Genomic DNA, 107,790 nt, shown 5'->3' with positions numbered 1-107,790 from the left:
TTCTAGTTCTTGCTAAAGAATTATTTTATTATTTGATGATTAAATTGAAGAATTTAAATAATCAAAATATAAATTTTCTAAGTGGAATATTATTATATTTTTTGCTAGTACAAAGAATACAAATAATATATATGAGCATATTATAATTATTTATTTTTGAAATAAATGAAAATTAAATTGTACTTTGGAAATTCTTAATTGATTCATATAGTCAATTGTGTACACATATGGAAATGGTCTTTATATGTGTATTATACACAATTATATGAAGTTAAAGATGGTCAATGTCTTCATATTAGTCAAACACGTTTTTCTTTCTTTTAAGTAAATTAGCATTGACATATGTTAATTGCTTTTTACAATGATTGACCATATGAATTTAAAAGAGTCATTAAGATGAGTCAACACTTTCAATTTAATAGTAGTGTGTGTGACTTATAAATAGACTTGTGATTTGATCAAAACACACAACACAACAACAAGAATACAAAATAGAAATATGCTCTATAGTTTTTTAGTTCCACTACTCAAAGGTTGAGGGTAAGAATTGGTCTCGGTGTGGATACACATAGAGTCTTCATATCATTGAAGAATTTTCATGCTTCAAGAATTGATACAAAGGTACACTTTTAGTATCTAATTTATAATTTTATAATTTATGCGCAAAATAGATCCAAACTTTATTCCGTTGTTGCATGTGTTTTAAACACTATTTTTACTTCACCATCAATTTATCTTCAGCGTGACTAACAATAACTTTCAATAGTCAATGGGGTTTAAAACAAATCTTAATATATGAGTCTCCTCTCCTCATTGTCTACATATAAAGTCTCTTTTTTTTTTTATATATATATATATATAAAAATTAATGACAAATAATTTTTTATCAGTAGACCTAAAACAATGATTTTAGTAACCTTACTCTCGAACCGATCTGACACTTTTGGAGAGAGCTTGTCAACTCTTATGGCCTAAGGCTTTATTGCTGGCAAGAACGAATATGAGCTTCGAGAATTGGAGCTGCTATATATCAAATGCAGATTTGAAGACTTGATTTAAAATTTGTTACTATGCTCTATCTAGTTTGAGTAGGATATTACCATATTGGTGAATTACATCTAATCTAATAATAAACAAAAGAGTGTTGAAAATATAATGTTTTTATAACCCCTATGCCCTTTTTAGGAGGAGGACCAGCTCCAATTGAGGTGGAAATCCATTCTTCTGTCACCGTCGCAATTACAACTATATGCCCAATGTCGACCATGCTCTATCTGTCACATACCAATCACAAATTACAACAATACATACATCATGCGCTATGTGAAAATGAAGCTCACAAGCATATGGTGATGATTATTATGAACTACTGATGGTTCAATTCTTCAATTGACGTCAGAGAAAGGTCTCGAGGCAATTAGGATAATATTAATATTTGTCACAAAAATATTATTTTCGAGCTTGAGCCCTTTTTAGTTTTGAGTAGTTGCCTTCTTTGCCTATCTTAATCATGTTAATTCTCATTGATTAAAATTAGTGATCGATATGGACTATTTTTAATTTCAAAAATCATATGAATGAGCTACACTGAAATTTTTCCTTCTCTTTCCAAATGCAATTGCAGAGAAATGTCATTGGAATAAATTTTTGTTCATCACGTACCTTCTATTTTTACACTACCCTTATCCTTATTTATGAAGAGAAGTGTTATTTGAACAACCTTTAGTTTATAACTTACGGGGACAACCATAATTTGCAAAGAAATAATAGGTATTTGTACGAAAATCAAAGCAACAGAGAAATAATTTAAAAAAAAATGTGAGTATGAGAAAGAAAGTTACAGCAAAGTTATCACAAATGAATGTTCGGATATCATTTCTCATTTATGAATGATGGACATGGTGCACTCACGAAAACGCAATTTATATTTTCCACATGTTTCTTTAACTTGCGCTCATCATTCTTCCCCAGATTTCTTCTTCTTTTTGGTTGTCAAGTCACCATCACTGACCAAAATATTTTAGTGGGTAATTCGGTTGCCTTGAAATGAGAGGGGGAAAAAAAAAAAAAAAAGCAAACAAATCTTACAATTCAAGAAGCAACAAGGTATATAAAAAATCCCCATCCTTCATTTTTGTATATTAAAGACGAAAACAATAATGTATTTGGCTTGTCTAGATGTGTATTGTAATTCGAGATACAATGGAGAAACATATGCTCCATTTTGTGACATTGAGTAGACGACAATCAGGGAAATAAACTTTTTCTATCATGTGCATACTCATAGTTATAAGGAATAAAAAATAGTAAATTTATCTTGAAAATTATGCATTTTATATTACATGATTTTGTAATAAATAATTGTTTTTTTCAATTAAAAATATTATAAGTTTAGTTTGTACAAAAAAAAAAAAATATAATTGTAGTTATCTTAACCTATGTAATATTGCTTAGGTAAGACATAGAGTTTTTATTTTTATTTTAAGAAGACATAGAGGTTATATCATCAATATATCATCAATATATTTTAATAAAAAAAGTTAATCTCAAAAAAGTTATTTTAAAAAAAGTTATATCATCAATATATAGAAATTAATCTCAAAATAAAAAAAGTCATACCAACGTGTATAAAAATTAATCTCAAAATAACAATATCATTATATTTTAATACAACATTGAATTGTTAACAAATTTTAAAATTTAAAGACAATTAAAGTAAACAAAGATAGACAATCACCACAAAAACTTGGACAACAAATAAAAATAAGTTATTACATCCTTTTATAAAATCACGTAACTTTTGTACAAATAATTCAAAATCATTCCACAAATTGGTCTAGGAAGCAACTTAAAATTATCATGTTCTTTTGATGGTTTTAATTTAGATACATATTCTAACTACAAGTGAGTGAACACCTCATTTAAAAGAAGAGTAGGTAGATTATGTTTTTGACAAAAACTTAACACTCGAAGTCGATGAAATCTCTGAAAATATATAACCACGTAGCTAAAGACAAACTAATTTTTTTTAGGTCTGGTTCGAGAAAAGAACAATGAAATATTGTGCGAGCTTCTTTGTGTAGCAGTGTATGCGATTGAAAATGAGTTCTTCTAAATTGTTATGTTGTTGGGCTACAATATAACAAGACTCCAGACATCCTGTCTACATGTTCTTCTTGTCTAATCAATCTGATATTGAAAAAGATGCTTTATATAGTCAACTTAACGCTTCTCGAGTTGTGATTAACACAATATCCATGACATATCAGTGTTAAAAGTATAACAATTAACAACAGATCATAGTTGTAACGATTTAGAAACGAGATTAACATTGCAACGACAACTCAGGATCCAATATTCTTATGAATGTATGAAATGAAAGGTATGTTAAAGGTTTATACAAGATTTGATTTTTGTTTTTTAACTCATTTGTTTAAATCCGTTTCAATGATGAACAATTGCAAAAACACAAATAAGAATTGTTTAATTGATATCCTCTGGAATCAAACATCAAAGTTCATGGCTTTGATCAACTTACAAAGGGAATATTGGTATCTGATAACACAAGATAAGCTAACAAAATTATTTGATACAAATTTCAAGAATTGACAAACTAATATTTTTTAGGGCTGATTTGAGAAAACAACAATAAAATGTCGTATGAACTTCTTTTGAAAACAGTGGATGCAACTAAATAATAGCTTCTTTGTGTTGTTAGGAAACAATAGTTAAAGACCGCGAACATCTTATCTATAGGTTCTTTTTGTATATTCAATATAATATGGAAATTGACGCTTTATATAGCTATCCTTGGCGATTCTCAAGTTGTGATAACAACTAACAACAAAATTGAGATTGTCATTGCAACAACAACATCATCAAGATTCTAGTATTCTTACGAAGGATGAAAACAAATGGAAGGTTAAAGACTTATACAAGGTTTAATTTTTTGTTTTTGACATTCATTTTCTATTATTGTAATTTATATGAAAGGGTAAATAGTTACTAAGGAGTTCCTTCAAAAAAAAAAAATACTAGGGAGAGTATATACAATATTTGTTATAAAATATTTAGTATTAATGTTTGTTATAAAATTCTCTCTCCACATGAGCATTCTGTTGTCAATTATTTCATTGGATAATATATATTCAAGGAATGTCACCCATAAGTGTATATGGTGGAATATAGAGAAACAATCCCTACCTAAGGGCTCAAAATCGCGCCACGCCACCAGAAATCGTACCACGATTTCCGTGGCAGAATCAAACCTTCATTCTGGTCACAAAATCGCGCCACAGTTGCTAATTTCCAGCACTTCCAGAATTTCTGCTTTTTACACCCCCAGGCTGTCTAAAATTGCTACAGACTCAATAAAAACATCAAAACAACTGTTTCTTCAAAATCTTGTATTTTTCATGTTTTCCTTATTGTTTAAGCTTGCTTGTGAACTCAAAACATAATGAAAATGACACTAAAAATAAAGAATGACTGACTGTCATCAATTGCAGAAGCAGTTTAGATGGCTAGAATTGATGCAATTGCTAAAAGTTGATTCAATCCAATGTTGATACAAGGGACCATCTGTTGGAGATGCCCAAGATCCAATCAATTATGTAACCAATTTTAAAACTAATAAATATTCATTATCTTGTTTACTGTTTAGTAAAATAGTTAATTTGATAATGTCGTTGATTAAAACTATAGACTTGTTATCATGATAGAGATTATGATAATGAGAAACAAGTCTTTTATTATTTTTAATCTAAATTGTTCTTGATCGTATGATTGTTGTGAATAGGACATCAATAATTCAGATAGATCAATATATATGCGATAGTCTTTATTGGATAAAGATTAATAAGTCTCATTTATTAAATTACATATATAGATGATGCATATAGAGATGTGATCATTGAACTGACTCAACTGAGAATTTCTACTGGTCGATATTACCTTAAATTGTCAATAGAAAAAGTTCTCAAGAAAGAATATAATAATTTTCTTTGACCTGAGATTGTCATAGTAATTAACATGTTATTTATTGTATTTTGATTCTGAACATCTAATACCTTAGGGTGCTAGTTGAAAGGATATTGGATACGATTAAATGCTTGTATAATTAATGACTAATCAAGATGGGATCCGTCAACTCTTGGTAATGAGTTTGAACTCTATAATAAAATCAAAACCTTAGCCAGGGAAAGTAAATGAAAGAAGAAATTAGTTTATTAAATCATATATGTTAACTTATTAGAGTTTGACAATTGTATCATGCTCTAGAGTTAACAAGAGTTGTAACGACGAAAGAAAAATATCATATTATTCTAATTGGTTCTTGAAGGTAAAGTAATACTTCATACTACCTGGACGTCAAGGAGTGTTACTAGACGCCTACCTTAATTAATATATTAATTTGATTAATCTATTACCAGTTTAGTATTGAACCTACAGGGTCACACACTAACGAGTGTTCTAGTTCTTGCTAAAGAATTATTTTATTATTTGATGATTAAATTGAAGAATTTAAATAATCAAAATATAAATTTTCTAAGTGGAATATTATTATATTTTTTGCTAGTACAAAGAATACAAATAATATATATGAGCATATTATAATTATTTATTTTTGAAATAAATGAAAATTAAATTGTACTTTGGAAATTCTTAATTGATTCATATAGTCAATTGTGTACACATATGGAAATGGTCTTTATATGTGTATTATACACAATTATATGAAGTTAAAGATGGTCAATGTCTTCATATTAGTCAAACACGTTTTTCTTTCTTTTAAGTAAATTAGCATTGACATATGTTAATTGCTTTTTACAATGATTGACCATATGAATTTAAAAGAGTCATTAAGATGAGTCAACACTTTCAATTTAATAGTAGTGTGTGTGACTTATAAATAGACTTGTGATTTGATCAAAACACACAACACAACAACAAGAATACAAAATAGAAATATGCTCTATAGTTTTTTAGTTCCACTACTCAAAGGTTGAGGGTAAGAATTGGTCTCGGTGTGGATACACATAGAGTCTTCATATCATTGAAGAATTTTCATGCTTCAAGAATTGATACAAAGGTACACTTTTAGTATCTAATTTATAATTTTATAATTTATGCGCAAAATAGATCCAAACTTTATTCCGTTGTTGCATGTGTTTTAAACACTATTTTTACTTCACCATCAATTTATCTTCAGCGTGACTAACAATAACTTTCAATAGTCAATGGGGTTTAAAACAAATCTTAATATATGAGTCTCCTCTCCTCATTGTCTACATATAAAGTCTCTTTTTTTTTTTTATATATATATATATATAAAAATTAATGACAAATAATTTTTTATCAGTAGACCTAAAACAATGATTTTAGTAACCTTACTCTCGAACCGATCTGACACTTTTGGAGAGAGCTTGTCAACTCTTATGGCCTAAGGCTTTATTGCTGGCAAGAACGAATATGAGCTTCGAGAATTGGAGCTGCTATATATCAAATGCAGATTTGAAGACTTGATTTAAAATTTGTTACTATGCTCTATCTAGTTTGAGTAGGATATTACCATATTGGTGAATTACATCTAATCTAATAATAAACAAAAGAGTGTTGAAAATATAATGTTTTTATAACCCCTATGCCCTTTTTAGGAGGAGGACCAGCTCCAATTGAGGTGGAAATCCATTCTTCTGTCACCGTCGCAATTACAACTATATGCCCAATGTCGACCATGCTCTATCTGTCACATACCAATCACAAATTACAACAATACATACATCATGCGCTATGTGAAAATGAAGCTCACAAGCATATGGTGATGATTATTATGAACTACTGATGGTTCAATTCTTCAATTGACGTCAGAGAAAGGTCTCGAGGCAATTAGGATAATATTAATATTTGTCACAAAAATATTATTTTCGAGCTTGAGCCCTTTTTAGTTTTGAGTAGTTGCCTTCTTTGCCTATCTTAATCATGTTAATTCTCATTGATTAAAATTAGTGATCGATATGGACTATTTTTAATTTCAAAAATCATATGAATGAGCTACACTGAAATTTTTCCTTCTCTTTCCAAATGCAATTGCAGAGAAATGTCATTGGAATAAATTTTTGTTCATCACGTACCTTCTATTTTTACACTACCCTTATCCTTATTTATGAAGAGAAGTGTTATTTGAACAACCTTTAGTTTATAACTTACGGGGACAACCATAATTTGCAAAGAAATAATAGGTATTTGTACGAAAATCAAAGCAACAGAGAAATAATTTAAAAAAAATGTGAGTATGAGAAAGAAAGTTACAGCAAAGTTATCACAAATGAATGTTCGGATATCATTTCTCATTTATGAATGATGGACATGGTGCACTCACGAAAACGCAATTTATATTTTCCACATGTTTCTTTAACTTGCGCTCATCATTCTTCCCCAGATTTCTTCTTCTTTTTGGTTGTCAAGTCACCATCACTGACCAAAATATTTTAGTGGGTAATTCGGTTGCCTTGAAATGAGAGGGGGAAAAAAAAAAAAAAAAGCAAACAAATCTTACAATTCAAGAAGCAACAAGGTATATAAAAAATCCCCATCCTTCATTTTTGTATATTAAAGACGAAAACAATAATGTATTTGGCTTGTCTAGATGTGTATTGTAATTCGAGATACAATGGAGAAACATATGCTCCATTTTGTGACATTGAGTAGACGACAATCAGGGAAATAAACTTTTTCTATCATGTGCATACTCATAGTTATAAGGAATAAAAAATAGTAAATTTATCTTGAAAATTATGCATTTTATATTACATGATTTTGTAATAAATAATTGTTTTTTTCAATTAAAAATATTATAAGTTTAGTTTGTACAAAAAAAAAAAAATATAATTGTAGTTATCTTAACCTATGTAATATTGCTTAGGTAAGACATAGAGTTTTTATTTTTATTTTAAGAAGACATAGAGGTTTTTTATTTTATTTTTTAAATAGGGAAATACTAAAGAGTAGCTTTAACTCATTGGTTAAGGAAACATAAATGGAATATTGTATTGAATTGTGATGAAAAGTGATGAATTGAACTTCTTAAAAGTATGCAAATTGTTGTTTACAATGCAAAACAACTATTTTAAATTTAAATTTCAAGTATCCTTTTAAATATGAGATGTGTTATTTGCACAACCATTTGTGTGACAAACTATAAATTCACAAAGAAAATTAAATATTGACATGAAAACCAAAACAATAGAGAAAAATTAAAAATATAATATGAATATGAAAGGAAAAATTGTGACAAAATAGTTATCTAAATATTACTTTTCTTTAAATATTACTATTATCGGGCCTTCCTAATGTGTATAAGTGTAGTATACTTACTTGGCCAAAATAAGACATTAATTTGCGTTGGACAAATATCTTTCAAAACATGGGCCTTTTCAGTTCAGACTTTAGAAAATTGCTTTTCTAATCTTGAAAATTTTACATTGACACAAGTAAAATACTGAAATACCCCTAGCGGTAGTTAACTACCGTTGAGAATCCGATAACCGTTAATTACCGTTGGGGTCAGCAGTAGTCAACTACCGCTAAAAAATTGCTTTTCTGTTCTCTCTATTCTCTCTCAACAAGCTCTTCATCTTCTTCATCTATTTCAACTACTGCACCACATATATCCAGATGGAATCCGGTGATCAAATTGCATCACACTTTGGTCAAATTGTAAGTAACTCTTTTGAAACATCGAATCTACCAATCATATTTCACTTGTGTACCAACCCAACAAATAAGAACAACATAACCACTTAACTCTTCTTCATGATAAATACCATTACTTCAACTTATGGTTCAGTTTCTATATCATGCTCCTTTAAGCTTGTGAAAGCAACTTATTCTCAACTTACAGCTCATGCTTCTGGTTATTTCAAATTGTTAATTAAATATGAAAAGAAAAATACCGTAAAAAAGGATGAAAAAATCATATTCTTTTTTAGCAATGAAAGAATCATATTGGTACAAAAAATTAATTAATAATCAAACAAACACTTTGTCTATAACACTGAGTTTGTTAATTGAGATTTGTTTCTAACAAGAGTTTGGTAGTTAGAGAGAACAGAGATGGCAGGGATGAGAGAGAACAGAAAAGCAATTTTCCAGCGGTAATGTGGCGGTTCATGAATAGTAGTTAACTACCGCTAGAGACATTTAAGTATTTTACTTGTATCTTTAGTAAGTTTTTATGTTAAAAAAGCAATTGTCCAAACTTTGATGGAGATTGAAGTTTCTGAAGACTTTAGGACCAATATATGTGAGAGTCTGGTTACCAACGGTGATTAAGTATTTAATTTCAAGTCCCTGGAGAAAAAAATTAAAGTGGCTTAAAAGCAATGTGAGGCGCGCACCGTACTTATAGTAGCAACACCGGTGTAACATACTAGGAGGAATTCACTTCATACTACCGGTACTTTCGTCTCTAATTTATAAGATCCTTTGGTATTTTCAAGTACATTAATTATTTCTTTACCAACTTACCCTTATTTATTTTGCATCTTTTTCTTCAATCAACAATAAATATTATGTTGAAAACATGAATTAACTCTCTCTCTTAAGGATAAAATTGTAAAAACAATAGTAATTATATACAAATTTAATACTACAACTAACTTTCCTAATCTCCGTAATTTTTGCAAAAGGCTCCTATATTTAGGGACGGAGGTAGTATGTAATTTAAAATTGAAGCAATGAAGACCTGGCTGAGTTGTTAAAGAGTAGATTTACTCGCGAGGTCATGAGTTCGTTTAACTCTCATGCGATGATATCTTTGATGGGTGATTTTTAATACTTCTGTAAACACTCGTTGAGTCTTAATCTCTTTTTAAGAGTAGTGCTAGCAACACTCTTTTATAAATACTCTTTCAAATACTTACTTTTTCATTGGTTTAAATCAAAGTGAGTTTCACACTTTGGAAATGAGTTTTACTTAAAGTGGTGGAACATACATTAATTTTAGTCAATAAAAGAATGAGTGTTAAAGAAAGTGTTTAAAAGAGTGTACGCACATGCATGCGAACACTAATTTAACCAAAAAAAAACTGTATGTGAACAGATCCGTTTTTAGAAGAAACAAGAACAATATTGTCACAAAAGAAAAGAAAAAAAACAATCAATCCTAATTAACCGTTTACCTCACTTGATTAAAATTTGTGATTTAGATTATTTTTCAGTTGAAAACAACACCTGACCTAACAAGTTTCTTTCCCTATTCTATTCTATTCTATTCTATTCAATATTATTACATTGTAGTATTAGTTAAGATAGCTACAAAATTATCTTAGTACAAAATAATAATGATCTATTTTATTGAAAATAAACATTTTTTATTACAAAATTATGTATTTAATATAGAGTGCATAATTTTTAATGTTTACATACATGCCAAAATAAGCTAAGAAACAAATTGTTACAACAACTACAAGCTACTAGTTTACTTACATACATGCCAAAATAAACTAAGTGTGTGTTTGGATGAGGTAATTGGAAAATTTTAAAGAATTTAGAATTCTAGGCAATTTAAATGATTCAATTAAATTACTTTCATTTCTCAATATTTTTGTTTGGATGGAGTAATAAAAAATTTCATTATCATAATTTTTGGGCAATTTTTATAAATTTTAAGTTTTTTGGGCCAAATTTTAAAATTAAAATTAGGGGTCAATTTTCAATTTTTGAAAATTTATTGGGGTCAAATTGTAAATTTTGGGAAATTTGGGGACCAAAATGCAAAATTTGAAAAAATAGAACAGTGAAGGATTTTGAAATTCTTAACTTTTAGGTGTCATTTGAAATTCTTTAAATTTAACTTGAACAAAATACTTCATAAATTTTCATCGTTTTAAAAATTCTTCAAATTGTTATCTAAACAATGAAATTCCCTCAAAACATTCCCTCATCCAAACACACTCTAGGAATACAATAGCTTGTTCACTTTCGTAAATATTGGAGTTTAGCCCATAATTAATTGGTAAATAAGTAGTACGTGTTTGGTATACGTTTGCACTGCAAGATTCACGTTTAAACATATTTTCCAAAGCATTTTTCAACGTAAAAGCCAGACTCTTCAAATTGTGGCGTCCTGTGTTTTCGTTATTATGTTAGTTGAGATAGTGAAATAATATTATTCCAAAGTCTGATTTGAAGAATTTTACTAAAAAGTCATGATTTGAACTGAGAAAACAATTTTCGGGCTATTAAAGTTAGTTAAAGCTGACCAAACTAACTTCAACTGTCACGTAAATACAGTGTAAAGAAAGTTGATATTTTTTTTGTTGATGTTACCCCATATATAATTAACAAAAATGATCAAACGGTCGTTACATAAATAAATAGATAATAGTTAAATTATCAAGGGCAATTATATAATTCAAGATGAAGGAAACATGCACAGAGAGACGGTAAATATTTTCAAAACAGTAAACTGATATCTCTTGACAGATCGAATTCCATGTATTTGTATTTTATTTTTGAATTTGGTTAATATAAACAATATTTTCTGACAATTTTCTTTTGGTGAGTACATTTTAGAATTTTTGGCTGTAATATTAATCTTAAATTAAATCTTTTTAACATGTATCATTTCAACTTATTCCAGTAATAGTGTCTTACGGCTTCCTTGATCCCCCATCTATGAAAAAACTGCTTCAAGATATATGGTACTCCTGGTATGCCATATTTAAAGGAGTTTACTCATAACAAAATATCTGAAGGTGTTTACGATTATAAATTACTTAAGAAACATTAAATTGATATTAAGCACCATCAGTCATTCATTACTTTTGTTACTAAATGTTTTGAAACTTCTCACACTTATTTTTCAATCACATAGAAACTAAATTTTGAAATCAGTCTCTTTTATAGGCAATTTTTAAAATAATCATTTGATCCAAAAATAAAATCACACGCTGGTTTTTGATGATTCACAATATTTTAATAGTATAAAGACACAATGAACTCATAACTTTGATTGATGTAAAGTATAACTAACATATAATAATATTAGGGCAAAATATACCACATATAATAGCTATGAGTTTATTGTCAAAATTGATCTTTGATAAAATCTATTACGGAAGAGATGATAATATAGAAGATCTGGTCCACATTTTTGTGTAATTTGATTTGGAGTAAAGGTTCATAACTAATATATAACTACAAATCACGTACGGTCTTAATGCATGCATATACTTTTCAACACAGCCACACATTTTCCGCATAAGTCAATTCGAATCATGAAGATGATGTCATTGATCAGCGGAACCCTCGGGGGGGCTAATACGATATTATTGGATTGTTTTCCGCATGTTGCTGGCAGTGGAACACACCACACCACAATTTCATCTCTCCAATGATATCAACACGTTCAGTTTACGGTATTGTTAGAGAGTAGTAACATGTATTGTTTGCTACACATCAATGAATGACGGATAAATTATGGGATAATATAAGCAGTGATGACAATGGATACTCAATAGACACTTTACTATAGTTCCCCTTTTCATACTCACTATCGTAAAAAATAACATGTATCATCGTGCGCAATAATTTTGATGTCATTCCATATATCCTATAGACACCTAAGTGTCCATACACGCCATCATTATTTACACCTAAGTGTCTAAAAAATTCAAGTCAACTCATAAAATAGTATAAATCGTAGTGCTTAGCCAAATAAAAAACATCTAAAATATCCCTAAAAAATTGTACACCAGAAAAAGGGAGCGGTTATTGTAGTAATTAAGCAACTTTTAGATTTAGGTTTATGCTTAAATGATTAAAATAAATAAAATAATTGTGCACCAAAAATAAATAAATTATTTAATATATAATATAAATAAGTATATGCAGGTTGTAGGGTTGAGCAGTATAGTGCCCTTATCCACATTCATAACCATTTAAATCTGCAGGTAATCACCCAAACCCAAGCTCGAGTCTATGAAAGCATGGTTTTACCTTACCCATTACATGTATTTTTTGCAGGTACCCATTGAATTTGAATCTAATTGCCATCCCTAAATATAAGAAAAACATGAATATGAGAATTCTTTTAAAAAAAAATGAATTTGAGAATTATTTACGGCGGTGAGGATATGATGTGTTGAAATAAGATATAATATAAAGTTGGATAAATATGAGCAATGATATTTGTACATCCATTCCATGACAACTTTAGTGACAACCTTGTTTTTCTCTCTTCTTATTGGTCAAAAACAATGGAGAGAGAAAAAGAAAGAGAGAGGATAAGACCATCATGTGTGTATGAGAGAGAAAGTTGTACAAAAGTTATCACAAATTAATTGTACAAATATCATTTCTCGATAAAAATATATAGAATATAGACATGATAAATGTTTATCATATCATGTGTTTGATGTTGTTTACGATAACAAACATGATAATATTATTGTTTCTTGTTTGATAAACTTCTGGTAATGACGTGATAGGATATGATTAAATTACAAAATTATCATTGTAACCCCAATTATATATTTTCTTTTCAAATTAACTTGTCTTATTTTCAAAGATATTTATTTAGTAAATTTTCAAAAAGACATAAGAACGTCAACACAACCGCTGCATTATAAAAAGAACACGTGTCTGATTGCCATTTTCTCCTTAAATGGATAGGATCTGCACTCATCTAATGGTTCAAAGATGAACATTTACCTTTTTAGTAAAAAACGAATTTAGTAATAAAAAATGAACATTAATATTTTTATTAAAATTTACTAAATTGGGTCCATGTTAGACATTCGTTTAAAAGAAAATAGAACAAGAATAAAAAATAAAAATAAAACCTCAACATAACATATCATAATGAAAGATTGGAGAAACACACAGGACAGACGGGAAAAGATGATATTTTAAGGGTTTTTTTTAGATTATCTTTAAAGAATGGTGGGTAATTTAGGGATAATGTCCTTTTGGGTGTTGATTGTAGGGGTGTCTTTATTGATGTTTTGTTTATAGGTGTTCCGCTTATATACGGCACCTTTTGTTTGTACTTCATCGGTCTCTGTTCGTCTTGTGCAGGGATCAGATTTTTAATAAATTTTTGCTGATTCAGAAAAAAAATGAAAATGAAAATGAACAATTTATTGATGGGGTCAAGATAGTTCAGTGAAATGTGCTTATGTGCATGGCTAATGTTTAATGGTTGAGGTAAATTACCCACCTTTCTTTTATAGATACCCTAATTATCACCGGTGTGAGATGTTGGAGGCGCATATGTAGAAGACACAGAGACAGAGGCAAAATAAGAAAAAGGGTTTCTAATTCACATAGGTTAATTCTAACCCAACCTATATTAACGATAAAAAAAAAAGTACAATGTACATACAATCATGATATATAGTAATAAAAATATAACATCATGATAAATTAGCTCTTTCACTTATTTTAAATTAGGTTTTATGTTGTAGTTCGTACAGACAATTCAATTTAGTGTTCGAAAATCCAAACCCCTTTGTTTTTTTCTTCCTGATTCTATGTTTGTAGTTTGAGAAATGTTACGTAGACACTTTTTATTCTCGTACATTCTAGTACACCTCATGCATTAAGAAGAGAGAAGAGGAGATGAAAGAGAAAGTGTGTTTGTGTGGGGTCAATAAAACCACGTGTCAAATTTTTGTGTGGGTGTCAGAGAGTGTATTGTCATCTAAGAATGTCTATATATCATTACTCTTATAGTTTAGGACAGGTCTACACATAACTAATTGGGTGTAATTTCCCCCACAACATATTTATGTTGTTGGAAATTCTATAGTAATTTTGTTTTTGTTCTCACTAAAAATTAAGTTAATTTGACCCCAAAAAAATTTCAATAATTTTATTTGTGAAGAATTAAATACATAACTGTACGAGAGGTGCATTATTGAATAATTGTTTGGTTATATATACCCAAACAAAGACATATTAGGTAGTGTTAAAAATGAAAATGATCGTACAATAATTTTAAAATATGAATAGTCGTGGAGAAATATAATCCAAAGATGATTTTGTGTGTTGAATGTCTTGATGTAATATAGTATGTTTTTTTTAATAATGTCTAATTTTTTAAGTAGCGATAATTATAAAATTATTTGATCCTAAATGCATTCAAATATTTTTTTTTACCCAACATTGAAATATTTTTTATATAAACATTTTATTGCATATGATGTTGTCTCCACATATCAAAATTTCTGGATCCGTCACTTCTATATATAATATCCTCACTCACAAACTTGAGTCTTTTTTTACGGATTACAAGAGTACCAATCTCTACTAGCATGTTTAGCTTTGAAGTTCTTTCCCCTTGTATAAAAATGTGTTATGTGGGGATTAGGCATGACAACAAAACCTGTGCCCATGGGTACCCACCCAAATCAACCCCGATTTGACTGGGTTTTTGTATGGGTTTGGGTTTTCCCCAATTTCAAAATACGGGTACGGGGCGGGTAACGCGGATATATGTACCCACCCCGAACCCATACCCAAACCCTACCCGAATGTAGGAAGACCATATTTTTTTTTTTTTTTTTTGTAAGGAGTTGATAAAGATATGTTATGTTATTTGGTTTGATAATTGGCATGATATAAGAACTTTTATTGATAGTTAAAGGAGAAACTGAATTATTCGGTAAGGAAATGTTAAAATGAACGCAAATTTTTGGATAATACAATACAAAATTATCATTGAAGCTTAAAAAAAACTTTTTTTTATTAAAAAAAAAATTGATTCACTGCGGGCTTGGGATGGGGCGGGAATACCCGAACCCATTGGGGATGGGATTCAATTTCTCATCCTCGTTGGATATGGGTAGGGTAACGGATAAATATATGGGAGTAGGGGATTGGGATGGGGAAGGCAAAACTCGTCCCCTCCCCGCCCCATTGCCATGCCTAGTGGGGATCAAACATTGGTTAACCTCTACAAACTTAATGTATATAGTATGTTTTTTTGTAATAATGTCTAATTTTTTACGTAGCGATAATTATAAAATTATTTGATCTTGAATGCATTGAAATATTTTTTTTTTTACCGAACATTGAAATATTTTTTTATAAACATTTTATAGCATATGATGTTGTCTCCACATATCAAAATTTCTGGATCCGTCACTTCCATATATAATATCCTCACTAATAAACTTGAGTCTTTTTTTACGGATTATAAGAGTATCAATTTCTACTAGCATGTTTAGCTTTGAAGTTCTTTCCCCTTGTATAAAAATGTGTTATGTGGGGATTAAACATTGGTTAACCTCTACAAACTTAATGTATATAGTATGTTTTTTGTAATAATGTCTAATTTTTTACGTAGCAATAATTATAAAATTATTTGATCTTAAATGCATTGAAATATATTTTTTTACCGAACTTTGAAATATTTTTTATATAAACATTTTATAGCATATGATGTTGTCTCCACATATCGAAATTTCTTAATCCGTCACTTCTATATATAATATCCTCACTCACAAACTTGAGTCTTTTTTTACGGATTACATGAGTACCAATCTCTACTAGCATGTTTAGTTTTGAAGTTCTTTCCTCTTGTATAAAAATGTGTTATGTGGGGATCAAACATTGATTAACCTCTACAAACTTAATGTATATAGCTTCACCAACTTAGGCATTTCCAGATCTACAAACCTTTTATGATACCAACGTTAGAAATAAATTAAAAAGGCGCTCACATTTAAATTTCACTTTACACAAAAGGTAGTATAATAGAAAGTTGTGACTGACTTCATAGTTCATAGGTTAATTTTATTACGAATTATGCACCACATGCACTTAAATAGCTTCATCAACCATTTTGAATTATACAAACCTCATTAACAAAGCTAGCCCTCAAGGCCCCAACAACCGAGTGACATTTTTCAAGTGACTCCACCTAATAATGGCATGTAATAGAATTCCAGTGAAGTCACATCACTTTCACTATTCGACATGCACAAGCACAACAATATATATAAGAAAGTAAAAATACAAACAGTTATATCATAAAAGGAAGAAAAACTAGCTAGTTCCAACGACTGCGCAACAAAGTTAAGCACAACATTTATTTGATAGGGTACTTGTTTAGGTGAAAACGTTTAATAGTTTGTTGTACTGGCTAAACTTTGAGTTAATCTTTTAGTTCGATCGCCGACAGTGTACGTACACTTAATCAGTCACTTGCCTCCATCCCTTTATATCTAACTATTCTGTTCCCTCTGAACTTTGTCCTTCCATATCTCTTTGCAGTGCACAACAACCCACTTTGCAATCATGGTTCAATCAAAGAAGTTCAGAGGTGTCAGGCAACGACATTGGGGTTCTTGGGTTTCAGAGATTCGTCACCCACTTTTGTAAGTTTCTTTTCTTTCCATTCCAATCTAATCTAGTTACATATATTTTTCATTAGTCACATCAACGTACACATTCATCTATACAGTGCATGTTTTTTTGTTTAACTAATATCAGTTTGTCCAAATCAAGAAAATTATGGTTAATTTTGTCAAATTCAAAATGATGTGCACATATATAATATAGTCCTTCAATGGACCCTCTATGGTGTGCTTTCATGGTGTGGCGGCATGATAGCTATTTGTATATGTCATTATATTAAGAGAGATCCATTAATCTAACGGCTTGTTGCAAGGTAAAACCTAACCCTAGAGGATCCAAGTGAAAAGAATGGAAATTGATCCCTAGCACTTAGGGATAGAATTATAGACAAATATATAGTTTTTCTTGGTAATTTTGTTGGTCTTTTTTTTTTTTACTAGTGTTGTTTTGTATGTAATTTATTAAGTTTGTAATTATTTGATTTGAAATAGGAAGAGAAGGGTGTGGCTAGGAACATTTGAAACAGCAGAAGAAGCAGCAAGAGCATATGATCAAGCTGCGATTTTAATGAGTGGTAGAAATGCCAAAACAAATTTCCCAATAACACAAACTTCTGAAGGTGATCCAAAAAGCATTACAAGTAATGAGAACAAACCTTCAACTTCAAAGGATCTAGAAGAAATTTTACATGCAAAACTTCGAAAATGTAGCAAGGTACCATCTCCTTCCATGACTTGTTTAAGGCTTGACACAGAGAACTCTCACATTGGTGTGTGGCAAAAGCGTGCTGGGAAGTGTTCTGAATCAAATTGGGTTATGACTGTTCAGCTTGGGAAAAAGATGAGTGTAACCCAAGATAGTGGTAGTAGCAGTAGTAGTGTGGCACCTTCATCGGCGGTCGCAACCGAAGAGGAAATTGTGCGAGGAGAGATTGATGAAGAAGATAGAATTGCACTTCAAATGATAGAGGAACTTCTTAATGACAAGAACTGTCCTAGCCCATCAATTAACAATATTAAGCAAGGGGATGATATTGATAACAGCTTTTTTCTTTAAAATAGTCGTTACTTATTGATCTCTATATTATATAGTATTCACGTGTTAATTAATTTAATCTCTCTTTTATCAAGTTCATTATTTGGGAGAAAAAAATAAGTTTGTAGACTATAAGTCTACATGTAATGGGTGGGTTTCCATCATTTCTACCATATTGTATAAGTATAACGTATTTATTAATTTTTTAAAAATCTCTTTTAAGCTGTAATTGTAATTGTAGATTCATGTCTGCCCGATCAATTAACTTAAAAAACATGGACACCTTTAAAAGAATGTAAACAAATATTGTCAAAGTTCATACAAAGTGCACTGCATGTCTTTTAATTGAGATAAAGGAGTATAACTCATGACATTATGAGCAAGTACAATGTATATATAAAGGGAAGATAAAATAGCTAGATCCTGATGATTCAGTGAATCTAATTATCGGATTAGTTAGAGATGGAGGGTAAACTATTTAACTGGAAGCTTGCTTTAAACCCTCAGGTTTGAACAAAAATTATTCCATCTAAAAATTGAACTTAGTTCTCCTAACAATTCATTAGTTATTTTGTGAAGTTTGTTAACCACTTGAGTTCAATTGGTTGGTTAATGTCTGTTTCTTTTTTCTTAATAGCTAGTCAAACATTTTAACTAATAACATATATTAGTATTTAGTTGTTAGATTAAATATTTACTCATTGTTCGAGTTTAAACCAAAGACCTTAAACCCCTTAACTTTAACCAGCTAAAATCAGTTGGACTACCATCCCCTTAATAGCAAAATAACCACGAAATTACTTTGAGAATTCCCAAATCCATGAGATGAAAATACTTTGCTTAGAACATGCAACCTCTAAACCAAGAAAATACTTAAGAATTCCCAAATCCATGATCTTGAAGTTGTGCCTTGATGCGATCAAATTCTGCTAAAACAGTTCCATCAACATAATATTTGTCATCAACATGAACCAAAAGAGTTGTAGTCATTCCCATGTTGGAGAGAAAAAGCAATGAATAATCAAAATTTGATTGGGTACATTAGGCTTGGTAATAGGGTAGAGTCGGGACGAATTTTACCTTCTTTGTGTTCAATTCCGACTTTCATATACTTATTTGTTACCCTACTCATACCTAACGAGGATGAAAAATTGAATCTCATTATCATCCCGACGGGTTTAGGTATCCTCACCTCATCTTTGTCCCCGCAGTGAATCAATTTTTTTTAACAAATAAAGAATTGTTTCCACCCCCTAGCGAAAAGTTGTACACATCCAACAATAGGTCCACTCTAACATTTCCAGCGACATGCTCATTTTGACATTTCATTGGTTGATGGTGTGAGATGATGGAGATCGATGACTATGGTTAAGGAGAAGAGAGAACTCGAGTGAGTTTCATCTGCCATATACACTCTAACTCCGTGTCTGATTGTGAGTTTTTATTTTTATATATAAAAGGAGCAATAAAGTGGTAATAATGTACTCCTTATAAATTCTGCAAAACGAGCTTGTATATACGAATTTGGAGACAATTTAAATTCATATCAAACTCAATCAAAGCAGGAAAAACTTGTCAAATCAATGTTAGTTTGGATAGATAATCGTGGATACAAATTTTGCCGTTGTGCCTGTGTATCCTTTTTTTAACAAAAGGGTGTCAATTTCTTATGAGGAGTGTTATTTGAACAACCATTTGGTTGATAACTTTTGGGACAACCATAATTTACAAAGAAAATATTAGTATTTGCACGAACCAAAGCAATAGAGAGATAAAGTAAAAAGTAATGTGAGTATGTGAGAGAAAGTTGTTGCAAAAGTTGTCACAAAATGAATATTCAAATATCATTTCTCATTTCTTATATCACAAGTGACTTTGCTTGTACCTAGGTGTATCCTTCTTTTAACAAAAGGGTGTCAACTTCCTATATCACACGTGATTTGCTTGCTTGAGCCCACGTTTATAAGCTCTTTAACAACTTGCACACTTGGTTAGGTTTGTCACACTTAACACCTTTGGCAACCGACATATACACATTTTCTTGTAAATCTCCATGTTAGAAAGTGTTATTTATTCTGTAAAAAATAAAAAATGTAATTGACAACTTGTGAAGATGCCAATTGTGAATGGAAGCAAGTGCAGGTAAAACATAGGCTAGCTCTTCACTTCTATTCTATACACACCCCATTTATTAATTATACGCGCCTGCTTAATTTATTTTAGTTTAATACCAATACTTGACTCTATTAAATACACACACTAACTTATTTTATTTTACTTACGAATAAAATACTAGCTTTAGTTCAAGAATAATTAAAAATGTTAAATATGTTTTAAGTCTATAAATATTCATACTTTTTGTTTGTCCCTTAAAAAATTTCTTCGGTGTTTAGTCCCCTAAATTTTTTCATCACCACTTTTAATTCATATTTTTCAGTCAACTCATTGTATCATTTAAAACTTTGAATGAATTTTAACTAGAATTTTTAGAAAATTATAAGAACCTCTTCTAAAAAAAAAAATTAGAATTTTTCAACAAAATATTAAATATCAATTTTTATGTTTTTGTCGCTAAAAATTCATGTTTTATTAATGTTTTGTTAAAATTATATTTTTTTAAGGATTATAAATAATGATCTTGAACATATTATAAATGTGTATACATGTATGTATTAGGATTTTCTTTCGAATGAATGTGGTATAGATTGTTTTTTTTTTGGGTACAGTGGTATAGCAATTTTTATTATTTTATTACTTTTATTTTACAATTTCAAAAATATTAGTAATATTCTTCCCTCAAAAAAAAAAATATTAGTAATATTCTAGAATGATCATTTTATTTATAGAATTGTTAGAAATTAATTTGTATAGTTATTGGGCTTTTAAAATGATAAGAAAATGATTGTTTGAGACTTTTTACTCAGCGTGCACCCCTTCTTTTGATATCTTCTTCTTTTTCTTTGACGCAACAAATACTCCAATTTTCCATTCAAACCATCATTTCTTTTATCTCTCCTTGATTTCCCCTCTTCAAGACACAGTGGAAAATGAAACTTGGGATAATGTTTGTATTAATTATGTAAAACTTTTTTGCTCAATTCCTGCTAATATTTGTATTAAATATGTAAAACTTATTTTTTGCACCCTTCGTAAATCATCAGTCATGTTACGTTGTCAATGTGGATCCGCTACGAAGCAATTTTATTTTGGATCGTCTCCTTGTGCCTATACTGACATTCTGCTGTTGCTGAAATTATTCTTAATTCTTGTATCTTATGAGATCGCAAAACCAATTATAGACAAAGACGGATTTAGATATTTGATACATGTGTAGTTAAAATAGTTCTACAATGAATCAAAATTTTAAATTGTTATTTCGTTAGTCAAAATAGTCTTTAACACTAAAATACTTTATTAATATTGTCATATTAGTCCTTTAATATACTTATTTATTGTCAGTTTAGAGACTGCTATGACTTACAAAGTACAAAATCATGAATTATTTTAAAATTTTAATACATTGAGAGACTATTCTAAATTCATGGTATAGAATAAACACCGTCATCCAGAAAAACTGAATTTCCCACAATTCATCCGAGGTTTGTTGTGTACGACAATAGCCCTTTGAGCGATAATCAAACTAATGTGCAAATATGAATATTGAACAATTTTGTAAACTCTTGTCATTCCTAAAATGTTAGGCGTTAAGTTACAGGTTATTTATAATATAGGCTTATTCAATCATCCGATCTCTTAACTTAATTGATTGTCTCAATTTAGTCCTCTAACTATAATTTGTACCAATTTGATCTATGTTTTGCCCCGTTACTAGTTTTAGTCATTTTTGTTAGTTTCTCTCCAAAAAAACGTTAACAGAAAGGACTAAAACTAGTAATGGAGCAAAACATAGGGGGACCAAATTGGTACATAAGTTAAAGTTTTTTGTAGAGAAACAAACATAAAGGACTAAAACAAGTAACGAAGCAAAACATAGGGGGCAAATTGGTACAAATTATGTTAGGGGACCAAATTGAGATAATCAATTAAGTTAAGGGATCAGGTGATTGAATAAGCCTATAATATATTTTTCAAAGACTTTATCAAGAGTTGTGTACATTTGAATTATGATATCCATTATGTTTAATTGCACTTTTGGCCCCTATCTTTTCAAAAGTTGCGATTTTGGCCCCCTAACTAATTAAAGTACAAAATAGCCCCCTATGTATTGGATTTTTGGAAGTTTTGACCCCCAAGATCATTTTTGACTTAGTCTTCACTGACGTGACGCACACAATGGTCGACACGTGACACTTAAATGATATTTATTACTAACTCCAAGAGTTTAGTCTAATCGTAAAAAGATAGATTTTAAACTCATGAGGTTGTGGGTTCGAGCCCATTAAATTTAAATTGATACACTGTTCTTTCTTAAAATGAAAATCTTTAGAAAAGTAACATTTCATTGTGTTAAGAAATATACTTATTTTATGAAGTGAATATTAGCTTCCATGTAGAGCAACAAATTCTCTCACATGAGATACAACTTACAAGTATTATCCATATATGGAACATTTAGTTTATCTCTTTGATTGTATAGAATAGTCAATCATATAGAACTATAAGCTCATATAATTTTATCCAAAAAATATTTAGAAAAATTATAAAATAAAATGTAGCTGTAAAATTGTCAGTCAAATATTTTTTCAATTAATTTTGGTAAATAAATGAATGATATTTAAATATTGTAAGTAAATAATAGTAATTTTCAATTAAGGACAAAATTATAATCTCCTCTATTAGGAGATGCTTGAGTTATATATTGTCTCTCTTTTTATGTCAAAATCGATTGGATCATTTTTTTTAAACCAAAAGTCATGCAAGAAGCAACATACAAATTATATTATCCGAAAGAAAATAAGTATAAGAAAGAAAATGTGGACTAGGCCAAAGACATTTTCGAGAGGTGATAAATACCTGAGTTTGTTCAACCGATTCCTAGTGTACTCCTGCATGATAAAATTAGGTAAATCTAACATAAAGATAAAGAAGAAAATGAAAGGATAAGACCAAAATTGACCAACCTATTTAAACATACATCCTCTTCCCTATACGAGTGTAGCGGAAGATCTCATGTTCCTTAATAATAGTAGTAAGAAGTTAAGCCGCTTTTTCTTTAAACACCAAGGCACAGCTTTGATGAACCTGAAAACATGAAAGACACGTGGGAATGTTATTCTAACCATAACCGGAGATTGGGACAACATTTTGAATGTACTTATCTTTTGAGAAATGCTAACATGTGTTTTTATGGTACATGTTAGAATTCCAAAAATAAAAAGTATATATGTATTAGAAAATTGTGTAATTTTTTCTTTTAAATTGATGATTAATTTTTTTTTGGTAAAAAAAAGGGGGCAGAGCCCTGATGATTAAATTTTTTAATAAATCATTTGCAAAATTCTTAACATGTGTCCGAGACATGTTTGCATGGCAATATATATATTTTTAAATATTGCAAACCATATTTATGAAAAAATGGAAGCACATTCGAAGAATATCCCATTCAAAGATGCTGATTTTAGTTAGTTAATACAAAGCCAGTAGCAAGGGGACAGGTAGACAACATTTATTCAATTTGATTTATCACCGCAAGCCAAGTAGCATTCCGCAGATATTCTTGCTTTCTTTTTCTTATTTTATTTTATCCTGACACACATGTCGTGGTCACAACTATGGATATTCCACATGCCCTGGAATTATACCACTAATTAATCACTTCAAAAATAAGCCTTTCAAACCACATGTCACTAATTTTTTCTTCAAAAAAAAAAAACACATGTCGCTAATTAATTTATACATCTAAATTATCTCATGTCGACATTTAAAAAAAATAAAATAGTTTTTGATGATTATTTATTTTAGTAAAAAAAAGTAGTGATTATTTATTTAAAAATAATTAAATAATCTAGCAACAGTTACTTTTTCTCTTTACTTTATATTTTTAGATTATAGATGAATTCCTCTAAAAATATATTATAGCTGAATTAGTTGTTAACGAATTAATAGGTTTTTTCTTCCATTTTTATAAGTTTTTTCAATTGAAGGTAAATCATTTTGAGTCATCGTCAATTTTTTTTTTTTTGAACAAGAAAAATGGAACTTATATTAACAAATCACGAACTCTTCCTAGTACAAGATGTACTAAGAATGTCCAAAGTATTTACAAATATACAGAGTCAAACAAAATTAGGCCAGTCCCAAACAGGTAAGAGGACTCGACCACCACAATTGAGAGCCAAAAACAAAAACAACATTGTTAGCTTTTAGCCACCAAAGAGAATATCGCTTAACTCTATCCAACAACTGATGTCATTGTCAAATATTAAACATGAATATATTTTTCAATCGAAATTTAAACATAGATTTTATTTCGTTATGAGAATCTAACCCAAATTGCTAAACTCAAATATGTTGCTTTTTTTTTTTACTTTGATAATTTTTTTTTTTTTTTTACAACAAGTATGAATTACTTATTTAAAGATTTTTATGTTTTTTGATAAAATATTTTTTTTACAAAGAGTATGAATTATTTATTTAAAGATTTTTATGTTTTTTTTGATAAAATAAATTTAAATTGATTAAGTTAGAACAATATAAGAAATGCTCATAGTATGCAGCTATATACAGGGGCCGGGGTTCGAACTCCGGACACTCCACTTCTTCTTTTTGAAAAAGGAGAATTCTAACCACTAAACTACTGGAAAAAAAAAATGCTCATAGTATGGAAAAGAAAAATTCTACTTGTTGTACCAAAAAAAGAAATTCTACTTGTTGATATTCTTAGTATAACTTATCTGCAATCAATAATTGTTTCTACTTTTGATGCAATAAGTTATACTTTTACTATAATGATCTTATTAATTTAACATATCATTTTATATATTTCTCTCTTCGCAATAAATAACAAAGGATAATATTGGTAAAACAACATATAATGATGCATTGAACTTTGAAAGTGACGGTTAAATAGGAACAAAAAATTTCTTCAAAAGTGACACTTAAAAAGGAATGGAGGAAGTAATTATCATTTATTTATCTCAACTTTGACTCATTTGAAAATAGATACAGTCCACCATTAAAAAAAAAAAATACTGTAACAGATATTGTCCAACATATTAATTATGAAAAATCATAATTTTAATCAATTTGGGCTATGTTTAGTAAAAATAAGCTATAAGCTAGCCGATAATTAAAAAGCTAACTTTAGCTGATGTCTGATAGCTGATAGCTTATAATTGAAAAATCTAGCTTATTAAAATTAAAGTGTTTGGTAAAGTTAGATGTCGAAGTAGCTGATAAATATAAAATGACATAAAAAGATATGTTTGTTTATTTTTTATTTTTTATAAATTATATATGTAAAGTTTTTTACTTAATGTATTTTTTCTAGATATTCAGATTTATTTGAAAATATTTTCATCATCAAACTGATAAATGTGCTTTATGAATTCAATTGACATTTTCTTATTCGATAAATTTTTATTTTTTGACGAATTTTATTTAACCAAACTTGTTTCACTATTTATTTATTATTTATTATATATTTCATTTAACATTAAATATTATATGAATTACCTTGTTTAAAAAAAATATTATATGAACTACAAGCAAGCTCATAAAAAAAAGTTAACAACTGAATATAGAAAACTATAGTACCATTCATGTAGTGACTAGTAAGCCGTGAGCATGGTTGCTGTAAGCCTTAAAACGTGGGTGGTTTTTTTTTTTTTTTTTTTTTAATTTAAAAATAGTAAAATTAAATTAAGAAAGTTAAAATTGGAAGAAATTATAAGAAGCTATAAGCTCACGAAAAAAGTTTGTTACCAAAGACGTCAAATTTTAATCCAACAAGTTTATAAATTAATTAAACAAACTATAAACTAGATTTTTGTTGTTACCAAATACAGCGCCTAAGGGTAGGATTGTATCATTGTAAATAAAAAAAAAGAATGATTTTTTCTTTTCATTTTTATCTAATTGACATTATTCAATATGTCCATAAATTATCATTAATGTAACATTGGTACCAAATATTATTTTCTTTTGGGTCATGCTAACCGGTGCCCTCGGACACCGGTTAAACATGCAAAAAAAAGGAAATTTTTATCATAAAATGAAGTTTTGTTGACTTATTTATGGATTAATCAAACAATTTTCATTCAATAACTTTCCTTTTTATTATCCTTAACCAGTGTCCCGGAAACACCGGTTAGCATTTTCCTTTTCTTTTTACTAAAACGAAGAATAATAACTTTCTTTTGACGCAAGAAGGAATATGATAATAACGTAGAAGTAATTCATATAGTAATTAAAAATCAATAATTTTTTTAAAGGATAAATCAATAACTAAATATTCCAGAAAAAGATATAAACCAGTAAATAAAATTTTTTAAAATAATATCATGCAATTCAACCAAAAACTCTTGTATGGTCACAAGGTTTTAGATAGAAAGATTTGAACACACTTACAAGAACTAATAAAAAAAAGGTAAAAGAAAAAGTAAATTAATACTAACATGAACTCATTTTAGTTAATTTAGCGGTTTTAATATTCAAGTGTGTTTCGGTTAGATTTCCTTCGATACTAATTTAATAGGATTATCTTCAAGTGGATAATGAGATTTGACCTAAGTGAATAACGAGATTTGACCAGTAAATAGATAATGAGATTTGATCGATCAAATTAGTCAGCATTTAAATCAGATATCAAATTAAATATAACATTAAATAGTATTTCATCAGTTTCAAAATGAGTGTAGTTTTAGTTAAAAGATTTTATTTCAAATGAACGTCACTTAATATATATTTTTCCTTGACCAAAAAAGAATTATTTATTTATTTTTCAACACAGCAACCACTTCTTATTTTCTTGGTATGCATAGTAGATGATGAGAGAGAGAGAGAGAGAGAGAGAGTTGGAGGGAGGTATAAAACCGAAAATATACTCTACTACTGTATTTAATTAAAGGATATTCCAACAATACCCTCGAATATTCCTTTCCATCTTAACCGTTATATTACTCTCTCCTTTCTCACTTTTCCTCCCCTCCCAAACACGCTCATTCTCTTCTCCGTTTTCTTCACATTGAAATTCAATTTCAATTTCATTATTTTTTGTGTTCTCTGAGCCATGAAATTCGGTAAGAGTTTAAGCAGCCAGATCGAAAAAACTTTACCAGAATGGCGCGACAAGTTTCTCTCCTACAAAGAACTCAAGAAGAAGCTTAAGAGCTTAGAACCCGCATCCGCCTCCGCCGATGACCGTCCTGTGAAACGTCTTAAAGTTGATTCCGGCAACGCCGACGCCGGAGAAATGTCTAAGGAGGAAAGTGACTTCAGAAACTTGTTGGAGAATGAACTCGAGAAATTCAATAACTTCTTCGTTGAGAAAGAAGAAGAGTACATTATTAGACTCAAGGTAATCATTCTTAGATAAATAAATTGAATTTTAATTTTAAATTAGTTTTTTTTAATTCGAGTTTCATACCCAAACATCTCCATATGCATTGTCCCTAGCAACTAAGCTATGCTCACGGGACAATTAGACTCACAAGTTTATATATATATAAATGATGAAATTAGTAATTTTTAAGCCATTTTGAACATTTATTTATGGTTGAAATTAATATGTAGGAGTTGCAAGATAGGGTTGCTAAAGTGAAGGATTATAGCGAAGAGATGATGAAAATTCGCAAGGAAATTGTGGATTTCCATGGAGAGATGGTCTTGCTGGAGAATTACAGTGCCCTGAATTACACAGGTGATTTCTCAACCTTACAATACAAGTTTTTCATACATGAATTTGTTTTTTTTTCTTTCTTTCTGTTGATATTGAAATGCAATAATCAAATTTGCAACTTGTTACATGGTAGAAAATGGCCCAAAGTAGGTCCCTTTCAGAATTATATAGCAAATCTAAATAAAATGGAAAAGTCAAAAGTAATTAGATGGAATAGGATTCATTTCCAATCAAAATTGTCCATTGGTTGGTCCTGAGAATTCTTCTGGATAAGTTAGTAGGACCAAACAAAGCATATGCTATTTTTGGAAAAAGAATCTACTTTGGACATATTCATTTTGTGAAATTTAATATTCTGCCTTTTTTGATTCCTCTATTATTGCTTCTTGCTCTTTTATCTACTTGGTAAAGCCCTAAGAATAGTATGTCCTCAATCTCAATGTCACGATGCCAATCTTTTTAAATATTCTTATTCACTCTTTATATTGTAGAAAAGTCACATTATTTGAAAAAGCTTAAACAATTTAACAGGGGAGCTTCACTCTTTTTATTTGTTTACTCTAAAGTGATTCTAGTTTGAAAATGTTACAAAAGCACGTGGAGTGGAATACAAGTGAAGATCTTTGTGTATTCTAAGAGGACTTTCAAACAACATCTAATTACACATAAAGTAGTATTATCTAAAAAAAGAAGTATTAAAATATTAAGTTATTTAAGGTATTTTCAGTTTGATGATTAGTCTTTTCCTTTACATAATTGTTTTTTACTTGTGTTTCCTTAGCCGGCACATAATTGGTTTTAATCTGTGTTTCCATTGCCAGCACATTTTAGTATTCTCCTATAGATAACATGTGATTCTCCTATAAACCAACCACTGCCAATTGAAAACAGGAGTTTTAGATCAATTGCCTTTGTACAGAGACACTGCTGTAATTTGCCTAAAATTGGTCGTCTTGAACATCAAATGAAGAATTCCCTATGGTGTTTTCATTTTTTTTAATCAACTACATCGAGTGTATCTAACTATCACCTCACTTTTCCTTCCACAGGGCTAGTGAAAATACTGAAAAAGTATGACAAGAGAACTGGTGCCCTCATTCGCTTGCCCTTCATTCAGAAGGTCTTGCAACAACCTTTCTTTACCACCGATATGCTCTACAAGCTTGTAAAGGAGTGTGAAACAATGCTGGACTACCTTTTTCCTGTGAATGTTCCTCCAGCTGTTGGTGAGATAATCCCTGAAGCTGAAGGATGTGATCCTTCAACTTCAACCACCACCGAGAGTGATGGTTTGCTGATTCCTAAGGAATTAGAGGAGATTGAGTACATGGAGAGCCTTTATATGAAGAGCACCGTATCAGCTTTGCATGTTTTGAAGGAAATTAGAAGTGGAAGCTCGACAGTTAGCATGTTTTCATTGCCACCGTTGCAATCAAGTGGATTGGAAGAAACATGGAAGAAAATTCCAGTTTTGGAACAAGAGGCCAAGTAACTTGCTTGGTTATATTGAAGAGGGCAATGCATGTTATTGGATGGCTAATTTTCCCTTTGTTTTGTCTTCTAAATTGGACGCCTGTTATAGATACTAACAGTGATGTAAAGATGGAATTAATTTTATAGAATTATATAGGTTCCATGTAATAAAACACCTCTGGAATTCAAAGAAGTTATGTTTTGACATTTCGTTGACTCTCAATACTCAATATATAATGTGATAGGTCATGTTAACCAGTGCCCCCGGGGCACTAGTTAAGCAGTTATAAGTGGAAAGAAAAAACAGCGAGCATTAAAGACATCACTTTTTCAAGTTTCAAAAAGTAAAATACACAATTTTCAAGAAAACATTTCCTTTTATAATTCCTTAACCAGTGCCCTGGGGCATTGATTAACATTTCCCTAATGAGATTTATGTGTTATATATCTGCTTCTTACCATAATATTATTAGAGGATTCTTTTGGAAATCATTTGTATAAATAGTTACCCTCTTCCATTTTTTTCTACCTGACAATAATAGAAAACATGCTAAGCTGTGCTCAGAAGGTGAGTAGTGTGTACTATAAAAAAGTTCAATGGTAGTAATGGTAGGTTTGGTGGTGAATTCTCACGTGGTAGTGTATGCTTAACAACAAATTATACCTGGTAGTGTATGGTTTAATAACAAATTAGACCGTGTGAGCCTTGATCTGCGGTCTCTCATTATATGATGAAATATCAGTGAGTATCTAGTGTATAAATTGAAAATTGTCACTAGTTTTAGCAAAGCATACGAGATTCAGCTATAAAAATAGTTTTATTCATGACAGATCAAGGAAGCAAAGACTAATATAATCTCCTGGCCAGTCATCAACAATCAACATATCATCCATAGGGAAGGGAAAACTACCAATGTTAATATAGTCTGGTATGTGTTGTGTTTAATTGTTTATTTGACTATACAACATAACATACATGTCTCTCGTGTCTTTATTAAGAGGTTCAGCTATTGGAGATGTGAAGAAATTTGAAATGCAATACATGATCTATATTTCATGTCATTACATACTATTGTATCTTGGTAATGTAATTTTATAGTGTGAACTTAAGTAGCTTCTGCTTGTGATGTTAAACAAAACATCTGGTTTTAGTAGTTTCCTTCAGTCATCCTCGAATCTGGCCAGCTAATGCAATAATTTACACTCATTCTTTGTCTTAGACAGTTAGCTGCCCGTAATGTGGAATGCTAGAAAATAACTTATAACATGTTTGTTTTATTGTTTTGAAAACAAATGTGCTACATTTTTTTTTTTGAATCCGAGCCTCTGTTACTTTTCTGTCATTGGAGCTTTGGAGTTTGTCTGGTTAGGATTCTCTCTCTCTAACACAGACGTGTCTACCCACCTACACACACAACATAGCTCAGCAGTTGTGTAGTGAATGTGATTTTAGCACATAACTAATGCTTCCTTTAAGTGTGAGGTTAATCTCTGTTGCTCCATGCACAACGTGATTTATGCTGAGAAACTTTTGCTTGTCTAGATGGTTCTCTTAGATCTAGCAGTCAATCATGTACATCGAATACTTGTTGAATTATGCAAGGTAGTTCTTAGAAACTAACTTTATTTTCTTTCTCAAAATGCATACAACGAGATATTTTCTTTTGCTTCAACCTCATTACCTCAACAAGGTAAGAGGACATCAAGTCTAGTCTTCATGTAATGCCACTAAATTTTTCAACCATGCAGCCATAACTTTGGTCACAATGCAATCTTGATGCAACATAGTTGAAAGGTATATCAAAATACATTCATGTTAGTGATGCAATTTTCCACTGACTTTAAAATGTTGCTGATGCGATGTAAACTCACATTCAATTTAAGTTTGTCGTTTTAGCCAACTTTAATCATAGCGAGGATTGAGAAGATAATGACATCAGTTGGAACTGAAAACACTGGGTACGAGATACAAGACCACAATTTCCTTATTCAGTAATTTATTATTCTGTCTTCTTTTTCTTTTGTATACATGAAACTTGTATTGAGATTTCAAATTGTTTCTATTTCTATTTTGAGTACATAAATCTCTTAGATTTTACTTTTTCATTTAAAAGTTTGAGTATACTTATATTGGATTGGTTGATATGTTAGGAACCAATCATTATGGAGTTAGTTAGTTAGTCAACCAATGACCGAACTGCAGCTTGTCGATGAAACTATAAAATATATTGATTTTAGAGTGCAAATAGATCAATTGTATAACTTTTTACACTGTCAATCTATAACAGGTACTGTTGGAGAATCCATGATTTTGTTGGAGCATCCATGACTCTTACATAATTTTATTACCGAATGGAAAGAATCCGTGCGATGTAAGTGGGTGTCTACTGTGAAGTATTATTCATACAGATCAGTTGAAAGGTATAAGGCTCGCTAGATGGCCAAGGGTTTCACTCAGACCTATGACACAGACTACTCAGAGACATTTGCCTCTATTGCAAAATTAAACACGAATCCTTTTATCTCTTGCTGCTAAGTGCTGATTGGCCCCTACATCTGTTGGATGTTAATTGTTAAAAAAGTATTCCTCAACGGTGGTCTAGAAGAAGTATACATGGATGGTCCCTAAAATTTAGAGCTTGTTATACTATGTAGAAAAAGTAGGGTAATGCTGCAGAAGAAACCTAGATGTTAATGTGTTGGAACCTGAGGAGATTCTTCTCTCTGGTTGGGCTTATATTTACATTGTTGCAGGCAAGCTAAATAAGCTTGTCCCTTGGGAAGTTATTGATAATAATGTCATGGAAAATATGGTTAAGGTGACCCTTTGATGTGTCCAAGAACCTTTTCTCAGGCCAACAATGAAGGGTGTGTTGTTGATATTCCGAGGGATTGCTGCCGATATAGCAATTCCTCCTTTGTCCTGATTCCAGTTTTCGTGAAGAAAATACTGCAGCAGTTCCTCATGTGGCTTTCAAGTTTGAGTTTATTTATTTGCGTTCTGTTACCTTTTCTCAGGCCAACAATGAAGGGTGTGTTGTTGATGTTTCGAGGGATTGCTGCTGATATAGCAATTCCTCCTTTGTCCTGATTCCAGTTTTCATGAAGAAAATACTGCAGCAGTTCCTCATGTGGCTTTCAAGTTTGAGTTTATTTATTTGTGTCCTGTTATGTGTTTTTCCTTATGTCAATTCATGATAGTACGATTTAGCAGCAGATATTTAGTATTTTCTTAAATGTTTAATTTGACTTGAACATGAACCAAATTTATTGGTTTTACGATTTTTATTTGACAAGAGGTTAACAGAATATCCTTCCGATTGATAAGGCTGTCATGTCTCCAACTTGAGTTAAGAACTTACGATAAAAGAAGGTAGCCAACCAAAAGTTAATTTGGTTATTCCTCATGTTAATCCATGTTATGTAGCAGTTGATGTTTTAATTAGGTAGTCACCATTGATTGTAATTCAACTTTGTTTTTTATTTTTCCGGAAGGTTGATCCAGCTGGTAAGAAATTGATAGTGTGTGTTCAACTCTGCTGTCAGTATGAGGATCTCATTGGTGGACAATGTAAATACACTATCAGCGCTTTTGAGGGCTGCTTCTGAGACCCTACTCACATAAATTGTTTATTATCCAAAAAAAAATATATTTTATTTTCACTTAGGATGTGTTTGGTTAAGAAGAGAAGTTGTGAAGAGAGAAATAAGTAAGAGAGAGTATGAGAAGAGAGAAAAATGTAAGAAATAGAAGAGATTTGATGCGTTGTTTGATATAAGAGAATGAGAAGAGAGAGAAATAGAAGAGAGAGAAGTTTATTGTGTTTTTGAAATGACAATAACACCCTTAACTAAAAAATTATTATTTTCAATTCATTTTATGTCAAATTTAATTTATTTTTATTTAATTAAGCTATCTCCTTATACTACTAAAAAAACTGCAATATTTTATATTGAGCTTTAATTTATTCTAATAATTATTAATTACATTAGTTTAATATAATAATTTTTTTCTCAAGAGAAAACGTAAAAAAAAAAAAAAGAGAAATCCTAAAAAATATATAGAGAAGATAAATTGTGTGGGCTTCTCATCATTAAAGAGAAGATAAATTGTGTGGGCCCTACATCAATTTGATCTCTCTTCTCCATTTCTCTGCAATGCCAAACAGAAGAAGTGGAGCATTTCTTCTCAATCTCTCTCGCTTGTCTTTCTTTCGCCACTATTTCTTACGTTCCAAACAAGCTGTTAGTGTTTGCAACTTAACCAACTTTAATGTGCTACTCCATTTATGTTTTTTGCACTTAGCATCTTGTATTGCTGATATTATTGCTAATGATTTTGCCTCGGTCAAAAAGTAACATAGAATAATAATTATCTACTATCTTAAAGAAAAAGATTTTTAACTGATCAACTGAGTCGCCAGACCAGAATTGTTACGGATCAAAGTTGATTACGATAATAAAGAAACTACAAGTTAATAATTCTCCTTTTGAAGAGTTGACTACCTTATGCTAGAATAGACCCATGACCATTGATTCTCTCTCTTGTCTTGCACAATAATATAGGGGAATCAATCAAGTACTATTTCTCCATTCACACTTATAAGACCAAAAAGGCTTAAAAAAAAAATACTACCCGGTCAGTCAAATAGACTATTATTTTCTCAAACAATAGCATGATGAATAAATGATTTTTGGTCTTGAAATGAGAATGTTTGTTCCAACTAGAGGGGCTATGAACTTCTAATATAATTTTAATTTAACATATGAGAGAATTATAAAAATATGATATGAAATAAAAAAAATTAGAGCCTTCAACAGACTGATATGTTGAATGGTTTATTGTTATTGTTTATTAGCATTTCTTGAGTTGATATAGCTGAAACGAACAAGAGTACTTAATTCACCTTGACTGTGCAACACAAGACTTTGAGTCAATGACCATGGGTCTATGCTAAAGAGAGAGCACTGAAGTTGCAAGGCCAAAGAAATTTCTGATTTTCCTTGCCCCACACGGTTTGTGCTGAGGAAACTTCACCTTTTCTTGATTTCCCTCCTAGTTGTATTATTGTACATTAATCAATGAGCACAACAAATGAACCACTTGTTATTATTGATCATGCGTGGAAATTCAGCTTCCAGGTGGATGACTTGCAACTATGCACGAGGTAGTCAACTCTTAAAAGGGAAAATATTAACTTTAATGTGGCATGTAACACCGATATTATTGAACTCTGAAACACGGAAACTTTTAGGATAGGCATGTTCTGGTGTCCGACACTCGTCGGAGTTTGACATCCATATGTTTAAAAACCTTTTTTTTTTTTTATTCGACACACCTTAGATACTCTTGTACGCTTCTAAGACATATCCATTGAGGTTATAAGTGTAGAAACAATCATGATTAGTGGCGGTTTCACTGCCCGGCGACCCGGGCAGGCGGGCACGCACCTGGGCTCCGGCCTAAATTTTTTGCAATTTCTTATGTAAATTTCTCTGAATTTCTTATATAAACCCCTATAAATTGGGTAATTTCTTTAGATTTTTTTATTGCAATTTCTTATGTAAACACCTATAAAGGTGTTGCAAATTTTTTTTCCCAGGCTTTGTAACAATCCTGGCTCCGTCGCTGATCATGATGGTGTTAAAAACATTAAATATGATTACATAATTTTTGCCTTTTGGGTAGTAAATGGATGAATGCAAATGAAAGACTAACATATATTGTTTTATATATGTGGAGTAATCCTTGTAAAATTTATTTATATTAGATTTGATCATTGTAATATATAGATATTTGATTTTAGTCCTTCAAAATAAGAATTAAAAATAAATATTATATGGATAAAAAAATAAAATTATAATAAAAAAAACTAAAATCTGTTCAAATTACAAGGGGTAAACACTATTTAACTCTACATTTTTTTATTGAAACAAACATTATTAAGGTATTTTTCACTACCGGTGCTGTGGGGGGTCTTGATTAAGTGCATGTGCTTGTAGGTCACTGGACTGGTGTTTGGATTTCAAGATCCATTATGGTTGGATCATGGACTTCTGAGTTTTTTGACTGTGTCAAATCCATTAGGTAGAGAGAGACTCTGAGGCTAAGATGACTCATAAAAAAAGTTGGCTCTACAGGTCCCTCAGGTTGTTCAACTTTTGAAAAAAAAAAAGATAGGAAAATATTTCATGTTATTTAAAAAGACATTTTCATGCCTCAAAACAATTACATTTTCAGTGAACAAAAAATACAATTTCAGACTCCCTAAAAAAAAAAAAAAAAAAAACAATTTCAGATAAACTTTGTTGTCTAAAATACACTTTCAAATTATGTGCGAGCAGTAGAGGTCCTCAATGATGCCCAAATAAATTATATACCTCAATGTGTAAAAAATTGAGACAGACTACCAAATCATAAAGAGGAAAATTAGAAGGGGTTTAAATCTTTTTAAAAAGTGGTAAGCTAAAATCACAAAAACGCAATATTTGAAGGGTTAAAAGTGCAATTGAGAGAAATTAACAAGAATAGTACTTAATTCAGCTATACCGTGCAAGACAAGATATTGAGTCAATGGCCATAGGTCTATGCTAATGGCGGAGCACTGAAATTGTAAGTGCCAAACAAATTTCTATTTTTGCCTGCCACACACGGTTTATCACTAGAATCCATTCAACTCTTCAAAAGAAGAATTATGAGTTTATGAATAAGAAATTAAGAATAGGATCATAATTTTCGTTGAGACACCAGAGAAATAGTTACCAATTCTATGGCTTACAACCCTGTCCTGTTGTTACTGTTCTTTTTCTTCATGCTATTTACTTGTTCGTGCTTTGACGTATCACAAACGCGTACTACTACTGGGAAGCCTACTCCAGAAGCAACAACTGAAAAACACCCCAGAATCATTGGGTTGGGTTCTTTGCTCTATCCTAAAGGCGAAAATACTTCATGGCCATCACAAAAAGTATTGTTTTAGAAAGTAATAGTCAATTTTCCTTCAAAAAAAAGAAAAAGAAAGTAATAGTCAATTTGTAGCATAATTAGCAGTGAAGGTTAGTGCAAACAAAAGTTCTGTTTTCCCCTGCCCCACACGGTTTATGCAGAAGAAACTTTACTTATTCTTGATTTCCCAGTGAGCACGGCATTTGATTCAGAAATGGAATCCAGATTCCAGGAGGATGACTTGAAGTGAACTATTCCAAAAAGAATTATTATCTTAGTTCCTTCCTAGACACTTCTGGTTTGACCCAGTGAGTCGATCGGTAAAAGTCATCCTTTTTTGCTTAGAGACCATAGAATTATTATTTTCACTAGCGTCAAAAGGGCACTAACATGTCTGTTTTTCCATTTTCATCGATAAAGATTAGTAGATTACATAAGTTGTAAACCTATTGTTTAAAAAATTAAGTTGGTAAAGAAGCAAACAATGGTAAAAGGAAACTTTGCATCTTTTTATATAAACAGGACATCATTTTTTTAAGGGGCACCAAAATTATTATTTTTACTTATTAGTTAGTATTATACAAATATATTTCTTTTTAACCTGATCAATCTTTTGGGACAAAAAATACAAGAGTGAATTGATCATTAAGAAATAAGAATCATAATTTTCTTTTGGGACGCTTACGTTAGTTTCCCAATCCTACTATGGCTTCCACCCTTGCTTTGTTATCAATACTGTTCTCCATCTTCTTCATGCTATTTACATTAATAGAAGCCACACACAATACAACTGAAAAAACTCAACCCATTATCATTCCATTGGGGTCTTTCCTCGCTCCTAAAGGTGAAAATACTTCATGGCAATCAAGTTCTGGCCATTTTGCTTTTGGGTTTTACCCCAAAGGTAATGGTTTTGCTGTTGGAATATGGTTGGTTAATCCATCTGAAAACACAACCACTGTTGTGTGGACTGCTAACCGTGATGCTCCAGCAGTCTCCTCTAAATCTATGTTGAATTTGACAGAGCAAGGTCTGCTTCTTCAAAATGGAAACAGAGATTCAGCTATGAATAAAGACTTGAGAGATGATTCAGAGGAGAATTTGGTCTCTAAGGCATCTATGCATGATTCTGGCAACTTTGTGCTTTATGATGAGAATTCTACAGTTATATGGCAAAGCTTTGATCACCCAACAGACACCATATTAGGAGGTCAGAGTTTGACTGCTGCTGATGATTATTTAATCTCTAGTGTGTCCGAATCAGACCATTCTAGTGGACGTTTCTATCTTGGGGTGCAAGGTGATAGAAGTGTTGCTGCTTACCCTTTTTACAGCTTCAGAAGTGATGAGGATGCTTACTGGGATTCAAACACTTCGCATCAGATGTACGGACAACAGCTCAGTCTTGACATTAAAGGCTTTCTTTGTGTAAATGCTGCAATTTGTGATCCTTTAAATCGAGTTTACCCTTATAGTTCTTGTACACCTGAATCTCCTGATCATCATAGTCAATGTTTCAACCATACCAATAAGCCTAGAAAGAAGTCAAACAACGCAACTTCAATCTACCGTGCAACACTTGACGTAGATGGAAACTTGAGATTGTATGAACACCAATTTCATTTTGAAGGCAACAATAGCTCTCGTGTGGTAATGTTGTGGAAAGCACTTAATGAGACATGTTTAGTGAAGGGGTTTTGTGGGTTGAACAGTTATTGCACTTCCAACATCAGCAGTGATGCTGTCTGCAAGTGTTATCCTGGTTTCATCCTTTCCGAGACCAAAAGTAATCCTAAATTGCCTATGGACTGCGTACAGAAACATAGCAAAGATGACTGTGAAAGCAGCGAAGGCACGGCGTTATATAATTATACTAACTTTAAGAATATGTCTTGGGGTGATATTCCATATTCTGTTATACCTGTGATGAACATGAAAACTTGTGAGCAGGCTTGCCAAGAAGATTGTGTTTGCGGGGGAGCAATATATACAAACACTAGCTGCAATAAATATAGGCTTCCACTTATTTATGGCAGGGTTCAAAATGATTCTTCCACCGTGTCTGTGGCCCTATTAAAGATTCGTTCTTCAACAACTGCCATTATTTCACCTCCAACCTCAAACAACACCAATGTGCCTAAGCCCGAGGTTGTTGTTGAAAGCAAGAGGAATCTGATAATGATCCTATCTCTTACTTTGGGCGTCGTTGCATTAATTTGTTTGGTCTTTGCAGTGTCCGTTTTCTTCACTTATAGGCGTCAAGTTAATAGGTACGCAATGTTGTCTGAAAGTGAAAAACTTGAATTTACTGAAGAATGTTCCCTGCGTTCATTTTCTTTTGACGAACTTGAAAAATCAACTGGGGGATTTTCAGAAGAGATAGGGAGAGGATCATTTGGAGTTGTTTATAAAGGTAAAAGGGGCAACAATAACAAGAGTATTGCTGTGAAGAGACTGGAGGAGAGAATTACTGATGAAGGGGAGAGGGAGTTCCAAGCTGAAATTACTGCCATTGCTCGAACTCATCATAGGAATTTGGTTAAGCTTGTTGGTTTTTGTATAGAAGGATCAAAGAAGCTCCTTGTTTATGAATTTGTCAGCAAAGGATCTCTTGCAAATCTCCTCTTTGAAGGGGAAACGAGACTATCTTGGAAAGACAAAATGAAACTTGCATTGGATGTGGCTAGAGGTCTTTTGTATCTACACGAAGAGTGTGATGTCCGAATCATCCATTGCAATATAAATCCTCGAAAAATACTTATAGACGAAGCATGGACCGCAAAAATAACTGATTTTGGATTCGCAAGGTTATCAAAGAGGGGCCATTCAAGAACCAAAATAGGGGATGGTACAAGCAGGTACTTGGCACCTGAATGGCAGAAGGAGGACGCATCAGTATCAGTAAAAGCTGACGTTTATAGTTTTGGGGTGGTACTATTGGAGATTATTTGCCGCAAAAGAAGTATAGATATGAATAATATTTCCTCGGCCGATGAAATCCCTCTTTCCACCTGGGTGTATCAATGTTTTGCATCAGGACAATTGAACAAGCTAATCACACATAATGAAAATGATATGGATTGGAAGATATTGGAAAGAATGGTGAAAGTCGGGTTGTGGTGTGTGCAAGACCACCAATCTCTCCGTCCTGCAATGAAGAATGTAATCTTGATGTTGGAAGGTTTGAAAGATATTCCAGTTCCTCCCTCTGCAGCTCGCTTGCTTGAGTAGTCTTGTAGGGATTGTTATATGTTGCTTTTGTGAATTTTTATTTTATTTTTGTCTTGAATTTGTTGTTCAGGTTGTGTACTATACTATATGTCCCAACTGTTACAATCTAGTAGTTTAATTGTAAGGATATTTTATGTGGGTATGCTTGTTCGATTTTGTGACTCCACGTTTCATCTTCTTTATGAGTTAAATACTCCATCTCTCTAATAATATTTGTTGCATTCTAGAGAACAAATGTCCCACAAAGATTGTCCATTTTAGTTTCCAATTAACATTGATTTCAAGCAGTTTATAGCTTATCATTATGGAGTTAAAATTTATTATGACAAGTCTTGGTGATCATGTTTGTTATTGCAATATATATTTAATAGATTAATATATGAATATATTCAAGTGGAAGTAGAACTTCAAATCGAAGTGGTTATTAAATATTTTAGCAAATGTATAATGACATAAAAATTTGTGTATTGGTGCAACAATATACTTAATATGACAAAGCGTCATGATTTGATCACAGTTGGTGAATACTATCAAAAGTATATAAGTTAATCCATAGACAAAGTTATGAAAATTCAAAAATCTACGTGAAAGATTGAATATTCAAAGTTTATAAAAGTTAAAAGGAGATCTTACAATTATTTGACGAAATGATTGGCAAGGATATTGTTGTGAATTCCTTGAAAAAATCACACCAATAAAATACTTAATGTGTGGAGCAAAATAATCAAGCAATCAAAACAAGTAAGATCATCCATACAAAAGTAGAAAAATAATAAGTATACAGTTCGATTAGTGGTACTAAGATTTCATGTGAGTTATGCACACTTGTTCTAATGAATATTTTTTTTTTTTTTTGCTTTCGCACTGGTTTCCGACCCACCAATGGTGAGCGACTAATCCGGCTCGTGCGTAGAGGCATGTGCACTGGCCAAGCGTTGTTCCCCCTGGGAATCGAACCCGGTATTCCCCGGGTACGTCCTTGGAAGGAGCTCCTTGCCACTGGAACCCAAGCAACTTGGTTGTTCTAATGAATAGTTAGTTCAAAGCTTGTCTATCATTCTATTTGGAGATGAGTGAAATCTTAACTCACTAAGTAAAGGTTCAAATCGTGAGATACCTTTATCTGAAACCACGATATTTCCGAAATAATGGATTTAGATATATTCTGAAAATCGTTGGGGATTGTGAGAGAAATTTCCAAAATATATTAGGAAAATCGCAATGGTTAAATTAAATGGATACATTTTAGAGAAAATGTGTAATGTTTGACAAATACTAAATCATTCTTTCTTTTTTGTAGTGTACGAGAGAAATTGACAGAACTTTATTCTGTAAACTAACATTGATCGTTTGGTGTAAATGTGTAAGTCACGTCAAGGATTCCATGGTATCCTAAAGGGGATTTGTCAAATACCCTTTTGCATCCGATTGACATAATTGGTGGGGAAGAATAGAATCTAAAGGTTAATGCAGGATCCATTAACATCTGCTTAATAGTAACTGACCCTCGACACAAGTTTTAACATTAAGTAGGATCATCCATTAACAATTTTTTTTATTTATCTCCCTCTAAATGGAACTCTTCATTTGATCTGACAAAAGATAATCCTATCTCTTTTTTATCAAATGGAGCCATACTCTCTTTTTTTCCTTCCTCTTTTGTCTTCATTAAAAGATATTTCTTTCCTGATGGATTTGGGCTCAAGGGAAGACTTGCTTGGTCAAGGTCTTGCACTCTTGCTATGCTAATTTTCCACAACTGTTTATTGTGAGGCATTGACTAAGACAACTCTTTTGAATCACACTATGCAAGGCAGTGACATTAGGAATAACAACTTTCCTTCTTTCTAAAAAAAAAAAAAAACTTTGCTTCTCTTCTCTCTGAGATAATAAAAAAACCCAATAGTCATGGTCATGGATGCCTCCTATACTGCAACTTTCACCTTCCTTCTGTTCATGTTCTTACCATTATCTAATACTGGAGCTCAAACACAATCACAACTATTAGAGCGGATAGCACCGGGTTCCTCACTTTCCCCCGGTAGCAGTGATTACAAATCTATGTGGTTTTCTCCTTCTGGCCAATTCGCTTTTGGCTTTTATTCACAAGGCAACAATGGCTTTGCTATTGGAATTTGGTTGGTTGGCAAGAATAAGATGAACAACACAATAGTATGGACTGCAAACCGTGATGACCCTCCAGTAACCTCAACTGTAAAGCTACAATTTACCATGAAGGGTACAATAATACTAACAGATCAACAGGGACAACAGAAGCTTATTGTTAATGCTAATACAAGAGCTTCCTCGGCCTCCATGCTTGATTCTGGGAACTTTGTACTATATGACAACCATAATATTTCCAGCATCATATGGCAGAGTTTCGATCACCCGACTGATACTTTATTGGAGAGTCAATCTCTGCCTTGTGGAGGCCAACTGTCCTCTAGTTTATCAGAGACCAATCACTCAACCGGAAGGTTTCAACTCAACATGCAGGTTGATGGAAATCTTGTTCTGTACCCAGCATACACAACAAAAACAGGTTGGGATTCTTATTGGACCTCTGATACTGTTAGTGCCAATGTCAAACATCATCTTTACCTTAACAGTACAGGTTTACTGCAGATCTGGAATGACAGCAGTGATTCTAGCCGTATTACCACTTTGCGTAATACTGAAGAAGACCAACAGAACACTGGAAACCAGACTATTTATCGTGCAACTCTTGATTTTGATGGGGTTTTTAGGCTGTATGCTTATCATGTTAACAATGGAAGTAACATTATTATGGGAAGTTGGCCAGGGAAGAATCCATGCTATGTAAAGGGGTTTTGTGGCTACAACAGTTTCTGCACATTCGATGACGACAAACCAGTATGCAATTGTCTCCCGGGTTATAAACTTATAGATGCAAATGAAGATACTCTTGGCTGTGAAAGGAACTATTCAACATCAGAGTGTAGAGGTGACAAATATGGTGTGGCCTTTTATAACATGGTCCCAATGACCAATCTTGTTTGGAATGACCATCCTTATTTCAAAGATGATGATATGTCATCAGAAGAAGAATGCTTATTTGCTTGTTTGATTGATTGCAATTGTTGGGCTGCAATTTATGAAGAAGGAAGATGCAAGAAACAAGGACTTCCTTTGAGATATGTCAAACGAACACATGAAGCTGACGATTTTACCACTGCTTTCTTAAAGGTTGGAAACAACAGCATCCAAAGCTCAAAGGGGTATGAAAGACCTTTTGCTTATCCAATCAAGACTACAAGTAACAAAGCAATAGTGCATATTATTGTTGTTACCTCCTTGTTTAGCATCATGTCGTGTTCAACGATCGTTATATCCATCCATTACATGTACAAAATTCGGGTATTAAAGTATAAAAGGCTAACAGAAACTGTTAACTTTGGAGGGCAGAATGCAGATTTGGCTTTGAGAAGGTTTACATACAATGAGCTGAGAAGAGCAACAAATAATTTCAAGGAAGAGTTGGGTAAGGGTGCTTTTGGAAAAGTTTACAAAGGAGCCTTAAACAAAGGTAAGAGATTGATTGCAGTGAAGAGACTAGAGAAGGTGGTGGAAGATGGGGAAAGGGAATTTCAAGCAGAAGTGAGATCCATTGGGAAAACCCACCACAGGAACCTAGTTAGATTGCTGGGTTTTTGTCATGAGGGTTCAAAAAGGCTTTTGGTTTATGAATACATGAGCAACGGATCACTTGAAAAGCTTCTGTTTGGTGATCAAAGACGTCCAGATTGGGATGAGAGAGTAAGAATGGCACTGGACATTGCTAGAGGGATCTCGTATCTCCATGAAGAATGTGAGGCACCAATCATTCATTGTGACATAAAGCCTCAAAACATTTTGATGGATGAGTTTTGGACTGCCAAGATATCCGATTTTGGTCTTGCAAAACTTTTAATGCCGGACCAAACCAGAACTTTCACGGTTGTTAGAGGGACACGGGGCTACATGGCTCCAGAATGGAACATGAACGTGCCAATATCACTTAAGGCAGATGTTTATAGCTATGGAATAATGTTGTTTGAAATTTTATGTTGCAGAAGAAACCTAGATGTTAATGTGTTGGAACCTGAGGAGATTCTTCTCTCTGGTTGGGCTTATAAGTGCCTTGTTGCGGGACAGGTGAATAATCTTGTTCCTTGGGAAGTCATTGATAATAATGTCATGGAAAATATGGTTAAAGTGGCACTTTGGTGTATCCAAGATGACCCTTTTCTCAGGCCAACGATGAAGGGTGTGGTGTTGATGTTAGAAGGAGTTACTGATATAGCAATTCCTCCTTGTCCAGATTCCGGTTATGCATAAAAGTAACTGTTTCAGCTGTTCCTCATGTGGCTTTTAAGTTTGTTTATTTGTGTCAAGTAATGTATTTTTGTTTTTCTTTAAGTATTTAAGGTTGTCTCTGCTGTGTCTAAAATAAGGAAGCAGGCAAAAAATGAATGTAGTTATTCCTCATGCCAATTCATGTTACAACTTAGCAGCAAAAAAAGCTAATTGGTTTTGTTATGTCAACAACAAAGAATAAAGGGAAATATCATTGTTAAATCTTATTTTCATTTGACTAAAGGTTTACAAAATATCCTTCCCATCGTTAAGGTTTGCCTTGTCTCCAAGTTGTGTTGCATAAAATAAGGCAGTAAACCAAATGTTAATTTTGCTATTCCTCATGTTAATCCATGCTTTGTCTAGCAGATGATATGTTTTGTCCAGTAGTCCGTTAGTCCACATTGTTTTTTATCTTGTAGTGTTTGACACTTTAATCAACTTTAATATATATGCTACTCTATTTACTTTTTTTTTTGCAATGCAGATGTTACTACTAATAATAAGTTTACTTTGGTAAAAAAAAAAGTTAATATGGACTCTCAAGGAAACAATGCATGTTTTTACTTATCATGTTTTTCCGGCTATATTCAAGATTCTTTTGATATTTTGCATGCCGAGTTATACGCTATATACCAAGGCCTGGCCAAAGAGATGGTTATTGTTGAAATTGTTTTCTACTCTAATTTTTTACATTGTATCAAACTCATAAAAGACCCATCCATGAAGTTCCAGGTTTATGCTGTTTTAATTCAAGAAATAAAGAATTTAATAGTAATATCACAGTTTATCATACTCTTTGAGATAAGAACCAATGCGTGGATTTTGATTTTATCGCTAAGCTTTGAGCATTATTGGATATGGATCTCCTCCACCATGCAGCCAGAACTTTCTTTTCTAGTGAGTAATTCATGTGCTTGTTTTCTTCCTTTTCGTTTTGTTGTTTTGATTAGCCTTGTAACAAAAAAAAAAAAAATTATGATTTTTACTGATCAACTCAATGGCCAAGAACATGTTTTCAATCAAAAGTATCCTACAAAGCAAGCAACGATCAAAGTTGATTATGGAAATGGAAATAAAGGGACTATGTCAATAACTCTCCGGGTTGACTACCTCGTGCATCGCTTCTAGTCATCCCTCCCGGAATATGAATTTCCTCGCATCAATCAAGGAAAAATCAAGAATAAGTAAAGTTCCCTCCATAATTCCCAAACTGTGATAAAGGTGATATTCTTCTTCTCCTGAAAAAAACTATACTCTTGGATATATATACATATTATTACCAAAGTAGTGGATTTTTTCAATTAAATTACCAAATAAATAGAATTTTCAAAAAATTTGTCAAAAAAAATAATTTTCAAAAAGGAAAATTCTATGGTAAAGTCATGATAATGACTTTTTTGGTGAAGTTAACTCTAACCAATCATTGAGCATATACTGTCTTGGTTAATCAAAATTCATCTTCTCCAAAATTCACATTCTCGAACTCTAAAACCGTTTCTCTCCAAAATTCATCTGCTTAATCAAATCTCTTTCTCTCCAAAATTTATCTTCTCCAAATTATGCTGTAATTCTGTATGCATATGTTGCAAGCTGGTGTTATGCTGTAATGAACAGAAGCTATGTTGAGGCTTTTAGCTATTGGTGCTAACCAAACAGTACCATAATCGTAGAAAACCCAATCAGGTTTTGATGTTTTGAGAATCTCAATAATATCATCTTTAAGAAGATAAGCTAGTTCAAGGAATTTGTTCATGTTTAGTGGAATGTCCATAGTGTTTTCTGCACCTGGTGGGAATTGCTCTACGTGTGGTAAAGGCAACCTTACTAATTTGATAAATGCTTCAATGGTTTTGGGTGTTTTGGCAAAGGAGATGAAGAACAAAATGAATAATTACATTGGTCCATCAGCAGACTCCTGGTTGACATGACATAAGGGTTATGCTATTGGTAAAATAAAATAACTTTTTCAAAATAGTCAATTTACTGACTACACCATAGAAGCACCCTTTTCAAAAAAATTATTAAATAAGATAATTTATACCTGCAATCAACAACTTACACTTTTTTTATTTAAGCATAGTCGTGGCCGTCAGCCACGACTTTGCTTCTATTTATTTTAAAAATGACGTTTAGTGACATACAATATCCGTCACCAAAAGTCACCCGTCTGTCAATAAAACGTTAGCTTCACAAACATATTTAGCAAGAGTTTTATCTATAGGCCATGTCCGTAGATGTAAGTCCAAAATATAACCTCATTCCTGCTCTTGAATCTATAAATGTTAACTATTAAACAATTTAGTTACTGCTCTTGAATCTATAAATGTTAACTATTAAACCATTTAGTTAGACTGTTATTTTTTTTCTACTCTATCTATTTTTCGTGTGCCATATATATATATATATATATATATATATATATATATATATATTTTTTACAATAAAGCTAATGAGGTTTTAGATTCTATAATCCGAAATATGATCATATATAAACAACAATCAAAATTTCTTCTATTTCAGCAGTTGCGAATTTTGCTTTTAAAACCAACAAAGTAAAAATGATAAAACATGTCAAATAAAATTAAAAAAATATATAAAAATACCACCCAAAAATTCTAAAAATCAAATAAAACTAATGCAAATTTTTTCGATTTTTTCTAAGAATACCAAAATAAAAATAAAAATAAAAAAGGGTCTAAACGATGGAATTTTAGATTTTGAGGGGCGGAATACCTTAGGAAGTCCCTTAGGGGAGTCTTGATCCTTGATTTATTTCTGATTTTTTAGAAAAGTTTCGAAGCAATTTGATCAAGTAGTTCGAAAACTAAATTTTCGATTGGGACATGGCTAGAACAACTAACAATGACCTAAAACACAAGGATGAAGTTATGATAATTAGTATGGTCTTTAAATTGGTTATCCATGTTACAAACAGACTCAGTATTTATGTTGATACAGTTAGGATTATATAATCCGAACTATTTTCCCCTGCATTCTTGGCACAATAGAGTTGTTTAGGGGGTGTTAGGTTTTTTTAATCCGAAAAAGTAAGGAACGCGTCCTATTTTTTGAGTGTTCGGATTATAAAGTCCGAATTGGTGGAAGACTCATTGCAAATTATATAATCCGAAAATCCCATAGGCATTTTCGTACAAAAAAATAAGACGTACGAGAAATTGATAGAGTGGAAAAATAATAGTCATTTAAGTTATAGTGACATATTTTGTTTGTCGCTAAAGTTTATTTTTTGTTGGTGATTTCCAAAATAATGGAATCACTTTACAACCAAAAGTTGTAACTCTTCACCAAGAGTTGTAACTCTTCATGAAAATCATTCATATACATTGGAACCTTTGGCAAATGGGTGCTTAATGAACCATAACATTGATTCAAGTGTATATGATCATAACCTTTGGCAAATGGATGCTTAATGAACCATTGCATTGATTCAAGTCAAAAAAGTGTTTTCTCTCATGTTCATGTGAAGGGTCATATAATGTACTATAAATGTTTAACATTTGGGCATTAATTTGGACAACAAGAACAGAAATTTTGTTACATTAACAACATAATTCTCCCTCATTCTCTTACTCTAAATTATCTATCAATTCTCTAATGAATGAGTGAATTGTTTGAACCATAAATTTGTAAAATACTGATATGAGATATGATTGGTGTGGTTGTGCAATACACATCAAGGAACTCATAGTATCATGAAGGGGATTCGCTGGTCATTCATATTGCATCAAATATACAATTATTGATGGGGTGAATCGAACCTAAAGGTTAGTGTGGCAACCCCATGCGCTTTGAGTTTTACATGCATAACCATTAAACTTTTCAGGTTTCAAAGTGCAACAACATCTTTCTAACAATCAAGTTATATACACTTCGTCATGTTCATCTTCATCATCTTCTTAGTCAAGTTATTGTAGCAGACCCCAAAACAAGTTATATAAAACAATCTTTAGGTTCGATTATGATTTACTTGTGATTAAATGGCTGCAACTTAAATGAGATGGTAACAACTTTCTACCATGGTGAAAGATACATATTTAATTTAAATGAATATGTGATACATGTTTGAACATAGATAGTGTTTGCCTATGTAGATTTTCGCTCCGGTTGATGCATGAAAATTGTTTGTTTAGATTTTAAAAATAAGGTGGTTTATGTTTTGAAAATAATTTCCATGTACAATTAACATTGACCTCCCTTTTGAGGTATGTTAAAATGTCACTGACACTCCCTATATTTTTTTAACTTAACACAAATCTCGCCTGCTTAATTTAACATGTCATAAGCACCTCTCCTCTGAGTTAACATCATTTGCACGTTGTTAACATACAAATTGTTTGATCCACACACAATAAATTTTTACCAAAGCCTCCTTCAATTTTGAAACGGCCATTGTTGATTCTTTCCTTTCCTTTCCTCTCACTATGTTCCCTTCTATTGCAGTTCTATTTTCCCTGTATGTTTTTATGTATCTTTACGCATGTTCTGGTATTTTAAACAAGTTGTTGTTATGACTCTTGACAACAAGAAAATGATGGGAAAGCTATTGGTTGATGCTCAAAATATGATCACATATGTTAATACGAAATAGAATAATATTGATCAAAATTACCGTCAAATTGTCATATTATATAAACTAACAGAAAAAAAAACTTGTCAACAGATTAACCAAAGAGAATGTGTATTGTTGAAAGGCTTTGTTTGTGCCAATTTAAAGGCAAAGTACAGTTTGAAGAATGGTAAAAAAAGGAAGAAAAAAAAACCTGCAACAAAGATCTAAAAACTTTCAGAAAAAAATGCAGAACTGTGTTTTTCTTAACAGTGCTAACGGTGTTAACATAAAGGGGAGGTAAGTGTTTTTTCTAAACTAGAAGGGTGTTTGTGTTGTTTAGTGTAACTTCGTGGGAGGTCAATGCAATTTGCCCTATCTAATGCGAGTCTTTCCAATTACTCAACATTGTCTCCACACTTCGGTGCTTAAAATATTTTAATATTTAATTAGTTAAATTAATTAATAGCCCGAAAAAGTAGAAGAATTATAATAGCCAACGGCAATAAAGTAGTATCCACTTGCCAAAACCTTTTTTGATATTCATATTTTTCACTTATGTTTTTCTTTTTTACCGATGTTATTATGCAAGAGATGTTCTCTTCCTCCAAAACTTCAAAGATATTTTCTGCAAAATTTATCTCCTATTCAACTTCTTCTTCCTCTTTCTTCGATCTTCACATACTCATCTTTGTTTGCCGGTTTCGAAAAATTATAGAGAAATTTATGTGAACCAATTTGCAAAAGTACCAATTCGCAGTTCACAACATATCAATAGAATTATGTGACTACAGTTGTACATAATTTAGTTACTAACAGTGATGTAAGATACTAAATGTAAATACTGAATTCATTTTATAGCTTATAGGTTCCATAATCCATATAATAAAACTAAAACCTATGGAATTCAAAGAAGCTGTGTTTTGAGTTTTGACATTTAACTGAACTTCACAATATGTAATGTAATTTATGTTCCGTCTCTTCTTCGCTACGTATTAATATCACTATATGATGTATTTGGAAATCATTTATGAAAATCAATAGTATATATACCTGCTGCTAAAACACAACATCAGTTAACAATTAACATGCGTACTGCATCAGCTTTTGGCTTGCTACCTTATTTCATTGATCTAAATACGACTTAGATTAGATACAACTTGAACAAATGAGAAAGAAAAACAATAATAAGTAACACGGCAAAAACAAATGAACTGAAAACCACATGAGGAACTGCTGCTACATTTCACTCATGCAAAATTCGAATTTGGACACGGAGGAATTGCTATATCAGTAATCCCTTCTAACATCAACACCACACCCTTCATTGTTGGCCTGAGAAAAGGGTCATCTTGGATACACCAAAGTGCCACCTTAACCATATTTTCCATGACATTTTTATCAATGGCTTCTGAAGGAACAAGCTTGTTTACGTCTCCTGCAATAAAGCACTTATAAGTCCAACCAGCAAGAAGAATCTCCTCAGGTTCCAACACATTAACATCTAGGTTTCTTCTGCAACATAAGATTTCCAACAGCACTATTCCATAGCTATAAACATCTGTTTTCACTGATATTGCCACGTTCTTGTTCCACTCCGGGGCCATGTACCCTCTTGTCCCTCTGACCATCGTGAATGTTCTGGTTTGGTCTGGCATTAAAAGTTTTGCAAGCCCAAAATCAGATATCTTGGCAGTCCAAAACTTATCCATCAAAATGTTTTGAGGCTTTAAGTCGCAATGAATGATTGGAGCATCACACTCTTCATGGAGATACAAGATCCCTCTAGCAATATCCAGTGCTATTCTTACTCTCTCATTCCAATCTGGGCGTCTTTGATCACCAAAAAGAAGCTTTCCAAGTGATCCGTTGCTCATGTATTCATAAACCAGAAGCCTTTTTGAACCCTCAACACAAAAACCAAGCAATCTAACTAGGTTCCTGTGGTGGGTTTTCCCAATGGATCTCACTTCTGCTTGAAATTCCTTTTCACCTTCTTCCACCACTTTTTCTAGTCTCTTCACTGCAATCAATCTCTTACCTTTGTTTAAGGCCCCTTTGTAAACTGATCCAAAAGCACCCTTACCCAACTCTTCCTTAAAATGATTTGTTGCTCTTTTCAGCTCGTTATATGAAAACCTTCTCAGAGTCACCTCTTCATTCAACCCTAGGTTCCCAGTGTCCGTTAGCCTTTTGTACCTTAATACCCGAATCTTGTAAACGTAATGGATGGATATTAAAATCGCTGAACACAAAAGCGCAGTAAAAATTGATGTAACAATGATAATATGCACCACTGCTTTGGTACTTGTAATTAGAGGTGGCTGTGGATAAAAAAGTGTATCATTCCCCTTCCAGTTTTCGATGCTGCCATTTCCCACCTTTATGTATGCTGCTGCAGGCGAGTCGTCGGCTTCATGTGTCCTTGTGACATATCTCAAAGGCAACCCTTGTTTCTTGCATCTTTCTTCCTCATACAGTGCAGCCCAACAGTTGCAATCAACCAAACAAGCAAATGAGCATTCTTTTTCCGATAATATATCCTCAGTCTCAAAATAAGGATGGTCTTTCCATACAATATTGTTCATTGGGACCATATCATAAAAGGCCAAACCATCTTTCTCAGCTCTACACTCTGCTTTCGAATAGTTCCTTTCGCAGCCGAGAGTCTTTTCATTTGCATCTATAAATTTATAACCCGTGAGACAGTTGCATAATGGTTTATCATCCTTGAATGTGCAGTAACTGTTTAAGCTACAAAACCCCTTTACTTCACAGGGGTTATTCCCCGGAAAACTTGCGATAATTTTGTCACTGCCATTGTTAACATGACGAGCATGCAGCCGAAAAACCCCATCAAAATCAAGGGTTGCACGATAAATAGTCTGGTTTCCGCCAGTCTCTTGCTGGTCCTCGTCAGCATCATTCAAAATTTTAATAAGGCTAGAATCACTGCTGTCATCCAAGATCTGAAGTAAACCTGTACTTTTAAGGTAAAGATGATGTTTGACATTGGCACTAACAGTATCAGAGGCCCAATAAGCATCCCAACTTGTTTCAGCTATGTATGCTGGATACAGAACAAGATTTCCATCAACCTGCATGTTGAGTTGAAACCTTCCGGTTGAGTGATTGGTCTCTGATAAACTAGAGGACAGTTTGCCTCCACAAGGTAGAGATTGACTCTCCAATAGAGTATCAGTTGGGTGATCGAAACTCTGCCATATGATGCTGGAAATATTATTGTTGTCATATAGTACAAAGTTCCCAGAATCAAGCATGGAGGCCGAGGAAGCTCTTGTATTAGCATTAACAATAAGCTTCTGTTGTCCCTGTTGATCTGTTAGTATTATTGTACCCTTCATGGTAAATTGTAGCTTTACAGTTGAGGTTACTGGAGGGTCATCACGGTTTGCAGTCCATACTATTGTGCTGTTCATCTTATTCTTGCCAACCAACCAAATTCCAATAGCAAAGCCATTGTTGCCTTGTGAATAAAAGCCAAAAGCGAATTGGCCAGAAGGAGAAAGCCACATAGATTTGTAATCACTGCTACCGGGGGAAAGTGAGGAACCCGGTGCTATCCGCGCCAGTAGTTGTGATTGTGTTTGAGCTCCAACATTTGATAATGGTAAGGACATAAACAGAAGGAAGGTGAAAGTTGTAGTATAGGAGGCATCCATGACCATAACTATTGGGTTTTTTATTATCTCAGAGAGAAGAGAAGCAAAGTTTTTTTTTTTTTTTTGAGAAAGAAGGAAAGTTGTTATTCCTAATGTCACTGCCTTGCATAGTGTGATTCCAAAGACTTTTCTTAGTCATCGCCTCACAATAAACAGTCGTGGAAAATTAGCATAGCAAGAGTGCAAGACCTTGACCAAGCAAGTCTTCCCTTGAGCCTACCAATATCCATCAGGAAACAAAATATCTTTCAATGAAGACAAAAGGAAAAAAAGAACAGAAAAAAAAAAAGAGAATATGGCCCATAGGAAATGTTTACTTGAATTAGCTTATCAAAAAATTGTGTAGTAAATTATAAGCTATAAGCTCTCGAGAAAGTGACAGTTAGCACAAATATTTTTTAGTCAAATGAGCTTATAAACATAAGTTATAAGCTATAAGCTCAAAAATGGATCTTTCCAAACATATATGACTTGTGAAAAACGCAATATATCATGAATTTTGTACAAGGAAAACACTTTTTATTTATTTTTTTGGAATACAAAGGGCTATGTAGAAGTCTAAAAGAAAATAAAAACTACATAGCTACTTGGTAAGGTAAGGAGACACCTCGAAAATCATAAGCTAAAACTTGAGACACCTTTATAGAAGTCGATTGATCCACTACTACAATAATGACATTTAGTAACACTTGAAAATTGTAACTAAATCAAGAAAAATGTTAGTAATTAAATTTAGTAACACCTGAACAATTGTTAGGTAAAGCCCGTGTTACCAAAGAGTTTTAGTTACATTTTATAGTACTATCCGTAACAATCAAAAAGTGTCGCAAATGTTACACTATTGTAACACTTTTTGTATAACTAGTAACAATAAAAAAGTGTTACATTTATAAATTTTAAGAAGTTGTAAAAAGTGTGGCAAAATTGTTTAGACTATAATTTTTTTAATCTACAAAAATTTTCTTTGCTTAGACTTCATTCATATTTGAATTAACATATTAGAGACAAGTTTTAATAACCAATTTGAATTACATACTCTATAAAATTTCCCCTGTCTTGCATAATGAAAATGAACTATGCACTATGCAACACATTTTGAATTACATACTAAAACGATTACAAGTTTTCATCCAATGTACCATGTACTCTATAATTATAACATAGTCACAGGTATAATTGTAGTCTATATCCCCTGTCTTCCCATGTCTTTTCCTTTCTTTCTTCTTCAAATCTTCTCACATCCTTTTATAGTATTCAACTTTTTGTTCTGCCAAAACAAACAATATAATGCATGCTTATGTGGTGGTCACATATAAACTATAACATAGTCATAGGTAGCAACATAGAAAAACTTGCAATGATATCAACAATCACAAAGCAACATACAATAGTAAAACCAAATATTGTTGAATCAAAAGATCAAAAATATACTCAGAAATGAGCAACAAAACAGAACAATCAAACAAGCTCTTTTTAATTCCTTATGTACATGTTATTTCTATAGCTAATTGTCCAATTCTTGAGTCTCCTTCCTACAAGAAGCATACCTTCTAAAAGCCCATCTAAATTAAGTATTAACAATCGAATTAAGTATTTGATGTGAATTAAGTATTAACATCTAAAGTCCAGTAATAACAATCAAATTAAGTATTAACAGTAGGAACGAAGCTAACCTTAGACCATCTTTTGAAGAGCATCAATAGCCAACGTATTTGATGTCACAAATAAAGGATTTGGGTCATTACTTTTGACACCATTGTCTGATCCGGTCACAGACCCTCGGCAATAACTCTAGTAGCAGTATCCTAAACAAAAGACACGCCTCATTGCCTTGTATGTGAATTTTCTTGTACACACAATGAACACACATACATTCACATAGAAAATTCACAAACCTTGTCAGTCATGATTAACTAGAAAGAGCAATTTGCACATTTTGTTCAGAATTGCAGTTCATATAGTTAATTGCATTTCAACATCTAAGAAAGATAAGTACATACATTTAAGACTATTAAGTACATACAATGTGTATCTAAGAAACTCAGAAGCTTAAACCAAAGCACATCATCCATACAAACATATTTGCAACATAATTTAGTAGAAAATCCTGACAGGTAGAGCAGAAACCAAAGTGACATGATAAGGTGAGGATTCCTAGTAAAATAAAGTCAAGGATAAAACCCAGTATTGAACTTTTTTCCTATGAATCTGAAGGTGAAGATTCCTTGTGTTTTTATATTGCTTCAAACATGAAAAGTTACATTTCTCCTATGCAATGGGAAGCTTATACACACATAAATCATCCAAACAACTAAACACATAAATTGCCAAGTAAACTAATCTGAAAGGTTAGCTTTCACACTGTTTGTTCAATTCTAAATTTCTCATGCCAAATTGCAGCATTATAGAACTAGTTATCATAAATGTGAAAACTATGCAAAATCCTGTCCAAGGAAACTAGCCACGGACATAAATTAACATGGACATCATACCATCAGGGCAAATAGAAAGGATACCTTTAAGTCTGCTTTTGCACTATTACAGGTTTCTAATAGCTCTAATAGCCACCCACTGTCGGAGCTGAAGCAGCAATAGTTTGGTTGTGCGTGACGGGAAACTGACCGACTTCTGTATCATCGAGGAACTAATATCCATTTCTTTAACCCTAAGTTTCATGAAAAGGAAATATTAGAGTTAAAGATTCAGGAGTTGAATTCTCCCATGAGAGAAAATATTAACATAGCAATTAAAATACTAACATTTGTCATTAAAAAAAATGTAGATAGTTCACATCTACTACACAACCTATATTAGTAACACATCAACATATCTATTTGGTTTCTTGAAAATATGCTAAATCTAACATTTCAACTTAGGGTTTGTTTGGGTGTTTGGAGGGGAGGGAAGGGCCTTGGAGGGACAAACATATAGGGAAAAATTGAGAAATCATTCGCATTTTTCGAAAGATTGTGTTTTTAGAGAGTGATAAATTGATGCTTATGATTAATATATTTTTAATTTTAAGAATATAATAACAACATATATTAAATTTGAAGAATTCACATAAACCCTCTCAAATCCTCTTCCAATACAATTTTTTAGTTCCCCAAATGAGGAGGGTTTTATATTTTAAAGAAAAATAAGCCCCCCAAAACCTCTCCTCCGAATGTCCTCTATTTTTTCCACTTACTCCTTTTTTTTTTCAAATCCTCCCCTCCAAACTCACAAACAAAGCCTTAGAGAAAGCAAATGATCGATTAATCTTCCGCATCATGCCTCATCCCACATAACTCCAAATTTTGCCAGTGTTGATACTATCATTCCTAGTTTGAAAAATATTCATTCAAAATTATTGATGTCCATCCAGCCTCTTAATTAGAAGATCTACAAGGTTGCCTGGAAAGAAACATATATGAAGCAAAAATTATGCCACTGTCTACTTTTCTTTGATGAAGTGTCTGTCAAGTTCAATATATTTTGTTTTATCATGGTGCAATTCTAGGTCTATCTGAAGAGCAAGTAAATTACATGGGAAGTTTTGCAAGGCAAAAAAAGAATCCTTATTCTAACACCTATAATCATTTGGAAGGGAAATCAAGGTCTGACACTGCTCCAACGTACTCCTCAACATCAGCAAGGAAAGCAGAGCCTAGAATAAACTCTTGTTCAGTTCATTCGTCGACAATGACATTTATCATTTCTACATTGACTATAATATCAAACTTCTTTCAAAATTGTGTTGTGATATCGTGACTATGTGTCGAGTTAGGCTTTAAATTTTTTGTCATTAACAATATAACATACATGTGTGTGTGGATTTTCAACACAACAATGACACTTGAACACTCATTATTCCATACATCAATTTAACATATTATTTTTTTTCTCTCTTCCCATTACATCACCAATTTATCATATTTATTACACCACAATCTCTATTTCTTTCTCTCTCAAGATGTCAATGGAGTTGATAGATGTCTATGAAACATTATTCCTCTTTTCTACAACGGTGTAAGAACCATTAGATCTAGAAATTTCGCTCACTAGATTTAACGATCACCATAGCTGCATTGTGACACGGGATGAAACCAAGATAAAATATGTAGACACCATCAACGGTTATATTTATAAACAAAATTTCTAGCTTCACATATATGAAGTTAGTTTAATATGGTCTTAATTATATACAAAAAAAAAAAATTATAATTACTGAAGTATCCTTTACTGCAACAATCATCATACTGAAGTTTCATTGAGACTATGCACTCGTCTTGAAAAATAAGAGAATTGACAAAGTGTATTTTTAAAATCTCAACTAAAAATGTAGGAATTTAACTACACTCATTTAATTGTAATTTGAAAGGTAGCTTTTGATATAGTACAAAACCTGAATGATAAATTGAAGATAAAATTAAACTGCAGAAGCACAAATATACAAGAAAATCACAAAAGCAACACATATATATAATGTCCCTACAAGACTATTCAAGCAAGCGAGCTGGTGAGGGAGGAACTGGAATATCTTCCAAACCTTCCAACATTAAAATTACATTCTTCATTGTAGGACGGAGATGTTGTCGGTCTTGCACACACCACAACCCGACTTTCACCATTCTTTCCAATATCTTCCAATCCACATCTTTCTCATCATGTCTGATAAGCTTGTTTAACTGCCCTGCTTCAAAACATTGATATGCCCAACTGGAAAGAAGAATTTCACCGGGCGAGTGAATATTATTCATCTCTATACTTCTTCTGCGGCAAATAATTTCCAATAATACCACACCAAAACTGTAAATGTCAGCTTTTACCGATACTGATGCATCCTCCTTCTGCCGTTCAGGTGCCAAATACTTGACTGTGCCATCATCCTCTATTTTAGTTCTTGAATGACCCCTCTTTGAAAGTCTTGCCAATCCAAAATCAGATATTTTTGCATTCCATGCTTCATCCATAAGTATATTTTGAGGATTTATATTACAATGGATAATTTGGACTTCACACTCTTCGTGTAGATATAATATTCCTTTAGCCACGTCCAATGCAAGTTTCATTCTATCTTTCCAAGATAGTCTCACTTCCCCTTCAAAGAGGATATTTGCAAGAGACCCTTTGCTGACAAATTCATAAACAAGAAGCTTCTTTGAACCTTCTATACAAAAACCAATAAGCTTAACCAAATTCCTATGATGAGTTCGAGCAATGGAAGTAACTTCCGTTCGGAATTCCCTATCCCCTGCATCAACAATTCTCTCCTCCAGTCTTTTCACAGCAATGATTCTGTTATTGTCGCCCATTGTACCTTTATAAACAACACCAAATGATCCTCTCCCTATCTCATCTGAAAAGCCCCCGGTTGATTCTGAAAGTTCGTCAAAAGAAAATGAGGTCAAGGAGCATTCTTCTGTAAATCCCAGTTTTTCACTTTCTGACAACATTGCATACCTATTTACTTGACGTCTGTAAGTGAAGAAAATGGACACCGCAGTGATGAAACAAATCAATGAAACGACACCCAAAGTAAGAGATAGGATCATTATTAGGTTTTTCTTGTTATCAATAACAACCTTAGGCTTAGGCACGTTGGTGTTATTTGAGGTTGGAGGTGAAATAATAATGGGAATATTTGAAGGAATCTTTATTAAGGCCACAGACACAGTGGAAGAAGAATCATTTTGAAACTTGCCGTGTATAAGTGGAAGCCTATATTTATTGCAGCTGCCGTTGGTATATATTGCTCCCCCACAAACACAATCTTGTCGGCAAGCCTTCTCACAAGTATCCATATCAATCAACACGGGTATAACAGAATATGGAACATCCCCCCAATGCATATTCTCAAAGTGAGTAAAATTATACAACAACGTTCGGTCTTCAATGCTTTCACAGTCATCTTTGCTATGCGTCTGTACGCAGTCTATAGGCACGCTTTTAGTGTTGGAAGGGATGAAACCAGGATAACATTTGCATACAGCATCACCGCTCATATTGAAGGAGCAATAACTGTTCAACCCACAAAACCCCTTCACTTGACAAGTGTCATTAAGTGCTTGCCACAAGATTACCACACGCGAGCTATTCTTGCTCTCAAAGTCAAATTGGTGCTCATACAATCTCAAGTTTCCATCTACATCAAACGTTGCACGGTAGATTGAAGTTGTGTTGTTGTGTAACTTCTTACTATGCTTATTGATATCGTTGAGACATAGCCTATCACCATCATCTTCGTCGGACATATTTAGGCAAAGAAAGCCTTGAATGCTAAGACTTAGTTGTTTGGGTATGTATGTCAGATCCCAAGAATTTGAAGCCCAGTAAGCATCCAGGTCGCTGAATCTGCTGTACAAGGGGTAAGCGACAAGGTTTCCATCATTTTGCATGCCGAGATAGAAACATCCCCTTGAATGGTCTGACTTGGATATACTAGAGATTAAATAATCATCAGCAGTCAAACTCTGACCTCCTAATATGGTGTCTGTTGGGTGATCAAAGCTTTGCCATATAACTGTAGAATTCTCATCATAAAGCACAAAGTTGCCAGAATCATGCATAGATGCCTTAGAGACCAAATTCTCCTCTGAATCATCTCTCAAGTCTTTATTCATAGCTGAATCTCTGTTTCCATTTTGAAGAAGCAGACCTTGCTCTGTCAAATTCAACATAGATTTAGAGGAGACTGCTGGAGCATCACGGTTAGCAGTCCACACAACAGTGGTTGTGTTTTCAGATGGATTAACCAACCATATTCCAACAGCAAAACCATTACCTTTGGGGTAAAACCCAAAAGCAAAATGGCCAGAACTTGATTGCCATGAAGTATTTTCACCTTTAGGAGCGAGGAAAGACCCCAATGGAATGATAATGGGTTGAGTTTTTTCAGTTGTATTGTGTGTGGCTTCTATTAATGTAAATAGCATGAAGAAGATGGAGAACAGTATTGATAACAAAGCAAGGGTGGAAGCCATAGTAGGATTGGGAAACTAACGTAAGCGTCCCAAAAGAAAATTATGATTCTTATTTCTTAATGATCAATTCACTCTTGTATTTTTTGTCCCAAAAGATTGATCAGGTTAAAAAGAAATATATTTGTATAATACTAACTAATAAGTAAAAATAATAATTTTGGTGCCCCTTAAAAAAATGATGTCCTGTTTATATAAAAAGATGCAAAGTTTCCTTTTACCATTGTTTGCTTCTTTACCAACTTAATTTTTTAAACAATAGGTTTACAACTTATGTAATCTACTAATCTTTATCGATGAAAATGGAAAAACAGACATGTTAGTGCCCTTTTGACGCTAGTGAAAATAATAATTCTATGGTCTCTAAGCAAAAAAGGATGACTTTTACCGATCGACTCACTGGGTCAAACCAGAAGTGTCTAGGAAGGAACTAAGATAATAATTCTTTTTGGAATAGTTGACTTCAAGTCATCCTCCTGGAATCTGGATTCCATTTCTGAATCAAATGCCGTGCTCACTGGGAAATCAAGAATAAGTAAAGTTTCTTCTGCATAAACCGTGTGGGGCAGGGGAAAACAGAACTTTTGTTTGCACTAACCTTCACTGCTAATTATGCTACAAATTGACTATTACTTTCTTTTTCTTTTTTTTGAAGGAAAATTGACTATTACTTTCTAAAACAATACTTTTTGGTCTCAAATTAGATGTCTATTTTAAGTTTTACACAATTCTTAAAAAAATTATTATTAGTTTTCTTTTATTTCAATGGTAAAATGTGTTTTTTTATTAAGAACTTTTATTGATTATAATTAGTGGAGTAATTAGATGATTGAAATAATTAATAAAAAAAAAGGAAATAGGACCCTTAAAATGAGACGGAGGGAGTAGCATGATAAATAATTGATATTTGGTCTTGAAGTGAGAATGTTCGTTCCAACTAGGGTGTGACCTTTGTTTTCTGAACTACTACTACTCTTCAAGTGTTTTATTGATTGATTAAGTGGTCATCATCTGAACGTGATTCAACTTTTTCTTTCTCCTAGTGCTTGACAAAAAAATAAATAAATAAATAAATAAATAAAAATTAAAAAAAAATAATAATCAATTAATTTGCTACCCCGTTTGCAATTTTTGTTTAAAGTGATCAATAAAAAATTTCACTTAATTACATGAACCAACTAGTGTTAACGAAACAAAATAAGTAATGAGTTATTATAAAGAAAAAAAGATGAGCATTTAGGGCAATATAAGAAAGGGTTAAATATGTTTTTGGTCCCTACATTTTGCCTCATTTTAATTAATAGTCTTTACATTTCAATAAATGTTTTTAAAATCCCTACATTTTTTATCCGTTAGCACAAATAGTCCCTGCCGTCAAATAATTAACTGGACGCTGACGTGGAAGTATATGTGGCAATGGGTCCCACTCATCAAATGATTGTTAATTAAAATATAGATCAGTGTTAATTTATATTTTAATCAAATAATTAACACTAAAATACAATTAAAATAATATAAACAGAAAGTAAAGAGACCCTACAAACCCTACAAATAACAACCAAAAAATAGAAACCCTAGATTTTCAGAAAGTCCTCCTTTGAAGAACACCTAGCGGCGCTACCCAATCCCAGTTCCAATTCAAGTTCGTTGAATATGAGTTCTTATTCGATTTCTTGTTCATTTTCGCGTTCGTGTTTAGTGTGTTGCTGATTTTCAAGTTGTATCTGTGATTTTCGCGTTCTGTTTTGTGGTTCAGGTATGTTAACTTTTAGGGTTTGTATTGTTTAATGTTTGTTTGTTTCTTTGATGATTCTTGTGGTCCAAAATGGTTTTGTTATTGTTGTTTACTGTTGGTAATAAACTATTGAGTTTGTTTTTGTCCTTTGCTTTCAAGTTGGCTTTGTTTACTGTTTTTTTTCGATTTGAACATGGGAAAGGGGGTTTTTTGATGCTCTTTTGTTGTATTGAATACATGTGGGGTAGAGCAGTAATGTTGGGTTTGAAATCTTTATGTTTGGAATCAACTGTATTTTCGTTTTTGCCTTAAAATCAGATTGTGTGTTGGAACTTACCATTTTGCCCTTTGTTTTGGTAGGTATGGCTTTTACAAGTATATTTCATGTTAAGGGTTTTTTTGTAAGTGACAATGGGATGAAGTATGTGGGTGGCGCTACTCATGCAATGGATGGTCTAGACAAAGATAGGTGGTCTTTTTTTGAGATTCAAGGAACTGTGAAAGAGTTGGACACAACTGCTGGAGAATTTAAAATGTGGTGGAAACCTACAACTATATCACTAGATTCTGGTTTGTTCAAGGTTGGTGATGATGAAGATGCTTCCAAAATATCAAAGTATGCTACTGATCACAATGCTCCAATTGAAATATATGTGGAGTATGTAAATGAAGCTAATGCAAATGCAAGTTATCCTGTGTGTTTGGACAATGACGGTGTGAGAAAAGACAAAGGCAAGGGTGTGGCTATTCCTACTGATGAGTCTGGTTCTGATGATGATTATTGTGAAAGTGAGCATTCAGATTTGGATGTAAGCATTGAAGACAGTGAAGAAGAGAGGGACTTGGGGTTAGATGATGGATTTGAAGAAGAGCTGGTTGAGTTTGCTGGTGAAGGAACTTCTCAAGTTAGACAACCTAATGATGTTGATGATAGTAATGCTCCACATGATGGTGATGGTGCTGATGAACTTAATGAGGCTGAAGATGATTATGTGTCAAAAGATCTTGATAGTGCGAGTGATTCTGGTGGTGATGGATGTGCTGAACTTAAGCCAAGATATCCCAAGTTTAGAAGTGAAGATCTTATTAAAACATTTAAGTTCACTGTGGGCATGGAATTCTCTTCACTGAAACAGTTCAAAGATGCAATTCTTGAACACAATGTGTTGAATGGAAAGCAGGTAAAGTTTAGGAAAAATGATGCAGATAGGGTTAGGGTGGTTTGTAAGTCTTTTGACACATGTGGTTACACTGCGTTGGTTAGTAGAGTTGTTAGGAGTCACACTTTTAGGGTTAAGACACTTGTACCAAAACACACATGTGGGAGAGTCTTTGATAACAAGAATGCTAAGTCTGAGTGGGTAGCTAAGGTTATCTTTGATAGGATGAAATGCTCTAAAGGGATGCAGATTAATGATGTTGTTACTGAAGTTAGAACCAAGTATTCAACTGGCATAACATTTTCAACAGCTTTTAAAGCTAGACAAATAGCTAGAAAGCTTGTGGGTGGTGATAGTGTCAAGCAGTATGCATTGTTGTGGTCCTATAGTGAGGAATTAAAAAGAGCATGTCGTGGAAATAATTGTAAGTTGCACATTGAAAGGCCTGCCCCTACGTTGGAGCCTAGGTTTGGAAGGTTTTACTTATGCCTCGATGGTTGCAAGAGGGCTTTGAAAATTGCTTGTAGGCCATTCATTGGTGTAGATGGTTGTCATTTGAAGAATAAATATGGTGGACAGCTACTAATTGCAGTGGGAAGAGACCCTAATGATCAATACCTGCCAATTGCTTTTGCAGTGGTTGAGACTGAAAGTAAAGAAACATGGAGGTGGTTTTTAACAAACCTACTTGATGATATTGGTGACAGTAGGTGGACATTCATAAGTGATCAACAAAAGGTAACTTTAGTTTGTGTTTTAACACTTTATGCTCATTTCATTTGATGTTGTTCTAGACATATTGAGAATATTTAAATTGTTTTGTGTGCCTGTTTTTTGTTATTGTAGGGATTGATCCAGACTTTTGATGAGATGCTTGGTGGTCTAGAACACAGATTCTGTCTTAGACATCTCTATGCAAATTTTAAAAAGAAGTTTGGTGGTGGGACACTTATAAGAGACCTCATGATGGCTGCAGCTAAGGCTACATATGTGGAGGCATGGGAGGAGAAGATGCAACAGATCAAGAATATCAGTGAACCTGCTTATGAATGGCTGATGAATATCCCTAAGAAAGGTTGGTGCAAACATGCCTTTTCATATCATACAAAGTGTGATGTGCTGATGAATAACCTTAGTGAGAGTTTTAATGCAACAATTTTATTGCAAAGGGAAAAGTCAATTATAACTATGTTTGAGTGGATTAGGACATACTTAATGGGTAGATTTGCAAAGCTTAAGGAGAAATCTGAAAAATATAGAGGGACTATAATGCCTAAACCTAAGAAGAGACTTGACTGGGAGATTGAAAAAAGTGGAAACTGGTTTGCTACTTGGGTAGGGGGGTTGAAATTTGAAGTTACACATTCACTTTTTCTTGATAAGTTTGTGGTAGACTTAGGAAAAAGAAGCTGTTCATGTAACTCTTGGGACTTGGTGGGAATCCCCTGCAGGCATGCAGTTGCAGCCATTAATATGAAGGGTGATGATCCTATTACATATGTGAATAGGTGTTACACCAAGGTTTGTTACCAAGACTGCTATGATCAAATTATTTCACCAATTAATGGTCAGAATAAGTGGCCTAAGACAAACTACCCAGAAGTTTTACCCCCTCAATTCAAACGTGGCCCTGGGAGACCCAAGAAGTTAAGGAGAAGAGAACCTGATGAAGAAAGGATGGAAAATGGTAAGTGGTCAAGAGCACATACCACAACTAGGTGTAAGAGATGCTTGAAAGTTGGACATAACAAGAGAACCTGTAAGGCAGTTCTTCCTACTGTTGATGATGTTGCAGTAAGCATTGATGAGGTTCAACCTCTGCCTACCCAGCCAACTGTTGCAGCACCTGCTCAGTCAAGCCAGCCAATTGTTGTTGCATCTACACAGATAAGCCAGGCCCCTGTTGCTGCACCTAAGAAAAGAGTATGCTTTTTTTTGCAGTCTATTATATTTTTCTCTTTTATTATGCTTTAACATGTTGAATTCTATTATTAGGGGAGACCTTGTAAGAAAGTAGTTGATGGTCAGTATAGTGGTGTTGTGAAAAGAAAACAACAAGCTGCTACCAAGAAAAGAAAAGTTGTTGCTGATAACTCTGCTAAATCTGTGGGGACTAATAATGTGGTAAGTCTTTTAACTTTACTAAGAGAGTATTTACTTGTGGTAACATGTTTAAGAGAATATTTATTTATTTATGAATGAAATGTTATGCAGTCTGGTCATAATGAAGTTGAAACCATATTCCAAACATTGAAAGCCTTACCACCAGATGTGTTTGAAGAGACAATGAAGCAATTGGTAGTCGGGCTCGCGAAATGGCATAATGAAGTGGGAGAGAAAACACCAAAGCCAAGAGAAGATGCATGAAATTAAATCATGGAATATTAACTTAGATTACTAGGACCTTTTTTTATGCTTGATACATGTTTGCGTGTGAATTAAGAATTTGTAATCAAGCTTTTGCGTGTAATGCTTCATCTATTTTGTGAACTTTGTGATGAAGCTTAACTACTACTGATGACAGGCTTTTTTTGTTGGTCAACATTTCCAGTGTAGACAATTGGAGTACCAATTGCAAGTTCAATGTGATATACAATTGGAATGCCAATTGCATTTTATGTTATTCAAGTGTCACCGTTGTTTTTTAACATCTCAAAATTATTATAACATGTTCATTTTGTAGTTATATAATGTGAGCTTATAATTATGCTAAGTGGCATGTTTTTATTGGTGTATAGTTCTGTTTATAACATGTTCGGTTTATAAGGAGGGACTGTGTATAGTTCTGTTTTTTTGGTGTTCATAAAAGTGCATATAAAATTGGGTTAAAAGTGCATATAAAAGTGGGTTATTTTGGATACTATAAATTCATAAAATTCATAAAAGTGCATATAAAAGGAGGAAGAAGAATTTTTTTGGGAATTTAGGGATTTGAATCACCAATGAAATGGGTTATATCCATGGGTCGGGTCAAATTAACCATTCAATTCGGTCCAATCCATTAAAAACCCGTATCAACAAAAAAAATGCCACGTAAGCACTCTGTTTGATGGTTGGGCATAATTTGACGGCAGGGACTATTTGTGCTAACGGATGAAAAATGTAGGGATTTTAAAAACATTTATTGAAATGTAAGGACTATTAATTAAAATGAGGCAAAATGTAGGGACCAATAACATATTTAACCCTATAAGAAATAGAGAAAGCAGAAATGCGTTGAGGAATAAAGCAGATGCATTACAGATAAGAAGAGAGTGATGGAAAAAACTCCCTAGAATCTAATCTCTTATATTTTGAACATCAAAACATAGACATGTGACGACGTCGCCCCATGTTTTCATCTCAAAAACTTGCATATTAAAAGTACAAAAAAAAAATTAAAATGCATCATATTTCTTAAAGTTTCCACTTTATGAAGATGTATTTGGCTAATTGGCCAATACCTTCCGAATAAAATAATTAAAAAAAGCTAAATCATTTGACGTGATATCTAATTTTCCCTAGTGACAAACCATTATATATAACTGAAAATCAGTGATAAAAATTATCTGCAAGCAAGGGAGTGAGAAACTATCAAAACCAACAGTGAAGTTGTGTCTGAATTCTTGTTTCAGTTTGCATTGTATAGTAGTCCAAAATGATTGTGCGATTGGGATCCCTAGTGATTTTGGTGATGACTTTGGCAGTTGAAGCCCAACTGAAAAGTGGGTTTTAATCAAATTCATGTCCAACAGCTGCGCCCATCTTACGGTCCACAGTTGTATCTTACTTTAACAAAGATCCAACCATTGATCCAGGCCTGCTCAGGTTTCATTTCCATGATTGCTTTGTCCAAGTAAGCTAAGTGTATGTTTGTTTGGATTGGTGGTGAGTTCGAAAAAATTACGATGACATTGGTTCTATATATAGTTTTTTCTTTTACAAAGGTTATATAGTTTTTATAATTTGAATCTCCTAAGGAATATGCATGTTAGTTAAAAATTGTAATAGTTAAAACTGTAAAAAAATAAATGATTACATAGGTAAATTATGAAATTATTGAAAGCTATATTGTTGAATTTCCGATTAACTATACGAGTATATCATAATTGGTAAACTTTTTTACTTAAAACACTAGTTGATGACTACACATTACTGTATTAATTTATTTTGATATGCAAATTTAAAGTCATTTGAAATTATCTCTCCCACTCCCACAGGGCTGCGATGGATCCATATTGATTACAGGTTCTTCTTCAGAAAGGAATGCATTACCAAACCTTGGTCTAAGAGGGTTTTTTTTTTTTTTTTTTTTTGAAACATGGTCTAACGTTTTGAAGTGATAGATAATGCAAAATCACAAATAGAGGCCATATGCCCCGGAGTTGTCTCATGTGCTGACATCCTAGCATTGGCAGCCCGTGATGCTGTCAATTTGGTATTAAAGCAATCTTAAAACTTACTCAAACTCACTCTACCACACACGCGCGCTCACACACAATACATTGTGTTTTTGAAGGAACCATGATAAAATCAATAAGCTTTTCAGACATAATGAGAAATACGTGGATTGGAAGGTATTGGAAAGAATGTTGAAGGTGGGTTGCAAGACCACCAATCTCTCCGTCCTGCAATGAAGAATGTAATCTTGATGTTGGAAGGTTTGAAAGATATTCCGGTTCCTCCCTCTCCAGCTCGCTTGCTTGAGTAGTCTTGTAGGGATTTATGTGTTGCTTGTGTGATTTATTATTTGTGCTATTGCAGTTTCAAGTTTATGTTGAATTTACTGTTCAGGTTGTGTTGTGATGAACTATATATCAAAAGCTAGCATTTGTGCTCATCACTCGTGGAAATCGTTGTGTTAAATAAATATTTGTTTAGTTTTTTCTTGTATGATTTGTATATTACATCTAATTCTCAATAGAAGAAACTAGTGCAGCTGTTCCTGATGTGGCTTTCAGTTTGTCTTTTGTGTCATGTTATGTATTGTTGTTTTTTGTTTCAGTTGCTAAGCTTGTCTCTGTGTTATAAGGAAGCCAAAATCTAACGTAGTTATTCCTCTTCCTGATGTCAATGTCAATTCTTGTTACAATTTAGCAGCAAATATATAGTACTGTCTCATAATTTTAATTTGTCTGAAACATGAACAAGATTAATTGGTTTTGTTGTTTCAAAAGCAAAAAAAAAAAGGGGAAATATCATTTTTTTTAAATCTAATTTTCGCACAACGAAATTTTTTAAAAATATATTCCGATTGTTGAGGTTGTTGTCTCCAAGCTGAGTTCAGATAAAAGAAGGTAGCAAACCAAACTACCTACCCGAATAGCCAAAATAAACTGAACAACTAATCTAATCATTATTAGTAACACTTAAATAACTCCAATTAATAACTCATGTTAATTCATGTTATGTCTAGAAGCTGATGTTTTAATTAAGTAGTCAAAATTGATTGTTATTCAACTTTATTTATTTATTTTCTGCTTAGTTCTTAACGGTTAATGCATGGCTTCAAATCTTCCTCCTGGATTCTGAATTTTTCACGCATGATCCAATAATAACTAACAAGTGGTGCTGTGCTCACTGATTAATGCACAACATCAATCAAGGGAAAATCAAGAAAAGGTAAAGTTATTTCTGCATAAAAACGTGTGGGGTAGGGAAAAACAGAAATTTCTTTGGCACTTATACGACTTCAATGTTATGCATTTACTCAAGGTCTCGGGTTCAATCCCCATGGTGTCAACAATTCCTGTATTTGGTCAGTCCATACAAAGATCTGAGTTCAATTGAGCTCCGCTAATGGGCGATGGAATTTTCTTCTGGATTAGTTGGTATTGCTGGATTAGCTTCTCATAAATATATACGATCAAAAATTCTAAAAAGATATGCTACTTAATAAGCATAAAACAGTAAATTAAATGGTAAACAATAGCAAAATAAATTAATAACTCTTTTTAGATATTTAGCCATATTTTTTTACAGGCTACATATTTAACCATTAAGAGTGGAAATTTAGAAGCAATATATCATGACTTGATTCAACCATTAGTAGTGATCATCTGACTGTTATTCAACTATTACATTTTTCTTTTCCTAGTGCTTGATAGTTAATAGAAAAAAACTTTAATTTGCTGCTCCATTTACAATTTTGTAAGAAAGTCATGGATACCTAATAATTTTGAATTAATTACATGAAGCAACTAGTATGAACGAAACCACAACAAGTAAAATACTGAAAAGAAAAAAGTTGTGCACCAAGGGCAAGTATAAGAAATAGAAAAAGCAGAAACGCGTTGAGGAATAAAGCAAATGCATCACAGATAAGAAGAGACAAAAGAGTGATGGAAACACCTCCCTAGGTTTCGAATCTCTAATATAATATGAACTTAAGAAAAACACAAGCATCTTTTAATTTATGATTGTGTTATTTGAACGTCAAAATATAGACACGTGACACCCTATATATTTTATCTCGATGACTTGCACACATTTCAAAAGTACACATAAAAAATAAAAGACAATGTTTTTTAATATATCTCCACTATATGAAAATGTATTTGGCTAATTGGCCAATGTCTTATAATCCACTTTCCTAATAAAATAATTGAGAAAAACTCAATCATATATAGTGATATCTACTTTTTGCTACAGAGAAACCATTATATATAACTGACAATCACTAGTGACACAAATGCTCTGCTAGCAAGGGAGTGAGAGAACCATAAAAAACCAAGTGTGGAGTTGTATCTGAATACTTGTTTCAGTTTGCATTGTGTTCGTACAAAATGATTGTGAAATTGGGCTTCTTGGTGATTTTGGGGATGACTTTGGCAGTAAATGCCCAACTGAAAACTGGGTTTTATTCAAATTCATGTCCAACAGCTGAGTCCATCGTACGGTCCACAGTTGTATCTTACTTTAACAAAGATCCAACCATTGCTCCTGGCCTGCTCAGACTTCATTTCCATGATTGCTTTGTCCAAGTAAGCTAATTGTATGTCTGGATTGGCAGTGATATCGACAAAATCACGATGACACCGTGATTTTGTTGAAGCTTGTTGTTTAGTTTTTTGTCAAAATCATGGCAGCTTACAAAGTTCTACTAATCTCACCGTGAATCCTAACATACACTATAAAATCATGTTATGTATAGTTTTTCTTTTCTTTTTTTGGTCCTACGTATAGTTTTTTCTTTTACAAAGGTTATATAGTTTTTAAAATCTTTTTAAAATTTGAATCTCCTGAGGGCTATACTTGTTAGTTGAAAAATGTCTTGGTTAAAACTGTAAAAAATAAATAATTACATAGTAACTTATGAAATTATGCGAGTATATCATGATTGGTAAACTTTTTTGCTTGAATACTAGTTAGTGTCTATGTACATTATTTTTGTCTGATTTATTTTGATATACAAATTTAAAGTCCATTTGACAATATATCTTCTCTCCCACTCCCATAGGGCTGCGATGGATCCATATTGATTGCAGGCTCTTCATCAGAAAGGAGTGCATTACCAAACCTTGGTCTAAGAGGTTTTGAAGTGATAGATAATGCAAAATCACAAATAGAGGCCATATGCCCTGGTGTTGTATCATGTGCTGACATCCTAGCATTGGCAGCTCGTGATGCTGTCGATTTGGTATTAAAGCAATCTTAAAACTTAGTCAAACTCACTCTACTCCACGCGCGCGCGCCCGCACAATACATTTTGTTTTTGAAGTAACCATGATAAAATTAACACGTGTGATTCGTGAATATGACAGAGTGATGGCCCAAGTTGGCCAGTGCCCACAGGAAGAAAAGATGGAAGGATTTCTTTATCATCTCAAGCCTCAAACTTGCCTTCTCCGCTTGAACCTGTTTCTGTCCATCGACAAAAATTTGCTGCCAAAGGTCTAAATGATCATGACCTTGTTACCTTACTTGGTATGCTTTCTTTCAAAACTTTTAATCTATAAACGAAATTGGACTAACAACAACGAAAAAATAAAGTTAGTCTCTAATTACTTTTCTTATATGTTCCTAGCATTTGCTACACATTTATTTATGTATTAACCTAAACTCTTGATTTTTGTGAAGGTGCACATACCATTGGCCAAACAGATTGCAGGTTCTTTAGTTATCGTCTATACAATTTCACAACCACTGGCAATGCTGATCCTACTATAAACCAAGCTTTCTTAGCCCAGCTTAAAGCAATATGTCCAAAAAATGGAGATGGTTTGAGAAGGGTGGCTTTGGACAAAGATAGTCCAGCCAAATTTGATGTAAGTTTCTTCAAAAATGTACGCGATGGTAACGGGATTCTAGAGTCAGACCAGAGGCTGTGGGAAGATTCTGCTACAAGAAGGGTGGTGGAAAATTATGGTGGGAATTTTAGAGGGTTATTGGGGTTAAGATTTGATTTTGAATTTCCAAAGGCTATGATTAAGTTGAGTAGTGTAGATGTGAAGACTGGTATTGATGGAGAGATTAGAAAAGTGTGCTCAAGATTTAATTGATCATTTGTGTCTGTTGTGACTAGTTTCTGTTTTGGACAGAGAAAATCAAGAAAAGGCTAAAAAAATATGCTACTTCATGCATGACAGTAAATAAGTGCCTAAACAATATCATAATGAAATAATTTATGTTCTTGAAACGAGAACGCTAGTTCCAACTAAGACTGCTATATTCAATGTTTCATAACCAATTGGTCATTGTTTTTTTCATTAGTACTCTCAAGTGTTTTGGTGCAGATTGAAATCACTGTGGTCTGTGGGTTTGACGAAATCACAGTGCAATTTGATATTACTGAAGCTAAGCTCTAAAATGTAGCTTTTATAAATCATGGTGTCGTGATTTTGTCAAATTCAACGCGGATTCAAACGGACTTTTAGTTAAGTAGCCATCATATAATTGTCATTCAACTAACTAGAGATACAAATTCTATCAACGTTACGCTGTAATTAGAATCTCGTTCTCATCAGGTCCGGTCCAAAAGACAGGCCACCTCAATTTTTTTTTACCAAGCATGTGCATTTATATCAACTGAAAAAATGCTTCATCTTTTAAATTAATCTGCATGCCTCATAGCCACTAAGCTCTGGATATTGAAAACAAGTCAACACTTTTTTTTTCATCTACTCAACCTTGAAAAGTGCAAATGAATATGTCAAATAAAATTTTATTTTTTCATTTGAGGGGGATCACACATATTCCGCAGTTAGTTGAGTTTCCGGTTCTCCAATAGATTGACTAGCAATTATACTTTTTTTAGGATGATAAATATTTTCCTTTTCATCTTTTATTATGCAACTATCTTATATCATGTCAAGTAAATTTATATTGTTTATAAAAAATTTAAATCTTAATAAATAATTTTGTATAAAAAAATACATCTTTTTATAATAATATATTTTCCAACAAGCCTTATTTTGAAATTCATCTTGAGCCTTCACTTTTATTTTTCACTTTTTTGGATAGGTTTTCTAAAAAAACATTTTTTTTTGGAAAGTGTATTCTTTTAAAGAATGATAAATTAATGTTTATGATTGATATATTTTTAATTTTAAAAATATTACAACAACATATGTTGAATCTCAAGAATTCATAAAGACCCTCCAAAGTCGGCTTCACCTAAACAAAAACTTCAAAAATATAAATTTTGACTTCCCCAATCTAAGAGGACTTTAGTATTATGAAACAAAATAAACTTCCCAGAACACTCCCTTCTCAAAGTCTTCTATTTCATCCACTTATTCCTTTATTTATTTTCAAAATCCTCTCCTCCCATCCCCTCTAAACAAGCAATTAAAGCCTTAGAATCGTGTGATTAAAATCACATTCTCCTCCTTTTATGTTGTCTCACCTTTTTAACACTTTTATCTTTTCTTCTTTTTGTTTTATGGAAAAAAAAATTAGAATGAGCGGATGATGCACCACTTCTTGAACTTTTTTAAGATAAAATATTCAATATAGCCTATAGGTATGTCTACACATAAATTTAAGTGCATAAAAAGTGGAAAAATCATGAATCATGAAACATAGAACACTCCACAAACAATATATTAAATTATGGTACATTGTAAAGGGGGAAATAGAGGGAAATTGAGCTATCGTCTGTATTTGACTTGAAGATTAAGAGTAATGAAAGAAAAGAACATGGCGTTGAGTTCATGTACTCATGTACCATCATCCATCAATTACAAGACCTATCTATATCTTCACATACCCAAATAATCAGCGAATCGTTGAAATTCACTGTCTTTAATATCTTGTTCATGAGCTAGGTTGGTTTCAAAAGTGGTACAAGTTAACCATGAAGGTTAGCAAACCTAGCCAAATCTTCGGGAAAGAGTTGTTTAACTGCGGCCTTGAAATCCTTTATATTCAAACTTGTTTGATTGGAAGCAGCAGCATTCTTCGCAGCTTCGTCGACAATCTTATCCAACACGTTGTTCATTATCTCGTTCATCATATCTATGGCTTCCACCGTGATTTCTAATTCAGGGTTCTCCTCCTTCGCAACTTGTTGTTTTTGGATTAAAAAATACGACAGAGCTTTTGGAACAATTACCGGGGTGAGTCACGACCAGGTCGTTTTCTTTAAGACGTTTCGCGGCACTACCTAAGTTGTGCAAGGTAGACTAGCAACCGCGCCGTCTCCAGGATAAAACAGCTCAGATTCAAACTGTACGATCACTGCCAGAAATCGCTCGAGAATAACACCTCAGTATGGTTTCGAAAAGTTTCGAAAACCACTCTAATATGGCACGCAGACCACCCGAGAAACCAAAGAGGGAGGGAAGAAAAGAACGGTTCGTCAACACAACCTGAGGGAGATGAGAAGGGGAGAAAACCAGAGAAGATGATTCGATTCTCGGTTTTGGAGTGAAGAATCCCATTCCCGAGCTCTCTATTTATAGAGAGGTTTCGACCTCGTTTTCTCCGCCGACCCGCCAAACCCAGCCCACGACCCACGTAACGGTAACCACGACGCGGAAACGTGGAGCGGAAGCTTGCGCGTGTGAAAAACGTGCGGGACTTGGTCCTCCGCGTGCGGGAAACTTGGAGCAGCAAATAAAAAATATCTATGAGGCCCGGCCGGATGGCGGCGCGCGTGTGGCTTATATAATTTTTGGCTAGCGCTCACTCCGTTCACAAAAGTGGGTACCCAAGGGCACACCCTTGGAAGTGATATCCCACATATATAAACACTACTAGAGTGTGTGATCTATCCAATGTGGGACATAAAATTTTCAATTCACACTTTACACTAGTTTCTATTTCATTGTGTTTACATTCTAATGTCTCCTCATAACAACTAGTATACTCCAAATTGTTGCCAATATACACTAGTATTCCAACACAACTTCATAGATGTGCTTTTCGAATTTCACAGTTTGTCTTCTCTTTTTGCCGCTTGCACTAGCTTCTGGTAGGATATTCTTCTCAGTCGTTGGTGCCATCGTGATTATTCAATGCAAATAGGGTTTCTTTAAACAAAAGGGAGTCTTGGTCTATTTCTTGTGAAACAAAATTAAGGTAGTTTGAGTCTTCTTTAGGGTTTTGTATGACCTAAGTTTAAATTTATGAACAAATTTAACACATGTAACGGGTAACGGATAACAGATAAGAATAAATTTAAATATTAAAAAAATGTAACAAACACGATAAAAATATATATATGTTTAGTTTTTTTTCTTTATCATTTAAAAAGTGTAACAAACTGACGAGTATATTTATACTTACTTTTTCATTATCCCAATTATATCTTTAAACAATTTTTTTCTATAATTCGTTAAAATAGATAATCATGGTTAGTTTGGTTTGTTATCTTGTTGGTATCATTAAAATAGATAATATTAGTTTGGTTTGTTATAACTTGAAAGCAACAAACATTTATATTTTTAATTTTAATCAAAATCAAAATTTCATAAAAAAACATCATTCATCATTTTCAAACGTTAACGCAATAAAAAGAGCAGAAAGACGTGTCCGACTTTTCGCTAGTTATGTATAAAAAGAATATATGGTAATTTTTGAATGACTTTTTCACTTTCAATTATACCCTTGAACAAATTTGATTATAAGAATGTTATTTTGCTGGTGTTATTGAAAAAGATAAGAATTTAAATTATATTGGGTTTTTTTTTAAGAAGTTATATTTGTCCACCTAAATTGACGCTGGGAGAATCGAACCTGAGACCTCGAGGAGGAGCAAACTCTCAGATCCCAAGTCAATACCACCAGGCCAATCCAAGTGGGTTATATTGGTTATATTATTGATGTCAATGAAAAAGATAGGTATAGTTTTTTTTTAAGGAAAAAAGATAAGTATAGTTTGTTATAATATGAAAGTGAAAAATATATAATATCTATATCTACAACTTTAATCAAAATCAAAATAGCACCTTTCAACTTTTTAGGCTGACTTTTTCTCTTTTCAAATTACCCTCAATTTTCAATACAAATAGCACATATAACAAATATATAAGAGTAAATTCAAATATTAAAACAAATTGTATATCCTTAAAAAAAAAAAAAAAAACAAATTGTATATGTTTAATTTTTTTTCCTTATCATTTAAAAATGGTAACGGATGAGAGATAATTCAAATATTAAAAAAGGTGTAACAAATAAAATATATCGTATAACAAACATGATATGAGTATATGTCAAGTTTTTTGAGAACAAATTATAATTAAAATTGTCTAAATAAATAGTATAATTGAAAGATAAAAAAAAGATAACCTAAAATCTTGTATCTTCTTCATATACAGGTATAGAAGAAGATAAAAATTCAAACCCATAACTGATGATAGAACTAGAATAGATATTTTTTGTATTCTACTTACTTGAGCTCATATCCTTGAGGAAGGGGACATGAGCTCCAACAAACACAAAAGAAATGAAAAGAATTTTGCTCATTACTCAAACTGTATCGTTCATTCCTAAAGTAAATATTCAAAATGCCCCTGCGCATGTTAACATGTGCTAGTGTATTTTTTTACCTATGTTAAGTCGCGCTACGTGAGTTAACATGCGCTAGTGTATTTTTTAACCTAAGTTAAGTCATGTAGTGTGACTTAAGTTGCGCTAGTGTATTCGGAGCGTGAGTTAACTCGCGCCAGTTGGCCGGTGCAGAACTGAAGAACAAACGTTTTTTGGTCTGTGGTCAATTTTTCAACATTCAATCCACACGTTTTTAACACTATTTTACACGTTTTTTGACCACATTAATGGTGTTTACAACCTATACTACCATTCCCACCTATAAATACCCCTCCATACTTCCCTAATTCCTCACACCATATCACTTTCTCCCCCTCCTCACTCTCTCCCTCTATTTCTCTTCTTTCTTTCTTTTTCAATATTCACTTTGGGGGCAAAAGTGATCAATCTTCGTCGGGTAAAATAGTGAAAAGCCGACATGGGAAAGTGATCGACCCTTGGGATAAGTTTAAATTTGTTTTTTCTTACTCCATAAACTTTTTACCGTGGGTAAAAAGATTCTTGTTGGGGTATAAAAAAAATCAAATTTAAATTTAGCCCAAGGGTTGGTGATGTATTTTCCCCAAGAAGCCCCTAAAAAAGATAACAAAAAAATTATATCAATCAATATGGCAAATTAGATCAAATCAGGAATGACGTCAAAAGTTTTCTACAAGAAATTAATCTGTGTAAACTATAACTTGATTAACTAACTTCACAAAAAATATGATTCAATTGACGAAGGAGATCAAAGATTGGGAAGACAAATTGTAGTTGTTTTAGTTATAGTCTATACAATTTTACCACCGTTTGCAATGTCTTTTCTCTTTTACATGAAATCACTGGCAATGCTGGTCCTACTATAAACCAATCTTTGTTTGCCCAACTTTAAGTACCATGTCCAAAAAATGGAGAATATTTGAGAAGACTTTGGACAAAAATAGTTCAGCCAAATATGATGTGAAAATTTCTTAAAAATGGACCTGATTATAATGGGATTCTAGAGTCATATTAGAGGCTGTGGGAAGATTCTGCTACGTTAATGGTGGTGAAATATTATGTTGTGAACATTAGAGGTTTATTGGGGTTTTGATTTGATTTTGATTTTGATTTTGATTTTCCCCAAGTTATGATTAAGTTGAGTAATGTTCATAATTTTAATTAATCGTTTGTGTAAACTATGATTTGGTTACTGAGTTTGGCTGAAATAGTAATATGGTATTATCAGTGTCTTCCTTAAAAAAAAATGTACCGTATGTTCTTTTCGTCACACAAAAAAAAAAAAAAAAAAGGAATCGTCGCCTGAGAGATTCGAACTCTCGCGGGGAAACCCCATGTACTTAGCAGGCACACGCCTTAACCACTCGGCCAAAGCGACTGTTGTGATACAATTCGCGCTGTATTAGAACTTAAACATTATTTCGCTTTATTTTTTATTCTAATAGACATTATTTTTAACCAAATTAATTCATTTAATTATCCAAAACATGAATCTTTTCATCTTTTATGATGTATTTAGTTAGGTTAGGTCATTACAATTGCTTGTGCTGCTTATTAGTTGAACTTTTTTGCTTAATCCAATCAAACAAAATACAGTAGGATTACACTCATCCATACAATTCATAAATGAATAGGCATTACAAAAAAGACTAAAAACATAGGAACAACTGGATTTCCACTTCCTTTTCTCTTTGTTCACAGCTAAAAGCAATCTTCAATATTCAATCTAGCCAATCTTCTTCTAATCATCAAATGTGCTCATAAATCCACCAATAAAACCAGCTCCATTACAGCTTCCACACAAAATATCCTTTTTACCCCTGAAACAAATATACATAGATGTTGCAAAGGAATTATAATTGTAATATAGCACATGCTAATACATCTTTCAACCAAGAACATAGCACAGTTACACATGCTCATACAAGATAACAATGGATGGAGTGTGTTATTCAATACAGTTACCTGCATAGCCAGCATAGTCCACCAGCTTTAAATCGGCCATTGAAGTGATCTATCAAATTAACTCCCGAACCTTGGCATTGTGTACATTCTTTTGCACCTGGAATTGAGCAAAAAGTTATCAGCCCAGTCGAAGCAATCTTTATGATCTATCTCTATAGATCCTGATTCATAATATGTAGGTAGCTTCGCCTAAATCTTTCATGGAAAAGGCTTGGATAGAGTTTTGCATAGATGCATTGAAACTAACTTTGTTCTTAATTATGACTTTTTGATAATGCTAACAACACAAGCTCTGCTACTCGCATGTAAAATGAGTATATGGTGTTGGAGGAACATGAGCATGCGCTCATGAACCTAGCCAAACATGAAGAAAAGTTGAAGAAAAAAGGATAAGTACAAGGAAAAAGAGAAGGACAAGGATTTGAATCCATAAGACGGTTGATGCATTGACATCTATTGGTGAGCTGATGTGTATAATGGAAGGTTTGCTTGAATGCTGATGCTGATCTAGTAGAAATATCAGCTAGCTCCCCAACTCCAAATAATTGGTAACAAAAGTAGTAGCCCTAAAATATGCTTAAAAAATCCTAGAGAATCATCAACTACAATAACTAACTGATAATACATGAGAAAAATCTCCAAACTATTGGGTTATCTCACGGAGAACGAAACTAAAGATTGACAGACTAACAAAGACACTATGTTCTCGCCAGAATCAGCATGATGTTCGACTATATTATTTAAGGTGACGTAAGGGTTTCGTAAAATATGTGCTTAACTCAAACAGACTGCTATATATGGCGCTCATTAATTTAAAGGCATCTTTAAGTAATGAATAAAAACTATGACTTATAACCATAAAAAAGAAGTTGAAATCTTCATTTTCACTTACCATTTCCGGTACAATCAGCACAAACAATGCTCTTTACTTTTGTTGTGCCTTTACTACTATCTTCTGTAGCCTGTATTAAATCAAAATCAAAGACTTATTCAGGATATATGCAGCTATGACAAGTATCAGGAAAAGGTCAAACGGACCTATTACAGATCTGTTGTACACACACGACACCAACTCTAACCGTTATTTCAACACTTCTCTTCCATGGTTAACCACGACACAATAGTAAAAACTAATTACAGGGGTCTTACTAAAGAGTTTCCCGCGGTGCACGCTTTAAGGATCCAAAATTTAGAAAGTGTTCCTTCAAAAAGTCAACTATTACAATTTCCAATGCAATGTTTCCAATTAAAGTGTTCCTTATGAAAGTGTTCCTTCATAAAAAGTCAACTATTACAAAAAATTTATGAAAGTGTTCCTTCATAAAAATTTACTATTTAAGGTCCTTAAAGAGTGCCCCTAGGGCACTCGTTACATTTTCATCACATTTAAGATATTTTGATGTTACATGTCCTACTTTCTATTTTTGAAGAAAAATTAAAGTGGCTACTGTACTGATCTACCAAAGGCTCTGGAATATACTAGGATCCATAACTCACTGTTTCAAATATGAAAGAATGAAATGGAATCAAGGAGGCATAGGACTAAACCAAATTTTTCTTTTTCATTTCATTATAAAAATATCTGCAAAAAGGAATGATTGTATGCAAATTCACTCTATTCTATCTAATGCCACTAACCATTAGACAACAGATATCAAAACATAGCCCTGCCATATCTTTTCATAGAACTCAACTAATCTATGAAGCACTGCAGGACAATGACTGAGACACGTCGACACCAATGATAATTTGAGAAAATGAATTAACTGGATATAATCACATGTGTCGGTGTCATATCAGACACCAGCACATGTCAACACCGGACACGTCTTCAATCAAAGGTGAAACCAAAAGTATTTGATTACATAAGACTGAATAAAAAGTATCTTATTAGTAAATTGGGATACTAAAATCAATCTCACCTTAACCACCAAAGACTGAAAGTTTCCAGCTTTAGAATTCAGACAAACTTCCTTCATTGGAAAAGCCTTTCGGACAACCGAATTACCAATAACAGCTCCTATTAAAAGTGAAACAAATTCTCGTCAATACATGTATAATAATTTTAAAAAAGTAAATAAATAAGAAAACACAAACACACATAAAAGTTAACAGTACCAGGTGTGTTTGAAGATTTCAAGGAACAAATAGGAGCAAAAGACAAAGACTGCGCCATTATAGCTTGGTCTGAAGTGAAGTGAAGGAGTGAACTGTTATCGGTTTCAATGTGATGAAGTTGTGAAAAAGATAAGACCCATAATGAATCCCGTGGTTATTTAATATTCACACTTTTATTACTTTAATGCCCTTAGACATGTTATAATGATGTCACAAAATGATGGGCATAGCTGTAATATCGTTCTTATTGTTCCACCACACAAAACAAGGTGATAGATTTTGTGTATCAAAACAAATGGCAACCACTTTCTTGTCCGTACACCGTTTTCTTCCCTCCCAAAGTAAGCAAATTTGCATGTAACTTCCATTCATACGTGTTCTGTGTAGATTTAAGTCAAAAAAGTTTATATTTTTGCAAAGATTTCATACACTTTAGTTTGATATTAATTCTGGGCTTTTGATGTTGTTTTTTGTTTCAGGGAGGGAAAACATTGGATACTTGAGTGGTTTCAAGTATTCATTGAGTGGAGGAGTTTTGTTCAATCCAAATTTCTCTGGGAGACAATTAACAGGAAGCCATGGAAACCGTTTTGTTGTTAACTCACTTGTAAGTTGTTGCAATCTCAAGTGGCTCTATGTTATTTTTTTATGGTTGCTAGCAAAATGTGCTTAGCTTGTATTGTATAAGTATAAGTATGTTTCATGTATTAGTACTACCTACGTAGCACAGACACTTCGGATTGAACGTGTGTCTGCTAGCGACACACATGGTTACATATAGTTATTCAATTATCTCCAATTATTATAGGTGTCTGCATGTCAATGTTAGTGACGTGAAAAGAGTCCGTGTACGCGTCAATGCTTCATAGGTTACTACTATGACTTCTGTTGTTTATGCCTTCAATTTGTGATTCTGTGAAAACTCATAATCATGACACGATTATGAGTGGCATGACACAATTTTGTTGGCAGAACGTATGGTTCCTGCTGAAGGCAAAATCGTGGCGCGATTTGTGCAGGCGTGACAAGATTTCTGGGTAAGGCTGTCGTACCGTACTCACCAATCGTGACACGGTTTTTGGGTGGCGTGACGCAGTTTTGTCTGTCATTGTGTACTATTTAAGTGTTTCAGCTCATTTTTGAAGGAGATAGAGAGAGAACTTCAAGAGAAGAAAACTGGGGAAATCAAAGGAGTTAACTTTAGGGTTGAGGGTCTTTGATTAGAGTTCTCTTGGGTTGGGAAACATTATAAACACCTTGGGTGAGTGAAAATCATTGAGTGTCTTGTTCATTGGTGAGATTGGAAAATGGGTAGAAATTAGGGTTGTTCTTTGTGAGCTTGTTGAAGCTAATTTCTTGTAATCATTTGTATCTGTTTGTAAGGACTCATTGATAGTGGATTGGAGAGATCAATCTCTCCCCCAGAGTAAGTCAAGTTGGACCGAACTGGGTCAACAATCTTTGGTGTGTTTGTTTCTCTTCTCTCTTTATCTTTTGCTTGTGGTTTTGTGCTTTTCACTTTGATTCCTAGATTAGATCTAGGTGTTGTTATTGTTGTTATTGTTTGTGTTTACTTTGATATTGGTTACTACTTTCCTTTGTTCCACACATCATAGTTTGTATTGGTGTGATTTTGAGTCCAAATTCACAGCAACTTCTAACTGAATTTCTTTGTTGACAGTTTGGAATTGGAAGGAAGGTGAAGAAGAGTATTGTCAGAGAGACTGTGATTCCTGAACCAGACTACAGAATTCCAGTTGTACTGCTTGGTAGTTACTCATTCTCTTTTCACATAATTTTAGGCTTACTATAATACAATTGGGCCAGTTACAAACTTGTGAAGGACTGTGTTTGATTCATCTGAAAAACAAATTCCCCTTTGTTAACTGTCTACTGCCTTAATTTTGTTGGATCCTTTGGTGCTAGATGAATCAAAATCTTAAGGATGATTAATTGATTATTAGTATATCAAAGTGTCCTTAAGTCTTGTATGCATTTCCTTGTATAACCAGATTAATAAACATCCTAAAATATTGATGACTTAAAATTGTACTATCAGGTATAGCTGGTGGGTTAGTTTACACAGATAATCTAGTGCCTGCAGTACCTGTTGGTCTTCTTGGATTGCTTCTGTTGGTCCAGGTAATTATTAGTAGAAGAAACTGTGATTAAGGAAGGTGCAAACTAGCATGATGATCCAAGTGCTTTTTCTCTAATTATTTGCTTTTTATTTTTGCAGGCCACCAGAGTGAGATTCGTCTTTGATGATGAGTCTTTGGTTTGTTCCCTTCTTACCTCTCCAAGAATTTTCTTGTTTGTCCATAGTAGTATTTTCTTTCCAATCACTTGGTTTCCGTTATTTATTTTTCTAAAATACCCTCTAGTCATAATAAACATGAAGTGAAAATCTACCTTCATGATTTCTAAAAAACCCTCTAGCGAGCTTTTTCCGCGTCTTTCTCCGTCTAATATTGCACAAGTTCGTTATTAAATTGCATCCATTGATTCAAAAAGACTAAACTTCAGTACTAAACATGTTATATTTTATAGTTTTGCACTTTGACCATCTGCTACTTCACGTATGGCTTATATTGATATCTAATCATCATCCAATTTTTCAGTTACCATTCTAATCTATAACTTCATCTGTATGTCTTGATGTTATTTAGTATTTACCATTATAATGTGTTTTGTATTATGTTATCTTTAGCTATTCATATTAAAGTTACATACAAATTGTGATTTAGGAGGTAAAGATAGGCGATCAGCTCGATGAATCAGGTGAGAATGCTTTCGTCGGTGGAAAAAACCGTTGGAAGTAAGTATCCTATTTTTGTTTCAACATTGACTAGACTTTAACAACAATAGAACTAAAATGCATGTTTATATGATGTAGGTACTCAACTTTTGTTAATTGGGAATTCTGGTGGCCAAACTTCCCTATCTTGGTTTACTTCAAGGAAACACAAACAAAGCCTGAAGGACAAATTCATTTCTTCCCTATAATATTTGTAAGCAATTTAGAAGCAAGTAAAGTAAAGTAAATATACAAAATAGGAAATAGCTCAGAAATTGAACATCATTATTGCAAGAGTTGCAGACAATATAATCTTTTAACATTCTCTTCATTGTTTCTTGCTGGTTTATTTTTTGCCAAGCAGAATGGAAAGCAGCTTTATGACATTATGGTGGAAAGAGCCGGCCCTTCAAAAACTAGTGCCCCGAAAGAATCCTAAAGACTTAGATGTGTGGCTTGAGCCTCAGGAATCAATGTCTCTAGGCGGTAATTGTTTTGATAATTGACACAATATCTTCTATTTGCACATAGTTTTAGCATCAACCACTTTAGGCTGTTTCTGAGATCCTTGCTTAGGTTAGTAGTTCTGTGACCTATGCCTTCCCTTTATTTTGTACCACAAGAGGGTCTTTAGATTTTTTAGAATAACTGGTTATGTCCTATTGGAATTTCACTGCTGTGCCACATGTCAAATAGACCATGCATAGATGTATGAAGCGTTTTTATTAACATGACATCAGTGCCTATATCATTGCTATTGTATCAGTTTAGCAGTATATGTATATGTGTAATAATACAATGGTTCTAAAGTTTCTTAAATGCTCATTTTTTTACAGAATTACAGTTTTGAAACCATAGAAATCCTGCAATGAAGTTTCTGAAGTTTGGGTTGTTGTTCTTTGTAGCTAGTGGAAGATGACAAACCTTCCAAACAGTGCTCTCGGATGTTTTAAGTAGCAAACATGTTGAAGCTTAATAAACAAATCATTTATTATTTAGTCTTGCTAGCATATAAGCATAGTACATCTTATTTCTTTGAGCTGCCCAGTTATTTACTTTATACCGGAGCAAATGCAATTTCACAGTACCCATTTATAATTTATTTGGATCATGTTGTCTTCTGTAGATAAAATATGTTTGGACTCCATATTGGTTATGACAGATCAAACATGAGAAGCTTTTGTATTCTGAATATCTGATACACAGGTTTCAATTTAATTGGAAACTTAAGGCGTACATTTAATAAATGCCTACAATTAAAAGCTTGTATACAAAACCTCACGAAAACCCGAAGGATCTACACAAGAATCATATGAAATGTAATGCATCTTGAATGGATGCTTTTGCATGATGATGTTGTTAAGCAGCTTACGATTAGCAGTGCAGTTGCCAGCTATCTCAACTGTTTCCATCATTTATCCACAATCAATTCATCGAATTGTTCACTGCTCAACAATTTGCTAACACTCCATGTTGGTCAACTGGAAAGTGTTGATTCAAACTAGGAATGACTTGATTTTCCATCTAGAGTCTGCATAACTGAACCAAAATTACGATCAATCCTTCTTGGTGCAGTGTGCATCGGTGCCATGTTGGGTGCAATCATGATAACCCACAGTACGGAGAAAGTCTCGAATTTCTTTAGCACTGCTATTACTGGCCTGCAACAAACGCTCATCTTCCTCGTATATGAGATAAGGAGCTTGGCTTCCCTTCCTTGAGAGTAACTTTGAAGCTCCTTTGAGAACATGATATTCCCAGCCCTGAACATCTATTTTGAGCAGAAGCACACGCTCTGATGCTGGAATCACTTCATCCAGCGGAACAGTGCGTACTTGAAAAGCTATTTCTTCATTGGACTTAAATGCCAACTTTGCTCCTGTGGCAGAAACTGCACTGTTGTCCAGCCTACCAACCAACTGGTAAATTAAGACCCAAAAAGAAAAGGAAAACAACATCAGCACATGAATAACAGGTAGTAGTAGTAGCATTGCACGATAAATGGTTTGACAGGTAGTAGTAGCCTCATTTATAAATTTCCACCTCATAACCATTTCATTTAAATAAACATAAAATTTCATGGAAATGGGGTATCAGACTAGACAACAACTATTATCAAAACCAAAAATAGAACAATTTTGGTTCAATTTTCAAACTGTTACGCACACTCCATCTTGTGCATTATAAGTTTAGGATACTAAAAAAAAATTATAAAAATAAAAAAACACTTGCCTAAGAGGAGAATATTGACACTTTATGACCATGGTAGTCAAAATCCCGATTTCAATCCTAAAATCTTGCGATTAAACTTGCATTCACCGATTATGAGTATACACAGTCAAAATCCCAAATTGGTGGAATCTTGTGTAATCCACTTTTCTGTGAAACAATTCCACGATTAAAGTCACGGTGGTGGAACTACAAAAGGCAATTTAAGTTGCTGTTTTGTTTGAGACTCATGACTTTGATTTAATGTATTAATTACATAAGTATTTCAAGTGTTATGTCGTTGATATTTGAGTGTTAGTGTGTTAATTACGTAAGTATTTTAAGTTTTAATTGTGTAAGTGTTATGCAACTATGCTATTATGCGAATAATGCTTATGAATTTAAATCTACACAAATACTTCAAGTGTAATTTAATTTTTTTTTATCTTACCTATTCTATTTTAAGTGCATGCATATGCATATATTTGAGTTCTATGAATTTAGTATAATCCTACGATTTACGATTTTACTCCCCCTTACAGATTATACGTAGAATCCTGATTTTGAATACCTAGCTTATGACATTCATCCCAGTTTTTACAAAGAAAGCAGACGAGCTGGCTCTGTAATGAGTCATGGTATCATTGTTCAAAATATGTCATTCCAGATGAAAGGCTGAGACCAATTAATGTGTATAAATCCGTATATTTGTTAAGCAGGGAATCCATAGCCCTGTCTGAGATAATCAAGTCTGTAAAATCCAACAGTCGTGATTGTTCTCAACTGGTTCTTATAACAGAAAAGGTATCTCCTAGGGAAGTTAACAGCAGAATTGTCACCTGACTAGGAAAGTAAAAACTCATAAAGACACGGCAACCATTAGCTAAAGACCCAATCCATCTGCATTAAGATGTTTTGTAAATAATTAGCCTCAAGTTGATCAAACTTTCACTTATTTATATATTGTATTATTATTATGTAACACTGAACCTTCTCTAAAATAAACTAAAGAGACTAGACTTTAAACACCTCTAATTGCTTACTATACTTGAACTAGACGGAACTCTGCAAACAACCTAACCAATTATATTACTCACATACAAGTAAAGATCTCGTGCAAGATTGCACGGATGTGGAAAAAAAATGGCGGGAAAACACCGCCAGGTGCCAAGTGTTATTAGCATAAAACTTTTCTTCAAAAAAAAATTGCAAATAGATACAATATATAACGAAATTCATTCAATCAAATTTTAGAAAATCAAAGAAATAAGTTCTCATTTTCACAATTTCATTCACCATTAAGCACACCTATACTTTCTAAACATCAAAATAGTTCTATTTGTTTTTCGAGCTCATTACTATAGGAGAATCCAACTACTCACAAACTTAAGTTTCTACTACAATCCCTCACCACATTTCAATTCACAAAATCAACCGTAAACTATAGGAACCAAAATTCAATTCAAGCAAAGCAAAATCACAAACTTAATCACAAGAAATCTAACCTTATGAACGGTAATGTTACCAAGACGATCCGAAGCAGCAGCTTCAAAAAGAGTAACCAAATCCGCAACTCTATTAAAATAAACCCCTTCACATAACTTCTGCAAGTTCTCCAACACAGGCTCAAACGCCAAAACACGAAACCCCATAACTGCTGCCGCGAAACTCGCCATTCCCACATTGGCACCCACATCAACAACCAACCCATCCATCCCCTTACTCTTCGCTTTCTCAAGCACCTCCTGAACAGTAACCGAAATATCAGGTTTCCTAAAAGCTTTCCCTTTAAGCAATCTGACAATATTCTTATGCGGTTTATCAGGTAAGTTTCCGAAATCGGAAAGCGAGAAGAGAAACGGGTAACGAACACCTTCAACGACGCTGGCGACAACAGGGTGAGATTGTGGGGATTTGATGCAATCGAAAGGGGTGATTGAGTTAGAGAAAAAGTTGGTGTTTAAGGTGAGGAAATTAGGGTTAGGGTTTGAAGGAGGAGTGAGGAAGATGAAGTATAAGAAGAGAAAGAGGAGAGTGAAAGAGAAGAGTAAAAAAAGAAGCTTTGGGGAGAGTAAACGAGAGGGTTTGTCTCTTTTCCATGCATTTGCCATGGAAAATGGACAGTGGTGATGATTGAATTTGAATGTTTAGGGTTTAATTTAGGTGAGAATTGAGATTTGGATCTGTGAAATGTTTCTGGGAAGAAGAAGAAGAAGAAGAGCATGTGACTGGCATAAAGAGTAAAGTTCCATTTTAACCAATTTCTTCTTTTTTTTTGGTTAATTCTTAACTAATTCTATTTCTATTTCTATCTCGTCAATTTAATGAATTTTTTAACTGATTCCATTTGTTTACTTTTTTATTTCAGAATTTCTTTTTATGAAATTATTTGTGAATTTATTTAATTTTAAACTATTTGGGTGATAAAAATAGCAAAGATGATTCTTCTAAAATAACATTATTTATACTAGTTCTTCTAAAATAACATAGCTTTTTTTAAAGAAAAAACATAGCTGGAGGTTATATGATCATATTATGTCGATGATTTAGTAATAACTTTTTATGACAACCATATAGTTTTTTTTTATTAATTTACGGTGTTTTTTGATAAGCTATTTCAAATAGTGTTTCATCTTATACCTTATCCTTTTTTTCTCGATTTTATCCTTATTTTTTATTTGACAAAATTTAAATATGAATAAAAAACTTATTATTGCATGTTATTTATTTTGTTTTAACCCTCTAAATCTCGGAAGAAGAAAAAAACTCTGGTAATCTAAACTTCGGAAGTGAAGTAAGTATACCATTACATATTAATTTAATATGCTGGTTAAACTGCAAATTTTATCTAACACCAGAGATTAAATCCTCTAGCTTATCAGTCACTTCAGACCAAAGTGAGTCTAAAATTTTAGACAAAAAAATACAGCAAAATAAAATATTATGAACTGAATGTGTATAAATTCTTAGGATGCTTTCACAACATAAAATTCATACTAAGAGTATCCAATTCAATATGGATAGTAAAAAATTTCCCTAACAAATATGAACTGAATGAAGGAACTTTATTTAATGGAGAATAGAGATGAGTGATAAAATTAGGAAAAGTTAGATTCTCAGCTGTAAAAGGAAATCTGTAAATGTAATATTTAAATAAGGGAGCTTCTACGAAGAAGTCAGGAAAATGACTTCTTCGGTGCAGTCGTTTGAATGGGCCAATCAGATTTTAACCATTGACACGTCAGAAAACTGCATTATGTTACAGTGTAGGCGGTCTACAGTACCGTAAGTAGAAGGACATGATCTTAATGGTTAGATTTAATTGATCTCTATGTTATTGTGGTATACCATCTACACATGATTTTTCTTCTAATTTCAATTCTTTCTTCTCTATAATTATCTTTCTTTATTTATTCATTTTCATACTCTCTCTTACATATTTTTATTAAATCACTCTTCAACATCTTCATCATATTCGTCATCTTCATGAGAGGAGAAAAAAACCCAAATTTTAAAAAAATAAATGAAATTACATAATTAAAAAAATATATATTTCAATCAATAACATTTCCATGAAAACACTTTCATTTTCAATCTCTCATTTGCAAATGTGTTTTGTGTTTTATGAAGTTGCAGATCCACCAAAGTGAACCTACCACCACACCAAAATGTCAAGAACAACAACATAGAATTGACTCATTTCACCAACCACCCCAAAACGTCCACAAAAACAACAACAACGAGAACTATTTCATCCAAACACACACCAAATCTTCTTATTCCATGATATCAACGATTTGTTAACCTCTCCTTTGCAAATTCGTTTTCTTCAAATTTGGGTATTTTTTGTTCAAATAAAAATTATTTAATTCACTTTAAGTGTTTAAAGTTGCAGAAAATTGTTTGTAATCAAAAGGATATGTTGTTTTGTTCATGATTATGTGTTCGAATTAAGTTTTTGGTGATAAAATGAATTAAAGGTAAGGTTTTTTAGTTTCGGGTCACATGGGTTGAAACCGGGTCGTTAAGACTCATTTGGAGCTAGAAGATGAAGCATTAAAAAAAAAAAAAAAAGACCGGTCATTTGCAAGAATTGAACCGATGACACCTATACCCACAATAGATTCCTTTACCATCACAACAGCAAGTTAATTCATAAAAATATATGTCATAAATCTATTTAATTGTCACGTAGCTTTTAAATCGTAATTAATTAATATAAATTATCATTGCATATTAAATATGTTGTATGATTTTATTTTAGAGTAAATTACACTCCCCTCCCCTCAAAGATGCTTGAATTACACTCTCCTCCCCTCTTAAGTTAAAATATACACTCCCCTCCCCTCTTATTCAAAACATATTAGAAAAAATTTCACCCCCCTCCCCTAAGAGAAGCTTGAATTACATCTCCCTCCCCTCTTATGTCAAAATCTACACTTTACTCTCTCAATATTCTTTTTTATTATTTCTAATAATCTAGCAAAAAAATAATAATTTAACACACTTAAAAAAAAAATAGTATTGCGGGTCTATTTTAGTATAATAAAAAATTGAATACATATTTTTCGCTAATTAACATGTAGTTTTAAACCCTATTGTAAAATATGAAACAACCCAAAACAAAATTAAAATATGTGAAAAATTACTAAAATCATTAAAGCATGATTATTTAAAAGTTAATTTTATACTCTAATTTATAAATTCAATAGCAATATATTTAAATTTAATTATCATTGGCATTTAAACTATAAAGAAATGAATTAATTTTTCTTAAATGGTGATTCAAAATTAATATATATTATAAGAATATTTATTTATTCAAATAGATTAAAGTGTAGTGCATATTTAATTATTAAGGGATGGGTTTGTAATTCAAGCATCTTATAAGAGAGAGGAGTATAAATTTTAACATAAAAAAAAATATTGAGGGAGTAAAGTGTATATTTTAACTTAAGAGGGGAGGGGAGTGTAATTCAAGCATCTTTGAGGGGAGGGGAGTGTAATTTACTCTTTATTTTATTTTCAAGAAATGCTATATGAAATATCTTAGTTAAAGATTGCCAGTTGCGCATTAATTATTCTTTATGGCATATCAAACATTTTTAATGCTAGTTATGAGTATAATTTTTTTTACATAAGAAATAATCGTAGTGTTATTATTACCATTTTATATATATTTTTTGAATAAATTATTACTATATTTATATTTACATAATTAGTAATAGACATTACTTAAAAAAAAATAGTAACATATATATATAAGTGTAAATAATGTCATTTTCATCAATATAGTGTTAAATGTAAGGTATTTTATATTCATTTAAAAATGTTGGCTGTTTCTTATTTATCTACCATTTTTTTAGTTCAATAATTTGTGACATTTTATAAGTGTAATTTTCTTAAAAAAAATGTCGAGTCACCCGATTTAATTCAATTTAACATAATTTTTTTTTTTTATAGAGACCGAGTTATATAACCGAGTCATCCGATTTAATAAAAAAACATTTAATAAGAACACTTATTAATCTTGTCAAAAAAAAAAGAACACTTATTAACGTTGATATTTTGAAAAAGTCATGAGTTTGTAACGGTGACATATTGATATTTTAAAAATAATCACTTATTCATGATGTTCCCGTCAATCAATATATTATCCTACAATCAAATTCTAAATGAAACAAAATACTTATAAATTAGAGAGATAATCCTTGACATGGATTTTTGTTTAGTGGAAAAAGAAAAACTGACGAACATTCAGGGAAAATAGATGAATCATAATTCATGGGAGGTAATTAATTGAAATTGGCAAATGTTAATATGAGAGAGAGAAATACGGTTTTTATGAAAAAGTTAATCAATTTATTTATTAATAGGATTTTTTTTTGGTACAATTTATTAGTAGGATTTAAAAAAGCAAAATAATGTCTTCTTCAACCTCCAGCCGGGTCATTTAAACCCGTTTCAGACCATCAAAACCCGAACTTAAATCCGGCGATTTATACCAATTTTGAACGTCGAAAATGATGATTATATAAATGGTTTTAAATTAAAATTGAAAAAGTCATCATTTTTTGTACAATTCTGTACAAAAATCGATTTATACCAATTGCTCTCACTACTAGAAGCATAGCTGCTCCTGATTCAATCTGTACAATTCTGCAACTAATCGCATGTCCATCAAGTGTTGGATTTAAATTAGGGTAATTGACTTTTGTGTTGAGAAGAAAATGGAGATGAAGATAATATTGAGATTCATGTTATTTGGAGGTGTATTTGAGTAGCTATTTTGATTTTTGTTCAATAAAGAAGATGATGAAGGTATGAAGATGGTGATGATGTTCATAACCTTCCTCGATTTATTTATTTTTAATAATAAAATATTTTTTTATAAAAAGGATATGTGGTGTTTTTTTTTTTTTACAAGATCCTATGTGGCTTTTATAAAAAGGTTTATTTAAATATTTTTTGAAATAGAAGGAAGAAAAAGTCAAAAAGGAGAAAAGAAATAAATATAATGTGAAAGGCAACACAATAACACTAGTGAGGTGCTTAATCTGATGGTTCAAAAAATATAATAAAGCTAGTCTACGGTGGAACATATTTAGCAGGTACATACTACATACCATTCAACAATCAACACACATTACACGTGGCGAATTATTATTGAATGTAGGATAACTTCACCAAAAAAGTCAATTGAATGACTTCACCATAGAATTTCCAGTATCCGTACTTCCTAGTTTACAATCAAATAGACACAAGCATGTGTTATACACTGAAATCCCTCATACTAATTTATTTGCTACAAAAACATTCTACAGAGTACAACCCCATTGCATTGGTGGCTTGTCATAGTAATCCAGTAAAATATAAAGAATAATGTGAAGCAGTTGATAATACACATTGACAACAAATTCTTGATCGTGTAAAAATTAGTGTAAATAAAAATATATAAGCTGTGATTCTTAAGAAGCTGCTATCCTCTGTGTTCTCTGTTCTCTTCTGATTGGTCTCAAAGCAGCCTCTTGTATCAAGTGGACATAGCAATATCAATCGTTTGCATGTTACTCTATAAAGTGATGAAAAAAACAGCAATGATATCTCAAGAACACTGATTTTTACGAAAATCTTCGGCTGATAATAAACCATTGATGAGGTTTTTAAGCCTTTTTGCACCAGGGCCAGGTCTAAGTTCAGTGATATTTTTTACAAAAGAATATGGTTTGGTGATGTTTGGATTTGCATGACTGAACCACATACCAGGCACATAACCATCGGCATTTCGTCCCAATAGCTCGGTATCAATTTTATCCAAGAGAGGTTCGTTCCTGCCAAATTTTCGACCAAAAGGAGCGTTGCTTTCCACCATACTCCAGTAGTGTTCAGCTGTAAGGAAGTGTGGATGTTGTTTCGGAGGGTTGTCCCATGATATGAAGTGGAGGTCATGGTTCACCGTAGTGTTACGAAATTCCTCAGCATTGCAGATGACTGTGTGGAAATATCCTTCAGGGGAAGATAGAAAGTTGGCATAATACATTAACACTATTCTAGGCAAGTTATCCCATCCCCATAACATATATTCGACAAATTGGCGAGAGAGCATCATCCATGCAGAACCTAAGAAAAATCAAATAGCAATCATAAATCATATAGTACAGATGTAATATAGAACCAACGAAACGAATCCATGTTAATTTCTCTAGATTCGATGTCTTCCGGTTATGAACAGCTAATGAAAACACAAGGCTGATGACTAGGTGTTGTAGCTCGCAGATTTAGGTAAAAAGCTAATGAAAAAGTGAAAAGATGATCTAGTACTTCTGAGTAATCATACTGAAAGTCACAACTACTTGAGTTTTTTATAAATTGGATTCATGACACTATCATTCGTTTCTCATATTTCTAATATCTTTAACTTAATTATGTAGGGGTGATGCCTCACTACCAAAACATTCTACAAATTTAAGACAACAGATTAATTAAGTGGGTGTGAAGAAACTAACAAAATATGAGATTGAATCAAAAGGGCATCAGAAACCATGTTTCTCACCTGTAAACAGCTTATATGCAGTGGGAACACTTCTTTTCTCCGTCACCCAAAACACATCAGATTTATTGACGCTGTAAAGAGCCGGATCAATTATAACAGGCTTGGCTCTCTGATCTCTATCAAAAAACAAACAGTAAAGAAAAGATAAATTTCACAAAATTGCTAGCTATATTCAATTAACTAAGAAAATCAAGTAAACCACATTAAAATGAAGGGACGAAAGGATTAGCCACGTACTCCTTCCAGCCAATATCACTTGTGTGCTCAATGAAGTTAAGGTGTCTCGGAATAGATGACAGTGTATGTAATAGATCTGTTGCACAAAAGAGATGTAGTAAAATGAAAGAGTTAGTACATGATTATCAAAACAATACATCTAGAGTGTTAGGATGATATTAGAATCGAGATACATATGCTGATAATTTGCTGCCCCGAAAGCCACGCATAACCCAGTTTCAATCCAAATCAATTTTGAAAGCAAACCATCAAAATTTTCACACAAGAGTTAACCTTGTAACAATATTAGTATGCATCCAATATACATGTGCATAAACTAGTGAGTTACAATAAGTTTTATCTAATTGAACGCAGATTTAGAACCAGATCACAATCATTTAACTTTTCAGAAAGTTTCTATATTTATATAGGAACAAAATTAGCAACAACAAAATAGAGAAATGACAATTTTTAAAAAATAAAAAATGCATTCCAAAACAAAAACATCACTACAAAACTACAACCAAAACACAAACAGAAAACAAAAAAACAAAAAAATTGCATTGTTTCTTTCACCAAAACACAAACTTTAAGGGCTAAAAAAGTAGATAACAAGAAAAGAAGAAAGAGGTTACAAACCATCTTGTGTAAGCAAGGGATAATCAGAAGCACTAAGATTAATAAACCAATCCCAATCCCCAGCTTCTTTAAACAAAAGTGCAGCAGCATGAAGAGTATTAGTAACCATAGTAGGACCTCTATAAGTAACCAAATTAGCCTTAACAATCATCCTAACATTACCCAATTCAGCAAAAAGTGGTTCATTTCTAACAAAGTTAGCAAGGTCCAATCTTTCTTTAGGAGAAGCTTCTAAATCCAGATGAACAGCATATTGATTCCTTGGATGATAAAGGGCTTTAAGGGTTCTCTTTAAACTCTCTCCATCACCAACTGAACCTGAGATCAAGTAAGCGATCCTTGGAACTGAGTTTGGGGGTGATGTTGAAGATATTCTGAGCTTTGATTCAACGAAATGAGGTGTGTTTTTGCTTGTTCTTGAGTGGGTGAGGTATAGTAAAGATGAGGAATCTGAGGAGATGAAGATGGAGAGGAGGATGAGGAAGGTGGTGAGGAGTAGAGAGAAGATGAGTGGTAGGAACCATTTTTTCTTCTTGTGTTGTTGTTTGTTGGTTTCCATTGGCGAGAGAGAGAGAGAGAGGTTTTGGGGTTGAAGAGAAGAGTGAGTGAAGAAGGAACCTAGAGAGAGATAGAGGTAATTCGTCTTGATTAGTCGTTAAGTGGGTCTTCTGTCTCTAACGACGGACAGACAGAAGTGGAAAGGGAAAGTGTTGGTGGAATTTAATGAACATTATTAAGCATTAATAGAGTATTTAGTGAATGTAGTTAAGATATTTTTCCAAAATTTTACTTGATAAAAAGTCTTTTTTTTTAGTCAAAATAAAAAGGTATTTTACTATACTATTTTCAAAATTAAAATCAAGAAAATTTTATTTAAATTAATATTGTTTCAACAAAGATTTTAAATCAAATTAATTTATCATCAATTTAAAAATAGTGGTAGGGTCTTTTTGTCTATGTGAGTTTAGCTCAGTTGATATGACAATGTATAATATTTTTTGCTTAAATTAGGTATCATCAGTGATGATGGAACATCATATGATATTTTTGTTGAGAGATAGAGTAGTTGTCAATGGTTTGAAAAATATATTGTATTGTTTTCACTCGAGCCGTTCTAATTCACTTTTATCCTAGATCATGCAACTTCAATGGTGTTTTGTAGTGAGAAATCATGTAAATCGAAAAATCAAGACATCGCATGAAGGATCAAGGACATGAAGATTGAAGTCAATGGTTCTTAGAAGGTTTTTGAAAACAGTACAAAGTGAAGAGAATTTATTTCAAGTTCCTAGGAGTTTTCAGATGGAAGAACGATCGAAAACAGAGGAAAAATGCAAGAATTCGCACCTGGAGGGCAACCTTAGGCACCATTTGCGCATGAGGCTGTGTTGCTACTTCCTAATGCGATATTTGCACCCCTGCAGGCGCCATATGTGCCTAGTTGCGGGCATAAATTGCCTGCAGCTTGTTTTCCAAACTGGATCGGTGCGAAAAGTCTAGATTTCTTCTCCTACACCCTAATTAATTATTTTCTATAAATAGAGACCCTTGCACTAATTATTATTCATTTAGAACATTGACGGTTCAAGACAAGGGTCAAGCATCAAAGCCTCAAGGCAAGATTTCTTCCTTCTCTTGTTCTCTCTAAGGTATATTTTTCTATTGTTTTGTTATGATGTTTGTTGTCATGAGCTACGAAACCTCTTAATTAGGGTTCCAAGATGAATCTCTTCTTATTTGTTTGATATTATTAATAAAGTTTTTCATTCAGTTTATGCTTTTATTGTGCCCGATTAAATTAGATCATGCCTACTTATAATGCTTTTTTCGATTAGTTAATTTGAATTGTAATATTAAAGAATGACTTGTAGGATAAAGTAGACACTGACAACCCGAATTTATATCAGTTCATTGGTTTTTCTAATTACTTGTGTCTTGAAGAGGTTAAGAAATTCAAGTTAATCTAACTGTTACTACTCTCATCTATAGACAACATCGAACATAACCTAGGTTAGTCCGACACATAGTTGTTGTGAGAAGCTTCGTATGAGTTTTATCTGTTGGTTTCATTAAATGATAAGTAGGCACCACATAGTTGTTGGTTTCTTAAAGTTTAATTCTAACAAAGATAAATGTGGGTTTCAAGGATTCTCTAATCACCATTAATTATCTGAATCACAAACATAATCTTGCATTGGGCAGGAAAATTCAACCCTGCAATTCTATTCAATTCTAGTTTATTTTCACTCTTTGAAATAAGTTTTATTGATTAATTACTAAGTTGAACGACAATCTCTGTGAAGAAAGATAAACTTACTACCTTATTACTTGTTACGATTTGATGTACTTGCCAATTTCGTTCATCACTTAGTGCGTACAATTGCAGAGACTAATCCTTCGAGTCTTGTGGGACCCAAATGGACGACAAACTCTCCCTAAGAGTTTTAACTTTGTTGCATGCCTAAGTCTGGATTGGAACCAAGGACCTTGGTTGAGTTAAAGGAGACATGTGTTATCTCATATAAGTACTTTTGAATTGACAGTGTATAATATATGCGGAGGTCAGGGTTCAAACTTCAAACACCCTACTTATTTACCTTAAAAAAATGAATTTATAATCACTAAATTGCTTGATAAAAAAATTTCATCGTTATTTAATATGTGGTATTCATCCTTATGTGTCCATCGACTCTGCTCTAAATACACACCTTTTTTATAAAAAAAAATAAAAAAATACACTTCATTGCTACTATAAGACATGCTTTTGAGGTTTTATTGTCTCATAATATAAAAATATATCTTTTTAAATTAGGCTAAAATATGGTTTTGATCCCTGCAAATATGTTTCGTTTTGGTTTTAGTCCCTGCAAAAAAAATTTGTTGTTTCTGGTCCCTGCAAATATGCCTCATTTTGGTTTTGGTCCCTGGCTCCACTTTTTTGATGATTTGCACACGTGGCACATGATGACTGAACCCATTTATTAGAGAAATAGTCCCTGCAAAATCTTTTAATTTTGAAAAAGGTCTCTGCAAAATATATTTTTTTTGGAAATAGTCCCTACATGGACTATTTTCAAAAACAAAATATTTTGCAGGGACCAAAAACAACAAATTTTTTTTAGAGGGACTAAAACCAAAACGAGACATATTTGCAAGGACCAAAACCATATTTTATCCTTATTTCATCATTAGTCCTAAATCAACACTCTCTCTAATCTTTTTATTATAGACAAATGGATCAGTCAAAATCTATGTATTTAATTCATCAATTTTTGTTGACTCGTAGTATATCTATTATAAAGAATCAAATATATTTTCTTTGGTCTCAAATATAAACAAAATTTGGTAAAAGGAAGTTTATGTATTTGATCTCAACTTTAGGCAAAGGACTGTAAAATGTTTTTAAAATAAATTAATTGTGTTTAAAATATCATATGATCATTTATTTTGTTGTTCTTCAATTTCTTTTAAATAACAAATATATTTTAAAATATAGATTTAACCCTCCAAAATACTTGAAAACCCTCTCTGAAGCATACTAATTAACATGTGTTTAAAATATATTTTAAAATATTATACATTCAATCCATAACTTTTTTGTCAAAACTAACTTTTAGCATAATAATTACGTTTTATATTTGTAATGGCATTTATTTACACAATTAATTAGGGTCATAACATTTTACATGATAACATGATAAATTAGGTTTAATTTAGGTTTAATTTATTTACATGATAAATTATTTCCTTAAAAAAAAAACATGATAAATTAGGTTTAATTTATTTACATGATAAATTAGGGTTAATTTATCATGTAAATAAATTAATATTGTACTTATGGATCAATCTTAATTCTCTCACTTTGAATTTATTCTATTTTATTCTGTTCTTTTTTTTTTCTTCACTTTTTTCTCTTATGATATGGTGATTATTCCTTCTTGTTATGTTTTTTGGTTCTTCAAAGGGAATGTTAATTTGAATTTCATGTTTTCTGATTCGATATTTCTATTGTGTGAAGGTTATGAAGAGACCGTAAATATGAGTTGGTTTTAACGTGACAATGACCATCTTGATCCTAAATAGAAATATGATGAACTCGCAGGCGATTAGTTTAGCAAACTCTACATATTGGTAATGGTATATGGGCTATTAAGATGCTTCCATTATAAATAAACTAGTGTAGTACGAACCCCAATTTATCATCAAGTGGTATAATTCAAGGAATGGAGAAATATATTGTAGTTCTTGAGGCCAACGATCATTGAGCTTTTGTTCCACATATAGGTGGAAAACATAAAATTAGTTCATTATAGATGAATTTCCAAAATAATTTCAAAGTTGATGGAAGGCTTTGGTAGACATAAAACCAAATTCGTGATGAAAGTACCGTGAATTAGTGCTTGCCGATTGCTTTGTGGTTTTTAGTCGATCTCACTAAATGTATGATTAATTTGTTTTATGAAGTATACATGCATATACTTTTGAGTTGGAGGACTTGGTTCGTAAACTAAAAAAATATCTTAAGCAAGCTTTGAGATAGTGGTGCCTGAATTTTTCACACCCATTCCAAGTTACAGATTCAAGCAATCCATGGTATCAGTTTTCTGCCTTTATTCTTCTCTTCCTATACTCATGATATTAATTACAAATAACATAATCAATTGCAGCATTAAAACATATGAAGATTGACCATGAGTTGGATGGAATAACCTCCAAAATTCAGAACCCTTATTTACGAAACAAGTTTCCTTAAATATGCAAGTGTTGCACATGTTGTCAAAAGTGTGTCACGATTTTGCAATCATGTCACAATTTTATGAATTTTTCTCTTCACCCAGCACATTTCGCTCGCACACTGCAGCCACCCAAAATGTCTATGCGCTAGTTAACTAGCGCAATTGAAAACTAGTGTGCAAGTTAAGTAGCGTTGCGCATGTTAAGTGGCGCAAAGTAGCTACTTTTTTTTTATTCTAAAATATTTTATTTACTTTATTCTAAATTATTTGGTCACTTTATTCTAATTTATTTATGCACTTAAAATAAATTCGATTTTATACTAATTCAATTTTAATTCTAATTTATTTATTCATTAAATACAAAATTAAAAAATAAATTCGATTTTATTTATTCAATATTTATTTATTCAATACATAAGCATAAACATAAAATAAATGCGAAAATAAATACAAATAAAAAACAAAATTAATAAATATAACTCTCATTTTATTAATATGATTCAAACATTACAATATATAATACATATATTTTACCCTCTTCAGTATATAGTATATACCAATAGCTCTTGGACAAAGTAGTGATCCATCCTGTTGGGGAAAACGACATCAAGACCCCTTGAGTTAAATTTAAATTTGGTTCCTTTATACCCCCATGATGATTATTTTTACCCACGGTAAAAAGATTTTGGAAGTAAAAGGAAGCAAACTTAATTTTACCTCAAGGGATGATGTCTTTTTCCCCAACCTAACGGACCACTACTTCCCCCAAAAGCCATCGGTATTTACCTAAAGGGGTATAAAGACCCTAGAGACTATAGAAACAAAGAAGAAGAAGAAGAAAAAGAAGAAGAAGAAGAAGAAGAGAAAGAGGGGGAGAGAGTGGGAGGAGAAAATGTGAGAATAAGAGGAAGTATGTGAGGGTTTTTATAAGCGGTATAAGGTAGATAACACTTAACGAGGTCCAAAAACGTGTGAAAAACTTCAAATAAACGTGTAAAAACCAATCAAAAGCATTGTCCACCGTTCAGAAACGTTTTTGCTTCAGTTTTTACCACCGTCCAACTTGCGCAAGTTAACTCGCGCAGAGGCTCAGTGGTGCGTGACTTAACTCACGCAAGGTTATATTTGGAAAACATGCAGGGCGCGAGCGAAATGTGCTGGGTGAAGAGCAAAATTCCGATTATATAGACATTGGCAAACTCCAAATCCTAGGTAGAAATCGTGACACGTTTAAATTTTTGTAATTTCTTGCTTTTTGCACCTCCATGTTGTCTAATAGTGTTACAGACTCGATAAAAACATCAAAACAACTTATAAAAACATGTAATGACGGCAAGTTATCACTCGTCATCATTATGAACTTCTCGTTCTTCCTTTATAGACATTCTTTGTTGAAAGCCTTTCAACATTTACTTGTCCTTCTCCCTGTTCATGTTTTTCCCCTTCTGTTTTTTAGTCTTCTTTCTAACACAGTATTTCCCCTTTGTAAACAACTCTTCACCACTGGATGAGTTCCCTTCATATTTCATCTTCAAATCCTTTGAGAAAAGTGTTTCCAAAGAGATTGAATCTCTTTCATAAAGAAAAATACTACAACGATTATCATAGATTCTAGGCAAAGAATTTAATAACAACAATGTTTGGTCTTCGTTATCATAAACTTCTACATCCATCTTCCCAAGATCAAGAACGATCTTGTACAATGAATCAATGTGATCTTCAACTGACTTTCTTGGTTACATCTTCGTTGTGTAGAGTTTTTGCTTAAAGTGTATTTGATTTGCTAATGACTTTGTTATCTATGATGTCTCAAATTTTAGCTATATTCCATAAGTTGTAGTTTCCTTTGAAACTTCACTCGACATCTTATCCAAAGCCTCTAGAATGCCTTGATGAATGAGAAACACTTTCATTTTGAGATGCCACAAACCAAAATTGTTTTTTCTGTTCAAAATCAAACTTTATTGATGTTGGATCATGATTTACAACAGAAACTATGTTGAACTTTAACAAAAATAGATGCCAATGCAAGTCGATTGATTGAAAATCAACTGAGTGCATAAAAGCAAGAAATAGGAATCATAAATTGTAAAAACATAAACGAAATTAGGTTACCCAGTTTTGAGATGAACTCCTACATCTGGGATACTAAATATGACTTGAATGGTCTAGTATAATATATATGAACTAATTAATGAATTTATCTCACATTGATCTCAATTCCCAATACAAATCAGTTAGAATTGAATAACAAACTCTAACATGAGTAATAGTCATAACAAACTAATTGAATTAGACTTCAGGAAACATGTTGATCTCACCAGCGAAACATTTTCAACTCACTGCATAACATTATGAACTCATTAGATTTGAGAATTATTACTTCAAACTTATTTGAACCATCAATGAACCCCAAAAATACAAAATTGGGATCAAACTTATTTCTTCAAATACATTTTCATTTTCACGACTGCATGAGCAAATAATAAAAGGTGGAAACCAACCGTAGGAGATACATTTGACAAAATGTTAGTGGGTAAGCTAGAACACAATCCATAAACGAAAAGTTGTGCGGTTGACTTGATTGTTTTATAGTTCTTCCTTTGTTGAAGTTTCCTTGTATGTAAATCAAACTGGAAATAAACATCCCACCCAACTTCCTAAAAAATATACTAACAAACAACGACATACCGTATCCTTCCATAAAAAATATTAAAGTCAAACATTTCCTACTTTAGATGTGTTTGAATTCTTTTTATAATTTACTAGCATAAATGTATATGTCTATTTTTATTTTTTTTTGACATTGCTTGATTGTATTTTTTTTTTTTTGTGTTTGGGGTTCGAACCTGGACCTTGCATATATTATGCATTGTCCTTACTTACCAGTTGAGTTAAGCTCACGGGGACATCACTTGATTGTATAAAGAAGGGGATAACAATTCCAACATATACTATGATCAAATTCTTTTACAAATAAAATTAAACTACGCTCTTTTTATATTTGATATTTAGCATATTGTATATATTTTAATGGAATTTAATTATTTCTTATAGCTACCTTTCAAAAAAACTATTTCTTAAATAATACTATAAAAATATAAAATAGTAAATACAATAATTTAAATGAAGGTGTCCCGTGAGCATAGCTCAGTTGGTAGGACAATGCATTATTATATGCAGGGGCCGGGGTTCGAACCCCACACTGAATTCTAGCCAAATTGATGAAGGATAAAAACAGAGAAAAAATGTCTGTCCAAATTGATGTATCTTCTTTATGTATCTTCTTTATATATCTCTTTTGATTATGCTAACAAATGTAAATTATGAACAATATTTTTTTTTTTTATGAAATTTATATATCGGTTAAAATTATATGTATAGATGATTGTTTAAGGGTTCTCTCAAAAAAATATTTTGTTTAAGGATATAATCTGAATATTTAAAATTCAGTCCAAAATATCATATTCCCTTCGTATTTTGCCATAGATAATATTGCTTATACTGTTGTGGGATAGTTCATATTTTAATGAGATTTAACTATTTTTTAATTAATAATTTAAATAATATATAAAATAAATAAAATAGTAAATAAAAACTTTAAATGAAAGGTAAAGTTTTAAAAGGAAAAAGAAGGCTTAAATTCATGTATATTTATTTAATTATATATAATAATTATAGTGGAACGCCTCATATTTTGATCCAAAACAACACTTAAATATTTCTTCTTTTGAAAAAAAAAAAAAAGGCTACTTATTTAATTTTTAGATAAATTATTAGAAGGAAACAATTAGAAAACTACCTAGAAGAAAACGGCTAAAATAAGCTAATTGGAAATTACATTTTAAAATTGATTATTTTCAAATGAAAGAAATCCACATATGGATTTTTTAATGAGTTAACGCCTAAAAAAATAATACACTTCAAAAATATTTTAAATTTCAATTACATTTCAATACAAACTCATTTTCTCTTTTTATTTGAAAAATCAAAGTTTGATTATGTACACGTTTCATCACAAATTTAATTTCATGTTTCATCTTTAGTACCTACAACATTAATGTTAATGTAAAGGTTAAGTTCCTTACCTAAATTAATTCATACTCAATTCATGAAAAATTATGTCATAAAATAGATGATATCAAAACTTTTCGATCAAAATAAAAATAAAAATACAATCAAGTCATATATTTTAACAGAAATTCGTATAATTTTATTTTTCAATAAAAGAGTAAGTGAGGGTGTGTGCTGGAGTGGCCATCAAGTTGGTAAAATAAAATCGTGAGAGACAATAAAAAAGGGAAAATACTTATGACTTATTATTGAGAGTACCAAAACTTGTTGAATTATTTTTAGAGAAACTATAATTGAAATTTAATATATTCATAAGGATTGAAAACTTATTTATCCCTTATTTTATTTTAACGTATTATCGGGACAATTTGTGTACAAATTTGACCTCTTTTTTTTATGTCCGGCGTTTGATCCTAGAACCTTACATATATTATGCATTGTCTTTATCAACTATTGAGCTAAGCTCACGGGGATAGTGTACAAATTTGACTATTCTCCCCTACATATTTTTTTGGGGTTAATTAAGTTTTTGGTCCCTATAAATATCTGCATTTTTGTTTTTAGTTTCTATAAAAATAAATCACACTTTTTAGTCCCTACAAAATTTTTCGTTAGTGTTTTTAGTCCCTGTTAAATTAAAATTTGTTTAATTATGTTTAAAATTTTTTAATGATTTTTTACATACTTGTTTAAAACATTATAAAAGGTTCCGCCACAATAAATTAGCTCAAAATTTTATTTTTAGGTCCAAATTTTCGTTAGTTTTATCTTGAATTTTTGGCGTTTTAAAAAAATTATATTTCATTCATTACATGTTAAAAAATTCTAATTTCTTATAAAAGAGATTATTATAATGTTCTTAACATGTTTGTTAAAAATCATTTAAAAATATAAAAGTTTAAGTATAATTAAACAAATTTCAATTAACAGGGACCAACACATACTTTTAGTCCTTGTAAAATTAAAATTTGCTTAATTCTGCTTAAACTTTTAAATTTGTAACATATTTTTCACATACTTACTTAGAATATTATACAAAGTTCCTCCGCAAAAAAGTAACTTAAAATTTTATTATTAGGTCCAAATTTTCATTAATATAATCTTGAAAATTTGGCTTTTAGAAAAATTCATATTTAATTCATTACATGTTAAAAAACTAAAATTTTTTACAAAAGAGTGTCTTACGATGTTATGAACATGTATGTAAAAAATCTTTCAAAAATTTAGAAGTTTAAGCATAATTAAACAAATTTTAATTTAACAGGGACTAAAAACACTAACATAAAATTTTGTAGGGACTAAAAAGTGTGATTTATTTTTATTGGGACTAAAAACAAAACTGCAGATATTTGTAGGGACCAAAAACTTAATTAACCTTTTTTTTTTTTTTTTGACCATTGAATACTTGAATTGTTAGTATTTAAAAAAGGGAAATGTTAATCCGTCCCTCTTAGTTCAGTTAGTATGGACAATGCATAATATATACAAGGTCTGGGGTTCAAACTCCGACCACCATAAAAAAAAAAAAAAAGATCAATCCAAAATTGTTTAGATGATATGACATGAGTTTTTTTTTAACTTAATCAAGGTCGTGAGTTCGAATCCAACCTTCAACATGCTACAACGTTAAAATTCATCTATTTAAATTTCATAAAACTCGAGAGACGAGTCTCGTATTTACACATGCGGGAGATACTCGTTTTTTTTTTTTTTATAAAAAAAATATCTCTACTAAATCCAAGCTATTGGGTATCAAACAAGAAAGCCCGTTAATTAAATGCACAATGATATTTAAACAACTATTTAGTACAACCTTTCTTTTCTCTCTTCTGATTGATCAAAAACAAAGGAGAGAGAAAAATGTAAAGAGAGAGTAAAAATATGAGCAATGTTATTTGAACATCAGTTTGGTTGACAACCACATTGACAATCATATTTTTACAAAGAAAAGTATCTATTGGCACAAAAACCAAAGCAATAGAGAGAAAATAAAGATATATTGTGAGTATGAAAGAGAAAGTTGTCACAAAAGTTGTTAGGAAATAATTGTACAAATATCATTTCTCTAAAGATATAATGAGAGAGAAAGTTGTTTAAAAGTTGTCACAAAATAGTTGTACAAATATCATTTCTCTAATTAAATAGCACAAAATAATGATAAGTTACAAGTGTCACAATTTAATACTATCCTTCACTCTCAACTCAAAGTGAGAGAGTCTAGATCTAAAATCTCAAAACAATACAAAACGCATCTCTAATCTCAATTATTCCATTATTCCTCAAACTCAATTCAACTTCATCCCTTCCACTTCAACCTTTCGTAGGGTTAGGGTTAGGGTTGACCTTCAAAAATGGCGGTTTCCGATGGCGTTGTGAAGAAGGTTATCCTCTCATACACCTACGTCGCAATCTGGATCTTCCTCAGCTTCACCGTTATCGTTTACAACAAATACATCTTAGATCGTAAGATGTACAATTGGCCTTACCCGATCTCTCTAACCATGATTCACATGGCTTTTTGTTCTTCCCTCGCTTACGTTCTCGTTCGTGTTTTCAAGCTTGTTGAACCTGTTTCAATGTCACGCGATCTGTATCTCAAATCCGTTGTTCCAATCGGTGCACTTTACTCGCTTTCGTTATGGTTTTCGAATTCTGCGTATATTTATCTTTCTGTTTCGTTTATTCAGATGCTCAAAGCGCTTATGCCTGTTGCTGTTTATTCGATTGGTGTTTTGTTTAAGAAAGAAGGTTTTAAGAATGAAACTATGGCGAATATGATTTCGATTTCGCTTGGTGTTGCTGTTGCTGCTTATGGTGAAGCTAAGTTTGATACTTGGGGTGTTACACTTCAGCTTATGGCTGTTGCTTTTGAAGCTACACGTTTGGTTTTGATTCAGATTTTGCTTAATTCTAAGGGGATTTCGTTGAATCCGATTACTTCGTTGTATTACATTGCACCGTGTTGTTTGGTGTTTTTATCTGTTCCTTGGCTGATTGTTGAGTATCCTTCGTTGAGGGATAACTCGAGTTTCCATTTGGATTTCGCGATTTTTGGGACAAATTCGCTGTGTGCTTTTGCTTTGAATCTTGCTGTGTTTTTGTTGGTTGGGAAGACGTCGGCTTTGACTATGAATGTTGCTGGGGTTGTTAAGGATTGGTTGTTGATTGCATTCTCGTGGTCGGTGATTAAGGATACTGTGACACCGATTAATTTGATTGGTTATGGGTTGGCGTTTTTGGGGGTTGCGTATTATAATCATTCGAAGTTGCAGGCTCTTAAGGCCTCCGAGACGCAGAAGAAGGCTCAACAGAGTGATGAAGAAGCTGGAAGGTTGTTGGAACAGAGAGACGGAGAAGGGACCGGAAGGAAGAGCGACAGCCAGAACTGATTCAACTCGTCGATCTCATTTTTGAATACAAAATTTGTTACTTTTGGATGATGCACAATTTGTTTTTGGGTATATGTGGTGGTGTGATGTACTACTATTAGGTAATTTATTAATTATTGTTACTAGTATTATTATCTTTATTTTTATGTTACTTTACTTCTGCCTGTTTCATTTCAGTTTTTTGGTTCATAGTAGTTGTGTATTGTGTCTGAGATTGACTTTTGTCTCGTATATGCTGATTCAGTGTATCGTATTTATGATTAGATAATGAATTTAGCTTCCTTGATGCTATGAAAATTTGTTATCGAATTGCATTTGTTGATGGTTTTACTGGTTTGACATTGAAAAACTACAAGGATTGCAGTTTTTCATTGTTATTGTCTTACTGAACATACTAAATTTGTGCTTATACTGGTCGCCATTGCTGCATTTGTTTTCCGCTGGTGCATGGATCGTTCTGTCTTTCTTTCTTATAGATTTCATTAGATACATTTGATGGAATTATCTAAATTTCTATAAACCTTGATTAATCATGATAATACAAGATTATAGTATATTAAACACCTTTTGCATTCAAGAGATAGGTCCAAAATGTGTCTATAGATTCCACAGGTACATTGTAAAACCCTGCCAAAAATGCAATGCTCATATGCTCAGGAGAAATTTGTCATTGAAGAATGGTTCCAACATATGACAATGCTCTAGTTAATTAAAAGATATAAATAATAAAAGTGGCATCATACTGCAATAAGCAAGATGTATAATGTTTCCCTAAAAAAAAAAGAGGTTTAATGTTGTTGTGTGATTAGCTAGATCACATGAGTTGTGTGATTAAGAAAATTTTCAAGAGGGGCCTTTAGTTATTGGATCAGCTAACATGTTTAATGTAACACAAGATGCTCAATTCGAAATTGAAAAACATTTCCTCCCAAACAAGAATGCTTTGAGCAAGGGAAATTTTGATTGTTTGGAGAGAAATTAATTGCAGCAATATTGTCGCAATATATTATAAGTGGTCTGGATGTTCCAAGTGGAAGTCAGATTAAGCAGCAATGCAATATAGGTCTTTGGTTTTCTTTTTATTTGTTATTGTTTAAGAAAGGATATGTATCTATGCCAGTGTATGTTTATGATATCGATCAATGGAGTACTCTTTCTCATTTACACTAATGAAATGCATCTTAATGTGGGAGTAGTGGAGAATTTTAGTATGTAGATTCCCTGAAATGCATTTTGGTTTTGGTTAAGTTATCCACTCTGCATGATCAACTACTTATTTCTTTTAAAACCACCATTTACACTGTTTCCAATATCAAATAAATTTTCAAGTTCAGATTTCTGGCTGCTCCAAGAAGATGAAGAAGAATCTCCTTGTTTGATAATGGTTTTCTTGTTTCTTCAACTGTTTTATGTGCATATGACACGCTCATACAAATTTACTTGACTTGTGTGACCTTTGATACATGCATGATTTTTGCCTATTGCCAGTAAGTAGTAGAAGCAATACATGTGACGACTGACGTGCAATCACCTCTACTCATTTCCTCACGTATATCTTGTTAGTTGTTACCTCTATTGGCTGGTATTTATTGCAGCCATTTCACGCTTCATTGTGCTTATCTTGATATGTTGCTTTTCTGATTATGCAGTACTCTGCAATTTACCTGAATGCGCATCTTTCTTTAGTTGAACTAAGTGAATTTCATTATCATTGTTCTATGAGAGAAACTCAAAGTTTTGGTATCATCTCAACTAGGCAATTAATGATCTTATCGCAAGCTTACAAGTAATTTAAACTAGACCTATATGTTTCATTACAATTACTCAAGTATTTTTATCTTATCTTTTGTTAAGCATAGTGGAAAATATTCAAACCTTTCCAATTAAAACCATGGGATTTACGAAATATAAATAGAAACCCACGTAATTAAGCAAGGCTAATATATTCGTTAAAACTAAAAAGGGGTCAAATACGTACATTGATTACTTACGATATGATGGACGTGCCTTATAAGATTGTTCGGAAAACGACATGACTTTAATATTATAGTGGTGGGTAGAGACGTCAAACAATTAATGAAAATCTAACTGTAGTGTTGAAGTTTTATTTTCTTTTTCCTCTTGACAGTTACTATTTCCTCTGGTTTTGAATACGATCAATAAATTATTTTAAAATTGGCAACCTTTACATTTTTTTTATTTTATACATTTTCATAAAATTTACTAATTTCTCCAACATTCACTTTTTTATCTATGTCGAGACACAGTTACTCACTTAATATACGAACAAAACCTTCTCCTTTTTGGTGGTTCAAATTCTCAAC

General features: G+C 32.4%; 13 protein-coding genes, 1 long non-coding RNA gene and 1 other non-coding gene across 16 annotated transcripts; 8 read left to right on the top strand and 7 right to left on the bottom strand.

The window, feature by feature from the left end:
- The first annotated feature begins 17,134 nt into the window (after positions 1 to 17,134).
- LOC11439229 (ethylene-responsive transcription factor WIN1) lies at positions 17,135 to 18,631 on the top strand. The gene is made up of 2 exons (XM_003609289.3): positions 17,135 to 17,387; positions 17,859 to 18,631. The coding sequence occupies exons 1-2, from the start codon at positions 17,308 to 17,310 to the stop codon at positions 18,421 to 18,423; spliced, it is 645 nt and encodes a 214-aa protein (XP_003609337.1). The 5' UTR covers positions 17,135 to 17,307; the 3' UTR covers positions 18,424 to 18,631.
- An 8,730-nt stretch (positions 18,632 to 27,361) lies between these two features.
- On the top strand, positions 27,362 to 29,884 carry LOC11439227 (SPX domain-containing protein 1). Its single transcript, XM_003609287.3, has 3 exons — positions 27,362 to 27,880; positions 28,096 to 28,222; positions 29,251 to 29,884. The coding sequence occupies exons 1-3, from the start codon at positions 27,593 to 27,595 to the stop codon at positions 29,691 to 29,693; spliced, it is 858 nt and encodes a 285-aa protein (XP_003609335.1). The 5' UTR covers positions 27,362 to 27,592; the 3' UTR covers positions 29,694 to 29,884.
- Positions 29,885 to 36,851: 6,967 nt separating this feature from the next.
- LOC11446640 (G-type lectin S-receptor-like serine/threonine-protein kinase LECRK1) lies at positions 36,852 to 40,017 on the top strand. Its single transcript, XM_003609261.4, has one exon. The coding sequence runs from the start codon at positions 37,326 to 37,328 to the stop codon at positions 39,849 to 39,851; it is 2,526 nt and encodes an 841-aa protein (XP_003609309.1). The 5' UTR covers positions 36,852 to 37,325; the 3' UTR covers positions 39,852 to 40,017.
- Positions 40,018 to 41,573: 1,556 nt separating this feature from the next.
- On the top strand, positions 41,574 to 44,594 carry LOC11446639 (G-type lectin S-receptor-like serine/threonine-protein kinase LECRK1). Its single transcript, XM_003609260.4, has one exon. It carries the CDS (start codon positions 41,760 to 41,762, stop codon positions 44,190 to 44,192), a length of 2,433 nt encoding a protein of 810 aa, XP_003609308.2. The 5' UTR covers positions 41,574 to 41,759; the 3' UTR covers positions 44,193 to 44,594.
- A 5,262-nt stretch (positions 44,595 to 49,856) lies between these two features.
- Positions 49,857 to 52,661, bottom strand: LOC11441209 (G-type lectin S-receptor-like serine/threonine-protein kinase LECRK1). The gene has a single exon (XM_003609258.4). The coding sequence runs from the start codon at positions 52,467 to 52,469 to the stop codon at positions 50,031 to 50,033; it is 2,439 nt and encodes an 812-aa protein (XP_003609306.4). The 5' UTR covers positions 52,470 to 52,661; the 3' UTR covers positions 49,857 to 50,030.
- Positions 52,662 to 53,453: 792 nt separating this feature from the next.
- On the bottom strand, positions 53,454 to 55,124 carry LOC112421014 (uncharacterized). Its single transcript, XR_005645929.1, has 2 exons — positions 54,980 to 55,124; positions 53,454 to 53,730 (listed from the first exon to the last, which is right to left on the bottom strand). It is a non-coding gene; the product is annotated as an uncharacterized lncRNA (long non-coding RNA).
- Positions 55,125 to 56,855: 1,731 nt separating this feature from the next.
- Positions 56,856 to 60,007, bottom strand: LOC11441646 (G-type lectin S-receptor-like serine/threonine-protein kinase LECRK1). The gene has a single exon (XM_003609257.4). The coding sequence runs from the start codon at positions 59,426 to 59,428 to the stop codon at positions 56,945 to 56,947; it is 2,484 nt and encodes an 827-aa protein (XP_003609305.1). The 5' UTR covers positions 59,429 to 60,007; the 3' UTR covers positions 56,856 to 56,944.
- A 1,515-nt stretch (positions 60,008 to 61,522) lies between these two features.
- Positions 61,523 to 64,294, top strand: LOC120579988 (uncharacterized). The gene is made up of 2 exons (XM_039832817.1): positions 61,523 to 63,058; positions 63,167 to 64,294. The coding sequence occupies exons 1-2, from the start codon at positions 61,523 to 61,525 to the stop codon at positions 64,292 to 64,294; spliced, it is 2,664 nt and encodes an 887-aa protein (XP_039688751.1).
- A 4,518-nt stretch (positions 64,295 to 68,812) lies between these two features.
- LOC11441645 (peroxidase 25) lies at positions 68,813 to 71,007 on the top strand. Its single transcript, XM_003609255.4, has 4 exons — positions 68,813 to 69,282; positions 69,759 to 69,938; positions 70,063 to 70,225; positions 70,379 to 71,007. The coding sequence occupies exons 1-4, from the start codon at positions 69,085 to 69,087 to the stop codon at positions 70,798 to 70,800; spliced, it is 963 nt and encodes a 320-aa protein (XP_003609303.1). The 5' UTR covers positions 68,813 to 69,084; the 3' UTR covers positions 70,801 to 71,007.
- A 5,560-nt stretch (positions 71,008 to 76,567) lies between these two features.
- On the bottom strand, positions 76,568 to 76,649 carry TRNAS-GCU (transfer RNA serine (anticodon GCU)). Its single transcript has one exon. It is a non-coding gene; the product is annotated as a tRNA-Ser (tRNA).
- Positions 76,650 to 76,800: 151 nt separating this feature from the next.
- On the bottom strand, positions 76,801 to 79,507 carry LOC11439220 (protein BUNDLE SHEATH DEFECTIVE 2, chloroplastic). The gene is made up of 5 exons (XM_003609252.3): positions 79,355 to 79,507; positions 79,159 to 79,256; positions 78,129 to 78,198; positions 77,237 to 77,333; positions 76,801 to 77,091 (listed from the first exon to the last, which is right to left on the bottom strand). Exons 1-5 carry the CDS (start codon positions 79,410 to 79,412, stop codon positions 77,013 to 77,015), a joined length of 402 nt encoding a protein of 133 aa, XP_003609300.1. The 5' UTR covers positions 79,413 to 79,507; the 3' UTR covers positions 76,801 to 77,012.
- A 28-nt stretch (positions 79,508 to 79,535) lies between these two features.
- LOC11441212 (uncharacterized) lies at positions 79,536 to 83,387 on the top strand. 2 transcript variants are annotated; one of them, XM_039832955.1, is made up of 9 exons: positions 79,536 to 79,695; positions 79,834 to 79,961; positions 81,036 to 81,123; positions 81,414 to 81,496; positions 81,594 to 81,632; positions 82,102 to 82,172; positions 82,251 to 82,365; positions 82,516 to 82,637; positions 83,057 to 83,387. In XM_039832955.1, exons 1-8 carry the CDS (start codon positions 79,572 to 79,574, stop codon positions 82,588 to 82,590), a joined length of 723 nt encoding a protein of 240 aa, XP_039688889.1. In that variant the 5' UTR covers positions 79,536 to 79,571; the 3' UTR covers positions 82,591 to 82,637; positions 83,057 to 83,387. The 2 variants fall into 2 exon arrangements, with proteins under 2 accessions (XP_039688889.1, XP_024636561.2); XM_024780793.2 differs by having other exon boundaries at positions 82,988 to 83,343.
- On the bottom strand, positions 83,305 to 86,630 carry LOC11441644 (uncharacterized). The gene is made up of 2 exons (XM_003609250.4): positions 85,865 to 86,630; positions 83,305 to 84,070 (listed from the first exon to the last, which is right to left on the bottom strand). Exons 1-2 carry the CDS (start codon positions 86,468 to 86,470, stop codon positions 83,708 to 83,710), a joined length of 969 nt encoding a protein of 322 aa, XP_003609298.1. The 5' UTR covers positions 86,471 to 86,630; the 3' UTR covers positions 83,305 to 83,707.
- A 4,357-nt stretch (positions 86,631 to 90,987) lies between these two features.
- On the bottom strand, positions 90,988 to 93,974 carry LOC11441643 (beta-glucuronosyltransferase GlcAT14B). The gene is made up of 4 exons (XM_039833624.1): positions 93,268 to 93,974; positions 92,650 to 92,725; positions 92,413 to 92,528; positions 90,988 to 91,979 (listed from the first exon to the last, which is right to left on the bottom strand). The coding sequence occupies exons 1-4, from the start codon at positions 93,824 to 93,826 to the stop codon at positions 91,465 to 91,467; spliced, it is 1,266 nt and encodes a 421-aa protein (XP_039689558.1). The 5' UTR covers positions 93,827 to 93,974; the 3' UTR covers positions 90,988 to 91,464.
- Positions 93,975 to 104,256: 10,282 nt separating this feature from the next.
- Positions 104,257 to 105,763, top strand: LOC11439717 (probable sugar phosphate/phosphate translocator At5g25400). Its single transcript, XM_003609267.4, has one exon. The coding sequence runs from the start codon at positions 104,429 to 104,431 to the stop codon at positions 105,464 to 105,466; it is 1,038 nt and encodes a 345-aa protein (XP_003609315.1). The 5' UTR covers positions 104,257 to 104,428; the 3' UTR covers positions 105,467 to 105,763.
- Positions 105,764 to 107,790: the final 2,027 nt, after the last annotated feature.

The sequence above is a fragment of the Medicago truncatula genome, chromosome 4 (genome assembly GCF_003473485.1).
Source record: "Medicago truncatula cultivar Jemalong A17 chromosome 4, MtrunA17r5.0-ANR, whole genome shotgun sequence".
Lineage (NCBI taxonomy): Eukaryota > Viridiplantae > Streptophyta > Magnoliopsida > Fabales > Fabaceae > Medicago > Medicago truncatula.
This window is presented reverse-complemented; position numbering and strand designations above follow the sequence as displayed.

Bases quoted from the DNA above. Each gene is read 5' to 3' on its own strand.
- LOC11441646 (XM_003609257.4), bottom strand. From the start codon at position 59,428: ATGGCTTCCACCCTTGCTTTGTTATCAATACTGTTCTCCATCTTCTTC.
- LOC11439717 (XM_003609267.4), top strand. From the start codon at position 104,429: ATGGCGGTTTCCGATGGCGTTGTGAAGAAGGTTATCCTCTCATACACC.
- LOC11441645 (XM_003609255.4), top strand. From the start codon at position 69,085: ATGATTGTGAAATTGGGCTTCTTGGTGATTTTGGGGATGACTTTGGCA. The intron at 69,283-69,758 runs GTAAGCTAATTG...CCACTCCCATAG, and splicing joins TCCATGATTGCTTTGTCCAA to GGCTGCGATGGATCCATATT. The intron at 70,226-70,378 runs GTATGCTTTCTT...ATTTTTGTGAAG, and splicing joins TGACCTTGTTACCTTACTTG to GTGCACATACCATTGGCCAA.
- LOC11446640 (XM_003609261.4), top strand. From the start codon at position 37,326: ATGGCTTCCACCCTTGCTTTGTTATCAATACTGTTCTCCATCTTCTTC.
- LOC11439229 (XM_003609289.3), top strand. From the start codon at position 17,308: ATGGTTCAATCAAAGAAGTTCAGAGGTGTCAGGCAACGACATTGGGGT. The intron at 17,388-17,858 runs GTAAGTTTCTTT...GATTTGAAATAG, and splicing joins GAGATTCGTCACCCACTTTT to GAAGAGAAGGGTGTGGCTAG.
- LOC11439220 (XM_003609252.3), bottom strand. From the start codon at position 79,412: ATGGCGCAGTCTTTGTCTTTTGCTCCTATTTGTTCCTTGAAATCTTCA. The intron at 78,199-79,158 runs GTGAGATTGATT...GATTTAATACAG, and splicing joins TTCAGTCTTTGGTGGTTAAG to GCTACAGAAGATAGTAGTAA. The intron at 77,092-77,236 runs GTAACTGTATTG...TATTTGTTTCAG, and splicing joins GGACTATGCTGGCTATGCAG to GGGTAAAAAGGATATTTTGT.
- LOC11441209 (XM_003609258.4), bottom strand. From the start codon at position 52,469: ATGGTCATGGATGCCTCCTATACTACAACTTTCACCTTCCTTCTGTTT.
- LOC120579988 (XM_039832817.1), top strand. From the start codon at position 61,523: ATGGCTTTTACAAGTATATTTCATGTTAAGGGTTTTTTTGTAAGTGAC. The intron at 63,059-63,166 runs GTAACTTTAGTT...TTGTTATTGTAG, and splicing joins TCATAAGTGATCAACAAAAG to GGATTGATCCAGACTTTTGA.
- LOC11441644 (XM_003609250.4), bottom strand. From the start codon at position 86,470: ATGGCAAATGCATGGAAAAGAGACAAACCCTCTCGTTTACTCTCCCCA. The intron at 84,071-85,864 runs GTTAGATTTCTT...TTAATTTACCAG, and splicing joins GTAACATTACCGTTCATAAG to TTGGTTGGTAGGCTGGACAA.
- LOC11446639 (XM_003609260.4), top strand. From the start codon at position 41,760: ATGGTCATGGATGCCTCCTATACTGCAACTTTCACCTTCCTTCTGTTC.
- LOC11441643 (XM_039833624.1), bottom strand. From the start codon at position 93,826: ATGGAAACCAACAAACAACAACACAAGAAGAAAAAATGGTTCCTACCA. The intron at 92,726-93,267 runs GTTTGTAACCTC...TTTGTGCAACAG, and splicing joins TCCCTTGCTTACACAAGATG to ATCTATTACATACACTGTCA. The intron at 92,529-92,649 runs GTACGTGGCTAA...GTTTTTTGATAG, and splicing joins AGTGATATTGGCTGGAAGGA to AGATCAGAGAGCCAAGCCTG.
- LOC11439227 (XM_003609287.3), top strand. From the start codon at position 27,593: ATGAAATTCGGTAAGAGTTTAAGCAGCCAGATCGAAAAAACTTTACCA. The intron at 27,881-28,095 runs GTAATCATTCTT...ATTAATATGTAG, and splicing joins AGTACATTATTAGACTCAAG to GAGTTGCAAGATAGGGTTGC. The intron at 28,223-29,250 runs GTGATTTCTCAA...TTCCTTCCACAG, and splicing joins CAGTGCCCTGAATTACACAG to GGCTAGTGAAAATACTGAAA.
- LOC11441212 (XM_039832955.1), top strand. From the start codon at position 79,572: ATGATGGGCATAGCTGTAATATCGTTCTTATTGTTCCACCACACAAAA. The intron at 79,962-81,035 runs GTAAGTTGTTGC...CTTTGTTGACAG, and splicing joins GTTTTGTTGTTAACTCACTT to TTTGGAATTGGAAGGAAGGT. The intron at 82,366-82,515 runs GTAAGCAATTTA...TTTGCCAAGCAG, and splicing joins ATTTCTTCCCTATAATATTT to AATGGAAAGCAGCTTTATGA.